The sequence below is a fragment of the Amblyomma maculatum genome, chromosome 1 (assembly GCF_055883805.1).
Source record: "Amblyomma maculatum isolate TAMU_Amacu chromosome 1, ASM5588380v1, whole genome shotgun sequence".
Lineage (NCBI taxonomy): Eukaryota > Metazoa > Arthropoda > Arachnida > Ixodida > Ixodidae > Amblyomma > Amblyomma maculatum.
The window spans coordinates 215,503,016-215,647,194 of record NC_139344.1 but is presented as its reverse complement, the minus strand read 5'-3'; the positions used below and the strand labels follow the sequence as shown (position 1 = coordinate 215,647,194).

The 144,179-nt window shown below is 48.1% G+C and overlaps 2 protein-coding genes across 7 annotated transcripts; one reads left to right on the top strand and one right to left on the bottom strand.

Annotated features, from left to right (window-relative positions):
* Window positions 1-5,008: 5,008 nt before the first annotated feature.
* On the top strand, window positions 5,009-5,623 carry LOC146205592 (protein ECT2-like). Its single transcript, XM_084607498.1, has one exon. The coding sequence runs from the start codon at window positions 5,009-5,011 to the stop codon at window positions 5,621-5,623; it is 615 nt and encodes a 204-aa protein (XP_084463624.1).
* Window positions 5,624-72,947: 67,324 nt separating this feature from the next.
* Window positions 72,948-143,460, bottom strand: LOC146205591 (low-density lipoprotein receptor class A domain-containing protein 4-like). Of its 6 annotated transcripts, none has more exons than XM_084590278.1 (4): window positions 143,235-143,460; window positions 138,752-138,987; window positions 74,627-74,799; window positions 72,948-74,476 (listed from the first exon to the last, which is right to left on the bottom strand). In XM_084590278.1, exons 2-4 carry the CDS (start codon window positions 138,891-138,893, stop codon window positions 74,114-74,116), a joined length of 678 nt encoding a protein of 225 aa, XP_084446404.1. In that variant the 5' UTR covers window positions 138,894-138,987; window positions 143,235-143,460; the 3' UTR covers window positions 72,948-74,113. The 6 variants fall into 6 exon arrangements, with proteins under 6 accessions (XP_084446404.1, XP_084446405.1, XP_084446409.1 ...); XM_084590279.1 differs by having other exon boundaries at window positions 74,627-74,796; XM_084590283.1 differs by lacking the exon at window positions 138,752-138,987 and having other exon boundaries at window positions 74,627-74,796; window positions 143,235-143,458.
* Between the last annotated feature and the right edge of the window lie 719 nt (window positions 143,461-144,179).

Genomic DNA, 144,179 nt, shown 5'->3' with positions numbered 1-144,179 from the left:
GACATATTGGCTTCATGCAATAGTGCTTAATAAACATGTTACTTCACAAAAATGGTAAAGAGTAATATATCTGCTAACCGAGAGTTTCGAATGCCTTCGAACCGAATCTCATTCGACTCAAATGCCGAACCCGCGCTGCTACACGAAGTGTTTCGAAGGCACTCGGTTGAAATGTCATTCCAGTCGAATTTGCTACGACTGGAAATCTACCAAAACTATACACTCAATGAACATTTTCAGTCACTAAACTTGTGAGTTAGCTCTGGAGAATCGCCGAAAGCGCGAGCCTATGGGTACTCAATCGCTAGGCTAGTCGCGCGGAAGAGGGTTCGAATCATTTGGCGAACGTTTATCGCTGATCGAGTTTTAAAGTGCGCAAATGTGGAATATAGTCGCTGGTTTCGCTTATATTCGGTTTGGTTTGGTTTGGTTTGGTTTATGGGGTTTAACGTCCCGAAGCGACTCAGGCTATGAGAGACGCCGTAGTGGAGGACTCCGGAAATTTCGACCACCTGGGGTCCTTTAACATATTTAATACGGATAAAGTAGATACAAGCACTTATATCGTCGCGACGTCGGCTTGTCAAGCTAATGTCTTCGTGAGGCCGCCGATCTGTCGAGGATAAGAGCTGCCGTCCCTGTGTCGTTGGCCTAAAAAACACGTCGCAGTAGAATAATATGCGGCTGCTGGACGCGCTGGTGTAGTTGTCGGTCTAGTGTGAGTATGGGAACCACCGTTATTGCACCGTTGTAATTTGTACACTCTGAAAACAAACGAACTTAAAGAAGCGAAACTTGATGCAGCGCAGCGCCATTGCAATACCACCAGTGAATGCTGAAGCTTTCAAATGTGTTTGATGATAGGAAAGACAGCCGACACGACTGGAGATGTGGAAGCACCCGTGAAAAGAGCAAAGCGACCACCTACGTTGTTGGCAGAAATTGTAGGGACACCCACGTAGTTCACCTACGACACTTTTTTTTTTTGTAAGGACCACTCGTTACAAACGGGAAGCCACATATCCAAATCCAAATGCAAATCCAAAATTTATTATTACTAACTTGAAGAAGAAAGTCTTAGTGCAAGATGAAAGTAATATTTTTCTTTCCATGTAAGGACGCTGTGCCCTGACAATCCACTAGACATTTCGCGGTAAAGAGGAAGAGAGAAAATCGTCGAAATAAAGTGTTTGCGCGAGCGTTTTCGGGACACTGAAAATAAGAACTCTATTGAAAAAATGTCACAAAACGTGCCACAAAATATGCCTCATGCATAAATCCCCATAAACAAGGACGATCAGAGAAGTTAGAGGAAATAATATGAGTGAAGTATTAACTAAATTTGTCCACAGAAAAGCTCGAAGTATTGGGTGGGATGCATCACGAAAAAACATAATAAGGGCCACGATCTACCCCACATAAAGACGGACTAAACCTAGTCTACCGGCGCTGACAATTCTGAAAAGGTAATCACGTCGCAGGGGCTTCTTAAGAGCCCCAAACAAAAGTTGCAAAAGCTCTATAAAAGCGCTGAATAGACTGGCGCAGTGAATAATGTGCAAAACAATACATTTCTGGTGCTAAAAACAGGTACATGCGATAGCTTTCCCGAACATAGACAGACCACGTGGGGCAAACGTCTGAGTATAGCGCTGCACATTGCAATAGGTTTTACTTCGCCTGTACGCATTTAGGCACGCCGAGGTGCTTGAGCTGTACACACGTCCATGCCACGCCGGTCTATTACGCTAGTGCAGATCCCCACAATCCAAACCCCAAACCGCGACTCTTGAACGGTTCATCTGGGCACCTGGAACTCTTTCAACAGCTCAATTAAATGAACAACTTCATCCACACTATACGCTTGTCTGCACAGAAAAAAGCCAGATCATCTGCATAAGCCAACATTTTCAACTCACTACTTAGGAGGCGGAAACCTCGAATGGCGCTACACTGCAGAATGCCCATAGCAGTTCTAAGTAAAGTGCAATAGAAGGGATGATAATGGACACCCCCTGTATGACAGACGAAGGAATGGATAAGGGTTGTGAAAGACAAACGCTAAAAATCAATCGGGTGAGCAATTACTGTAGCAAGGACGTATACCCTCGTATACAACGGACCTCACCTTTCCTTGCTGTAAACGTGAGAACAGAATGTTGTGCCGGACACGATGGAAGGCATTGACAAGGTTAGTTTGAAGCATTGAAACTTGTTAATAAGAGTAGTTGCAAAACCGTAAAACTGTTCGTGCAACATGTAGGATAATTTGAATGGAACGACCCCTCAAACCACATGTCTACGGTACAATACATTGCAGAATGTTACCTTTTCAAAAACATCTTATTCACCAAGTTCCTGAGCATAATGGGCCTATAGCTCTCTACATATTGCATTTTTTAAAATCTGTGCCCTTTGTTATCAATTCAATATGACTCTGCAAACATTTGCGGTAGAACCCTGATATCTAGACTAACGGTGAAAATCCCAAGTAGAATGGGACTCTAGAGGTGTTAAAAGCCTTGTAAACTTTTACAGAAAGACCATCAGGCTCAGATGTCTTTCTTTGGTAGATGTCTTGAATTTGGTAGGTGGTCAATAACATTTTTTAAGATTTTTGTTAAAGGACCATTTATTATCTAGCACTCTTCCTCTGAACGAGCCTCCCTAAGGGAAACGAAGCGCTCCACACTTTCAGCCCTTGAGGCCGGGTAGAGAGCGGAAAACATACACGCGTAGTACTTCTCAAAATCATATATTAAAAAATCCACGCTACTCTCCAATAATACATTGCCCATATTGCCTTCGCAACCACCTGATGGGCTCGTGAGGAACAAGTCGTAATTATCTTTGTCTAGCGTGAGATGACAGTAGCGATGAAAATGACGTTGAAGTTAGGATGGGATTTGGATTTGTGGCTTCCCCTTTGTAACGGGTGGTCATTACGAAAAAACTTCCGCACGTGTCGTAGGCGAATTACGTGGGTGTGCCTACATTATATTATTCCTCAGGGAGATTTCTCTCCATCACGTAAGTCGTCACTTGACTCTTTTCACGGTTGCTTCCCCAGCCGTGTCGGCTGTTTTTCCTGTTATCACTGCGTCCCCGGCAGCCAAATCGCCATCCAGCAGTCTTCAAGCCAGGAATCCATGTAGCACCAGACAAAACAGAAAAACGTGGTCTGTACTATATTCTGCCCGCTGGCACACCGCACACATCACGACTATTCTGTGTGCAGTCCGTCAGCCGCGCTTTGCCAGTAAAGCTTTGCCGTAGCATCCTCGCGCGGGCATCGAAAAACAGTGAGCTTTCAACGGAGTTGCCATAGAACTTCTCCTGCTTGATTTTCGTCATCCTGAAAAGAAACATGCAGACAATAATGATGATAGAAGCGATGACAACGACGATGTCCTTAGTGATAATGATGATAGAAGCAATGACGTAATGACGGCTCATTTAGTTTATAATGATAATTATGATAGTAGCATTGGTGGTGATGATAGTAACGGTGAAAACGACGATTCAGTTAGTGAAAACAGCACTGCACAGGGGCTTTCGCATTTAAACTCTTAAACAGACTTAGGCGCAGTCCTGTAAATTTTTTGTTTCTCAGTGAGAAACGGAATGAGAGATAAAATCTGCCTAAATGTCCCTTAATGACGCCCAGCCCCGTATGTACAGTTGAGCAGCAGTTTCAGTACAATAAGAGAAGCGACATTAGACCGTGCTCAGATTTGCACACTTTAGTTTGTAGACCAAAATTAGCACTATACAAAACGATAGCACTTCCGATAAATCTACATTCTGTTTGAAATACATTAGAAACACAGTCAATCTGAAACACATTAGATTCTAAACATAGAATTGAATAGCATTTAATTTAGACACATTTAGTTTAGCGCACTTAGGTTTGAACAATGTGGTGCACAACTTTGAATTCCAATTAGAATTGAAAACCATTTCAAGTTAGATCACAGCAAATCATACAAATATGCGTTACATTACCTTAAAAACACATTGAAGGTACCAGCACAAATATGCAAGAAATCATGACGCGGTGACCATGATTAAAGATGCATAAATTGCTCGTATCGACATCCTTTCCGGGCAAGTATCGACGAGCGCAAGGCTATTTAGAAGAGAAGCAGCATGCTATGAAATGGAGTGGCAAATGTATATACTCTCTACGTCAGTGAGGCACAGCCCATACGTAATTTAACTTGCAATGCCGATATAAGCGCCGGTGTAAAGGTTAATCATATTCAGAAAGCTGTTACTACACGCTAAAACTGGATAGCGATTGTATGTACACGTGAGACGAGAAATGTATATGAATTTCATGGAAAGAAGCTTCAATTACAGCAGCAGTCAGAAGTATGTGCCTGACATGGAACAGTATCAAAGCACGCAAGACACGCTGGATCACATTTATCAACTTCATTAACAATGCTATGTTCCTCGTCGTCTAAAAGCATTTTCCTTTCAAGTTTTCATTTTTGTGTGTGTTCTTAGTACGGAATAGTAGTTTTTTTTTTTCGTGCTCGACTGCCCATAATTGTTTCGCGACCTGTTTCTAATCCATGGCGTAACGTGATTTCCAGACTTGATTAAATTATCAGCATTTTTACTCCTCTGTAAAAAATAGCAGTACCACCTGCATACCCAACCCAACAAAATTATGAGATGAAGAGGAAAACGTCGTTACTATATAAAACAAAATAACAAAAATCCAAGTGCATACTTCCTTGAAGTATGCCGGAAGGAACATTTTTATAGCTATTATTGTGTTTTACATATTGGCACCTGTTATGAAGATGTGAAGAAAGAATAAGACTTGCACTTCCGTGTACTCCGTAATGCTCCATCTTAGGCAATAAGATTTTTTGATGGATGCAATCAAATCCTGCCGACGGAGACCGACTATGTGGCCATCCTGCACACCATTCTAACGCTGTTCGAGGAACCCCTGCAGGATCCCAGAAGCCTGACGATGCGGGGAGAACCGATGATGAACTCTGCCGAGGTGCGGCTCATCTCTGGGCACCTGCCGCTCATATACGAGGGGCATCGCAGCCTGCTGTTGCGGCTGCAGGACATGGTATGGTCCTGCTCGGAGGACCTGTCAGTGGGCGAGGCTTTGCTGGCCTACTACTCTGCCACGCCCTACCCACCCTTCGTCAACAACTTTGAGTATGTAAGGGAGACAATGGCCATGTGTGACCGGCAACGGCCCCGGTTCCACGCCTTCCTCAAGAGGTGCCAGACAAAGCCCGAATGTGGACAGCAGACCTTGGCTGAGCTGATGACCCGCCCCATCCAGAGGCTGGGTAGCATGACCCTGCTGCTCAAAGACATCCAAAGGTGCTCCCTCAAACATAATAAGGACTTTGAAGAACTGGAAAAGGTCATAGCAGTCTTGAACCAAGTGATGCTCCACACCAATGACGGGAAGCGCAAGACAGGAAGCCAGGAGTCATTATCTAGCACTTTAAATGACAAGGAGAAGTGCCCTCCGAACGTCCTATTTGTACGCTCGTTCTTTGTTACCATGGTCGTAGCAGAAGGAGGCCTGAGCCGGAGTGGGGACTCGCGTATACCCTGTTCCTCACTAAAGATTTTCTAATTTCCATATTGACGGCCTCCACAGTGATTTGCCTGCCGTGATCACCGTTTCCCGGCAGCCTTCAACCGAGTGATGCTTCACGTCAATGAAAAGAAGCGCAAGACAGAAAGCCAGGTGACAATATTTTACATCTTCAACGACATCGCAAGTGCCCTCCAACATCCTCTCCTGCACACCGGTTCTTTGTGACCAGTGGAGACTGGGTAAAGGGGCCTGAGCCACAAGGGGCCTCTGTCACGCTGTTACTTTCTTACTAAAGACTGATTGTAAAGACTGGGTTATCTTGTTTACAACCTCCTCAGTGACTTGCGGATCGGGATCGTCGTTTCCAAGTATTTCCGAAGATGTCGACAGCAAGCGTTACAACAGAGGCCGGTCCATAATCCTAGTGCAAGTTCTTTATGGTGAAAAGAGTCAATTCAGAATTCACTTTTTCTTGATGGTGCTAATTCTATGTATTCGCCTTTTAGGAAGCCATATAGGAGTTGCGAGATTAATGGGAACCTGTTTAAGAAACTGCTAAGACGCATGGGCGTTATCTTTCCAAGCCATTTAAAAATAGGTAGTACAGAGATGGAAGGAAACGTTTACTGTATTTTTATCATTAATTTTGTTTGGTACCATCACTTTCGCAATCTGCATTTTTCTCCGGAGGACAGCCTCACTGCAGAGCTAAGTGTATAGCATCTTATTTAGGAGAGATGAAATCAGGTCTAGGGCATATTTAACTGGAGATCTGCATGCTGATCACATCCCGTGATTTAGAAGTTTTCATTGTCTGGAATATCGCAATGATTCCGTTCTCATTTGTGAGGGAAAAGACCATAATGTTACTGATTATATTTGGTCCGTGAAACGGGACAGACTTCTTGTTGGCAGACTGTTTGAGGTTTCAGCACCATTAAAATAGAAATGAAAATCTTGAGAAAGCCAGGTGTAAAAATTCGAAAGGAGTACGTACAAGTCCACCCCAAACACGTCTACAGCTTACGCACGTGGGTAGGTACAGCCCACACCAGGCCAGGTCCAGGGAGTGAGCCGCATGTCCCCACACGCCTTGTGTGCTGCAGACGTCACGAAGAATTTTCGCTCGAAGCATCCTTAGGTTAAAGCACTGCATAAACGTGGCGACATGCGGAAATAAGGAGTTCGCTGCCATGCGGTTATTTCACAGTGAAATTGTGTGTACCAGAATATCGAACTGCATTCATGGTCTTCGAGGAGAGTTCAGGGTAAGCAAAATTAATTGGATATCAGTGCGTGCCAGCTTGGGTCTTCGAATTTTGCCTCAAAAAGAATAAAGCCAATCCAAGATATGTCGAACTCGGACGGTGTCACGAAATAGTTGTATGCATCAATTTTTGGAAAATTACAGGACTGTGCTTATGTCTAAAGGACTGTTTTCATTAACTGTATCGTCAATGTCATCGCTACTATCATCATCATCACATTCGTTATTATCATCTTCTTCATTATCAACTAAATGCACCGTCACTGCCATCGCTACTATTATCGTTATCACTAGCTGCATCATCCATGTCATCGCTGCTATCATTCTTACGTTACACAAGGAGAATAACGATATGTTTCCTACGAGCCCGGCGTGGCGTAGTGGCTTGCGCGCTCGCTGGGAATCGGAGGGACAGTAGTTCGATTCCCGATGGCGAAGGACGATTTCTGGTCACACTTTCTGTGCACGCCACGCACGAGACAAGAAAGGCTTTAGCGTATTTAGCGTGAACGCAACACATGCTCGAAAGCGCCGCGCTTCCTGCTACGACGTGCCGGCCGCCGGCGTACTGGTAGAGCTGGGCGCTGGGTTTCGCGACTCTTGGGTCGTGCCACACTGAAGTCGTGGTGGTCAGTTCATTCGGGCCAGTCATTGCCTATCATAGCAGACCTAATTTTGTTAACGGTACGCCAAAACAAGATAATCTCACGTAAATATAGTAGGGCTCTAACGTAGATAAACCGAGTAGGATGTGTGAAAGATTCGGCACCCAGATGTAAGTTCATGGAGACGACGACGTGCAATGCACAGCGCCGGAGCATGCTGCAATTTAACACGCGGGCTGACCGGCTGCGGCTATAGGTACGATTAATGAAGAAGAAGCGGCTATAGCGACGACATTACGTACTCTCTTCCCAGGAGGATTTCCTAGGTTCGCATCAATTGCGGTCCGACGGTTTTACTTTTTCCCTTGGTGCCATTCGCGCACGCCAGGGGCCCTATTCTCCACAAGCATGGTCGCCGTTCGACGCCATGCTGTTCTTCTGATTGGTTCTCAGGAAGGTTGTGTGTTTCAAATTTGTGGCGCGAAATTGCCAGCTGTCGAAATAGATTATTTTTTTTTTCGAAGAGTTTGCCACAAGGCATAAGTTGAGAAAGGGGGAATGGGATGCAGGAGATAGAAAGTTAAAAGAAGGAGTGAAGTCCAGTTGCGCTTATGTATTCGAGAAGGTTGGCAGTACAGCGATTGTCCATTGTCCATTTCTCATAATCACTATCGCGATTCCACCGCAGGCTCACCTTCATGATTATCCGTTGCCTAATGTAAGTCGTTGATGGACACGTCCACAACAAGTGACGCACATCACAGACGTCAGGTGGTCTCACAGTGAGGGCACCTGTCAGTCACTGGTAGATCTTTTTCCCGCCATCGATGTCGAACAGATGGGGTCAGAGCCGCCCCTGCCCGGATCCGGCGCACTGTCACCTCCTCCTGCCGAGTAAGACTATGGAGGAGAGGGTGCGAACACGGAGGAATGAGAGCGCGTGTTCGCTGGCGCAGAACTTGCGAATCGGAAACGCGGAACAGGAACGGATCTGCGCGAAGAGGGGAAGGTGGTGGATCGCCTGATGCGTTTATATGCGTCATAGCATCTGCTTGAATATTATGTGGATCGCGAGCATGGCCGCGAATCCAGTGTATGCGAATAGGACATGGGTACTTTGAACAGAGCAAATGTATGGACTGCGTTATTTGGAATGTGCGTCGAACGGCCTTAAGCTGTTTAAGGGCAGTGAGAGAGTCTGTGTAAAAATGAACTCCATTGAATGTAGGAACTGGTGGAAGGGAATGTATGGCATTGTAAATTGCTTGAAGTTCCAGTGCCAGAGGGGTGCACGTATCCGCGGTATATGTCACGTGAGTGTTGAAATGCGGGTGAGAGGGTCTATACACGGAAGTAAGTCCTCGCTCTGCAGTATGTGATGCATCGGTATATAATATGCACCCTTCAGGCAGATGTGCGGATGATACCGACGTGGAAGCAGTGAGGCGATTATCCGTGAGCTGGCAGTACGACCATGGAGGTAACGTCTTTAAATGATGTAGTTGTAAAGACTGTTTGCGAGCTCTGTTTGCCATCCGCTGATCAACGAGTTCAGTGAGCGTATTTAGCTGGGCGTACTCCTGAAGTGCTGGTATGGGTGTTAGACGGGGAAGATATGTAGTTGCACGCATAGCCTCACGATTTATGGCCTCAAGGGAGTCCCACTGTCTGCGGGTGAGACGTTGAAGCTGGGCCTGGTATATTATACGTGGCTGGAGGACAGAGCGAACAAGCTGCGGGCCGTGTGAGTACGCGCGCCGCCAGAGCGCATAGCTATGCGACGAATGAGACCTAAAGTAGCGTGAGCGGTCTTACGGATGGCTGTCAGCCACGGGGTGCCAGTACCAGAGGAATGAAGAAGATCAAGAATGCGAACGGTTTGTACCTGAGGAATTGGGGTATTATCTGTCATAAAATTTATAGTGGGAGCTTTCCGTAAGCCAGCTTTATTTCCAATGCGAATGAAACAGGATTTTGTATGCGAAAGAGTTAGGCCCAAAGGAGGGAGGCGAAATGTCAACACATCCAGCGCATGCTGGAGGGCCGCCTGATGGACAGACGTATCTGAGTGACAGCACCATAAGGTTATATCATCGGCATACGCAAGCACGCGTACAGAAGGGATGGCCTCTAGGGCTCGAACAAGTGGAATCAAGGCCACATTAAATAATGTAGGGGCGAGAACGGAGCCCTGGGGCACTCCTCTGTTTGAGGGGAAGTGACCAAAGGGCTTTCCATGGACACGCACACTGAATGTTCAATTTGTTAGAAAGGCGTGAATGGCGAGGAGAAAACTGTGAGGAAGACCAAGATTTTGTAGGGAGGCAAGAATGGCTGAGTGAAGGATGTTATCATATGACTTTGTTATATCTGTAGCGATCACAGTTCTAACAAGATGACTGTGCGGAGAGTGGTGAAGCACGTCAGCAGCCAAAGTAGCAAGACCGTCCTCCGTTCCCATTTGCGGGCGGAAGCCAATTTGGGATTCTGGATAACAATCATCGGATTCCAACCACCACGATAAGCGAGTGGCGAGAATGTTTTCGTAAAGCTTGCAGATTGTTGGCGTCAGGGAAATTGGACGAAGGGCCGACAGAGATACTGCCTGACTTCGGTATTGGAACAATAGAATGCTTCCACTCGTCCGGCATGACACCAGAATGCCACACGTCATTGAATGCATCAAGCAGGGCCTGCAAAGCAGTCCCTTCCAAGTTGCGGAATAAGGAGTTAGGTATGCCGTCGTGCCCGGGAGCAGAGTTAGATTTGGGGCGTTCAATGGAGGCCAGCAGCTCTGCCAGGGTTAGGTCAGAAGTAATCGCATCGGGGGGTTCGGTAACCGGTAAGCAAAGTGGAGAAGTTGAGGTGGAATCATAGTGGGGAAAAAACTGTCTGGCCGCCTGTTTTGCAAATGTGTCCTCATCTACATTCATCGCAAGGCGAATGCTCTCTGTGTAATCAGAAACTTGAGAAGAGCGCTCCATGGCGTGAAACACTCTCCAAAGTTGTCGATTACTCTGCTTGGAGGACAGGCGCTCACACCATGAAGCCCAACGTTGCCTTCCTAGACGCTTTTCATACCGCCTCGCACGCGCGGTAGCCCGGTGAAGAGCGGGGATAGCCGATGGGTCATCGGGGTTACGAGCAGCATAATGATCTGCCTGGCGACGCAGAGCCCAAAGATTCAGGAGGTGGATGTCCGGGTTTGGCTCGTCTTCATTTACAGTGGTGGTAATCGTGTGGGACGCAAGAACAGCAGAGAGAGTAGACAATGTTGATGATGGGATGAAATCAGATAAGCGATTGCCTGCGCGTACAGAGTCCCATGATGTTATTCGTACGCTACGGCGTATTTTACGTATCCGCGAAGGAGTGAGAGAGATAAAGATAGGACTGTGATCACTACCCCAGATATCTGGTTCAACAGCCCAACGAGGGCTACCAGGGCCTAACCACCAAGTCAAATCAGGTGAATAAGGCCGACCTTGTGGACGGGTAGATGTATGCGGGTGGTTTAAAAGATGAAAATAATTATCTGAAAAGCTTCCCTGGATGTGTGCACCCCTGGGAGAGTCAGATGGGTAACCCCACGAGGTGTGTGCGCCGTTGAAGTCTCCACCGACTAGAATAGAGATACCCGAGTAGGTAGAACGCAGAAAACGAACCCATCCAAGATTAGGAGATGCGGAACCAGGACGGCCATAAAAGGAAACTAGTATAAGTGGCGTGCGTACAGGCTTAACTAGGAGTGCTACCACCTCTTGGCGTGTGTTACACCACCGTGAAAGGTCGATCGGTGTGTGGGGAACTGAAGTGTGAATATAAATTGCAGATTTACCTGGGCTGAGGGAAGAGGTGATACAACGGCGATCAGGAATGGAAGGTGAATGGTAAGCGCAGAATCCTGAAAGGCGAGGAAGTGAGTTATGCTCTTGAAGTAAGAAGGCCCACGCCTTTAGCTTTTTGTCGCGAAGACGGATGTTCACTTCAGAGGCCTTATTCGCAAAGCCTCGTCAATTCCACTGCACCACCAGAGACAGTGCATTATCCATTGCGAGGCCGAAGAGCTTCTACGATGAGGGAGGTCACCTGCTCCATAAGGGCTAATATTTTATCCACTGTCGGGGTATTCGGTGTTAACGTGTTGTCTGCACGTGATTGTGGTTTGATGCTTATTGGAGGTGATTCATCTGAAATCTTATCTCGAGGTATTATAGTTCTTCGAGAGGGGTGAGAGCGACGCTGTTCTCGGAGCTGGGTGAGTTCGTCTAGACGTTGGCGAGCCTCTGCAATGGCATTGTCTAAAACAGCGTCTTCATCTGCGGCATCCACATGTGATTGGTGCACTGGCCGTTTTGGTGTACCATTTGATCCACGAGGGTGAGTAGCTTGTGCGTATGAACGATGCTGAGAAGACGTATGATGAGCAGGTGGGTTAAGTAAAGGAAGTACAGGGAAGTAGGTTTCATCACATGTAAGAGCAGCGAAGCGATTACTTGTAGGAATATCTGCTTTTCCAGGCGGCTTGCCCGACGGCCTCGTTCGCTTCTTCTTTGGACAAGCGGGGGAGCGCATGTCATGGTCCGCCGATTTGCATAGGGCACAAAGCGCTATTGGTTCATTCATATCGGCCACAGCTGTCGGATTAGGGCAGGTATTTTGCATGTGCCCTTCTTTATGGCAGTGATAACAAAATATACGAGGAGGTCGGAAGGGCTGTGGTTTGATAATCGCACCATAATAGGTTAGGTACTCAGGCAAAGTCAGCGGGCCTTGTAGGGTGAGTAGGTATGAACCCCGACGCCCCAGAGGCCATGCTTGCAACACTGCGTGAGTTGAACAGCGAATGTTTGCTCGCACCTCCTCAGAAGGACTTCTGCTGTCAACATGGTAAACGACGCAGCGGAGGGTGTCAGGGCCAGAGGCAAAATATATTTGCACTGGGACATGCTCATTCGCATCCAGGGGAATTTAAGTAACTGCACACATTTTCTGGGCGTCCACCAAGGATGGCAAGTTCACCGTAATGGTGTTCGATGGGCGATGGACGACAAATCCACAGTAGTTAGTAGAACCTAGAACTTGGTCAATTGTGGCTTGGACACACCGGGGAGGGATAGTCGTTATATCAAAGCGCAATGTAGGCTTGATGGTGACGCGGAACGAGTTAGCAGCAAGTGGAAGCGAGGCTCGACTCACTGGCGGCATCTGTGGTGGTGTCAGGGGCTGACACACTGTAGTTGGCCTTGGAAGGGAAGACTGAATCGGTGCGACGGGCACAGTTCCTTGAAGGAGCGTTACAGGCACAGAGGCGGCGGAGCAATCCATGGGACAAGCCGAAGTCGTTCCATCCGAAGACGAAGCAGACTGGTGGCATGTAGGCGTTGATGATTACGTGGACGTGGATGTTGCGCCAGGTTGTAACACAGCGGAAATCCGCACAGCTGTCGTCGGCGGAGCAGAATCCATGCAGGCGCGTAGCCCAGCCTCGCTCCGCAACGCCGATCTAAAGGCCGCTGTACGGTCACTATTTGGGCGCTGCGCCCGTCCGCTCGAAGACGCATCCGCCAGGTCCTAACAATGGGGCGGACGGAGGCATGCGTCCTCCGCCCGGCTGCCGCACAGAGTTCGTCAACTTCAACTTTTGTCGCATGCGTTCTGGAGGCGCATCGCAAGCTCCTCCTACTTTTTCAGATGGCCGCCGACCGAGCGTAGGCGAAGCAAGGCCTAGGCGGACGGTGCCTGTCGATGAAAGATAGACTTCATGTCGCTATTGCTCGTTTATTACTATTATTCAAAGCGACTTGGAAGTTTGCCTTGCCATGTGCACAAGCATCGAGTGACAGTTCTCCCAATTGAGTTGGCCTGCACCGAGTTGACGAGTGGCCGACAAACCTACGGAAGATGTACTACTGCTACACAGTTGCGGTGCCTCGACGTTTATTTGGAGCCGTTTGTGATTGCTGCAGGATTTTCACGGACAGCATCAAGAAGCAGCTCCCCGCAGTGAATTAATTCCCTGTGCGCGTATACAGTTTCATAGCAGCGACAATTAGTGCGAGTGTAGCGAAAGTGATACGTTCGGAACGACTGCTGTTTTGCCAAGTTGGTGAAATCGCCTGCAAGTATATCTGTTACGAGTGAAAAGCTCACTGCGCACGCTTTGTTTTCTGAATGTTGATATGAATTTTGAGCTGTGCTAGTCGCATTCATTCGTCTGCGTGCAGCGATCGCGAGCAATCACTGATATCAATCGTGTTTCGTGTATGTGCTGTGCTTCTGAACTGCCGTGGGTGTGAAGTGCCCTTTCTGAAAACTGTGTTTTACGTGCGCGAAACGATTTTGGCTGCACGGAGAAGCGTCGGGAAGCCGGCACCAATCTGCTGCTTGATGCTTCGTGAAGTATGTTTGCGATGGTTGCTTGTTATCGTTGCTTCGTGTGATGTCTTGACAGATGTGTTTATTGGGATTAATCGTTGTACTCCGAATGCTCTCATTACAACCGTGCGCGAACGGCATTGTTGTTAGTGTTCTTGGCCTCTTTATATATAGGTATGAGTTGTGGGCACACAACCACGGCGGGCTTGTAACCAAGTTTTAGTGCCGAGAAAAAAAAAAAAACACACAACGCATTCTTGTTCTGTGAATGGAACGATTACCGTAGAAATGGCTGAGAAAGCTAAGAAGGTGTGTAAGATTTTTTAGGACAAGTGTAATAGATTGGGCAGTGTTATATGGTACAGGAAGAAAAGTACAGACACAATCTGAAATGAAATGCCATCTTATGTGTTATTCAGTTTCCCCATTGGAGAAGTATAAGGTTAGAAGGATGGAAGTTTTCTGCACATTGTGCAGGACAGTCCTCATGATATTCTCATAAAAAAAAAAAAAAAAAAAAACTCGCACTGTGAGCCATAATAATAAAGAGTAACAGTACCTGCAAGCAAGATCTCAGTAGAAAACCACCTGCATGATAGTGTATAATGCTCCATGGATTCAGCTTTATCATGCGGCTCACAGAGCATAGTGTGAACCTTGGGGTGCAAATACATGGCACAAGGCAAATGTTTACATCTGGCATGCCTTAAGCTGCATGCAGTAACACTTTATGAGAGTGATGAATGCTGGTACTCAAGTATGAATCAAGGAGCAAAAATTTTAGGGATATTCATAGCAGAAGTTAATGAGTGGAAAATATGTAACACGGTCACACAAACACTTTCGATCCTCATTGAACTCGATCTGCATTCAACTCGTGCAATCGTGCCCGAGCCTGCTTGGATCGAAGCTGTTTCTGAGCGCTGTTGAGTTTTGGAGCACATCCGAGAGCGGGCGCCGCCACCCTCGATGTCACCTAACGCACACGAAGGAAGCTTCTCAGTGGTCATTCAAAACGGCCGTGCAGCACCGGATGCTTCAATGCTTCCTGAAAACCTCAATGAGGATCACAAGTGTTCGCGTCGCAGAGGTGTAAGAAGGAGCAGGTAATTTCAGACTGAGTTTGCTAAGAAATGGGCTGCTACCACAGTTCTTTCAAGTGCATTACAATGAAAAACCAAAGGTATATGCAGAAAATAGCATCTCATAAGCTTTTGTACTCTCAAGACAGGCAGTTTGCACATGTAAGCACTTCAGACGTCACGTGAAATCCTGTGAACAGCTGACCAGCGGCATTGTTTTGCAATATACATTTCCCTCATTGTCTTATTAACAGCCAAAAAAAAAAAATGCTTTTCATAATGGCAATAACATGCACCTATTATTTACTGCAGATTTCTTGCTCTCATTGATTCATTTTTTTTTATTTTTACTTTTTAATTATTTCGTGGTTGAAATTGCCTGCAAGTATTTGATTCATTTGAAAAGCTCTTGCATTCTGAATGCTGAAATAAAGTTCGATCTGTGCAGGTTTGTTCTTCCCCCTGTAGTGACCATGCATGCACGGCTTTTTCCCTGCAACGTGTCCATCATAAATATTGATGGTGGCTCGTGTGTACTGTGCCTGAAAACAGCCTTGGGTGCGTTGTGACCTTTCTGGAAACTAATTTGTATTAATGAAATGATCTCCACTGTCTGCTTTCTGATGTGACTACAGAAGCATCGGCACCACTTAGTGGCTTGATTCTTCATGAAGTATAATTCTTGCAATTATAGCTAGATTATAGCAAGCCTGTCTTGTCTGTGCCATGTCTTGTTCTGATTAATCGTTATGTTGTGGGTGCTGGGTATCATGATGGTGTGCCGACAAAACTGTTAATTTCCTTGCCTCTCTGAAAAGGGTACATATCTATGATGGGTACCGAGGGTTTGGTGCTGAACCAAAAACAAGAGGAGAAATTCATGTCCCAATAGAGCACATACCGTGTAATCAACTTCTGTCGTTCTATCCTTAGCTCAACAGATCAAGATGCCACCAAATGAATGGCTAAGAAAGATGGTAAGGCCCATTATAAGACTGTAATGAATTGGGCAATATTATGGTGCAGAATGAAAAAAAAAATGTACAATCTGAAAGGAATTTTCAACTTGGCTAAACATTCTTCCAGTTGCAATGATACAACAATATACAGGTACTTGCACACTTTAACAAGGGCAAGGCCCTTGATCACACTGAGGGGAAGACGAATTCAAATAACAAGTTGCAACTGAGCAAGATGAATTTTCAAACAAGTTTCCTTGAGACTAAACCGTGAAGGTTCGATAGTGTCAACCCTCTACAGCATGATAATTCGGATAGAATCCCGTCGCACAACCACATTACCTTGCATTGCCTTGAGCTGCATAAAGTGATGCTTCTTGAGAATGTTAAATGCTGCTGCTTAGTGTAGCAAGAAAATGGAAATTACTTGGCAAGAACCAAATGTTGAGGAGAACCAGAATAGGGAGGATAAACATTTATTTTCTGGCTTCAAAGACCACTATGCTGGTAACAGATGCGTGATGCTACAACTGGGGATATGCATATAATAGCTTAAGTTTGCTGCTACAGACAGGCAACATTCATTTTTTGTTCATGGTATAGCATGCAGAAATCTGGATAAAATATCCTTTGCTTTGTTGAATTTCCTGGCTTCAACCAGAGCAGTGCAGCATTACTATCAGGCAACACAAACAGCTTGAAATTTCAAAAAAGTCCTGTTACACACACCTAAAATCACTGGAGTGCTTGTAAGTACTCCACAGATATGGTTGTCAAGTGAAAATTCATGCAGTTGCGTCAGCATGTACCTAGTTAGCAATCTCGGACTGACCGAAGGCTTAGTGCGCTTCACGACTCTGGAACACAGCACCTTACAGCATGTTATGTGTCCTCTCAGAGCAATGTACTTCTCTTTCCCTGTTGAGCTCAGTGGCTATTTTTATAATGTCCCCCTAAATGAAGCTGTCACTATATACACCCATTGCAAGGACCCCTTTGTATGGATAATTCCACAGAGCCTGTCTCCACATGCAACACTGCAAAAGTGTGAAGAAGTGAGACTACAGTACAAGGCTGCATGCTTGAAGAAAACACAATTGTATTGAATGAGCAAGAGTAGTGCTTTGCCAACTTATCTATTTATTCAATTTGTCGGGGTGGCGCAGTGGTTACGGCTCTCGACTACTGTTCCCAAAGACGCGGGATCGAATCCCGGCCTCGGCGGCAGCTTTTCGATGGAGGCGAAAAGCAAGGCGCCTGTGTGCTGTGCAATGTCAGTGCACGTTAAAGAACCCCAAGTGGTCAAAATTTCTGGAGTCCTCCACTACGGCGTCTCTCATAGCCTGAGTTGCTTTGAGACGTTAAACCCCACAAACCAACCAACCAACCAACCAATTTGTGATAGAAAAGAACCCAGCTATATAGTCATCCACACTGCTCAAAGGCAAAACAGCATTGTCTGCTAGTCTACAAGGTGCGATCATCACTCTTATATGTTGTGCATACCACTGTGTATCACTGCTGCATTGCAACAGCACCCCCCCCCCCCCCCCCTCTCGTCTACTTGGCGACTACGCATTTCCCAAGTGTGAAACTGCATGGACTAGTTTCTATCCAGCTTTAAGGGGAACAAAGTGGAAACAAAAAGCACAAAAACAAGGCGCACAAGAAGCAGTAGTGCTAGCCAATGTTATTCGACGCAGCCCAAAGGCCTGGAGATTGAATGAAGGGAAATGACAATGGCAGAGAAGGAAATGAACACACTACAGCGCAGGTAGGAATGCATCCACAAAGCTTCACAGGAATTTGTGCATGATCCTGGAAACATCTAAAAAGTAACACTGAAACACAGACAAAAAAAAAAAATATCAGGAGTGCATTAGAAACCTACACGCATCTAACACGGGACAGGATGACGTATCATGCAGCATGAGCTCTTCAGACGTGCAGAATCTGGTGGGGCGATCTAAACTAAGGGCTATTGAACCAGGCAAAGACTAGAACCTTCCAGTGGCAGTGAAGTGAGGGCGCCGTTACGCATTCAAGTAATAGTAACCCAGCATAACATGATCAATAAAACTGCACAAGAACACGATCACAGGAAAAGAAGAGGGATTGAAAGGCGCTCTTTCTTTCCATCTTCTTTTCCTGTGATCATGTTCTTGCGCTGCTCAAATGGTCAGTGTGAACCAACGAGCATTACAGCAAGTACTACAAGCATAAAATGGTCAGCACATGTAGCATCCTAGTGGCATGTTTCCATTGCAAGGCAGATGCTGTTTGAGTTACTAAATGGCACATATGGATGAGTTGCAAATGACTATTACATATGCATGCATCCTCTGATAGGTATGTAAAGCCTCACTGGTCCATACATTTACATTCAATGCTTTTGTAGAGACAGACTCCCTGACGAAAGATCCTGCAGCGGTTGACCAAAGCATGAAATGTGTTTTTTATGGTACACCTGCTGCTTGGTGATATTGTAAAATGACCCAGAAGCCTCCATATGTGCCTGTAAATACACAAAATTCAGTGAGATGAGCAATCCAAAACCGAAAGCTACATTAGATGGGTTTTTAAGCATAGATAGCATTGAGGAAAAAAACCACTGCCAGTTTCAGTTGATTAAGGAAATAAGTGAGTATACAAAATTCAACCATAATTTCAAACGGTTCGATGGTGGGCATAGCCAGCATTTTTTTAATCAGTCTCAAGCAGGCCAGGTGATTGTAAACAGTCAATAAAAGCATTTTTCTTGGATTGACAAGATTATCCAGCAGCTTTCTCACTATATGCACATATAATATTGACCTAGTAAACATCTTGCAGTTCAGTGCTGCTTTCCTTGCCTCTGTCTTAGCATTCGTTACTTGTTACACGAGCCACCGAGTATAAAACATCTGGGTTTGCAAGGCATATAGCCTCCCGTGGCAAGGACTCCTAACATCCACACACACTCGCTTTCTTCCATTTTTCTTTTATTTGACAGTTCAGAGTTCCAAGCACAGTTTTATTTCTCAGAAGAGTATTGAATTCTCAGAGGGGATATTTTATTCAATATCACAAGGTGCAGTTTTGTCGTGACTCTTTTGGAGAACTGCACTGTGTTTACATGCCACTACAATTGGTTTCTGTTCTTTGAATTGTATTGAGGATCTGTGTATTCACTCCCCGATGAACTTGATGTATGGGCTTGCAGGATAGTTATGTAAACAAAGCAAAGGACTCGGGTAGGTAAGTACACTAGTCATAGAAGTATAGTATTTCATGTTCACAGACAAATCAAAATTCCATCAAGTCTGCATGCTGTCCTGGCAACTAAGTGACATGTCATTACACTTGGTCACTGTTTTACAATTAGCCCCTAGACAGTTTTTCTCTACAAGTGGGGACCCTTAGCTGATGCAAGGCAGTGGGCGCTAAGTATTTCTTGATCCCAACTGACCGCTTCGGCCATGCACTATTACTCTGTCGTGCAGTGACGCGACTTTTCAGTGCTTACTCTTAGCTGTATTGTTTTTAAGTATGAGAAACAGTGAAATAAAACTACAACAGAAGAATAAAACACTCATTCCACACAAAACACATCCAATATATACATATTTGTACTTAGAATAGTCATTTCATATCATGCAATGTTTCGAAAACTTTATGGACTCTTCCTCAGCAGCAGCACAATTGTGCCATAATTCTTGTTTATTTGTGCTCAGCACTAACTGAACAAATATTTCACTTGAAATTTGACTGGTAGAGGCTGTCTCAATTGGTAACAATTCTTTTCAGTACATGCTGCAGCTGAGTAGCTTGAGCTGTGTTGCATGTTAACACTCAATCGCCAGATTTCATTTGCTACTTTGCTGAAATGACAAAAGCAGTGCACACACATGAAACCTAGGAAGACCAAATGGCATAGGTCAAGAAAAGGAAGTGTATGCTGCACTTGACATGAAGGCTCTCATTAATATAGGGAGCACTGAGCACAGAGATGGAGAAACTAGTAATACATACTGGGGGGCATGCAAATTGTAGTTTTGCCAACCAAACTGATTATGAATAGCATAGTCTTGCTGCTGAATCAAATGTGAATAGTGCTGAAAACCAAACTGAATACAAATAAACTAGTTGAGCAGCTATTTTAAATGTCTTTGAAGAAGTAAACACATTGAATTTTAGAGATAATTTGAACATGCACTGTTTGAATCATTTGCTATGGCATGGATACCATAACAAATGATTCCATGCACTTTTAAAGATTTGTTACTGTCATGAACCTCGATACATTTTCTGCGTGCAAATGCATCTCATATGCAACACCACAGCTGTACGTTGCAGCCAGAAATGAGGATTACGTGGCGAAATGTACCCCACTAAGAGATTGCTACCACCGGGGAGAACCGCACGGAAAGCAGTGCTTCTGTACATGTTACAAATGATGTGCATGTTTGTTTATGCTTTGCAGTCTATTTTCTCACAGTAAAACAGGCGTGTTGTAAAATGTGTTCAGGCTGTAATTTCGGATGAAAACATTAAATGATCAGCTCCTGCATCTTTGCCGCGAGTGCTATACCGAAGTGAACGCGCGAACACAGGCAGGGGAGATATGAATATATACACTTTACCTTTCAATGTATACGTCCGGGAGTAATTTAAAAAATTCGTGCCGTCTTCTCCTCATACTAACATAAACACACCAAGTAGACGGCGAAAGCAGGTGCCGCTGGGGCGTCTACGCTGTTGCTGGATGATTGCATCGCCGGCGACTTAATCGCTCTAATAATGGTTATTTCATACTGTTTGTGCTGTATATGCGGGGGCTCAATAACTCTACAGCTAGGGTGCAAATTAATTTGATAGCTGACGATCGATAGCCACCGTGAAGAGGAAAAGTTGCCCCAAACCAGCGCCGCAGCCGTCAAATGCAGCGTTTCGACGTTCGAAGCAGCGCGCGCCGGGAGCGCCAATCAGAGCGCTGGAGAAATCCGCCACCCAAAAGATGCACAAAAGTGACCGTATAGCACCCTATGCGCCTCCCGTGTCGAACGCGTCCGCCAGCTGGCGGAAGGCGGACGAGCGCAGCGCCTCTAAAAACGACCGTACGGGGGCCTTAAGCCTAGCCTGCGCCTGAGAGATCCGGTTGGACTTTCTTACTTGAGAAAGGGCCCACCGAGGCGGAAATCGCTCCACAGGGGCGTCTTCGTCATTCGTTCTTACGGAGGGCACTGTCCTACCCACACAAAACGACAGTAAATAAACGAAACAAGATAAAAACACAGAGCTCTAAGCGGACACGTATCCGCTCAGGCGCTTCTTCTTCGTCTTCCGGGCAATAGATTAAATAGATTCCGGGAAATAGATTAAAAATGGATTCGTGCGGTGACGTAAGAATGGTGTGACGTTCAAAACAAAACTTTTAGCAGAGCTATATTCATGATGATTGGATGGTAAATATAACTAACTGGGGAGGGGAGGGAAAACGAACGTATGCATGGTAAAAAGGGAAGAAGTTGTGCTTGTATTGCCAATGGGGTGAAATGAACTGCCTGTCAAGGGCCGCTTCCAGAAATCTGATTGGCTGATGCTGTGTAGTGGGAAATATGTAATATATAAATATCATACGGTGATGGCAAAATGAAGCTTCATTACATAAAAGATGTACTGCCATTGCCGTAAATGATTTAATTTGGGCTCCACGTTTGGGACCACTACAGGACCACTTTGAGGCGACCACGTAAAAACATGGCGAATGTGACGTGGAGTAGTATAGACGGCTGTTAGCTCGCCTTAGTTTGGCAGACACTTACTCTGGGTGGTGAAGTGAGCTGATACATCTTGTTTTAATTGCTGAAAAGACTAAAACGGACGTCATCAGGCTACTTTTAAGCTGCGCAACACCTCAGAAGAATAATAATGAAGACGCAAATTTACAGCCGCATGAGGGCACTAGCTGTCCTCCCGTTGTCAACGCTTCGCTGTCATCATTCATCTACGCGGTTGTAGTAAACCGCAGCTATGACGGTCTGTTAGCTCCAAGCGGTTGAGCTGCGCGAAACGGGCATTTCAGAGAGCACCCTGATGCTCGAGAATTCTCTGTCTGAATGGTTCATGAGTGCGAGCACGTGAATCGTCATGCGGTGTGGCCATGAGTCCAAGAAGCTTTTAACGATTGACAATTGTTTTTGTTTCACCACTCTTTCAACAGCTAATCGAATTATTCCTAGGTGCTGCTGACTTCTTTTCGTTCTTCAAATAATGCGCGAAGCCTCTCCAAATATGTGCAATTGAATTAATGTCAGCAGGTTGTTTCGCCCACTCCACAAAGTCCACCGCCCTCATCTTCAGCAATTTTTTTCACATACATAAAATTCGGTCGTCGTTCTGTTGAAACGCATATCCAAAGTAAAAATTCTTGCGTGCCTAAGGAAGCATAATATTTTCAAAAATTCCTACATATAACGACAGGGTACCTCGAATTATGTGAGCTCCACTAGCGGAGAATCAGCACAACGCTTCCTCTATGAATTAACATTGGAAGTTGATAACGAGGTTCATATCACACGCGTTTTGGGTGTTCTATATTGCGAACCTCCTGACTCCACGTAGCAAGAGCTCCGTGGTTCATCGAAATATGTCGTGTCCATTAGGTCGCCTCTCCACATTAGGTGTTCCGAGGCCTAACTCATTTTGGCCCTGAATTCTTTTCGCTATTTGCGGGTTTTGTGCTTGGCTGCTCGCGTTTTGCTCATCACATTGCACATGACGAATCACAGATTAATGAAGCCACTGTATGGATCCGGATACCAATGCCATGCAAATGTTTGAAAATGTCGATAACAGACACTGGAAAGTGTTTTCTCTTTTCGGCCTAGAGTGGTACACCGGGACACCTTTGAACAGACCAACAGTTTATTTGGCCTCTTTAAGGTAGTGCTGGTGAGGACCGAAAAAGAAAACCACTACGGAATCTACTGTCATTCAAACTTTTCGAGGCCACGAACAGCGGTACTCTGAGCTACACGAAAAGCCAGTCGTTTCATCCAAGAATAGTTGAACAGTCTTGGTGGCATTAGGTGCACCTCAAGCACCGCTCATTGCTTATAAAACATGTGTAGCAATATCCGTAACCGCAGAATAAGTCAATTGAATATGACAAGTTAATAACAGTTTGGTGCAGGCAGAAAATGAACGTAGTGGCAAGCGCCCCAACACCTCCTTGCGGAAGAGGGCATAGCTATACATCAAAATATACTCAAAAAAACAAATAGGTTTTTTTTTTAAAGGTTTTCAAATTCGTGCAAAAAAAAAAAAAAAAAGACAAATATCGTACCTTCTTCCCACCTACCGTATCTACCACCAGTTGTCCCGTGCTGTGCGCGAATCTCTTAGTGACGAATCCCAAAACAAACTGAATGGCCTACCAGTGTGGAAGATCCATCATTACGAGGGCGACTACCGCATCAGTAGGACATGCAGCCTGAAAAATAACTTTACGATAGCTAGAGAGATTATCTGCATCAACGGCACATTGTCAAATGAGCTGAGGCTTACATGTCAGTGTTCCCTTACCTTGACAATAAGATGCAGTTTTTGCACCTTGCCCTTTCGTTTTGAGACCCATAAACGTATTGAATATGTCACTCTATAGGCCTAAGAAAAGCCTTGTCTTCTAAAACGTGCATATTAAGTTCGTCAAAAAACTGATGGTCGTGGTCCGCCACCGTGGCTCGTTGGCCGCGCTCGACTTCTGAGCTGGGAGACCCAGGTACGAAGTCGGCCGCTGGGGCCGCATTTCGATGGAAGTGAAGCGGCAGACACCCGTGTACTGTGTGATGGCGGTGCACGTGTTAAAAAAAAAAAAAAAAAAAAAAAAAAAAAAAAAAAAAAAACTTAAGCGGTCTGACTTATCCAGACCTCTCAACTACGGCATCCCTCATAACCCGAGTTGCTTTGGGACGTTAAACCCTATAGGCTATGGGATAGGCCTGCTTTAATCTTCAGCCCGCGTTCACAAAACGTGGTCCATATATCTTTTGTCTTACTGCTTCGAAGACGAAGTGGGGCGCCTGAGAGGAGCTTCATCGATCATTGATCTCTATAGCGTTCACGAAAGTCTGGCTCAGTATACTCAAAAAGCACAAGAAAAACGAACGGCGTTTAAAAGACAAGAGTAAGGAACTTATCCTTATCATACCGTACTTTCCCATGCAAAGCGACTCATGGCTTAAAGGAGATCACCAATAGATATAGAATTTGTTTTCTGTGCTCTATGCAAGCTCAATAAATTTCGAGCGATGCTTGCCGGACGAAATCGGTAACCTTGCTACAAGAAACAAGTGACCAAACATACAGAACGCATAAGCAGACTTATCTATACGAAATCCCCTTCACCTGCAATCATCTTCTAACCGGGCATTTAAAGGTCAATCGAAATAACACAACTTAAACGCGAAGAACAGTTCTAGAGGTTTGCTGGAACTGGTCGTACAAAAAGCAAGATGCCTAGCACGTGGCGACGATAGGTCATTGACGAAGCATTTTGTGCCGCTGAAGCACACGATAGACATCAGTTCTTGATTCTTGAAAGGAGCTTTGGCATCTCGCCGGACGCGAGCAAGGCGAACCTGTTTACTGGTACGTTTAATTGGGAGTGCCTTTATCTGCCTTTGTGGACTATTGCTTTGATTGTGCTTTTGCTATAAATATTGGCTATTTTTCTAATGGTGCACAAAGCTTTCTAGTTTTATTTTCACGACTTCTACCCTTCAACATCCGCTCTCTCTCCCTTTTTCTTTTTCTTTTGCGGGGTACTTCCCTTTGAATGCCGACACTGCTAGCAAAGATTGACTTCATCCCATCTACACGAACTTGTGTTACTGGTCACAAGCGCTGTGTCTCTTTTGTTACTGATTTCGCGCTTTTGTTGCAGAATAACTTTCTCTAGTCTTGCTGTCGATGCCTGTATTGACTACAGTGGAGTCCTTGTAGTCGTAGCTAGCACGCGATAGACTGTTTTTGTGCCCGCAGTAAAGGGTCCAGTCATCTCTGAAGCTGAGTGTATATATAGGTATATATTGTGAAAGAAGGCTAGGTTGAGACGGCAAGGTCGTGACGGCAAGGCCAGCGATGCCTTGTCTAGCGTTTTACTCCGATGACAAAACCCAGGCGCGTGCCGGAGCCGGCACCGCGGGATGATGATGATGGTATGTACAAATGAAAGAGGAAGATCATGGCATGTACAAATTAAAGAACGTCCACGGAAGGCTCACAATATATATACATATATTAAGAAGCGTTCAGAGTCGCCTCTTCTAACATGGTGTATTTTTTCTCACCAAAGTTTTTTTTTTTTTTTAATGCGTAAGCACTCAGTGGCTATGTTTGAGGAATTCGATCGCCACCAGGATTTTGTCGGCAGGATTGCGTTGAATTGAGGGAAAATAAGAAATAGCGATTGGCTGTAGTCGATAAAGGATGAAAGAATGTCGCTAGGGAAAATATTTTGTGCATGTGGGATCAAAAGTAATTAATTAGAGCCAATTAGGTCAATTAAATGCCGAAATAGCCAAACGGTGTAACGTTGACGTTCAAAGTGATCACCTGGTACCTCACTTCCGGCCACGTGACCTATGAGGACGTCATAATAGTGACGTAGTTATGTCGATGTCGGATGTGACGTCAGTGTGTGACGTCATAAAACCAGAAATAAACGTGTTTCGAATGAAATAGCCGAATGAACGAGTGAAAGTGATCAGAAAGTGTGTAAGGCTCTTAATTAATCAAAGAAAGTGTGATTAAAGGATACATAAGAGAAAAAGGCTTCAAAAATACGTAATGAGAACATGATGCACAAAAGACGCTGTTGCTGTAGTAGCTGCCGTCGCGCCGTCATGGCACAGCCTAGCAACGCGTGACGCGTGCTTACGCATTCCTCCAACGCGGGTGGCCGCAGAGATCTCACACTTTTTAGTAATAACTAATTAGCTATTATTTAAATTATTGGCCTGAGAAAAAAGTAAAAGCGGAAAACTTTTAGATCTCGAGAAACGACTAGTTATACGTTGTTTCCATCAAGCTGTTAAAGTAAGGTGATTTTTCAGTGCTGGGCATTCCCACAAGTGGTGAATGTCGGCTTTAACATTTTCATTTTTACAGATCGGGCACCCTGGGCGGGGATATAAATGTCGGAAGTGAGACCACGTCCTAGTGACAGCTGATGTGAGGGCCCCACCGACCCAGAGCCTCCTAAGCGCAGCCTCCTCTGCACGGTTGAGACCGCGGGGGAGGGATACCGCACACGGAGGTATAAGAGCACGTGTGCGGCGCCGGAGGTGTTCCTTTCTTGATAAAAGGAGGGTAGCGTCGTCCACTTCAATGCACCGTGGAATTGATGAGTCTTAGTTCACGAGGCGGACCGCTAAATCTTCTTGACTCTGGGAAAGCAGCAAGTCCCGTGCGCTGCCGCTTTGTGATCCTCGGGGACATTCGTCGAGACTTTATTCCGTGACATCTTGTGCAGGTGCTGGGTAACGCATCCATCCCATGTTCCGAAAACCTCCCACCAACCGAGACTCCAGCCCTCAGGGATCTCCTACCATCGAGATAACGCCTCCTCATAAGTGTAGGAATTGGGGGGGGGCTGTATGTGCAGCACTGCGGCGGAGCCAAGCTCCTCGCTATGTCGATGCTGCTTCGAGGTCTTGAGCTGGAATTCGCGCCCCTGCGATTTCACCGTACTGCGAGCACGCCACCATCTGCTCCACTACCTTCGGCGAATACGCGATCACCCATGATCGTGAAGGTCGATACCTCTCCGCCGTCCTTCGTATTGTAGCAGTCGCAGGAGATGCCCATCTTCTAAGACTTTCCAGGCGATGACCCGGAAGACTGGTTGGTTTGGTTTGTGGGGTTTAACGTCCCAAAGCAACTCAGGCTATGAGAGACGCCGTAGTGGAGGACTCCGGAAATTTCGACCACCTGCGGTTCTTTGACGTGCACTGGCATCGCACAGCATACGGGCGCCTTACTTTTCGCCTCCATTGAAAAGCGGCCGCCGAGGCCAGGATTCGATCCCGCGTCCTTGGGAACAGTAGTCGAGCGCCGTAACCACTGTGCCACCCAGGCGGGGTGACCCGGAAGACTGACTAGAGAAATTTGAGCGGGTAGAGCAGTACAATCGCTGGGCCAACGACCAGAAGCTGTAGCATGCATTTTTTTTTTTTTTTTCACTGGACGGGGCAACTCGCCCTTGGTTTGAAAATCATGAAACCACTATAGCAACGTGGAGTTCCTTCAGAGACCAGTTCCTGCAAGCCTTCACCACCGTCCTTCAAAGGTAACACTCTGAGCGGCTCCTGCAGACGAGAGTTCGGCTCCCTGACGAGAGTGCCTTCGTTTACTTCGAGGACATGACGAAGTTGTTCCCTCATGCTGATCCCAAAATGTTCGAGAAAAAAACGTCTTTATCTCATGAGTGGAATTAAGGAGCAGACCTTCGTACTGTGGAATACTGCGCTACTTGATATACAGAAACAAGTGAAAGACGACACACGAATGAAGCGCAAACTTACAACTGTTTATTTTTATCAACAAAACACGTACATATAGCACGTACGTATATACATATAGCATTCTCTTCAAATCACAAACACATCATTCATGCGTGTGATCATGCACGTTATCACTTAGACCACAACTCCGCATCTGCGCAGCTATCATATCTAGCTCCTCTTTTGTGAGAGCCACAGATGATGTACTGACACACGTATCTTTTTCTGCTGACTCAATTAAGAAGGCTTCTACGATTTCTCTTTCAATTATTTCCTTTTGTTTGCCTACAATTTCAGTCCTGTGGAATAATGGTTTGCAGCCAGTTTCGCACCGCAAGCAATGTTGCGCAAGATTTCCAGGGTGGCTGATTTTCCCACAGTCATTATGATGTTCCAGGAGCCTCTTATTAACACATCTTCCCATTTGTCCGATGTATTGTTTTCCGCACGAAATCGGGATATTGTAAATGATTTCATCCTGACAAGGTATGAACCTTTTTTGATGTGCAATTTCACATTCCTTCCTCTTGCCACACTTGTCATGCTCATTTACTGCGTTACAGAGGCTTATCAACTTTTTTGGCGCCCTAAATATCACCTTCACATTATTTTTGTTTGCTACCTTCTTTAATCCATGTTACACTTTATGTATATATGGAATTACAACACATCGCTCTCTGTTGCCCTCTTCTCTCTGCACCTGCGTTTTCTTCGTTATGTTTTTCAGCAGCTTTTCTGCCACAAACGAAATGACACTATCTGGAAAACCACTGGCTTTCAGCCGGGTTATTTGCATGCCGATGCTTTCTGTCATTTTGTGATCTCAGGACTTCTTAATGCTCTGCAACATGCACGAGTGGGCAACACTCACTTTAACAAGCTTATACTGACTGGAATCGAATCTCATGAGGCTTTTTTCGTTTTTGGTATGATACCACCAGCATGTGTGCATGAGGGTCCCCTGTATTTGTAGATCAAAGAACCTTATCATCCCTTTATCAGGTACTTCGTAGGTAAAGTCAAGCCCATTGAACTTGCACTTGAAAAGCGCGACCATCATATCCGCGTCGACAGTACCAGGTGTTTCTGTACTAAAACAAAGCAAAAAATCATCTACGTATCGAAAGCATGCTACAAAATCCCTGCTATCCAGTTCAGGTTTCAGGCTGCGGTCTCCCTTTGCCATGTATAGGTGCGAATGGACAGGAGCCAGGCACGGACCGATACAAATGCCTCCTCGCTGTGCGTATATTTTCCCTTCGTACAGCACATACAGGGATCTCAGATACACCCACAGTAGTTCAAGGAAGCCGCTGACGCTCGTCCCGCGCTCGTTCTGAAACTTCGTTGGTCCGTAGCTGTCAATACATTCTTCAACTGCTGATATCGCGCCGCCTTGAGGAATTGAATAGAACATGTTTGCATTGTAGACCTTCGTAGGCGTACAGCACTGTCCCCCCAAGACCATGCCAAAATTTGAGTCTGAGGTCACTACCATCGAGAAGGCGCTCGAGATGCGATCTAAGCACTACACAAGCGGCCATCCAACCGGTTGGCTGCCGCCATAGTCGACACTGGTAGCACTGAAGTGTTTCGCGAGACGTTACGGGTCGTCGTACGTTAGGAGCTGCAGAACCTTTTTGCGACGGCCCCACGGCCACAAGTGTCCTGTCTTTCGCAAATGATTTGGGGAGATGTCAAACAGGCGTTCACTCCACCCAACCCACTCCAGCCAATACCACCACAGGCCATGACCTACGCTGCAGTCGCTCGTCGTACCTGTCCCCCTCCAGGTCAGCACCAAGAGGCCCCTGCGTACATCCTTCCAGCACCTCCCGCTCAATCTCCTCAGGTGCGTCCACGCAAAAGCAACGTCCGGCGCTCCCGCGATCATCGCCCACTGTGCTGCCACTGTGCCAAGGCTGGCCACCTGTACCGCAACTGCTTTTACAGAAGAATGGGTCTGCCGGGATTTAGTGCCGAAGCGCGAAAACCGCAGTTTCGTACTGAAACATTTGAAATGCTCTACGAATATTCCCGGTCGCCTTCACCCCGCAATTGCTCCTCGCAAACATGTTCAAACGCCGGCCTGACGCGGGCCTGCGCCCTCAGTCCCCGTCGGGAAAACTAGACGCGGCAACCTTGTGTGTGTGTGTGTGTGTGGGAGTGAGGGGGGGGGGGGGGGGGGGAGGTTGCTTCTCAGCGAAATATCCTCCACCGCGGTAACCGTATGGTCACACCGTTTCTTGACCCGACGCGCACCGCCTTGATCCGCTGCCGAGTTCCTGTTCTCCGGTGACGCGAAACCATTTTAGTGCCGCACCGCAGCCGCGACAGGACCCCGCGTAGATACTACGCCACCACAACTTGTAGCGATCGCGGAGAACCGCGCATCCCTCCGAAGCACCGCGCGCCGCGGAGGATGAAGGGGACAAAAGTATTCCTTCTCTTCCGGGGTTGAGTAACCCAAACGGGTTTCTCGATAGCGCCGCGTTTCCCTCTTCCCTCGCCGGGCGCAGGAGCGCACCGCTAGGCATCGCAGACGCGACGCTCATTGGCCGAAAAAGGACAAAGGGCAAGATGCGCCGAGATCGGCGGGAACCGGCTACCGCCGAGGAGAGACGACAGCGAGCCGCGACAACGGAAGGACGCAAGGTAAATACCTCCCCGCTATACTTCTTTGTTGTCGCCATCTTGCCCTTCGAAGTGCCAGGCCCCATCCAAAAGGATAGGGTCTCCAGCAAGACCTTCACTAGCGTTCTTTTTGGGAAGACCCAATAAGCATCTGGTTCCGGGCAAAGTCCTGTTCTGTGTTGTGTCGTATTTCGCATTACTACTTTGCGGCCGTGAGAACGGCTGCCCGTGGTGTGTGATCGCGGGAGCTCGGTGTTTGCGGCCGAGACCTCAGAAGAGGCTCGACGGCTTAGTAAGAACCCCCACAACTGGCGCCCCAACGTGGTTCTCTCGTGCAGAAGCACTTGAGCTACTCGCTCCCGCCGGACACAATGCCAGACCAGCAGAGTAATCGGCCTGATCTGATGTGGCTCGCAGAGCTCAGCCCCGGGTACAGGGAAAGCCCGGCCCACGGCTCGCTCGCCGCCAGCGCGACTCTACAGACGGGACAATTCGCCGCTGCAGGAGCAGCCAGCGAAACACGACGCCCGCAGGCAGATTCCGGCAGACGCCGCGAAATGCAACCCTCAAGAGTTGGCGCGCCCCTGCACTACGCTCGAACGGATTGGGGAGAAGCGGCAGGCACGCCATGTCCGCCCTCGCAGCTACCAAACGGCAGCACAGGGGCCGCGCCAACCCCGCCGACGATCTCGCCACTCGTCGCGGCACCCGAGAGCGAGGGAGCGGCAAACGCCGAAAACCTCGCAGGAGTCCTCGCCAGCGCATTCCAGCAAGCGCTGCAGTCCTTGCAACCCACCCCGCGGATCGGAACACCGATCCCAACGTACAGCGGCTACGGCGATCAAATGAGCGCCAACAGCTTTCTCCTGGCGCTAGACCAGTACGGCCAAGTCAACGGCTGCAGCGAGACCCACATGCTGCGAAGGGTGATACCAGTGGCACTGGTTGACCAAGCCGCTCGGTGGCACCGTTTGGTAGGTCACACAGCGAGCACTATGGCTGAATTCCGCAGTATGTTTAGGGAGGAATTCCTTCCTCACGACTACCAGCAGCGAATGCGGCGAGAATTGGAACTCCGAACCCAAGCTCCCGACGAGTCGCTCGTCGAATAATACGTCAGGGCGATGCAGGAGCTTTACGATTACGCCGATCCCAACGCTTCGAACACGGAGCAAGTGGAACGAGTAATCCGACAGAGCCACCCCACCTTTGCTCTTTACCTGCGGGGAAGTCGCTGCAGGAACCTGAATGAGCTTGCCGTGGAAGCGCGTCGGGTGCAAGCCTAAATTTCAGCTGCCCGTGCGTACCGGCCCCCGCCACCCCCATCGGATTGTCTGGAGCCCAGCTGCGCCTGGAATGGCAGTGCGCGTTCAAGGAGTGAAAACGCTCGAACGTCACGTGTTTCAGGTGAGGGCGCTTTCCCGGAAATCTCGGATCGCGCTCTTGATCCCTACTCAAACGGGCCGAGGATCATCGAAGCTGCGCGAGAGGTATAGTGGTCAACCTCACGCCGACCGCCCGACAGAGATTACCAAACACGGTCAAATGATCGAGCGCTGGTGACGCGTGCGGACGGGCAGCGTAACATGGCGGTGGCACCGGCTCAACAAGCTCTCACGGACGGCCGTACGCGAGAGCACCCTCGTCTGCCTAGAGCCCGGAATCCCGGGCCATGCTTCTCTTGTGGCCAAGTTGGTCACTTGGCTCGTGCCTGCCCTGCGAGTCAGGGAAACGAGGTAGGCCGCCGGTAGCAGCGCCGGCGGCCGAAGCTGATCCGAGCGACGGAGCTGCAATAGTGGCACCCTCACTTCTCAGGATCGGAACACCGACCACTACCAGGGCTCCGTTCATAGACCTTGCGATAGCAGGGACTACGTTCCGAGCACTGCTTGGCACTGGTGCTAGCACTTCTCTAATCGGAGACGAAGTCGTTTCCCGCCTTCGACAGAGAGGCATTCGGGTGCGAAAACGCAGCCTGCCCCTCCAGTTGGCGAGCGGAGAAGTATGCTCCGGCGGTGATGTGCGCCTTGTCGCGCGTTGGAATCAGCGCACCCGGCGACAGCGTTTCATTCTTCTGCCTGGACTCACGGTACCAGTTATTCTCGGCCGAGATTTCTTGTCCCGTACGGGAATCGTGGTTGATATCGGCAATGGTGGCTATCGGGAAAGCCCGTTCGCGCCACTCAAGCGGTTCGTCACAGCACCGACCACGACGGCCGAAAGGACAGCTTCCGAGGTGGAAAGGAGGAACACCTCCCGAGGAAGCGGCGCTCCCCCTCAGCCGCTGAATACAGCAGCTGCGGCCCGTCCCCATGCCTTGCGCGTGGGCGCGGAAGAGCGTTTACAGGGTTTGCTGGCAAACGCCGACAACCTGACAGACCACGAGCGCGGCCGCGTCTTTTCGTTGTTAGGAAACTTCGAAGAGATGTTCACGGACCGCCCCGGCTGTACCAAGCTTGTACAGCACCGCATCGAGACAGGAGACGCGCAGCCTTGGAAATCCAACCCGAGACCGGTCAGCCCCGCCAAAAGGCAGGCGATTGACGCGGCGCTGCAAGAACTGATCGATGCGGGCATTGTTCGCCGCTCATCAAGCCCCTGGGGATTCCCAGTGGTGCTGGTCCCCAAAAAGGACGGTAGCTCCCGGCTGTGCGTGGACTACAGGCGACTGAATGCGGTCACACAAAAGGATGCATACCCCTTCCCGAGCGTGGACGACATTGTTTCGAACCTCGGCGGAGCGCGGTATTTTTCTACTCTGGACGCTAGCAAAGGCTATCTCCAAGTAGAGATGCGACCAGGTGACGAGTGTAAAACGGCGTTCACCTGCCACAGGGGTCTCTACGAATTCGTTAGAATGCCCTTCGGTCTGTCCGGAAGTCCGAGCACCTTTCAGCGGCTGATCGACCGTGTACTGGGAGACGCCAAATGGCATCACGCTCTCGCCTACCTGGACGACATCGTCATCTACTCCCGCACATTCGAGGAACACCTCGAACACCTCCGAGACGTTCTGGGAAAACTCAAAACAGCAGGTCTCACGCTGAACCCCGCTAAAGCACAGCTGTACAGGGCTGAAGTCAGTTTGCTCGGCTACCGCGTTCAGCGAGGAAAAGGAAAAGCGAGGACCCTGACAAACTTCGCGCTATCCTGGAATTCCCGGTGCCGAATGATGTAAAGGCCGTGCGCCGTTTTCTCGGCATGGTGGGCTACTATCGCCAATTCATTCCCAACTGCATCCGCCTGCAAACCCCTCTAACAAAATTGTTAAGGAAGGCAGCCCCGTGGGAATGGGGAGAGGAACAGCAGGCGAGTTTTCGTCAGCTCTCGCAAGCCATCGCCGATACTGCGTCACTGAAACTCCCCGACCTAAATAGGCCCTTTTTGATCCAGACAGATGCCTGCGATTTCGGAGTGGGCGCAGTGCTTCTCCAAAAGGAGGACGAGAAACTGCGCCCCGTGGCGTTCGCCAGCCGCGCGCTGACGCCGGCGGAGCGCAACTACTCAGTGACGGAGAAGGAATGCCTCGCTATCATCTTCGCGCTCCGAAAATTCGAGATGTACGTGGAAGGTACAAGGTTCACGGTCGAAACCGATCACATGGCCTTGACATGGCTGACCCGCTTACGCGAGCCGAGCGGGAGGCTCGCGCGCTGGGCACTGACGCTACAGCGCTTCGATTTCGAGGTGCGCTACCGGAAAGGTGCCACAAACGTGGTTGCGGACGCGCTGTCGCGCACGCCGGTGAATGACCCGTCCCCAGCCGCGGGAGAGGAGGCGCGGCAACTTCCCCGCTCGTCGGGAAAGGAGGGCCGAAAGGAAAAATTCCTGCCTCCGGAGCACGCGCATCTCGTGACAGCGAAAACGCCGATCGAGATTGCATTCAGCAGGGAAGAGCTTATCAAAGCTCAACAGGAAGACTCGTATTGTCGTGAGATGGTCGCCAGTCTGCTTGAAGAGACGGACCAATCGACACCGCTGGTCGAAGAGCGCCCAGAATCCGCGGAGAACGCGGTAGGCGCGAGCTCTAGTGCAGCTGGTATTGCTGCGAGTGAGCTGGACAACTTCCTGTTGGACGCTGATAGAGCTTTGCTGAAATACGTGCCTGGCAAAGAAGACTCAAACGAGTGCTTTAAAGCCGTCATCCCCAGCCAACTGAGGCATGCTGCTTTGCAGCACTATCACGACGCAGACGGTCACGGAAGCGCACCAAAGACATGGAAGAAACTATGTCGGCTCGCTACCTGGCCAGGAATGAAGGCTGATGTATGTAAATACGTACGGACCTGCCACGTCTGCCAAGAAAGGAAGCCGCGAGGTGGAAAACCGCCTGGCCTGCTCCAACCGATCGTGAGCACAAAGCCATGGGAAACTGTGGCGTGCGATCTGATCGGACCGCTGCCGCGCAGCAAAAGAGGGCACAAATTTGTGTTAGTGGTGACATGTCACTTCAGCGGAATCGCTGAACTCTATCCGCTGCGAAACGCCACAACGAAGGAAATCCTGACGAAGCTCTCAGGATTGTTCTGTCGCTACGGGTTTCCGGAGAGGCTGATCACTGACAACGCCTCGTATTTCACGGCGAAAGTTTTTCGTGATACGTGTGCCGCCATGGGCGTACGGCAGCAGCGAACAACGTGTTATCATCCGCAGTCAAATGTGACCGAACGCCGCAATCGCGATGTGAAACCACTACTCGGGGCATACGCCCAGACGCACAACGACTGGGATGAGCACCTCGACGCGATCACCTTTGCACTGCGAACAAGCGAGAATCGCTCCACAGGTTTCACGCCTGCCTTCCTGATGTTCGGGAGGGAACTAAATACGCCAACTGACACCATTTTGACCAAAAGGCAGGATGCTTCGTCAGGCGAAACGGCAATAGCCGACTACGCGCGGCGCATGCGTGATCGTTTGCAAAAAGCAGTGAGCGAGGCCAGCAAAAATCGCGCTAAAGCAAGGGCTAGCCAGAAGGCTGCCTATGATCGCGCGCATCGGAACGTGGAATTTCAAGTGGGAGACTTCGTTCTAAAGCGTAGCCATGTGCAGAGCGATGCGAGCACGGGGTTCGCAGCTGGCCTTGCGCCTAAATGGATTGGGCCGTTCATAGTTGCTGAGAAGCTCTCGCAGTTGAACTACAGGCTGAAAGATCCGAACCATACATGGCAGTAATTGAATTACAGTAATGAAATTACTGTAATTTAATTACTTTTCTCGGTAATTTGTAATGTAATGAATTCCTTTTTCGGGTAGGTAATTTAGTAATGTAATGAATTACTTTTGGCAGTAATTTTGCAGCAAAAGTAATTAATTCCTTTCGAAATTACTTTTACTAAAATGCGCCACTACTCCTTCAATAGACGACGAAGTAGAGTGCCGCGAAAGCAGAAACGGCGTGCGGCAAGTGAAGCCAGCGTAACGGATCGGCAAATGGGGACAGAGTTGTGCAGAACAGTGCGCCTCAGACCTTAACCATTCTCCAAGCAGCAGGATACAAGGCGTCAAGGGAATGCTGGAGAGAGGGTGCAAGAAGGCTGGAGCTGAAAACTAGTATGGAGCGCGGCGTAGCGGCACTCCCTGTTGCGTCGGCTAGGGCACAGTGGTGCCTGGTTACACTCAACACCACGGGGCGAAGGAGGATTGGGGTTGGGGGAGATAGGCAGAAGGGTCCATGACGTGAGGAACCGTGGCTTGAGCATTACTGAGCAGTGAGCACAAATGTGCCGACAGCGATTCTTGGGACTGCGGAAGCAATAAATAACCTAGCTTCTCGGGCCCTTCAGATGGCGGAGACAGCTCCGGGCCAGCAAGACGCTGGGTTCGCCGGTCATTTCAGGACCGTTCGACCATGTTTTTGTTTTTTTGCGGTAGTCTTGTTTTTGTAATCGCACGTACTGTAGGAGGGAGAGAAGGAATAGCTCTCTGGGACGGAATTTGGCGGGAAGACGAAAGAATGTGAGTGCTTCGCGTCTGGAGAACAAGTTGTTTTGCTTACTAGCTTTGCTTAGTTTTTGCATGGATGGAAACTAGAAAGTAATTTAAAAGTAATTTAATTACTCAGTAGAAGTAATTGTAATGTAATTTCATTACTTTTTGGGAGCAGTAATGAGTAATGTAATTTAATTACTTTTGTGGGATTTTCAGCAAAGTAATTAGTAATGTAATTTAATTCCTTTTCAAAAGTAATTTTGCCATGTATGATCCGAACACGGGTCGACTCGGCAAGCCGATCCACGTCGGGGAGCTAAAACAGTACTTCCAACGGGAAGTGGCTGGCAGGGCAGCAGCGCCGATTTCGCGAAGACGCGGGAAAAGGTCAGTGCCCCCACCTACCCCCAAAGCTCGCCCATACAATACCCGCTCTAGGCAAAAACGACCTTGACGGGGTGAGTGGCCTGACAACAACACCTCGACCGCTCAGACGAGTGGTCAAGGAAGCAACCGGTTGTGAGGAAGCGAGCTGGCTACGGGAGGGTCGTATCTAGCAGTATTGTCGGTATGTCCCCTCGTGCCAAACAAAGGGGGGGAAGGAAAGGAAAAGCGGATGCTGGCGAAGACGCTACCAAGCTGTTCCCCCTTTCCACTCGCTGCCGTAGGGACCTGGCCAAATGGCAGGCAACTATTGGCTAGGAGCGCCAAAGGAAAACTAGTCGGAAATCCGAAAGGGGTCTCCCAGAAGGCGCTGCGAAGACAGGCGTCGTCTCCCAGCGAACTCGCTGACGCAGTCGACATCACAAGCATCGGATAGTCAGCAGCAACAAAACCTTGGGTGCCAGCGACGGTCGCAGCTCTAGCCGCCACAAGAGAAGCGCGCACTCCCTCGAGACTGGCCGTGCCACAACCCAAGTCGCCGCCGCCCAGCCGTCAGGAAGCAGCGCCCGGCGACGGTTCTGGACGGCTGTAGGAGCAGCAGCTGCCGGCTGCAGTGCGGCCTCTCGAGCGCCGGATCGCCATGGAGGGACACTTCTCGAGATAAGCGCTTCGGATATCGCCGCCGTGTTTCCGGCAAGTGGCGTGTGTGCGTGCGTGCGCGCGTGTGGGTGTGACCGCGGTCGTCGCAGCTGTGTGACAGCATTTCCATGCGGTCGGCGTACCGACGAGCGGTGCCATGGGATCATCGCGAGCTTCGAGGCAAGGGACTTCCTGCTTCACGGCAGACAGAGTAGCTGTGGAGCAGCGAACGGAAAGATTACGGCGCAACCAACCCTCCAGGCACTGGACGTCGCGAAACCGCCGTGGCGGCGCTTACACCTGCGCAGTGAAGAACTGTACGGAAGACCGGACTACCCGACCATCCCTTCCCAACTAGCCACCCGGACAGCGGCGTTGGAGCGTTGGATGCAAAACAACAAGGCGGCAAGGAAGTCGTTGCCGGCCTACCGTCGCCTGATTTCAGGTGACGTTCGGTCTTTAGGGAGGAGGAGTGTAGCGATCGCGGAGAACCGCGCATCCCTCCGAAGCACCGCGCGCCGCGGAGGATGAAGGGGACAAAAGTATTCCTTCTCTTCCGGGGTTGAGTAACCCAAACGGGTTTCTCGATAGCGCCGCGTTTCCCTCTTCCCTCGCCGGGCGCAGGAGCGCACCGCTAGGCATCGCAGACGCGACGCTCATTGGCCGAAAAAGGACAAAGGGCAAGATGCGCCGAGATCGGCGGGAACCGGCTACCGCCGAGGAGAGACGACAGCGAGCCGCGACAACGGAAGGACGCAAGGTAAATACCTCCCCGCTATACTTCTTTGTTGTCCCCATCTTGCCCTTCGAAGTGGCAGGCCCCATCCAAAAGGATAGGGTCTCCAGCAAGACCTTCACCAGCGTTCTTTTTGGGAAGACCCAATAAACATCTGGTTCCGGGCAAAGTCCTGTTCTGTGTTGTGTCGTATTTCGCATTACTACTTTGCGGCCGTGAGAACGGCTGCCCGTGGTGTGTGATCGCGGGAGCTCGGTGTTTGCGGCCTAGACCTCAGAAGAGGCTCGACGGCTTAGTAAGAACCCCCACAAACTCTAACCGCTGACCAGAACGTTTCAGTGGATGGAACTGACGTGACAGCGCTCGTGGATACCAGCGCTTATTATTCTGTACTAAGTGGGACCTTCACCGTCACACTGAAAAAGGTGACTAGATACAGGACAGGCCCGTAACTTCGTACTGCCGGAAGCTACTTGATCACACCGACCGGTACATGCACGTTCAACGGTAACAGTGTAAAAGAAATGTGCAACATTCGTCTCACTTGCTCAGTGTTCCCGCGACGTAATCCCTGGCATGGATTGCTTAGCAGAAAACTGAGCAGTAATTGACTTTCAGTCTAAATCAGTGACTTTATCGACGGAGACAGCGATTATAGTATTGTACATTCTCGATCATTACGTCACCATTCCGCCCCGTTTCAGTGTGAAGACGCCTGTCGCAGCGAAGACGCTGCGAAACTTTCAAGGTGTCGCGGAGAGCAAACAGATCCTGCTTTTCGAACGGAATCTTGCTGTCGCTAGGGGAATCGTTCGCCTCGAAGACGGAGAAGCAGGTGTCCTACTCACGAATTTTGACGGGTGAGCGCCAGCATCTAAGCATTGGGACTGTAGTGGCTGACATTTGCGGTATCACACACATTATTCGAAACTCCCCTGGTCTTGTTACAATGTCATCGACCAAGCCGGAGAGTCCTACCACCGATCTACAGTTCGCTATTAAGATATTAAGGTTTCTCAACTGCAGCATTACCAAGTGAAAGATTTCCACCACTATCGGGCAATCTTCTCTAATTCTTCACGTGATGACAGTACTGATCTCGCCAAACACCGCATTATTACGGATAACACCGTGCCCTATTGCTCTCTTAGACAGTCACCTTACCGAGAGTCTCCAAACGTTCCCGTAAAAAAAAAAATAAAAAAAAGGTACGTTGAGTTTTTGCCTGGGTTACCGCTGGCTAAACGAAATTACTAAATGAAAAAAAAAAAAGACGTCTATCCCTTGCCACGAATCGACGTTGCTCTGGATCCCCTCTGCTCCGCCAAATATTTCTCTTCGATGGACCTGAAAACCGGATGCAGGCAAATCGAGGCAGATGAGAGGTACCGAGAGAAAACAGTGTTTATTACTCCGGATGGGCTCTTTATTTATTTATAGATACTGCTAATCTCATTCGGGATTGTAGCAGGTGGGCATAGTACAAGATACGTGTATATACGGCATCTAAGGAACACACAATGACATGATCATATGTACAAGGTAAATCTAGAAAATAAAATGCACAGAGTACAAAATTAGGGAGAAATATTATACAATTAAAAACAAATATGAAGCATTTCCAATAACATGCACAGATGAGAACTATACAGGTATTACGATACTTCACTACGAAAAAACATGAATATACTGCTATCATGTGTATGCGCGTAAGTAACAAAAATTAGAAGGAACAAAACCTAACGGGCGGCATACTGGCAGAACATGAGCATAAAAGAACTTTTTGCTCATAAGTTTTAGTTCTTTCCACTGCGGCTACAAACTTAGCAAACGAAGATAAATTAGTAACAGATGGACTCATGCTGTTCTATTCTCTTGTGGCTAAAGCGAAGAATGAGTATTTGAAGCAGTCAGTGTGGAAGTAATATTCAGTTAGCGTGTTTGAATGCTTTCTACGTGTCGGTCTAGTTGTATAGAGAAAGCGATGTATTTAGCAGGATTAACTTTAAGTGCCGATAAAGTAGTTGGTACATGAGTTAGAGACGTGCGATTTTAGCTCGAGTTTGAAGTGTTTTTTATTCCCTGCCTTTTCATTATTTCAGTTGGTGAGTCGGTTGTTCTGTACTTGTTAAATAGAAACCTAACTGCCTTCCTTTGTACTGCTTCAATTTTATTTATGTATTTATTGGTAAAAGGAAACCAAACGACATTAGCATATTCGAGAGCAGAGCGAATGAGTGCATTGAAAGCTAATAATTTAGTTTTATAAGGAGCTACTTTGAGGTGCGCGCTTGATAGCAAATAATCGTTTTAATCCAGTTGAGATTATATAATTGATGTGGGCGTTCCATCTGAGATCACAGTTTATTAATAGGCCTAAGTATTCATGTTCATTACTGCCGCCATACGGATACCGTTTATAATGTACTGAAATCTCGATATACATTTATTCCTAGTTACTGGCACGACAGCAGATTTAGTTGCGTCATATGCCAGTCAATGCACCAGTTGTTTATAGATGCTAGTGTACTGTTAAGAGCTCTGTGGTCATAGACTGAGTTAATTGCTCGATATAAAAATGCAGTCATCAGTGAAAAGCCGTATGTTAACGTTAAGATTAGTCACTATATCATTGATGACGATTAAGAACAAGACAGGTGCCAAGACGCTGTCTTGGGGTACGTTTGACGCAACGTGAATTATATTAGATGATTGTTGAGTTGCACAAACTGTGTCCTGTCGGTTAAGTAGTTACTAATCCAGTTAACTATAGTGGCTTGGCCTAGCGCTGATTGTAGTTTGTTAACAAGCTTAGTGTGCGACACCTGATCAAACGCCTTTGAAAAGTCTAATAGTATAAGATTGTTTCTGGTTGTCTATGGTTTGAAATAAGTTGTCCACTAATTCTAATAACTGAGTTACGGTTCCCCTGACGGAACCCATGCTGGAATGAAGAAAATACGTCGTTAGTTTCGGGAAATACATTTATGTACTTAGGGATAAGTGCTCGAGCAAGACCGACTGAAGTAGCATTTCAGTTCAGTCGTTCAGTCGTGTCCGACTCTTTGTGACCCTATGGACCATGTCACGCCACGCTTTCCGGTCTCTCACTATCTTCCTAACATCACATAACTTCATCTGCAGTGCCTCGAGGATGTCATCCAACCATCGCGTTCGCTGCCTACCCCTTCTCCGGTGACCCTCAACCTTTCCCAACATCAAATCTTTCTCCAGCGACTCCTCTCTTCTCATCAGATGACCAAAGTAGCTGAGCTTTAACTTTAGAATTTGACCCTCCAATGAGCAGTCAGGGTTTATGGTCGACAATATCGACTGATTTGATCGTCTGGCAGTCCAAGGAACTCTCAAGAGTCTTCGCCAGCACCACAATTCAAACGCGTCAATTCTTCGGCGGTCAGCCTTTTTTACAGTCCAACTTCGCATCCATACATCACAACTGGAAAGACCATAGCACGAGTTATACGGATCTTGGTTGGCAGACTAATGTCTCTGCTCTTTACTAGGCGGTCAAGGCTAACCATTGCTCTCTTTCCCAGAAGCAGGCGTCTCCTAATTTCATGGCTGCAGTCTCCTTGCGAGGTAATCTTGGAGCCCAAGAACAGAAAATCTGTCACAGCTTCCACTTCTTGTCCATTGATGCTCCAGAACTTGATAGGGTAAGACGCCATGATCTTTGTCTTTTTATTGTTCAGTTTAAGCCCAAACTTCTCACTCTCTTCTTGTACGCGCATCAGAAATCTCTTGAGTTCCACTTCACTTTCTGCCATTAAAGTGGTACATCCGCATATCTAAGGTTGTTGATACGTTTTCCAGCAATCTTCACTCCAGCTGAAGACTCGTCCAGACCGGCCTTCCTCAGATTGCACTCTGCATATAGGTTAAATAGGCAGGACGACAGTATGCAGCCTTGCCTCATTCCTTTCTCGATCGGAAACCAATCAGTAAGACCATGCCCAGTTCTGACTGTGGCCTCTTGCCCTTCATACAGGTTCCTGAGGAGATAGATGAGGTGAATTGGAACTCCCATCTCTTGTAGAGCTTGCCACAATCTGCTGTGATCTACGCAGTCAAACGCTTTCGCATAATCAATAAAGCAGAATTCTGGAGCTCTCTTGCTTTTTCCATGCTCCAACGAAGATTGGCAATTTGGTCTCTAGTTCCTCTGCCCTTGCGAAACCCAGCTTGCACGTCCGGAAGCTACCGATCCACATACTGCTGCAGCCTACAGTGGAGGAATTTCAACATCACCTTGCTAGCATGCGAAATAAGCGCGATCGTGCGGTAGTTGGAACAATCTTTGGCACTGCCTTTCTTTGGAATGGGGATGTAAACTGACCTCCTTCAATGCTGTGGCCACTGCAGGGTTGTCCAAATCTTCTGACATAATGTATGCAGAATGCTAACAGCGTCATGGTTGAGGTTTTGAAGCAACTCAGCTGGAGTGCCATCAATTCCGCTAGCTTTGTTCTTAGCAAGGCTGGCTAAGGCCCATTCAATTTCATTCTTCAGGATTCCCGGCTCGAGATCAGTAATCACAACCGTCTTATGTTGAGTTTGCACATTCGGGTACTTCTTGTACAGTTCTTCGGTGTATTCCTGCCACCTCTTCTTTATATCTGAGGCTTCAGTGAGGTCCTTGCCTCGTTTGTCCTTTATCACGCCCAGCTTAGCACAGAAGCTTCCTTTGATATCTTTGATTGTCTATATTGTGTTCCTTAATTGGCTGTTGTCCTCAACTGCTTGGCACTGTATGTTCAGAAAGGCCTTCTTATCTCTCCTTGCTATTTTCTGAAAATCCGCATTGAGAACCTTGTATCTTTCTCTTTCCCCCATAACTTTTTCCATCCTCCTTTCCTCAGCTATTTGCAAAGCCTCTTCAGATAACCAGTTTGCTTTCTTGCATTTCTTGTGCTTTGAAACTACCTTAGTAGCAACGTCTTGTATTATATCACGAACATCAGTCCACATCTCTTCGGGCTCTCTGTCTTCTAAATTTAATTCTTGAAATCGATTCCTCACTTCCACAGCATATTCTAATGGAATTTGATCCAGATCATACCTGAAAGGCCTTCTACTTTTCTGCGTTTTCCTCCATCGACGCTTAATTTTGGCAACAAGAAGCTGATGATCGGTGCCACAATCGGCCCCAGGCCTTGTTTTTACTGCTTGTATAGCGCTTCTCCATCTCTGCCGGCAAAGAATATAATCGATCTGATTCCTGTACAGACCGTCCGGTGAAGTCCATGTGTACAGGCGCCAATTGTGCTGTTGAAAATGAGTATTCGCTATGGTCAGGTTGTTTTCTTGACAAAACTCTACTAGCCTCTGCCCAGCTTCATTTGGCTCGCCAAGACCGAACTTGCCTATAATTCCCGATATTTCTTCACTCCCGACCTTAGCATTCCAGTCTCCTATGAGAAAAACGACGTCTGATGATGGGGTGCGGTCTAAAAGGCATTGTAGGTCCGCATAAAATCTCTCAACGTCAGCTTCTTCAGCAGTAGTGGTCGGTGCATAGACTTGGATAACTGTTATGTTGAAAGGGTGACCTTGGATACGAAGTGAAATCATTCGGTCGTTTTTGGGGTTGTACCCTAGCACTGCTTTGCCCATTCTTCTGTTTACTATGAGAGCGACGCCATTCCTTCTCTTGGATTCGTGCCCACAATAAAAGACATAATGGTCGCCGGAGTTAAATTCTCCCATTCCGGTCCACTTGAGCTCGCTGATACCCAAGATATCAATGTTCAATCTGTCCATTTCTCGCTTGACGACATCCAGTTTACCTTGCGTCATAGATCTTACATTCTATGTTGTTGTGTGATATATCTCCTAGCAACATCGGACTTTCCGGTCGCTTCCCGACACATCCACAACTGAGCGTCCTTTTGGCTTTAGCCCAGCCGCTTCATTCCTCCTGGAGCTACTAGGAATCGCCCTTTGTTCATCCCCAGTAACATGTGGGACGCCTTCCAACCTGGGGGGCTCATCTTCCGGCGCCATATCGTTAATGGCATTGTGACTGGCCATAGGGTTTTCTTGGCAGGAAATACTGAATTGGGTTGCCATTACCTTCTCCAGTGAATCACATTTTGTCAGAACTCTCTGCCGTGACCTGTCTATCTTGGGTGGCCCTACACAGCAGAGCTCACGACTTCATCGAGTTTCGCAAGCCCCTTTGCCACGACAAGGCAGTGATCCATGAAGGGGGACTGAAGTAGAGACCTGGTTGGCGCACGCGGTCCCATAGGACCCTGTTTTTTGTGCAGGACTGAAGTATAGACCTGCACAAAAAACAGGGTCCAATGGGACCGCGTGCGCCAACTTTCGTTATCTTTCTCCCCGTTGAGAGCGCTCGGTTTAACTGTTCGTTGCCATTATCATCATCATTAAATTATAAAATGATTTAAAGCAAACCGTAACTAAATTAAAAAAAATAAAACTTTGTCCGAGTTATACTTCAAAAATTTTGCCTTTTTGTATTTTGGCGAACAGTGTTTATTTTAATAATGTTTTTCTTTCGACAGAGGACATACCGCGATTCCACTTTGTACGACGGCACTGCAGTTACCCGCTGCGCATGCGCAGAACAGGTGCTTGTGCATTACAGCGTGGACAGATAATTAAACAATAACGACGAAGAAAAATGACAGAACTAATAGATCCTTCTTATCTACAGGTTTACAGTAGCGCCAGGCTGCCCGTAGCGTCCTTTCCCTAGCGGCGAAGGCTATGAACTAGAAGGTGCGCGCTGGAGCAGTGCTATTTGTGCAGGTCTGTATTTCAGTCAGTCTTGTACTCGACTATATTACGAGCTGTGCAGGTAATGGAGATGGGCCTGTAATTAGTAGCATCAAACCTGTTTCCTGATTTGTGTACCGTTATTATTTTGGAGATTTTCCATTCATTTGGAAGAGCACAAGTTGAGATGGATTTATTAAACATTATATGTAAGCATTTCAATACCCACTCAACATACCTATGCAGGAAGGATCGAATTCGGGATTTTATCTGGCCCTGGCCCCTTCTTTGTCCAGATTTATTAGCATGTTCAGTACCCTACCCTCAATTGTAGTTAGAGGTTCAATACTTTTTATGTCCGTTTAATCAACGGGAGTGTGCCATTATCCTTAGTTAATACCTGGAAGCAAAATAATTATTATGCATTCGCTTTTTTAGTGCTTTCTACTTCTCCGATTGGATTTTTCATTGATCGTTTTGGGGTTGAGGTAACACCAAAATTTTGTTGGAGCAGTTCTTATATAGTTGGGTAGGGTGTAGGAAAAGTAGTGTATTTTGGCTTCCTTTATTTGTAACCTTAGGTTTTGTATTGCATAAGATAGTCTTTTTTTTTCCGAGCAAGATTTTAATTTAGCTTCAACAATTTTTTAAGACGGACTTTGCGCTTGGCATGAATTACGTCACGTTTAATCCAGGGGTTGCGTTTTCTAATTGCTTTCTTTTTCGTAGGACGAACTTGTAATTTCAGTAAGACGAAATAGTTCTAAATCTATTCCATAGCGCACCAATATCTGTCTAAGAATCGAGTGCAAGTTTTAGAAGGAGTCGAATTCATAGAAAAGATGGTCTCAAATGCTAGTACATCTGCTTTGGAAAAAACGAGAATTGTAAAATGTGGGCGTTGGACGGAACATGCGCTCCTAAGTGGCACACTGCATATGATTAGTTTATGATCAGAGATTCCTTCAAGTGTTTCTACTTTAGAGTTATCGACAAGGAAGCGATCGTAACAAAGGCCAGATCAAAAGTGTTAAGTGTGGATCCTTTTTCGCGTGTTGGTTGGTTTACCATCTGGGTTAGATTAAATTGCAGCTTGATATCAAAGAGAGCATACGAAAAAGCACTCTGATGTTTCATTGTTAACCAGTCAATATCAGGGAGATTAAAATTACCGACCAAGGTTAGTCTAGCTCCTAAAAAATTATAGCTCATATAACGATGTAGTGTTAACATGACGTCTCGATCACTTGACGAGCTACACGGTAAACACATCCAACAATAATGGAGCAGGGCCCGGGCCATGTAGCAGTTTTGCAAAGATTGCTTCCACACCTTCAATATCTGGAAGCCCTAAGAATTGCAATTTTTTGTCGATGAAGAGGGCAACTCCTCCACCACGTGTTGTTCTGTCTTTTTGAATGAGAGCATAATTGGGGGGAGTAACCTCAGTATCTTTTATACACGGAGCAAGAAACCTTTGTTGTTCCGTGGTTTTATATCAGATGTCAGCGAGGCCTCTGCTACCGCATAAAGTCTGGTTTTATGCCGATAAGTATGCTCTCCAAGGCCTCAGCCTTGTTCGTTATGCTATAGGCGTTTATGTTAACGAACGTTATTTGGCTTTTTAGAGAGGACGGCGTGGCCGTAATGTTACCGTTTCGCTTTGGCTGCTTTTTGGTGTGTCGGTAGAACGGGACATAGTTTCCACTTAATACAGTTCTTAATACAGTTCTGCTCAGCAGGAAATTTCACCTCTAATTCGCACTTTGTCGAAAACTAATGCAACTTTATCACATTTCCCTTTGTACTCTTTCGCGGCGTTCCACAACTTTTTCCTACTGCCACGTACACGGGCAGAGTAATCCTCGCTACCTGAATATTTCGATCCTTTTAGCTTGCTGTAATTCTATTCCTGTTTATTCCCGAGAATCGAGAAGTTTAAGAATCACTAATGTAGTTTTCTTTTCAGTGCCAGCCCGACCCTTTCTGTGAATTCGTTCAATGATAACAGGGCCAGTTTTTAGTATATATTTTACAATTTCCCCATTTACTGTTTTTTTCCAGTGATTCGTTATCTTCTTCTTTGTCCTCCGGAATGCCATAAGTTATGAAGTTTGACTTTCGAGAGCGTTTTCCAGGTCACGTATTTTCGTCTCCAGAGCAATAATCGTTACCCTAAGAACGTAAGCTTCCTGGAGACATGATGATATTTTCCTATCAAGCGCGGCTAAGTTCTCCCATTTTTTTTTTTTTTTTTTTTGTCGATGGAAGCTAGGCGTTCCTTCTTTACAGCCTGCAGTTGAATCATTAGGTACGCGATATCGAGTCCTGGGTTCATTTCATTGTCCCCTGAGTGCAGCAGGAGTTTCATAGAATAAAGCATCTTGCATAACACTGGACAGATCAGGCCTAGGCACGGTAGCAATACGAGGCACGGGTCACTCGATCGATAGCAGTTGCCGTAGCGTTTGCTTGTGCTCCGCGCCAGCAAACTTTCAGCGGCTTATGGACCCCGTCTTTGCAGATCTCAAGAGGCAAAAATGTGTCGTTTACATTGACGACGTTGTGGTCTTCGCCCCAACGTTCGAAGAGCACCTTCGGCACCTCGAAACAGTTTTGCAATCGATAACATCCTCTGGGCTTACCTTAACGGAAAATGTAATTTTGCTTACACCGAGCTCAGGTTCCTGGGGCACATCGTAAACCATGCTGGTGTCCTGCCAGACCTCGAGAAAACAATTATTGCCAACTTCCCTCCGCCCCAAGACCAGAAAGCTATTCGACGATTTCTTGGAATATGTGCTTTTTACCGGCGCTTCGTCAGATTTCGCTCGACTCGCCGACGCGTCTTACAAAGAGAGACACGCCTTGTAGTTGGCGCATACCACATGTGAGAGCTTTAACGCCGCCTACAAGCACCTCTCTTTTTGGCTCATTTCGCTGAAAACGCCCACACGGAGCTTCACATCGATGCAAACAACCTAGGGTTGGGCGCCGTCCTAGTCGGCCAGGAACATGTCAACGCTTACTCCAGTCGTTGTCTGTCTAAAGCTGAATCGAACTATTCTGCCACAGAGAAAAATGTCTAGCCATTGTGTGGGCGAAGTCGAAATTCCGGCCATATTTTAATGGGAAACCGTTCAACGTAGTTAGTCACAACTATGCCCTGTGTTGGCTCGCGAACCTCAAGGATCCCTCAGCCCGCCTTGTAAGATGGAGTTTCCGGCTACAGGAATTCGACATCACTCTCACTTACAAGTCTGGTCGCTAGGACTCGGACGCCGGTTGCCTCTCGTGTGCCCCTGTAGATCCCCCCACCGACGATATTCCTGATGACGCCATAACCTTAAATGTCATCAGAGCAGAGTGTCGCGCTGAACAACAGTCTGCAGACCCCGAACTTCGCCACATCATGGACTATCTGAACGACGCATGTACAACTGCCCCGAGAGTTTTCAAGCGTGTTCTGTCATCGTTATGCGTGCGCGACGGTGTTTTGGTGAAGAGAACTTTTGCACTCGCCATACGCCGTACTTGATTGTTGTAGCTATAAGTCTATACATGACGAAATTTTACAAGGTTGCCATAATGAACCAACTTCTATAAATTTGGCAGTCGCCTGAACACTTGCAAGGATCCAGAAAAAGTACTGCTGACCTCGTCTTAACGCGGGCGTTTCACATTATGAGAGAACATGTCGCGTCTGTCAGCGTCGCAAGGTGCCGCCGACAAAACACGCTCGGTTCTTGTCGCCAATAGGCCTGCAATCGAGACCCTTCTAGCAGAATGGCGTGGACAGGCCGGCACTATTAACATCTTTGCTCTCTGGTAACAGATGGGTCATCGTTGCTGCGGATTACCTGCGCGGAAACTTCCGCTCTGCCCAACGGCACAGCCCTAGAAGTTGCAAACTCTTCTGTCCATCACATTGTCTGCGTCATGGGGCACCGAAGATTCTGATCACCGACAGGGATACCACATGCACAGCTGAATTTGCTTCACAGCCATACCTAACACAGGAAGACGACCTCATACCACCCTCAAACGAGTGGCTTGACAGAACAACTGAACACTTGCTGACATGCTCTCAATGTAGTACGTCGATGTGGAGCACAAACCTTGGCATGAAGTGCTGCCGTATGTCCCCTTCGCATAAGTATACTGCGGTCCAGGAAACAACGAACATGTCACCTTTCTGCACAGTCCACGGCCGCGAGGTAACCACGATACTTGATGTCATGTTACCACATCTGGACGACAACCAACACGCTAGTGTTCACACCTTTCTTCGTCTCGCCGAAGAGGCCCATCAGCTGTCCCGACCAGTTCACAATTATTTGGTTTAATAAATATTTTCCTCCTTCTCCTATAAGCCGCTGAGGCCTCGAGGAGAGACTACTCTGTCGAGGCTTTGAACCGTACAAAGTGCTAAGACCACTTGGGTACATAACCTGATGGCTTTCAAAAGTCACGGGACTCTGCGCTCCTTGAGCTGGTCCAATTGGTCCGCCTGGAACCATATTACGACCGATAGTGTTCACTCTTTCTGTGCGCCGAGTGCTCCGTGCTACTTTTTTTCTTCTCCTAAGCATACACGTCCAGCATCGAGACGATGCTTCTTTTACCCGAGGGCCAATGACACGGTGCAATCCTTGTCTTCGCTATGCGCTGATTGAGAGCGCACGCCTTTTCTCGACGCGACAAAACCGAAGTTCCGACGTTGAGGCACTGGCCCTATATATTTCGCTCACGGTGATTTCGCTGCATCTCTGTAATTCTCGGTGACTTTCGTCGAGACTGTACTTACTCCTGCGTGACAATATATATAGTCAGCGTTGTCAACGCCCAGTGCGCGGTTTGTCCTGCCTTTTCGCACATTTCTTCGCCGGAGATGCGGTTAGACTGTCCGGCACTGTCCCTTCGTGTGCACTGAAGGGTTAAAGCACCGAACTTCCCTCTATAGTGTAACAGTACGAGATTCATTCTAGTACTGTTCCAAATGTGTATGGCCACTCCTGTGCCCATGCATTAACCCCTCTAACTACCGTGAATCTGGATCATTCTTCGCTCAGTCCAGCTTTAGGTGCAGTCAATCACTGATTTATGCTCAAGATTGACAGAAAAGCAAGCCGAAACTCATACGACAAGCCGTCCGAGATCAGAAAATCAAAACAAAGTTCACGGCAAGCACATTTTTGGGTGATGCTACATTCACACCAATTCGGTCTAGGGGCGGGGCCTCCGCTTTTCACGTGATCAGTGACGTCATGGCGTCGGCAAGAAATACATACCATAAAAAGCGCGCTCCGCGCGTTCCTTCCGGCCGTCGATCCGCGCGCGCGCTTCTCGATCTTCTCTATCCATTCCACTGTTTCCTCGCGACCATGAGTGACGCTCCTGAACGTCAGGAGCTCATTTTGCGACGCTACCTCAGCGACATACATGGGGAGGGAGGCTACTGACATTGATACCTGAAATGCGAAGAAGATTGTAAGAAGTCGGAGAGATCTCGGCTGGCAACGTAAAGTATAGCTGTACGGACTTCACGAGAGTTCGATGCGTCACCCAAAGGTAAGTTCCTTTCACAGTGACGGCGCTTCTAGCCAGTAATATATGTATGTGTATACGCATGCAAGCATTACTCGATTTTTCTTGTGCCATTTAGCTGCAGCACGACAGCATTAAGGCGAACTGTGCAATGCTGTAATGTGAACTTTATACTGTACATAAGAGCAATAATTTCGCTTTTCGATTGTAGCAAGGATTGCGCAAAATTTATTTGCGTGCGCGCGAAAGAGAGAGAGAGTGTGTGTATGTGTGTGTGAGAGAGTCATTCATACGAATCTAATAAATGCGTACCTCTTTACATGTTCTCCATGATTCATCATATGACGGAAACATTCTTATGGACGTGCCTTTCCGGGTAGAGAAAGAAGTTGTAAAAATCTGCATCCTCGGCGAAGAATACTGGAAGAATGACAACTCGGTATGTGCAAGATTTGAAATTGATGATGGTTATACCTAGCTGATTTTCTTTTCTTTTTTTCTTTTTTTTTTTCATTCAACTAGCGTTAGGAATTTAGCCTTTCTGTAACCGCCTGTGACTACACATACAAATCTGCATGCACATGCATATAGATTCAAGAATGATATCAGGGGCCCTATATATATATATATATATATATATATATATATATATATATATATAGGGCCCTATATATATATATATATGTGTGTGTGTGTGTGTGTGTGTGTGTGTGTGTGTGTGTGTGTGTGTGTGTGTGTGTGTGTGTGTGTGTGTGTGTGTGTGTGTGTGTGTGTGTGTGTGTGTGTGTGTGTGTGTGTGTGTGTGTGTGTGTGTGTGTGTGTGTGTGTGTGTGTGTGTGTGTGTGCGCGCGCGCGCGCTTCAACAAAGAAATACTGAGTACTGCCGAAATACCGAGTGCATATGCATACGCGCGCGCGCGTATGCATATGCACTCGGTATTTCGGAAGTACTCAGCATTTCTTTGTTGAAGCGCGCGGGAGGAAAATATTAAAAATGGTGTGGACGGCAGCTTAATGATGTTAATTGAATTTGCTGTTACAATATATACGTTGTAAAAGCAGTATTATGCATATATTCATCGGCGGCAAAACTTTTTAGTACATGAAAAAATGTTTTTTTTTTTTTTTTTTTTTTTCTGTAAAATGCCGCATATATGTCACAGCATATATGCGGGTCCAACTTTTATCTGTTTGACACCAGCTACATTGGTCTTCGATTCCATGACGCGTCCTGAAAAGTTTCGTCCCCGCTAGTACAACGAACAGAGCTTGATGCGAAGGCATCGACCGCGTCAACATTCCATGACCATAAACAGTTAAGAAAGACTCAACAGAAATCTCTGGGGCTGCAGTACTGAGCCAGCAGTTCCTCCAGGGCCTTCAGAAATGCACAGAAAAATTGTGGAAGGTTGGGAAAAGTGCAGTTCAATTTTTTATCATTGTCATAACGAGGAAGTTCTCTCCGAAACGAATTATCTTTTTACTATGCTTTCAGAAGGCTGGCCAGTTCTGTGCCAGAGAGTTCTGGCTTGCATGTACAAAGCTCACCAGTAAAGGAATGTTCATCTCTGAAGCCTCTTCCTAAACGAAGGCACCTGCATGACAAATGACCCCATTACAATAATTGACTTAGAAAGGCACACCTTTGCCCTATCTCTCATTTCACCAAATAATTCAGCAGTTTTTTTTTTCTTTTTTTTTTTTACTGAAGGGTAGAAGATGATGCCTCAGTAACCTGTGATTCATTGATAATGGTGCCTTGCAAAGTAACTCAGGGGACGAATTTAGACAGGCAAGGTAGAGCAATAGGGCTAAAATTTTATATGGAGAAAATGAAAGTAACTCTTAACAGGCTACGATAGCAAATAGGAGTTTACAATAGGTAGCAAGGACCTGGAAGTGGTTAGGAAATATGTCTTATAAGTACAGGTATAGCAACCGCCTGTCTCTTCGATGGCAGTCAAATAATTAGAAAAATAAAATTGACTTAGAGTACATTTGGCAGGTACTAGCTCTCAGATCATGAATGGCAGCTGCCCAGTAGTATACCTCAAGAAGTAAATAGTATATGTGACAGCTGTATCTTTTTGGTATTGCCTATTGGGCAGCAATGAGAAGGCTAAATAAAAGGTTTCAACAGAACTTTTAGACAATGCAGACAGTTTTGATATAGAAAACGATAGGTTTAACACTAAGAGACAGTAAGTGAGCAGAGAGAGTGGTCAGGAATAAACGGGAGCTATTAACATTCTAGTTGAAACCAAGAAGAAATGGACATGGCAGGGCATTTCATATTCAGGCAAGCTAGCCGATGGTTGCTATAAGGTAACTGCACTGCATTTCAAGAGAAGGCAAACGTCACAGAGGGAGGCAGAAAGGTGGGCGGATGGGATCAGAAAGTTTGTGAGGACTAGGCGGGTGCAGCTGGCACAAGAAACGGTTAATTAGCTTATGTATACGGCAGAGGTGTTTTTTGCCCTGCACACCTGATGGCAATGGTGTGTATTGAAAAGCACTCCATAATACTTCAAAAAAAAAAAAGAGTGTTTACCTTGTTATGCCATTATTGCTATGCATACACCTGAGTCACACGCACTGTATGCCATGTGCGAATTATCCTTTCTTTAGCTGTTTTTTACAGACAGTGCAGACTATATATTTGGAAATACTGAGTATGTTTCTGGCGCATCTTTTATTGCATACATAGTTCATCTCTGTCTTTAATTCCTGCATATGGCTTCATTTTTTTTGTTCTCTGTAATGAAATTGTGTTCATTTCAATGTAAATAATGTACATAATAAATAAACTTGAATTTTTAATGACTTCGAAGTCTTCCCTGCATATCATGCCTTCTTCGAGAAAATGAATGCATCGATTGCTTTTACTTGCATAGAAAAGTTGATGCATGGTGTGAAAGCTACAGGTACTGTATGCTCTGCTAAATTTATGAAGGGCATGGGGTTATGCTTTCAGTTCTGATATTTTGTTTTTAATTATATCAAGCAGAAATCTTCACCATTTAGGGTATAGTTCATGGGAAAATCCTCAGTTGGTTCCAGCTAGAGCCAGTTAGGTCCAGAATAGCCCCACGAGCATAACTAGCTGGTCAAGATTTTTATCCTGTTAAAAAAAAAAATGAATTGTTTAAATTAGAACGGTATGATCGAATGAGAGCAGGCATAATAAAAATGCAGCTTTGATGAATGCTGCTGTGAGAGACAATGTAAACATTACTGTTATAATTAGCTTATTTTCTTTATTTCTTTTATCTTAACGGTTTAATTAATATTGTTAATAAGCGGAAGCAAACCATTTTTCTTGCCTCAGGATATGGTATTGAAGACTGCATGAAACACCTGAGCTGCAGCTAGAAGAAAATATGATGAGCACAGCATAAGAACGGACAAGGGGTATTAGGTATAGGACCATATACATATGTATAAAATGAAATAAAGTAAGATCCCGAGAGTAAAATGGATATATATATGTGCCAGCTGGTGAATTCAATGACGACCTCATCATGAAGGTTCTGTGCATGATCGAGGTAAGATGCCGACGAAACGCCATGCCAGCTAAAAATGTGCCATTTTATTAGCTGCATAGAATTAAGTTGCGCAATATGCAGCTATAGATCGGCAAGCCTATAATTTTGATGATCGGCGTAGCTCTGCAAATGCGCGGTTCGAATGATCACAATTAAAGGTATCGTTCAAGAACTATATCTCTAAGCTCACATCGAGTGCACATAGTAAGTTTGTATAATCATCACTCACATTTCTATTGCAGCAGCTATATTATAGTGTGAAACTGAACGAGATTCGCGCGATCTTTCGGCGAAGATTTGCAAAAAAAGAAAAAAAAAGTGAATAAAAAGTGAAAGACTGCTTATGCTAGCATAAAGAATTTTAAGTTCCCGCTGCTGGCTAGCTACAACGAGTGCAGGGTACACAAGCGGCCGTTATGGCTCTAAAGTTGAAGCAGGCGACTTACCTCGGCGACGCTTTCCGCGCAGCAGCCGCGCCGCAACAAAGCTTTTTTTTTTGTGCGTGTTTTTTGCCGACGCCATGACGTCAACGGTCACGTGAAAAGCGGAGGCTCCGCCCCTAGACCGATTTGGTGTGAATGTAGCATCACCCCACATTTTTAGCCATAGTGCACTGCTATCACAATAGATGGCGCTGCGCGCACAGAAGCAAATAAAACAAACAAAACTACGGCCGGTCTCAAGGGAGAGCACGCGTGTCTGCTCTCTCTCGAGGCCAGCCGTGACAAAACAAACGGCGACAGGGGTTACGTGGTGCGCACGACCAAACGTCTAATTTCTCATATACATTTTTTTTTCCTCATTCCCCATACAGCTTTAACATTATTTCAGAATGCAGCTATCTTCCAAATAAATGGGAATAGGTAGGTTTTAAGGACTGTTCAGCTCAGTCGTATTATTTGCCGCTAGAACTGAACTCTTGTGCCGCCTGTAACCGGTATCGCTTGGGAAGCCAAGTGGGATAGCTATCGGTGACAAGCTGGTTTGCCGTTCGGGTTTTAGTTACGGAGTCACAATCAGATGTCACGGAAGAACCGGAAATGGACTTGGAAAGGTCCTAACGGGGAGACCAAAAATGAAATTGACTTCATACTGTGTTCAACCCCCGCCATTATGCAAGATGTAGAGGTAATCGGGAAAGTGCGATCCAGTGACCATAGGATGGTGAGGTCCCAAATTAACCTACATCTGAGGAAGGAACGCAACAGATTAGTAAGAAAGGAACCCATCAAGGAATTAGCGGTGAGGTGGAGGGCAGAAGAGTTCAGGATTTCGCTACAGAATAGATATTCAGCTCTAACCGGGGATGGCGACATTACCCTAGAAGCAATGAACAATAATTTCAGAGATATCATTACTGAGTGCGCTGTAGAAGTATGTGGTAGGATAGTTAGAGAGGATACCGATAAGCTGTCTAAGGAGACGAAAGATTTGATTAAGAAACGCCAGAATATGAAAGCTTCCAATCCAACATACCAGATAGAATTGGCCGAGACATCAAAACTAATCAATAAGCGCAAGGTGGCCGATATAAGGAAGTATAACATGGAGAAAATTGAGCATGCTGTAAAGAACGGGGGAAGCCTTAAAGCGGCAAAGAAGAAGTTGGGCATAGGCAAAAACCAAATGCATGCGATGAGGGACATGGCAGGCACCGTCATCACGAATATGGACAAGATAGTCAAAGTAGCCGAGGAATTCTATACAGGTCTCTACAGCAGCCAAAGTAGTCAGGACCGTAATGAGATTGGCGGTAGGGAAAAACAGTCAGACGTTCCACCAGTGACGAAGGACGAGGTCAAGTAAACATTACAAACTATGAAAAGGGGGAAATCAGCTGGAGGGGATCAGACAACTGCAGATTTGTTAAAGGACGGGGGGGATATCGTGCTAAAAATACTGGCCACCCTGTATACGCAGTGCCTGGTGTCATCGACGGTACCGGAACAATAGAAGAATGCAAACATTATCCTCATTCATAAGAAAGGGAACTCTAAGTACCTTAAAAATTACAGACCAATCAGCTTACTGTCTGTTACGTATAAGGTATTTACTAAGGTAATCGCTAATAGAATCAGGAACACCTTAGACTGCATTCAAGCAAAGGACCAAGCAGGTTTTCGGAAACGATACTCTACTATCGATCATATCCGTACCATCAACCAGGTGATAGAAAAATGCTCGGAATATAACCAGCCCTTATACATAGCATTCATTGATTACGAAAAAGCATTTGACTCAGTTGAAACTTCCGCGGTGATGCAGGCATTGCGAAATCAGGGGGTAGACGAGCCGTAGGTGAAAGTGTTGGAAGATATAGTGGCTGCACAGCAACCATAGTTCTGCATAAAGAAAGTAACAAAATTCCCATAAAGAAAGGTGTTAGGCAAGGAGACACGATCTCCCCAGTACTATTCACAGCTTGCTTAGAGGAAGTATTCAGAGACTTGGAATGGGAGCAGTTAGGGATAACGGTAGATGGAGAATACCTCAGTAATCTGCGATTTGCTGATGACACTGCCTTACTAAGTAACTCGGGGGATGAACTGAAAATAATGATTGATGACCTAGACCGGAAACGTAGAAAGGTAGGCTTAAATATCAACATGCAGAAGACTAAGGTAATGTTCAACAGCCTCGGGAAGGAACAGCAGTTTACGTTAGGTAGCGAAGCACTGGAAGTAGTAGGCGAATATGTCTACTTAGGACAGGTAGTAACCGCAGATCCGGACCATGAAAAGGAAATAACAAGAAGAATAAAATAGGAATGGAGCGCATTTGGCAAGCATCGCAGATTATGACTAGCAGCTTACCGGTATCGCTCAAGAGGAAAGTATACAACAGTGGCATCTTACCTGTACTCACCTATGGGGCTCAAACGTGGAGGCTAACCAAGAGGGTTCTACTTAAGTTGAGATCAACTCAGAGGGCTATGGAACGAAAAATGGTAGAGGTAACATTAAGATATAGGAAGCGTGCAGAGTGGGTCAGAGAAATAACTCAAGTTAATGACATTCTAGTGCAAATTAAGAAGAAATGGGCATGGGCAGGACATGTAGTGCGAAGAGAGCATAACCGATGGTCGCTTGGGGTAACAAACTGGATTCCAAGGGAAGGAAAGAGTAGCAGGGGGCGGCAGAATGTTAGGTGGGCGGATGAGGTTAAGAAGTTCGCAGGGGTCAAGTGGATGCAGCTAGCACAGAACCGGGTTAATTGGAGAAATATGGGAGAGGCTTTCGCCCTGCAGTGGGTATAGTCAGGCTGATGATAATGATTATGAATCAGATGTAATTCTTTTGACCCAACACAAAAGAACTGTTCCACCCATCTTGGAAGCGGGGTAGTGAGGCACTTTTCGGGTGCTAAGTTCACTTCTTATCTGATGACAGCAATTTCTTCGAGTGTAGCAGTATGAGAATATAGTTGTGGTATGCATAAAACCACTCAATAGACTAAATGTAGGGCGAACATGTGAAGACTGCCGCCCGCCTCCTCTCCATCGCTCTCCTTCGGCGTTCGACCCTCCCAGCGGCTGAGCGCCGTGACATGTTTTCTCGCGCTTTTTTCTTGCTTGTTGTTTTGGCTGCCTCCTTTCTACCGGTGCAAAACGACACGCACGCGGCGCGTATCGTCGTGTGTTTTGCTATGGCTAGCGTCTCTTTCACGCAGTTTTTTTTTTTTTATTTGATCCGTTCGAAATGAAATGTTGTGCTTTCTGCATGGTGCAGCACATTTGGGCATGATTTCAAACGGTGTACAATGCCATCCGCGAATCGAGATGCGGCGCGGAGGAAGGCTTAGCGGCCACCAAGTCGGCCGGGCGGTCTCAACGCTACGGTCGCGGCTCAGAGTTAAGGGAGCAGTTGCTCATCTCTAAACTAATACGCCGCTCCCAATCTGTACGGATTTGCTCATTTTTTTCGCCTTGCCAAGTGCCATATGACCGCGCGTCATATTTTTTTTTTTTTTTTACACTTCGCGTTATATATCTAAAAGTATGGAGTAACATCCTTGGTTTTAGCTTCTCAGCCATGCTTTCTGAGGCGTTGCCTTTGTCGTGAATGTCTGCATGTTTTAAATGTCGCCGCATTTAACGAAGCAGTGAGGCGACTGGAGGACATACGAGGACGGAAGCTAGCGGAGGCAGCGTCCACATTAGGCCTAACCCTACACACCGACCCGGCGTACCCCACGCGAATTGGGAACTCGGCGCAGAGGGACACTTGTCCGGACTTAACTTTTTCAAAAAACGCGAGGCGAGTGGAGTGGACGAATACGGAAGAAACATTCGGTAGTGACCACTGTCTGATCAACATAACGATCCGCACTAAACCCCTTACCAGACCGACGGGGCAGACTAGGATGCCGGACTGGGCAAAATTTAGAAAAGAATATAATGTTAGTTCTATCCAAGAGCAGGGATACCAAGCCTGGACCAAACAGCTGCTGACCAGTCTCCGTTCTACGGAAACGCGGGTAAAGCTCTCTGAGGCGGTGACGGATGTGGACACCCACCTCCCCCACCTCTGGGAAGCCAGACGCAGCATGGTTAAAAGATGGCGCAGGCAGAAACATAACCGCAAGCTAAAAACCCGGATCGCGGCGATAACAAAAGAGGCGGCAGAATACGCGGCGCAACTCGCGGACGCTAACTGGGTAGAGAGGTGCAACGCGGCAGCTAGGCAGATGTCTGGCAAAAACACATGGCGTCTCTTCCGAGCTCTCATAGATCCAAACCAGACGCGCACCGAGTCGCAGAAACACCTGCAGAGAGCAATACACGCATTTCAAGGAAATACGGCCCAGTTAGCGCTGAAGCTCCGAGACCAGTACTTGAGCACGACCCAAGACCCAAGGGGAGAAGCTTACAGGTACAATGGAGACGAAAATGTTGAGCTAGATGAACCTTTCAAACTATACGAGCTCAAGGCAGCCCTAGCGAGAATGAAACGCGGGACAGCGCCAGGAATGATGAGATCACGGTAAAACTCCTAGCAAACCTACCAGACCACGCGTACCAATCCCTGCTAGAACACTTCAATTCGATCTGGACGGGCGAAGTTCCTCTTCCCACCGAATGGAAGACGGCACTCATAACTTTCATCCCAAAGGCAGACAAAGCCATAGATACGGAAAACCTCAGGCCCATTTCTCTCACGTCGTGCGTAGGCAAATTGATGGAAACAATGGTCAGAGACAGACTTTCCGAGTATCTTGAAAATAAGCTAGTCTTCGCCGACTCGATGTATGGCTTCAGGCCAAATAAATCGGCTCAGGACGTCCTGCTACAGCTTAGCAGAGAAATATTGAATCCGATAGAACATCCGAACGGGGATAAGATAGTGCTGGCACTAGATCTGAAGGCAGCCTTCGATAATGTGACGCACGAGGCCATCCTGACACACCTTTCGGAGACGGGGTGTGGAAAGAACGCGTTCGGGTATATAAAACGCTTCCTCTCACACAGACAGGCCTACGTGAGGATCCAAAACGCAGACCACGGTCCCTTTCTATTAGGCACGAGAGGTACACCACAGGGAGCTACGTGAGGATCCAAAAGGCAGACCACGGTCCCTTTCTATTAGGCACGAGAGGTACACCACAGGGAGCGGTGCTATCCCCGCTTCTTTTCAACATGGCAATGAAAAATCTCCCGGTCCACCTGGAGAAAGTCTCGGGTGTGCAGTACGCGCTGTGCGCGGACGACATCTCTATATGGGCCACGCAGGGCTCTCTCGGAGAAATGGAGGCCAGCTTGCAGGAGGCAGCCACCGCTGTAAATGAGTACGCGAAAAAATGCGGCCTTCAGTGCTCACCCAAAAAATCCGAATTCGTTCATATTCGTCCCTCCAAAACATGCACAGACAAGATAGAATTGCGACTTGGATCAGAAGCAATACCCGAGAGAGAGGAAATTAGAGTATGGGCCTTTTCATTCACCAGCGTAAGCTAGCGACGACCACGCTCGACAAGCTAAAAAAGGTGGGAGAGCAGGTGGGCCGAATGGTCCGCAGAGTCTCAAAAAAAAAGGGGGGGGGGGGGGGGGGACTGAGAAGCAAAGATGCTCTACGGCTGGCCAATGTAACAAGCAGAATCCTGTACTCGACCCCCTATCTCCACCTCAAGAAACACGATGAGAACATCCTCGAGGTGATCACGCGCAAAATAGCAAAGAAGGCCCTCGACCTCCCTATAACCACGTCGAACCTGAGACTCCAAGGTCTGGGTATGACGAACTCGTTCGAGGAGCTGAGAGAAGCCCACCTCACGAGTCAATACACGCGACTATCGCAGACACCGTCGGGGCGTCGCCTATTAACCCGTCTACACATACAACACACGACTGTAACCGAGGAAAGAGTAAGGCTTCCCCAGGAGTGGCGATACGCCCTGCACGTAAAACCACTCCTCACTATTATGTCCAAGGACGACCACGGTGGTAGGCGCATGGCCAGGGCAGAGGCCTTAGCTCATCACTACGAAGGGAAACCCGGAGTGTACTATGTGGACGCGTCCGGCCCGCACCAAGGCGGGTGGTACACGGCGGCAGTGATCCACGAGTCCAAAACGGTAAACGGGCTCACATTTAAAGCCCGAAGCGTAACACAGGCAGAGGAGGTCGCCATCGCGTTAGCAGCAACACATTCTGATTCCAAAACTATTATAACGGACTCGCGAGGGGCGTGTTGGAACTTTCAACAGGGCTGGGTCCCGTACCTGCCCTACCGGCTACTAAAAAACAGCTCGGACCTGACCTACCGACTACTGCAAAACAGCTCGTACGTGGAAAGTCCATCCCGCCGCTTCTTAGTCTGGGCTCCGGCCCATTTTGGGCTAGAAGGAAACGAGGCAGCAGATGCCGCCGCCCGCGCGCTTTCTAACCGGGCAACCTCGTCTCCTTCCTCCTCAGAAGAATTTACACCAGCCTACACTTTCAGAGAAATTACCCAGCTGTACCAAAACAGGCACAATATTTACCCCCACCCGTGTAAAGGGTTAACAAGAGCGGAGGAACACGTGTTTCTTCGCCTCCTTATGAATACTATGATGTGCCCGGCGTCACTTAAACACTTTGACAGTGCCTTCTCCGGGGAGTGCCCACAATGCGGGGAAATGTCCTCGGACCTTTTCCACATGGTGTGGGCGTGCCCCTCCAACCCTGCTTTTACACCTAACCAAAACACCACCCGGGAGGACTGGGAGGCGACCCTACTCGCCTGCTCCGACCTGAAAGCCCAAAAGGCCTTGGTCAAAAGAGCAATGGCGGCAGCGGAAGCCACTGGGGTCCCGTACTAGGGACTCCACCTAGTGATTGTGAGGGGAAGGGCACTAAGCCTGACCCCAGAGCAACCTTCATGTAACTCCATATTTTATTAAACGTTTTCACCACCACCACTGGATAAGGCCGCATATTTCGTGCTTTGCTTCCGTTTCGTGTGCTGGTTCTTGATTTCGCACGCCACGTATGCAAGCGCTGATAGATCTGCAGCTGAAGTTGAAAACACATGGAATACAACTGCTGCCACGCTTCTCAATTGTTTACCGGCAGCTCGGAAAGCTGCAAAGAAACCATACACAGACTGTTGCTAAATTGTTCCAGTCTGACGCCTAGTTACAATTTTTTTTTTTTTTAAAGCATGCCGCTCAGTTTGGCCAACGGGTGACGAAGTACGGACGCACGGAGGTGAAGGCGAGTTGAATCAACGCCGAAATCGCGTACGTCTCGTGTAAGCCATTGACAACTGAAACTATTTCGGCGGGAAATCTCTCTCAATACTCTGTACTGCTCTTTCAGCAGCGAATAATATTTTAACCTGAACACATTGCGACAAAATGCAAGCTGAAATGCTTTGGTGATGGAGACACGGTGCCAGCGCTTTCACCGGCACTCGGCCGCCTCGACTGGCGCCTGCTCCAGAGAGCGCGAGCTAGCCGTGCACCCCGTAGGTGGAGCGACGGTCGAAACGCAAGAGGAGGAGGGAGGAGATGGCGCTACATTTAGTTTAAAGAAAAGTATAGGGTCACTGACCAAGTCAAAGTTTATTGAAAACGTTATGATGTTTCGCAAGCCCTACGACTTCCTTGTTCACAGAAACCAGACAGAAAGCATGCGTTTATAGCTTTTTCAAAATGCATCGTAATGACCTTGCGTAATCAGATGGCAGATTCCCTTGCGTCCGTTTATTTATTTATTTATTCAATATACCTTACAGGCTCCTAAGGCGGAGCATTGGGTAAGGGGGGCACATGAACAGTGAAGCACAAAATTAATTACTTACAGGCAACGGCAAGATACAAGATTATACAAAAGCAAAATACATCAAGGTCATGAAAAAGAATGAAAAACACGAATAACACCCAATGACATGTTCTATTTATTTCCTATACAACTTTTCCAGCGCTTTTCGAAACAGCGCCTGGTCAACTTCAGAAGCGATTGTGTCGGGAAGACTATTCCACAGTGAAATGGCTCGTGGGAGTGCAGATGAATTGAACGCCAGCGTTTTGCCAGAAATGCGTCGAAAGCTGAGATTATTATGTAGCCGCGATGATGTGCGCAATGGAGCTTCAAGGGGAAAGGGGCATGGTCTCGGGCTATGAACATATTTCTGAAAGAGGCATAAAAGGGCGAGTTGTCGACGAAGTTCTAATGGCTGAAGCGAAATGTCCTGTTTAATTACTGTAATGCTGGAGTATGGTTTGTAATTGCCTGAAATGAAGCGAGCGGCTCTATTCTGCACAGATTCTAGTTGGCAAGTTAAATATTTTTGATACGGTGACCAAACAGCTGAAGCAAATTCTAGCTGCGGACGGACGAAAGTTAAGTAAGAGAGGCTACGTACGGTGGGCGGAGACTTGTGCAAATTACGGCGGAAATACCCTAGCGTCTTTGATGCTTTGCTACGAATGTTGGAAATGTGCAAGGACCACGATAGGTTGGGCGTGAAATGAATACCTAGGTATTTGTAAGATGAGGCTTGGGATACAACAGAGTCATTTAATAAATAATTAAGTTTGGATACGGTCTTCTTGCGGGTGAACGTCATAACCTTGCACTTATTAACGTTAAGAGTCATTTGCCAGGTCTGGCACCAGTTAGAAATGGTGTTAAGATCAGCCTGAAGAGCTAGATGATCGTCGGTGTTGTTAATCGTGCGATAGATAATACAATCATCCGCAAAGAGCCTCAGTTGAGAAGAAATATTACTAGGCAAATCATTAATATATATCAAAAAAAGTAAAGGGCCGAGTACGCTGCCTTGCGGGACACCGGAAGTTACATCGGATAGGGGCGAGGAAAAGCCATTAACCACAGTAAACTGCTGACGCAGCGTTAAAAAGTTACGGAGCCAAGATAGCGTATGGTCATCGAGTCTAAGAGCGACTAGTTTTTCTATTAGGCGACAATGGGCTACTTTATCGAAGGCTTTCGAAAAATCCAGAAAAAAACAATCTGTTTGCTGGTTATTATTCATATTAAAGTGTATATCAGTAGAAAATTCCAATAACTGTGATTCGCAAGAGTACCCCTTCCTAAATCCATGCTGATTAGCGAAGAAAAAGTGATTAGATTCCAGGTGACGGTAAACATGGGATGCAATTATATGTTCGAGTAATTTGCAGGAAATGCACGTGAGTGAAATCGGTCGGTTGAGTGTGCCATGAGTGGTCTGAATCATCAGACTCTAGATACAACCATCTAGACGCGATCCGTTCTCTGATAAGAACACGGGCCCCGTCCCAGTTGATGGCGTGTCCAGTTTCTTGCACGTGTTCGACCAGAGCGTGAGCGTTAGTAGCACTGTGTACTTTCGCCACATCATTTTTTTGCTTCTGCAGCCATTTGCACCAGTTTCCTGATTCTCCGATATAACTGCGGTCGCAATCCGCGCACGGAATCTTGTACACGACCCCGGGATATCTCATAAGGTTAAGGGGGTCTTTCACACTGACGAGCTCGTGTAGAAGTTTGCTCGTTGGAATGTGGGCAACTTGCACGCCGTACTTACGAAATACCGCACTAAGCGCTTCACTGATCTGTGTGATGTAAGGGATGCTTGCGCGTTTTAGCTTAGAAGCATCGGAAACGTCAGAAGGTGGCGGTCGCTGTAGAAGTTTCTTTTTTGTGTTTGCCACAAAGCCTCTTGGATAACAATTTCTCGTCATATCCCTTTCGACAGTTCTAAGCTCTTCCTTCAGGGATTGCTCATTAGAGCACGTGTTTATTGCTCTTTTGATTAAGAAGCCGACGGCAGATCGCTTGTGTGCCATCGGGTAGACAGAATAAAATGTGAGGTACCGGCCTGAGTGCTTAGGATTTCTGTACAGGCTCGTGGTTTTTCGCTTCACACGAGTGTCGAGAAACGAGATACGGCCATTCACCTCCTCATCTACGGTGAAATTAATTCAGTTTTCTATACCGTTGAGGTGGTTCAAGAAACGCTGGACGTGTTGTTTCTTTGAGATTCAGAAACAATCGTCCACGTACCTGACGAATAATTTAGGTCGTGGCTCAAATGTTTCCATGGCTTTCGTCTCGATGGCTTCCACTGCCAGATTTGCCGCCGTCACTGAAATTGCTGCTCCCATGGCTGTGCAGAAAATCTGTCGATAATAATTGCCACCGTACGAGAAATACGTATTTGCAAGGCAAAAAGAAAGAAGGTTACATAGATCGGGTACCTCCAAAGGTGATACGCTCTTCAAGAAACGAGCCCTCGTTCAAACGAAGCTTGCAGTGATAGCATCTTTGGAAAGTCCCTCTGAACTTTAGAAGTGGGGTCTTTGGCTAGGAGGCTGTAAGTATTCGGGTCCTGCAGTAAGTCTTCAATTTTGGCTTTATAAGACTCACGGTCAAGAACAGTGATGTATCCTTTGTCAGCTGGTAGTCGTAGCATTTCTAATGACTTCCGCTCTTCGCTAACAACGATTTTTTAATTTTTTTCCCACCATCACAAAGAGGCTGTATTGCAAGCTACTCTGCACAAACGGATCGGCTACAGCTATCTACGGGCTTTCGTAAGTTCATAAGGAAGGGGTTCCGTTGCGTCCCATTGTGGATTTTACAAGGTCACCACTCCAAAGTTTGTCTCGCTACTTGCACAAGATTTTACCGCTTTCAGTTGGCAAGACCGAGACGCATATGCGAAACACAATGGACTTTATTAACAAAGTGAAAAACGTCGTTCTTGAAAGCGATGAAGTGATGGTTTCCTTCGATGTTTGCTGCCTTTTCACGAGCATTCCGGTTAACCTGGTGGTGGAAACCTGCAAGCTTCATTTGTACGAGGAATCGCCTCTTGAAGAGCGCACACCTTTCGAGGTACCCGATCTATGTAAGCTTTTTTCTTTTTGCCTTGCAAATACCTATTTCTCGTACGGTGGCAATTATTATCGACAAGTCTTCGGCACAGCCATGGGAGCAGCAATTTCAGTGACGGGGGTTTATCTGACAATGGAAGCCATTGAGACGAAAGCCATGGAAACATTTGAGCCACGGCCTAAATTATTCGTCAAGTACGTGGACGATTGTTTCTGAATCTTAAAGAAAAAACACGTCCAGCGTTTCTTGAACCACCTCAACGGTATCGAAGCCTGAATTAATTTCACCGTAGAAGAGGAGGTGAACGCTGCATCTCGTTTCTCAACACTCGTGTGACGCGAAAAACCACCAGCCTGGATTTCACCGTGTACAGAAATCCTAAGCACTCAGGCCGGTATCTCGCATTTTATTCTGTCCACCCGATAACACACAAGCGATCTGTTGGTTTGTGGGGTTTAACGTCCCAAAGCGACTCAGGCTATGAGAGATGCCGTAGTGGAGGACTCCGGAAATTTCGACCACCTGAGGTTCTTTAAAGTGCACTGACACTTCAAGAAACTTCTACAGCGACCGCCACCTTCTGACGTTTACAATGCTTCTAAGCTAAAACGCGCAAGCATCCCTTACATCACACAGATCAGTGAAGCGCTTGGTGGGGTATTTCGTAAGTACGGCGTGCAAGTTACCCACGTTCCAACGAGCAAACTTCGACACGAGCTCGTCAGTGTGAAAGACCCCCTTCACCTTATGAGATATCCCGGGGTCGTGTACAAGGTTCCGTGCGCAGATTGCGGCCGCAGTTATATCGGAGAATCAGGAAACTGGTGCAAATGGCTACAGAAGCACAAAAATGATGTGGCGAAAGTACACAGTGCTACTAACGCTCACGCTCTGGCCGAACACGTGCAAGAAACTGGACACGCCATCAACTGGGACGGGGCACGTGTTCTTGCCAGAGAACGGATCGCGTCTAGATGGTTGTATCTAGAGTCTTTGATGATTCAGACCATTCATGGCACACTCAATCGGACGCAAGGGAATCTGCCATCTGACTACGCAAGGTCATTACGATGCATTTTGAAAAAGCTATAAACGCATGCTTTCTGTCTGGTTTCCCATTGTGAACAAGGAAGCCGTAGGGCTTCCGAAACGTCATTACGTTCAATAAACTTTGACTTGGTCAGTGACCCTATATTCTTCTTTATGCCATCACCTGACCAGACGATGTTTCGTCGAACTCTTGATTACCTTTAGTTTATTGAAGGGTTTTAGGTATGCCTCCATCACCGTCGTGGGCTCGGATCCAAAGCACAAGCTTCCAGTGTGGATAAAAGGTCGCCATTTAGATGGACATTTGTTCGCCACTCATCATCAGCAGCCGGACTATACCCACTGCAGGGCGAAGGCCTCTCCCGTATTCCTCTAATTCTGCTCTAGCTGCATCCAATTAATCCCGTCCACCCACCTCACTTTCTGCCACTGCCTGCTACGCTTTAGTTCCCTCGGAATCCAATATGTTTCCCTGAGCGACCATCGGCTATCCTCTATTCGAACTACATGCCCTGCCCATTTCTTCTTGATTTCCATTAGAATGTCATTAACTCGAGTTATTTCCCTGACCCACTCTGCACGCTTTCTGTCTCTTAAAGTTACACCTATCATTTTTCGTGCCATAGCCCCTTTGCGTTGTCCCGAACTTACGTAGAACTCTTTTCGTTAAGCCTCCACGTTTCAGCCTCATTGATGAATGCAGGTAAAATGCAACTGTGTGTATACTTTCCTCTTGAGCGATACAGGTAAGCTGCTAGTCATAACCTGCGAATAGTTGCCAAATGCGCTCCATGCCGATCTTACTCTCCTAGTTACTTCCTCTTCATGGTCTGCATCTGCAGTTACTACCTGTCCTAAGTAGACATATTCGCCTACTACCTCCAGTGCTTTACTACCTATTGTAAAGTGCTGTTCCTTCGCGAGGCTACTGAACATACCCTTTGTCTTCTGCATATTGATTTTCAAGCGTATACCTTCCTACTTTTCCTGTCTAGGTCATCAATCATTCTTTGCAGTTCATCCCATGAATTACTTAGCAAGGCAATATCATCAGCGGTTCGCAGATTACTAAGGTATTCTCTATCAACCCTTATCCTACCTGTTCCCACTCAAAGTCTCTGAATAGTACCTCCCTTAAGCAAGCTGTGAATAGTACTGGGGAGATCGTGTCTCCTTGCTTAACACTTTGCTTTATGGGAATTTTGTTACTTTCCCTATGTAGAATTATGGTTTCTGTGTAGCCACTATAGATATCTTCCAGTACTTTCACATACAGCTCATCAACGCCCTTTTTCGTAATGCCTGCATGACTGCCGAGGTTTCTACCGAGCCAAATGCTTTTTCGTATAATCAATGAATGCTATCTATAAGGGCTGGTTACATTCCGGGCATTTTCCTATCACCTGGTTGATGGTATGGATATGGTCGATAGTGGAGCACCCTTTCCCGAAAACCTGCTTGATATTTTGCTTGATTGAAGTTTAAGATTTTCCAGGTTCTCTTAGCGATTACCTTAGTAAACACCTTATACGTAACAGACAGTAAGCTGATCGTTCTAATTTTTGAGGTCCTTAGCGTCCCTTTCTTATGTATTAAGATGATGATATACCCCCCCCCCCCCCCTCCCCCGTCTTTCAACAAATCTGTAGTTACCTGATCTCCCCAGATGCTTCCCTTTTCATAGTTTCTAAAGCTTTCTTAACCTTGTTCTTCGTCACTAACGGCTTTTCACTGCTGCCAATTTCGTTATCGTCCTGCCAACCGCCACTACTCTATTCCAAAAGGCGGCATATCCGAATGTGAGGGACAAGAATGCTGTCATATCAATATACTCTGTATCCTTAGGATAAAATAAATAAAAAATATTAAACTTTCCTATTTCATGTGGAAACGCGAAAAACTATTCGCAACCCAAGCCTCCGCAACCAACTTTTCCGAAATAAAATGGCGACCAAACGAAAATGTGGCGTCGCTACTTTGAACTGGCATCAAGCACCCTATATATATATATATATTACCGAGTTGCGGCTTCCGTCACACGGCAGATGGACACAGAACGAAATGAAGTTCCGTCACAACTGGTACGTAGTGGCGACGCAGATAATTTTATTCTCGCTGGTCAGTGTTTTGGTATTTATTGGTTTGAACTGCCTGTTAACCCCCGATAAGCCTCCATTTGTACTGAAATTCCGATTTACACTTTTTGCTAGAATAGTAACCGTCCACTCTCCCTGTATCGATGTGCAGTATATGGTAGTACACCTCTAGCTTTAAATAGAAGGGCACTTCATGCACCGAAACCTTCCCGTCATGCGCACCGTATTTCGTGCGTGCTGCACCGATCTCATACTGCAGTGGATATTTGCGGAACACAGCGCCCCTTTCAGCAGTGTAACGCCCGGAGTATACCTGTATATCCCCCCCCCCCCCTTCTATTTTTTTCTAGGAATGTTATCGCTTCAACTCCTCAGCGTGCACTGGTAGCTTCAGGACAAGGAAACAAGAGCATGAAAGTGCGCAGAAACGTGGAAGGACGCCAAGAATATCGCGCTCTGAACACCCAAGATTTACAGCTTGGTATCCTGTGTGGAGCGCTTTGTAAACGAAGACTTCCATGTTTCGTGCTCACAGCCGCAGAACAAACACACACACACACACACACACACACACACACACGCGTACGCAAGAACTCGACGCGTAACATTTCATAAAGTGGCGCAGTTGTTCGAATCATGCCGCTCCTCGTTAAAGCTCCGATGATGCGTATATGAAAAACTTCGTTAGCTACAGTGGAATAAAGTGACATGAGATGCGGCCTCGGACACACAATTTTATATTACAATATTTAGCGAGGGGGATAGAAACTGCATCCGCCATAAGTGGCCGCTAGTCGATCGACACCAGTCCATTCACCGTACGCACGCCGGCAGCTACTATGGAGAGCAAACTTCCAGGGCGTATCGACTATTCACGCTTTCCTAATTTCACTACAAATATGGATTACAAAATATTCACACTTTCACCTCTGGAATCTCCATATTTGATTTAAAGACGGCTTGCACTTCTTTCGTCAAATATTCCAAATAAGTGGCCGTTCCAAGGCGGTCCTGTCATAACGCACAAGCTTCGAAAAACTACCGCTCCAAATTTCCATTCACTTCGACATCATATTACCACGCCCAGTAAAAGACGCGTCTTGCAAGCCCTCACTTCAAAACGTGCCAATGTGAATTTAATGGCATAACCATGAACGAGTCGTTCTTCTGACTATCATGCGCAACGTGGATGAAACAATAGGAATCAGCTGAAAGGACAACGTTTTGCTGCTGGAGCCAGCTTATATCCTGGCTCTAAAAACTGGGCCAACACAGCCGCATCTGTTTCTAGACAAGACTCCTGGAGGTATTCACGTGACTTCATCCGCTAGGGGGCGCTAGCTGCTGGCGCGGCATTCGCAATGTGCGTGGTCGTGTGTGCGACTGCGAGTGCCGCAACACGCCCCTTTTCGAAATTTCTGCGTGCGCCAGCGAAAACCGTGCGAGTGAGTGGATACGCCCGTGGACTGAGTGGAACAAGAAAAACGACTGTCCCGAAGTACTACCGCCACCATATAAACCCTTCGTTTTCTGGTTTGATTAGAGATTCAAGGAGTAAAATATCAATACTTTTTTTTCGCCTACAGGGAGGCACAAATCGGTTTAAAGGAAAAAAGGCTCCACAGTTCAGGTGTTTTTTTTTTTTTGTTGTTTTTTCTTCGTTTTATGCAGCAAATGACATTTCACGAGCAGTACCCGCTTCTGTGGCACACATAAAATGCTATTTTCGATTTTTTGTTCATAAATTCGTAAAATAGCAAGTGACAGATTGAATTAAGTGTTTATGAAACCAAATATTTTCCTCATTCATCACGATTATTTGGTCGCGCACAATTAACACATTGGGCGTAGGAATTAGGCGTCCGTGCATGAACTGCCTATCTTTTTTTTCTGTACACTCGAAAAATATTCCAACATTACAGCAACTTTTAAAAAACAGAGCTTTCGAAAAGAATGCCGTTAGCTTGGGTAGCACTTTACTTATGCCAGTAAGAGGTCTCGACAGCACCTGTGCTTTCGTCTGCCGCTTCATTCATACTTTTGGCATGCATCATCACACATAGCTGATCATGAATAGCAAACGTGGAGAGCTTTAAAGTGTTGAAAAAACAAACAGCAGGGCAAAAAAATTGTTTACGTTGGTATTTGCTCATGATCGACACTAGCAGCAAAGCAAGAGGCATGGACGGAACATACGCACGCTACACGGGCCTCGTTCTTTTTGTGCTACAGTATCCATCACGGGTGAGAACACTCCGGCCTGAATTAAGCGCGATATGGCCCATTTTATTTAGGGTCTTCAGCTAAGCGCACTGGTCGACTGTTAGAAAGATTTGAATTTCTCGTATAAATTTGGTTGAATCAGATTTTCAATTTTTTTTTTTTTAAAGGGGGGAGTGGGACAGCGTGCACTGAAAAGATTTGAAACGAAAGCGAAGGGGTTTGTATAGCAAAGGAGACGCTCTACTGCCTTGTTCGTACAGGTCTCGAGGGCTTCTGTGGCCGGTTTACCACCAACTGTAAATTCAGCGAACTTACAATCCGTTAGGTAGCGTTCGCGCTGTAAACGTGTGTGAGAGACAGACACATAGCATGCAACTTGCAGGGAAGTGACCAGAGAGTCTGGCTTTTTTCAGGCACCATTCGCGCAGAGTGCGCACAAGCGCGTGCAGCAGACCGCAGGCTGGAAAACGATGCGAGTCATACAAACCATTGTGATTTGGCTCCTTGCACGGTGGCCTACAATTCACAAGTACAGACGGTCCATACATTCGGGCCACGACACACTGCAAAGACTGCTCGTGCGGAAGCGGCAGACGAACCTTCGAAGAGAAAGGCGAAATGGCGTAGCCACGCCTTGCTCTTGGATGAGGCTTGTAAGAGTACATCGTGATCTTCCAAAAGCTTTGCCATCAGGAATGGGGTGCTTCTACAGCTACGCAGTATGTGAGATAAATGGAAAAGACAATTCAGAACCGTACAACCAGTTAGATGACCCGTTACTGTCCACCATGATGAATCATTCGAAGCGTGTACGACCATTTCAAAAACGCTAACCCAACTGGCTCACTCAGTGAAAACCAGCGACACGAAAGAAACGTGGGTGTCATGCAGGCGTGCCACACACAAACGGTCGATGCAAAAGAAAAAATAATAAAAATGAACGGGACAGCACAGATTCGGCCCGCCACGCTCTGCACGTGAGATGCCGGAAGTTCCTGACAAGAAACCTGCACCGAGGCATCATTTCATCCATGTCGTCGGCCCATTCGCGCCATTTCCACAGACCAAGGTGACCAGGGCTCTGCATTGGAGCGAATCCGGTACGCTGTTTTCGATGCATTCGTCGAAAGCCTCTGGAACACTGGCGCCGCTCTCGGGAAAAGAAGCCGTACGTTTATCTGTTTATTAGTAACCAACCGCAGGCCCCTTGTGCAGGGGATACATCGATCACACAGTTGTACAAGCACTTTTCCGAACGTGCCTCCCGAAGCACACTGGCCACAGCGCCCACAAGAATCCAGAGACCATGTGCGTGCGCCTAAACTCTCGTCTTTCGCAGCTTCGCACACCACGGGGCGGCGAGGGCGCAGCCTCAGACGCCGGACTGCGTCCTCGCTCGCTTCGCGTGGCAAGGACTGGAACAGCAGTTTCGCCAGCACCAAGGGCTAAAAGCATCGAAAACGACCGCTTCTGGAACTTGCAAAGATCCTATCAACCTTTTCTGCTTGCAGGACAAAGTTGTGCATCATGCACGGAGACGACTGCCGCTAGAGCGATGGAGTCGGCATAACTCGGCTTTGCTCACGCGGATGAAATGAGGCGCTTGAGAGAGAAGCGCACTCGTCAAGCTAGCTAGCCTCCACGCGCACGCGCTCCTTGCATACAAGGGCGATACCCACTATATAATGCCCGTCAGGGAGATATCCCCCTCTCTCTCTCTCTCTCTCTCACACACACACACACACACACACACACACACACACACACACACACACACACACACACGCCCTGGCATCTTGTCACAGATATCAAAAACTATTCAGTCGTGCCGATTTCTAGAGCAGACCGTCACGCTGACAAATTTCCTTCATGATCCGACGCGTTTAAGGAGTCCACGCTGAAGACCAAGGCTTAAACCTAACAAAAGTTTCGAGAGATTAGCCGATGCATAAATAACCTAGGATCCAATAGAAGACCGTATTCAAACCTAGTTTTGCGTTGATACTACTGCAGAGAAAAAAAAAAAAAAAATGCCCGAGGATAGCTCGTTCCGTGGCGTGGCGCAAACGCGCAGCTCTGGTGACAGGGCAGTGCTGGAGAACCGAACCGCGCCGTTTTATTGTGCCACGAGACCACAGTGTACAGCTAACACGTATGACTAGTGAGGTATGAAAAGCAAAGTCCACGTTTTGCATTTCCAAAACTGTGTCAGCACAACGAAATACCCTAATCTGAACACATAGTGGCGTCAACAAGAAAAACAAAACGTTGCATAGCAGCCACTGCATGCACCAGCAGTATCGTCAAGTCCTTGGTGTCATGCTCTTGGTTTCGCTACATATCTGTTGCTACAAGATGGATGCGGGCATAATCTGTAGACTACACACATATACGCTACAGAGAATACCGCGCGTCTTTGGAAGCAGGGTCTGCAGTAGGCGTTGTTTCTTCTTTCTCAAGACTACACACTGCGAGGAGTCCCTTTATTTCCTTGTTTTTGCATCGGCTTCCAGGCAGACAGCAGCGCCGCACACTGCAGTTCCGCGTGTACAGGAAACGAAGGCTGGGAGCGACTTGCATAGAGCCCCAACTAACCTCCACAGTCGCTGGTTTAATGCGACCCAAACATCGGCGTTTCTGCAGTCTTTTATTCCGCCAACGATCTCTCCTGACAGAGCGAGACAGCCGGCCACCGAGCCGCAGCAGTTGCGAGGGCTCACATGGGGGGCCACCGGGGATTGCATGTCTGTACAACTCATCAGCATGGGGTAAATGATATCTGTAACCAAGATGGTAACACAGACTGCTCAAATGAGGGAATACTTTGCAGCCACTCAGTATGTGCCTCAAGTTGTGAATTTCATGAACAAGTAGAGCAGTAGTTATTTTTAATGATGAATATAGACAGTCATGATGACATTGGTGAACTCTACAAGTAATAGGCATTGGACAATATATACACATCTGTTGCGTGTGCAACAACTGCCCCTCAATCTGTCCACTCTTTCCCTACTGAGCTTTGCAGGAACCAAGCGCGAATGATCATGGAAAAATATCTTCACAAATGCTCTATCGCAGGGGAGGCCATGACTAACAGTTTTCCTTCGAAGAGTCAGTTGCGGCTGCCGGCAAACTCAACTCGTAATTCGTGCTGAAGGCTGTTAAGAAATAAAGAACATAGGTCGCTCCGGACAGAGCGCAACACAAGGAACGAAAAATTAAATAGTGCAATAAGCCACTGCCCTATCTGAGCTTTTCAAGATTTGACTACGGTATCTTTTAAACCAGCAGCAGTGGTGGTTAAAGCTTTGCTTGTGGAGAACGGCCAATTTTGTAAACAGTACTTAAGCCCATGAGTATGTGTGTGTAAAAAAAGATTTGTACACTACTGAGTTTATTCTTTTTGTTCCTAACGTAGTTACACGTGTGAGAAAGAGAAGCAAAAACAAAGGTGTGTGTAGCAGCAGGTGCATATATAGCAGAGAATGAGTGGGCCTTTGTACACAGGCTTCTTGAATGCGTAAGACACGGGCTCGGCGGAAAAACCTGCACACGTCGTCGTCCTCAAGCACTCTCTTGCCCATTTGGTAGTTTCTACTCGCAGCAACAACATGACTAGGAATGCTTGAGAGTTAATTGTGAAGACATTTGTACCATGGACCCCGGACAGCAGGCGCTGGCAATGCCTTCGTTACTTTGTTCTTCCCTCCGGCGTGTTTGTACAAAGAGAGGGGCGGCGGGCCGCGGCGGCCCGAGGGGGGGCAGGCACTGAAGCGTATCACATGGCCCATTGAAAGACAGATAGCGCGGGGCGCGGGGTCAAACGCCCCCGGGCCGCTGGCAGTCCGGGCTGTGCCAGCGCGCAGTCCGGTTGCAGGGGGTCACCGAGTTGGAGCGCACGACGACGCGCCGCAGCCGACCGCCGCCGCCGCACGGCGGGCTCCCGTCGCGTACCGTCCGGTTGGGCGGCGCGCGCACGCACGCGCCGTACAGCTCCTGCTCCTGGTCGGCGTCTCGCAGCCGCACGCTGCCGGCCAGCGGATGCTCCTCGGGCAGCGCCACCGTGGGCGGAAGCTCGAGCGCCAGGTCGGTGCGCACAGAGGCCGCGCGAACCTGGGCGTCGCGGGCCGCGGCCAAGGCGGCGCGCTGCCGCTCCGCCGCGCTCGCCGACGAGTACAGCGCCTGCGCACCACCACACACGGCCTCAATACCCCGACAGACCACAAACATCCACTCTGTGGTTCTGAAGCACACAAGCTACGAGCGCGAGGCTTCTGCGCCACACACTCGTAGCTTCTGCTGTGCACAGAGAGAGAGAAGCGGGGCACGCACCGACTGCACGGGGGGCGGCAGAAGCGCGTGCTGGTAGGGCTGCGGGTCGTGGGGCGCCGGCCGACTGCGCCGCTCACTCCACGACCGGGCGCCCATCTTGTAGTGGCTCACGATGCAGGCGACCAGCCCCAGGCTGAATAGGCTGCTCACCACCTGGCTCCAGGCTGCTGCTGCTGCACACAGACACACACTCGTCAGGCGCGACAAAATTCGCTCATTCGCATGCAATTGTGTTTCTACTATAGATTGCGCTATTTACGCCTGACCATTTCACGCTACCTCAACATGATCCTCTCCCTAAACGACCGCTGAAAAGACGTGCAACATAACATACCGGTTAGTTGCACGGCGGAGTTCCCAATACGTGGAACCCAGGCACGAACCATTCTATTTCCCAGTATGGTGCTGCTACGCGAGGAATTCCTGACAACCTTATACGCTGATAACACAGCTTTCGTATTTTACACAATGTACAAAAACGACGACAATGTGAAAAGGCAAAAAACAAGGTGTGTGTGTGTGTGTGTGGGGGGGGGGGGGGGGCAACGTCCGAAGCAGCACTTAGTTTTTAGTCGCAGTTAGTCTTTGGGCAACACTTCGTCGCTTAGTCGAAGCATCACTCAGGCACTAGGCAGGGCGTTCACTACCCTGCTTACTGTATGCCCGAAAACTGGGAGACACCAATATCTTGCACATTTCGGCACAGGTGCTATTTCGCATTTAAAGCGACAGCGAGAAAGGGGACAAAATGCACGAGAAGCCACTAAGTGCGCCTTAGCAGCGCGCAACACACAATAAGAAGCGAAATTTGCAGCTGATGCATTTGCAGCTGATTCAAGGTACAAGGAAGAGGCGGAAAACGCGACGTTTTGTCACTTAGCACTCCCTAAAGCCGAAATCAGCAGCCACCTAAATTCGATATATAGGTGATGTGAGTCGTATGGTTCTACTGAACATAAGCAATGAGGCCTATCATGCGTCAAGCGTTCTGGTGATACAACCCTACACATGTCCACTAAGTTTTTTTTTTTCTTTACGCACAGAAATAAAAATCGCAAAGTGAGCCTTGGTGACAGGGAATGCGGTCAACAAGAAATAAAAACAACAAGAAATACGACTTGAGCTAGCCACACTCTGTACGTATACCTGCAGACAGACGCGTGGGTACAAGGAGCATGCCATTAAACATCCTTGCCGCACACTCGTAACAAACACAGACACAAAAATAATTTATCGAAAGCGCACTTCCAGTACAGACTACAAAAAAAAAATAAATAAACCTTTATCTTCTTTCCTTCCCCACACACAGGAACGCACGCATTACGGCAGAGAATTATAATAAAGTCGCCTGACAAAGAACACAAGAAAGCAGCGTCGTGCTTGCCTGCGCTGCTTTTACAAGCTACAAGTTGAAGTAGAATTGTGGGTGCGCTGGTAACGCTCGATATTGCAATGCTCAGCCAGATTTGGCTATCTGCACCCAGCTGTAAGACAAAGCATCTCGTCGTTTCCTTGTGCGTGTTTGTTTCTTCGTCGCCACATGAGAAATGTCTGATTCAGTAGCCCATGTATGACGGTCCCCGCACGAAGAGCGCATGTATGCGGCTGGCCTAGAGGAGACGGCATGGTCTCGATTCCTCTTGTTCCTGCGCACCCTTAGCTCGGCTCTGCACATCATTATCAGCTGCCACTTCGTCAGCTGCCTCCGGCAGCAGCTACCACCGCAGAAAGCGATCTCGAGAGCGCTCTCCGCGGATAGAGTTTCGCAGGCGAGCGCAGGCACACTCCACGGAAATGGCGCACCCCTACGAGCACGGAAAATTTTACGAACGGCACCCTTCTGAACACGGGCAGAGGAATGGGCTTCGTGCCGACGACCAAGGCTGACCTCGAAGTTACTAAAAGCGTTCATCAGGTGACGATGATGGCGCTTGCATAACGTCGCGCGCCTCGCAGTGTTTATCACCGTTTTCTCAAATTAAGACCCTTTTGTTTATCGCCCGCCCCTTCTATCTGTTACAAGAAAAACGTGCACGCACCGCTGTACGTTTTTCGGACGTAAGGTGTGTTGCCTTCATACGGTTGAACGTGCTGGCGAAAACGACGCGCTTTTTCTTAACCGCTTATAATAAACGAAAGTGGTTGCATTGTATTAAACATAATGTGTGGCGCATAAAACTAGTATAAAATCCGCCAGATCGAACCTAAAGTAAGCTAACGTAGCCACACACAACGCAGCCCCATATGCACCCAACCGAACCGGCAGGGCGTTCGGCGGTGCGCTCCGCGACGCGTGAAGAAGGCACGCCAGACGGCTGGCGCGTCGGCTTCCTGTGACACGGGACGGCGCGAATCGGGCTCGGCGTTCAAGAACACTGAATGGGCCGCTCGACGTCCGCTCAGCGTCACGCTCTCAGGGCGTCGAAAGTCGCGCCCTCGTACACTTTCGGTTCGCTCGTCCTTGTCGCGTGGCAGCTGATACGGGAGTCAGCATCACACCAGCAGGAAAGGGAAGGAAACATGCTTTTGTTCCCGATCCGTGGGGAGTGGATTTCCTCAGCGACCCCGCGCCGTCTCTCCAACTCTCCCCTTCCCCTAACCGCCCCACTTGCCCATACAATACTCCCGTGACAAAAGCCCGCCTTTTCGCTTTTTCTGCCTAGCGCCTTCGTTGCAGAGCCACGGACAACCTGTGCTCGATAGGTTACAAGCGCCCCAGCGTCAGAGGGTGTTCTGCCCAGACGCGGTGCAAGGCGGACTTTGCACAGACCTGCCAGTTCCCGCCAGAAGTCCATTGATCTCGCCGCGAATGGAATAACGCGAATGACGAACATCAAGGGGTTTGCAATAATCAAAAAAAAAAGAATAAGCAGAAAAAATCGACCCCGGGGGAAAATGAAGCGATCTTTGACATGCGTTGTGCATGGCTTTCGAGGACGCCAATGCAGAAGCGGGCGCTACAGCATTGCAGGACATAAGGAAACAGGATTGCAGTCGTCGATCATATTCATGCAAGACAACGACGATATATTATTTGCAAAGGAACGACCACGCTTGTTGCAGTATCGTGAAAACAAATCTCATAATTGTTCCTAGACAGAGACCGGCAACCATCACCCACCCCTTATCCGCTCCCTCCTGAACGCAAACTTTCAATGATCAGTGCACAAGTGCGGAATTTTACTGGTTTACAATGTATACGTAATAAAAAAAAACTATCACGCGAATAATGTGGTCAATATCTGCACGCATTTTCTGAATTTGGTTCTTTTCGATGTGCAACGTCTACACCGGCCAAGTTCTGTTCCAAAAACTTTATTTCTGTGGTTTACAGGGTTCAACGTCCCAAAGCGACTCAGGCTATGTGAGACGCCGTAGTGAAGGACTCCAGAAATTTCGACCAGCTGGGGTTATTTAACGCGCACTGACATCGCACAGCACACGGGCGCATTGCTTTTCGCCTCCATCGAAAAGCGGCCGCCGAGATTCGATCCTGCATCCTTGGGTTCAGCAGTCGAGAGCCCTCACCCTCGAGCCATTGAGGCGGAGCATAAACTAGAGCCTATGGGATACATAATTTATTCTACTGCAATATATAACCCTAAATTCTTTATTAGTAGCGGAAAGGTAAACGCAGACAGGACATAAAACGACCAGACAAACGCCACCCCAGTCATATCCTGTCTGCGTCAGCCATTTCATTAGTAATATAATGAATTTAGGAAGCCAATACCAGTCAGCCCACCTAACCACTTTGAGGTTCAGCGTCTAATAGAGGCGCATCCTTGCTCCTTCGGCGACGAGGTTAATAACCTCTTCTGGGTTTATATCTTCAACCGAGCTCTTCATACCCTTCGCAATTGATCGTAAAGGAGCACAGGAGGAGGGGTAAATAAAACACGCTCAAAACAGTTCCAAGCTACGCGGCTCAAGCTGACAAAGAAGGCTTTTATGAGTATAATTGGCTCATTAGCAGTACCTGGCTCGTTTTATTAAACCTAAAATAAGATTTGCTTGCAGAATTTTCTGGCGTTACGGGGCCAATTTCGTTATCATTGTTTTCTTAAAGGTGTATAGATTGACTAGGCATAATTGGACTTAATGTTTGTTCCTTGATTTCGCTCATTTTCAAGTAAAAAGAAATGAAATAATCATAGAGTTTTGCATGTGAAATCCCGCCATTAAATTAAACCAGCGGCCAGTGTTTTCAAGTTTCTTTTTATTATTCTTTTTTTTTTTTTTTACTTACAGGCTAAATTCGCTTCGCCGTGCAGACAGCGACGAGATCCAGTTACCCGTTAACTGAGTGCACACTATAGGAAGGTAGCAGATGCGACAAGGCGCCCGAGTTGACATAAAAAAATAACGTGCCTCGTCATGTGACGACGAAGACCAGTTTATTTCGTCACCGTATCCAGACAGACCGCCGAGGGGAACGCGAGACGGGAGGCGCACGCCCCGGTGCGCGCGCTGCATGCAGGCGAGAGAAATGAGTATAGTGTTGCCCAGTTAGCAGTTTTAATTAACTCCAAATTCAGCCAATTTTTACACTGTTTAGAGGATAAAAATGGTGCATGAAGGGAGGCAGGAGTTTTAGCGGTTTTCATATCCTGTTCGTTTATTTTTTATTTTTTTTATTTTTTTTTGCACTTCTTGGTAGGTATGCAATTTTTGCTTAGAATAGTCTAAGCTCCTTCACACTGTACCCAATTCTTCGAGGCTACTCCGCTGTGAGAGCATGATTGACATACAGTCTCGGTCAAAAATCGAGAAGCCAAATAATTTTCGTCTCAGTCGCTAAATGGAGCCATCACGCTATTATTAAAGGCCAAATGGAGTTTAAAATGCTCGGAAATAATTTCTTAGCGCAGCGGGAAACTGTCTCATGGCATTTCACGGCACTTTAGTCTTTAATGGCGCCATGACGGCGTCATGTGGCTGAGGCAAAAATCCTTTGGCTTCAAGACTTTTTTGACCAATAATATCGCACTACGCCTTACAGACAAGCGCCATGTTTGTAAACAAAGGTGGCGCTGGTATCGGCAGCGACATGGGGTGTAGGCAAAAGCGCCGCGTGCCTACACTGCGCCAAGCGACGCAGCCTTCGAAATCAGTTCGCGCGTGCGAATATTCAGAAGCGCAAGCTTCGCTTCTGCGTAGAAATAGTTTGGTTTATGCCTCCAGAGTAGTTCAGCACGTTATCAGCCGATTACTGCTGCAATTATCTGGCAAAGAGGGCTGCATTGGCTTCCTTATTCGTGGCCTCAACAGCGCGCGGCTACGGTGCGTAGGCGACTGCAGTGAGTGATTAAGGTAAATTAAAACGAGAAAGCGCAATGTACAAAAAAGATTAATAGTCAACATTGCTCAACTCCCGGACCCATTCCTAGCGCATGCAAGGAGGATGACGATGTGAATGACTGAAAGTGTGCTTTCAAATGCCGACTCTTTTGGCTGCGCGCCTTTCTATAGCTGCTTCAAGCACTTTCACTTAAGGAACAGTATTATCGGCAACTATATATAGTGAACTAGAAATTACATTTCTAGCTCACTTTAACGCCAACTTAAGTAATAAAATTTCATATTTAATAACTGAATCTTTTAGTAATTGTAACATGTTCGCATAGTGCGCTGCCAACAATTGTTTTCGCCTGCTCGATAAAAAAGACGTTTGACATCTGTCTCATACGTAGCCAAGGTCATTCACAGGTTAATATATACATGAAGGCCTGTGAGAATGCGCTCATTTTTTTCTTTGCTCTCAGAGGAGAGACGCACGAGTGCTGCAAATTAACGTTCTCCACGATCGCTTGCAGCGAAATTTGCGCGATCTGCTGATGTTTTTGAATATACTTGGAAATTTTTTATTCGAATGTGCGTCATCTATTATGCTTATTTTACAACCCTCATAGCCGATTCTACTTTGGGACATTAAACTCCATGTACCATATATACTAAAATATCCTGCTCGACCAGAGCTAGGTTGTAGGTGGATATTTAATTCGTACGTTCGTCAGGATCTTATAATGACCTCCAAAAATAAATTTAAAAAAATATGAGAAATAACGCTGCGGGACATGTTTACTATAAAACCGGCGATGAAGATCGTTAACTCGCGAATGTAAAAGCAGAAAAAAAGCTACTATGCAAGTGCGTGCCTATTTCGGCAATATCACACAGTGACCGCTCAAGGTAATTGCAATTACCTTCGCAGCAGCTTTTGTGTCCTTTTCTGTGTGAACATATACCCGGGCAGTACTGCAGAAGAATGGAACTCACAGTGCAGCTTCCCCGCGGGGTCATATATGCACACGGAATATTGCGTCTAAACTTCTTATGACTTGATAGTATATCAAAACGGGCACGAGCTGCAGGCGTTTGTTCTTGCGCTATTCATCGTGCCGTCGAAAAGCAATCATGACAATTAAGGGTTGCAAACGAACTGATCTAGTTTCAGTGCAGAACTGCAACGCACGTTAGCCGCGAAGACAATCCGTCACCAAAGAGTCTACTTGTCGCGCTCAACGCCGCTGCCCTTCGCTCTCATCTTTATCCGACCGCATGTTGAAACAAGTGCCATTTTGTTTTTTGTGCCTCGTGGCGCAATCAACCGCATCATAGTTTGCAGAAATATTGGGGAATTATGCCCGAAAACACGGCAAGCGCCGCGCATCTAATGCAGACGGCGCTCGCTTTTGCCTACACCACGAAAGTCACTGCTGTCACCAGCGCTGCCGCATCTCCACTGACGTCACGGGCTGACGCTTGTCTATACGAGTTGATTTAAGCGGCATATTTTAATGCAATCGACGAGTCTGCTGTTACCAGGCATACGGTCAGGCGGACTGGTGGTGGTGAAAACTTATTGCGTAGCATACGAAGGGAGAGCCTCACTAGGTTACAAACTAGGGACCTGCCAGGTATGCGCAAAAGTTTAGGAAAGAGTGGCTGCAGGACTCCAAGTTTAGAGACAGCGTACTGGATGTTCCAAATGCAAATGAGCCCCCTTTGTGCAGTTAAAAGAGTCGTCGGTGCCCTATACGAAATTCATGAGCCTGTCACGAGAAAAATTCGCCGCCATTCAATAGCAACAGAAGAATTCCACATCGTCAGTTGGAACCGTGGGAGAACAGCTGCATTGTGGGACGAAACGAACAAGTAGACGCATGCTTCTGACAAAAAAAGAAAAAAGAAAACCTACTTCAAGCTGGCCGAATTTCCTCTCTCCATGCCGATGCAACCCTAATCGAACGCAACTACTGAACATAATCGAATGTAATCAGGGAACCTACTGTGAACAGAGATGGCACATCCTATTCTAATTATTCGAACCGGAATCTGAAGACACAGTAAATGCTTGTCGAACTGCTCTCAGACTTAATCCGAAAGAGGAAGGTGTACGTTGGCAGCAGCCCTGGAACCCCGTCTTGAACCAGCGGTACGAGCGGGCGACATCCGCAAAATGCTCGGCAAACCAAGATGAAGCAAATGAAGTCTGCGAGTATAAGTGCCTGCAGTCAGCAGTTTATAACCAGGAAAGAAAAGTGCTTTTGCAACAGTATATGCCTACAGAAGGCAGACGGAATATTCCTGTGAATAAAAGCCAGCGTTTTCCCAAGTTTTTGGTCAAAATGCGACGAAGTATACTGTCTATTACAATATTTATAATGCTTACAGACTGCCACAAAAAAAAAAAAAAATTGTGCGCGTTGGTCGAATTAACGAGTTTAGTGCTTTATAGGCGCACCTTTTTTTTTTTCTTTTTTTCAGTTCGCAACACGTATTGCACATGCGACGAACAAAAAGGGCTCCCTGCTCGTGCAAGACGCAATTGATGTCCGTCGTACCCTTTGTACTGGTTGGGCCGCGGGTCCTGTCAGGTGGTCAGGACAAAAACAAAAAGGGCAAAAAAAAAAAACGCTCTCCCTTCCGGTTCTCTTGAAAGGCGACCGCTCTCGGGTCAGTTCTTCCCTCAAAGTTGGGCCTAACACTGGTTTCACTCATGTTATCAACACGGCTATAACTACAGCGTCGATAACAGTCGATAACACACACACACACACACACACACACACACACACACACACACACACACACACACACACACACACACACACACACACACACACACACACACACACACACACACACACACACACACACACACACACACACACACACACATTCTCCTTGAATAACAAAAACCTGCAGTTGCTAAACAAAAACCTGCAGTTGCTAAACAAAAACCTGCAGTTGCTAAACAAAAACCTGCAGTTGCTAAACAAAAACCTGCAGTTGCTAAACAAAAACCTGCAGTTGCTAAACAAAAACCTGCAGTTGCTAAACAAAAACCTGCAGTTGCTAAACAAAAACCTGCAGTTGCTAAACAAAAACCTGCAGTTGCTAAACAAAAACCTGCAGTTGCTAAACGAAAACCTGCAGTTGCTAAACGAAAACATGCAGTTGCTAAACGAAAACATGCAGTTGATAAACAAAAACCTGCAGTTGCTAAACAAAAACCTGCAGTTGCTAAACAAAAACCTGCAGTTGCTAAACAAAAACCTGCAGTTGCTAAACAAAAACCTGCAGTTATATTGTATTTTGCATTTACAGAAAGATTTTTGTTCTTTAGGCAAAACCGGATGGATGGATGGATGGATGGAATATAGACCGTTTTCGCGGCGAGGAGGAAAATAGCCTCGAACCGGAACGCGTTGCTCGGCACCTCCTGTCTGGTATGTGGGAACGCGCGGATAGCAGCGGGGGCGGCAAGGCATTCTACGGAGAAAGGGCACACGTTGAAGTCTTTTGCACACAGAGTGTCTTGAATAGCCGCGAAGTATCTAAGCCGATTAGCTGATGTGAGCGATGTGCTTTTTTTCCCTTTTCTTTCTTCTTTCGCCCCTTTCTTTCCTTCATTTCCCTGGTCGTTTCATTTCCGCCGGCCGCAGTTTAGCTGCTAAAAGCTGCCGCGGTTAGCACAATCTTTTTTTTTACTCAGTTGTCTGCATTAACAAAAAGATAACAACCAAAAGGAGATGATTAACAGAAGAGAAGCGGTGGTATACGCGTGTGTCGCTCTACACTGTTCCACTTGGAACTCACTCAATTGGGCTAAGACGAGCAGCTTCTGAATTTCAAGCCCCAACCGAAAATGTGGCAGCCTTTCGTGCGAGTTCCGAACACTGTGTTTGTCGAGTAGGGACCGGAAAAACTGAATACCCGTGCAACAACGGCAGTCTTTGGGCAACAAGCGGATGATATTTCTTGCGGCAAATATTTACGAGATGCCGCCAGGTAAGGAACTGTTTCGATTCAGTCACCTGAGGTTAATGCAAGTGTGAAAGAACCTGTCCCACTTGAAGACAACGATATACTAATAAATTGGTTGTCTATTTAGTGAAACAGCATGGGACATAATTTAAGGTCACTATTAAATAGGTACCAATTGTCCATTTACCTTGCATTTGGATGTCAGCATGGCGGCATCGCCAGGCGAACGCAACTAACGCCCAGTCAGAGAAATTGCAGAATAGCAGCTCCCGATATTGACAAGCCATCGCCACTCTCCGCACATACCGGCAAACAGGTGGTTGAGTCATTTAGGCAATGCTGAAATCCGATTTGCTGATAGTGGACGCTTGAACACCCTGCCTGATTGTCACCCAACAAAAGTAGCCAGGGTAGATTAAATGGATCCGAAATGGATAATGGATACTTAAGAATAGAATCCCAGTGGAGGTGTGGGAACTTCCGCAGTAGCCGCTCAAGCAGTAAAGAGTATATGAATGATCGGTTGACCCAACAAATGTAGCGCGATTAGCGTTTCTCCTAAAGGTGACACGAAACGGCTACATTCGCTTGCTTTCTTTTCTCAAATTGTTACGATAAGCCGTCTCTAGAAATCATTTAAGAATAAAAAGTAGATCGAAAGCTGCCCTCGCGGCCAGTGGTGTGCCGCCGCCTCTCTGTGCCACATAAAAGTTACACACTTTTTAACAAAAGGACAAAGCGCTAACGACACATTCACAAGAAAGAAGACACGGAATGTGTCCTTAGCGCTTTGTCCTTTTGTTAAAAAATGCTGCACCAACTAGCCCAACAAAAAGTCCTTCAAGTTACACACTAATTGTAATCGGGCTTGTAGCCTTAAGCCGGCCTGATCCGGAGCATACTTTTTTTGTCATGACAGCGAGAACCAGGGAAAACAAGCGACCGTACTACTTCACGGCGGCCTTGCTAGCATCTAGCTTCGTGGTCAGTTGTGTGAATAATATGCATACTGGCAGAAAGTCTACCAATTTTTATTTCATGCATCGTTTCCGGACTGAGCCTGTGGGAACGCTGGACGGGTGAAGCCGACGGCGGGCGCGAGGCGCACGAGATGCAAAAAAAAAAAAAAAAGAAAAGCAAAACCGCGCCATCTGGTGACGGCAGACGCCTTTAACACAAACGGCGCAGTTCCTCAAAACACCACGCGGCTGACCTTTACACCGACACCACACATAATGACGCTGAAAGCGGGCCGCAAAACTAATTCGCAACTTTCACGTACAGTGTCGCCGCCACGCGGCCGCTTCCGGTACCGCCCTTGGGGGGATACTCTGAGAACGGCTCGTGCTTCTCCAGCTTGGTGCTGTGTCTCCCGCGGAAATTCTTGCGTGGAGCTCGGTCGAGCAGCGTTTGTAGTGCGTAACTGCTTTTTGAGTTTGCTTTGGCTAGCAGCCATAACAGATTAATAATATAACTTCTACTTTGGTGTGTGGGGCACGCAGTACGATGGGAAAGCATAAAAGCAGTCGACTCTGCTATACACCGATGTGTTCTGACTGTGCGGTCAAAGGCAGGATAAACTTGCACATGTTACCGCCAGATTATATGCCCAAGAAGGAGAGGATAATTAAGGTAATTAATATCTCCGTAAAATCAAGACGGTTACTTTACCGTGAAAAGCATCGTGCTAATCCTGCTCGACGAAGAAACACCCCCTTAGTGAGAGTACGAGTGGTGTAACTGTCTTATTTCTGATGCTATGCATGGGTCTCGTTTTTCCTTGCCGCTCTATACTGAGCAAAACAAAATTTCGAAAAAAAAAAAAAAAAAAGACTGCGACTAAAGCTATGACGGTTTTCAGTGCTCATTTCTAATAGATGTTTCACAGACGTAAGTTGCGAGCCATACGTGATGGTAACATTTTTTATTGCCGACCAATTCATGGCCAGCACATGTTTCAGAAATTAAAAACGCTTGTTTCCTACCCGGTTGAGTGAATGCAGTGTTTTCAATCAGCAACTGTCAGATGAACGTTAGACTAGGAGCTTGTATTTAACGTTACGCCGCATACACTCGCAGTCCATATGCGGCTTGTTCTCGAAGCCGGAACTCTAGCTGTCTTGCTTGCCAAGTAACTGTTCTCGAAAAAATGTGTGTCAGCACTGGTCATCACTTGCGAAAGTCAATCCCTATCAGATGTACTGCAAAAAAATAAAAGCAGGTTGAAATTCAACAACGTTGACGACTGGGCAAGTTGGTAATGGTTCATACTTAACCAGCCAAAGGACGAGCCTCGTCCTCTCCTCTTCTCTCCTGTGTCTCGTCCTTTGGCTGGTTAAGTATAAAGCAGGTTGGTTAAAGTGATCACAGTAGACCATCATTATTACTTTGTAGTGATGTTCTCTTGTGCCGAAACTAGGTATAGTAGGTACTTCGATGCGATGGCACATATTTTGAAGCGAAGAAAAAAATTAGGCCACGTACAATGCGGGGTTGGCCGCTCGGCTAGCCTGTGCTATGCGCGTGAATGCACAGCCCGACATCTTGAAATGCTGCAGTTCGCGAGTGCCCGTGATCCCTGGATAAAAGTTGTAACTTTTATCTATATTCATGTTTATTCTGACTGCGTCGAACATTTCTCCGTAGCATTAGTTTCCTGGGAACCTGCCGTGCTTACCGCACAACACAGTCCGCAGGATGTTTCACATACCTGAACAGCCACATTCGAGGGATCTTTTGCACCGCACCCCTGCAACGCATGCTCACAAAGGGCTTGTACGCTGACTGACAATACCGTGCATATCTTCGCACCACAGAAATCTCGCGCGAGTATTTTCATAGAGCTTCAGAAAACGCAGTCCAGCACAACGCACATGAAGAATGACAGCCGGATCCCCTTAAGGGCAGCCATATTGAATTTCCAGTGGCGCCGCCTATAGCCCGTGAAAGTTGCGAATAGGAAAACGCGCAGATTAATCGCTCAGCGTATTAAAGGTTAATTGGTAAAAACCCGGCCTCCCCCATCCCATGCCACGAGACTTTCGCCGTACACAAACGCTGCTGAGCACACAAAAAGACCACACGCTCGTTTGTGCAACTGTGCGAGTTTGGAGAATGATTGCAGTTACGGTCACTGGCTACGCATACGCGCTGCCATAAAGCTAGGTCTGGTCGGCACGCTATTAAAAGGAAATTTAGCTTCCCATAACTATAACCACGCACAATTACGAACAAGTGAACCTTTCCTTTGTTTGCTTGCTTCCTTCCTCCACCCCCTTTCCATTTTTTCTCGCCGTTTAAATGAGGAAACCGCTTGTTCAGCCGGGTCCAATTACTCGAGACACAAAACACTGCGCGTTAAGTTTTTTCTTTTTTTTTTTTTGCTATTCCGGAACTCCTATTTAGGAGGAGTGAAAAGCGGGAAAGATTAGAAGGCCTGAAGTATTACATGTAGCGCGCCGGTTTTTCAATGCAGTGTTGCGCAGCCGCTATATATATAACACGTAAAAGGCGGCACACGGATCTGAAGAGGGAGAAAGAAAGACCGGAACGCTCCTCTTGAACAAGAAAACGGACGGCGAAAAATCAAATATTGCCATCCCTCTACCGCAGAGGCCAAAAAAAAAAAAAATGGTTTCCGACGAACTTTCATCGTTTATTTTCGGCGCCACTTAGCGTTATTGCATTCAATAAGAAAAGAAACAAAATAAACGGTTAATTTCACGCGATACGCTTTGTTCAGTGTAACGCGCGGTCTCGAGAACGGTTTTGCGTGAACGTTGGCGCCCACAACGAAGTAATAGGAGGCGCCCGCCTGACCTCTAGAATAGTACGCCCGGTGCTTCAGCGATTATTTAAAGCATTGCCAAAACCCGCGCTGTCGATACAGATAGAAGATCTCTTCAGGAGCAAACTGTCAGCCGCGGCGGACAAGACTTTGACAATTACGCTAGTTGGCCTTGTAATTAGCCATCAATAATAAACAGGACTTTAGAAAAAAAAAAGTGAGATATCACTGCGGCACCCCGCATTGGGGCAATGCTGAAGTATTCTTTGTGGAAAGAAGAGACACGGAGCACTATGACGTAACACCCCAAGGAAGTTGGGTACCACGTGACTCCCCTCGGATGTCGACATTACCCCTTTGGCTATTTCGACGTATGATAGCTAATTACAGCCAATTAAGTCAAATTACTCCGCATTCACAAAATTTTTCCCCAACGATATTTTTTCATCCTCCATCTAGTGCAACCATTCGTTTCCTTATCACTCGTTTCGTTTGAACGTAATCCTGCCGACAAACTTCTGGGGGCACGACCTTGAAAACACACCCACTTAATGCTTACGCATTAAAAAACTGTTCTCAAGAACTGATGTGACATCGTATTGCTCGCGGCTTAGAGCTCGCCATTTAAGATTTTAAGTACCAGACATGATTTTCAATACATTTGACATCCTTCGCGGGTAGCAACTAGTTAAAGATTTTATTTTCTATTTTGACCACCACGTTTCTTGGAAGGTTAATTTTTAACTGTATAGTAAATTGTATACGTTTTCTTGATCACGGCAGGAGAATCGATCGGTTTTGCTAAAGAAGACAAAGTAAGACTTTAATGAGGCCTTCACAACTCTCACAAATGATACTAGTCGCGCGTCCGCTAAAGGAGGAAAGTCCAAGATAACATGAAGAAAAAAAGAAACCTCTATTCTCAAAAGAAAAAAACCGTCTGCCCAATTTCCATTCTCTGAACTTAAATTTTGCCATCAGAAGATAAACGATTCCGTCGATCTTCAACTTAACCAGGCGTTTTTGTTTTTATCTCTCAATTATTTGCAAATGTTTGTTCGCCCAGTAAACCCATGCACTTCGCACTAGCGTAATCTCGTTAGTTGCGTCATAACTTAGACTAAACTCCCAGAACTAGCATAGTCTGGAAAACACAGGTTCGGCAAAATGCGAGGGCGGCCGCGCCTCTGCTCGCGGTACACTTCAATGCCCGGAAGAGCACGCTACAAAAACAGGACGGTTCTTGGGCGCCCGTCAAGTCATGACGTACAGACGCCGTTCACCAAACCAGCTGGCTCTAGAAAAAGCACACCGGAAATGCAAGCAAACGAAGAGCCTAACAAGTGTGACCAGAGGCAATGGCTCGTGAAGGCGCTTCACAGGATGCAAAACGCGGCGTGCCGTGCCGCATCCGCGTTCTTAGTGGCTGCGTCAAACAAAATCCGATAGCTCGAGTGAAACTCCGCTGAGGTCAGCGGCAGTCAAGCAGAAGATGGCTGCAGCAACTTTACCCTAAGAGGGCGAACCCGGAAGTTTGTTCGCGCCAGAACACGTAAGATTCGCAGCACGAAGAGCGCGCCACCGCGCAAGGTTTGCCCCCGCGCCTTCCTTCGCAGCTGGGGCCAATGCGGGCACACGCCATAACGTGCTCGGGAATCGACCGGAATCTGTTCCTCATGGCCTCCGCAGACCGGGGCACTAACGAAGCAAGGCTCAAACGAGGAGCCCTCCGCGATTGGCTGCGCAGTTACGGGGCGAAAACCAACGGGGCCCCGCAGGAGCGTCGGCGACCAAGCGTAGCCGCCGGCGGCAGACGCCTTCTTCCGTATTCCGTCGCTTCCTCGTTGGGGCCCGCGAATCTGTGCCAGGGACAGGCGGCGACAAATATCGGGACGCCCACGCTTGCGAGAAGCGCAGACGGAGGCTTACGTCACGTCGACTTAGTGACAGCCAGTGAGCACGCGCGGCTCGAAACGCGGAAGTGCTCGCTCAAAAACGCAGACGACGTGCGCTTTCCACAGGTGAGCCGACCTGTGGCGAGAAAGCAGCGCGTCTCGGCTCTGCAGCTGGCCCGCTTGTCTGCGCGCGTGCCTGCAACGTTCGGACGCAAGGTCACCACCGAAGCGGATATGTTACTAAGTGGCCGGTTTCGCGAGGCGGAAGGCCCCCCTAGACAGCGGCGGCTTCTCAAAACAACGGGCGCGGGATGCAGTGCGGCCACCAACAGCCGCCTTTACATTCAAATCACGGAGTGTGGACGGCGCTACCGGACGAGAGATGAAAGATCGCGAGAACCAGCGAACGAAGCCCGGCGGCAGTATCGACCGAACGAAACAAGCTCGATTTATTACGAGCCGGTTAAGAAGACCAGCCCCAGCATGTGCGTGAACAACAGTGCAGTACGTACAAGCGAAGCGCGTCATCGAGCGTTCTACACGAGCAACAGCCTACAGCCACGCGCCCCGCCAGGGAAGGGCCGATAAGATAGCGGCGTCAATACGCTTGTCAACATCCCCTCACCATCACATGCAAGTCACGCGACGGCCTTTTTTATTTCGCCAGGCTGGGTTTTACTGCCGGCGGAGAGACGGTCAGGACGGGGCGCGCGCCGCTGGCGCTGTTACCCACCCGGGAGGTTCCTGCACGTCTACCGCCGACAGAGCAGCGTGCCCTCGGCGCGTCTCGGGGTAAATATTACCTCCCCCCCCCCCCCCCCCTTCTTTTCAACCCACAAGTCATCGGTTCGCGTCGCCCACAGAGCGCTCTCACAGCGAACGGGATGTCCTCGTCATGGCATATATTCGCGAGGCGAATCACATCTTCACGAACTAAAGCTGCAGTCGTAACAAGTGCTGCGGTTGAAAAGCGAGACATACGAGTGTGTCACTAGCGAGACTGTGTGCGCGCACTGCCGACGTACAACATGGATATCAGGTAGCTGGGATTTGAATATAGTTGGTTTGGTTTATGGCGTTTAACGTCCCAAAGCGACTCAGGCTATGAGAGACAACGTAGTGGAAGGCTCCAGAAATTTCGACCACCTGGTGTCCTCTAACGTGAACTGGCAGTCGCACAGAACATTGGCGACTGGCTTGTCGCCTCCATCGAAAAGCAGCCGGAATTCCATCCCGCCTCCTTGGGCAAAGCTATCGTCAATGCCCAACCGTGGCGGGGCCATGAGATTACAAGATGGATGGTTACAAGCGACTGAGCTATGAAGGACATCCTAGTGGAGAGCTCCGGAAATTTCGACCAATTGGGGTGCACTAACATCACACAATGCACGGGCTCCTTGACGTTTCGTCTCCATCGAAAACCGGCCGCAGCGGCGGGTGGACGTTCAGAAGCGCCCATAAAAACTGTCCGGGTAATTTTCCACACACACACACACACACACACACACACACACACACACACACACACACACACACACACACACACACACACACACACACACACACACACACACACACACACACACACACACACACACACACACACACACACACACACACACACACACACACACACACACACACACACACACACACACACACACACACAAATGAAATGACCGCCGCAGGTACAAGAAAGGCTCGAACCCCATGCCTGCGAGTGACAGACAGCCCGCCAGAATCTGCCTTCGCTGCTGATAAATAAAACAGCGGCATAAAATCTCTAGCCGCTTTTCGATGGAGGCAAAGAGCAAGGCGCCCGTGTCACAGGTAGTGGAAATTTCCGGAGCCCTCCTCTACGGCGTCCCTCGTAGCCCGAGTCACTTTGGAACGTTAAACCCCATAAAATCAAACCTAATTAAAATAGTGTGCAACTTGATTTTAAGGAAACGTGCTAAATCAAAGCCTGGTTTTAGGAATTCCACCCCACGTATAACTAGCTTGTACGGAAAACTGGCAACTTGCGGCCATCGCCTAGTGTGCTAAAATTGAGTTTGATGCCTCGTAACATCGCGCCTTTATGCCCTGAAGAACCACTCTCATATTGTCAAGATTCCGAAAATTAACCCTTTATTTTGCCCTCAACCCTGTTGAACAGCTTTCGTTTACTGCTACCGGAGGCTGACGTCCCGCATCACATCGCGTAACAAGATGGGAGGACATGAGGACTAACACGTGTATGTACAACCATCACTAACAAAACACTCCAACATCGCTGGCATTCCGAGTCTGCACTCATGGTGAACCCAATGACACCCAAAATCTATCCCGTATCTCGTACGAGGAGCTGTTGCGCATCCAGCACAGCATCGGTACTTCTAAGGGTAGTCAGCGTGCTGAAGATGTGTCACCAGCCGAGATTAGAAAGCAGAGCGTAAAGGTGCCCGCAGTGGCCGACGTTTAAACGTTCTGCCCTTCGAGCAGGCGCTCAGCTCACGTGATTGTCGCACCAGGAAAGCCCTGCGTACTGCTTGCTCAAAACGCGTGCATAAGTACGGCTCTGGAATATCCGTTATCGATAAGCTCAGGTCCTTCAGGGAGACACGTCAGCATGCCACGGAGTTGCGTTGCGAAACATACAACATCGACAGAAACGAGATTACAAAATTGGTAAACGCTGGGTTTACCGTTCCCGAGAAAACGTACTCACGCCGTAGTCGATAACTCTAGATGGTTGCAGATCTTTAGTTACAAGGGCACCGTTTGCGTTTCGCTGCGTCTCCCGCGGCCCGTATTGAACCTAGCTTCAGCGGTTCAGTACCCATGCGCCCTAACCGCTGAGCTAACGAGGCGGGTACATAAACGGTGGGGGTGTCAATGCGGACACCTACACCAAACAAGGTGTGTCTTGTAGCGCGGCCACTTCAACGCGTTGCTGATTTTCCCAACCGTTCCACTGCAATCTTATTCGCCGCACTGATTACGGGCGAATTCCAGTTTTCACCCAATCAGCATGTTGAGTGATTTCCATTGATGACGCAGTCTCCAAAGGGACACGACAACAGGGGCCAACAGCGGCTCTCTTTTCACGTCGCTCGCAGAAGCGGTGCCGAGAAATTTCGGCCGCCGACCAATTCTGCCGATCTTGGTGCTGCCCGCAGCCAAACCGAGAGAGGTGGGGAGGAAGATGCTGTGGTGGCAGCGAGCCCATTTGTCTGCGGCCAGAGCTTGGCTACGAGCCTGCCGCGAAAAGCTGGAAGAAGCGGGACGCAGAGTTCCGCAGAGTAGGCAAAACATGGATCAATACCAGATGGCCCGTGGCGCGTCGAAACCCGGAGTGACAACGCACTAGTAATTCGTTTCTATCAGCGCGGACAGTTAACTTATTTAGAGGATTTGTACTAAGTCATCCTCGGAGGTCCAGGGTAAAATCTGCACTACTGCACCTTATACACACTGGAGGGCATGGAACATTTGTTCTCCTGACGCACATCGATCATCAAGAAGAGCGCATCCCGCAAAACACTGTACGTACTTGTTAACTTGTCCTCGACAGCTGGGTTCATTCTCAGATTAAGAATCGCCCCATCTAGGCTGTGTATTTTTCGTAGCCGATAACTACGTTCAGCTGACTGTTAGCAAAACTCGAGGCGAGAAAAAGCAAGTCAGCACTACGCAGCAAGATTGTACGTAACGAAAATGAGATAAAAGGAAGCGTAACTATCGTGGAAGCGCAGTCAACGACTGAGATGGAGGAAGAGGGGTCCTTAGACCGAAAGTATTCAGCCAAGCAAGGAATAAAAAAAAAAAAAAAAAGAAAAAGCACGCGACCTCATCAACGGACTCCATTGATTGGCCGATGGGGACGCGGGAGCCCTGCGCAGCTCAACGCTGTACCGGAAGGACGCGCGGTAATTAATGTTCCTCCGCGTCTCCCCGATCGATCACTCGCACGCCAGGCAGGCGGCGGCCGTCTTGTCATTTGCGACGGAGCCAGGAAAGACACGATCGTTGTGGCAACAAGGGCAATCGTGCGCAATACCGGCATCCGCACTCGGACTTGCAGCACTGGAACGACGTGCCGGGGTGCATGCGTCCAAGTCTTGATATTCCGGCAAAGGAAGAGAAGGCTGCGGAGGGCAAATGCCAAGAGCGGGAGGTGGAATTCGAGGATGCACTACACCGACGCATGCTCGACCGTGTCTACAATGTCTGGCCACTCCTGTCGTCGTTGTTGCGTTTCTAATCAGGGAGGGAGCCCTCTCCAAGAAATAGCTGCGGACAGGAGACAACTTACCTACTTATCCCCAGATAAGACAGCGTCGCCGAGAGCGCTTGTGGACTGCATTCGCGCGGCGGCCGATTTCCGCGGCGAAAGTGGCCCGGACGTGCGAGAACAGGCGTACCGAAGGCATACCTGCGGGCCGTCGCGCCGACTTCTAGCAGTCCGCCGGGAGCCGAGAGCGCCGACAGCATGCATTAAAGATGTGTGCCGCCGACAGAAACCAATAACGGAAAAAGGGGAGAGAAGTCCATGCAAATAAATACTCGCGCGGGCCAAAAGGCGCCGCATCAGCACTGGCGCTGCTCCATGGGCCGTTGCAACATAAATTAGCCGATGCGGAACCCTTATCGCACGCGACCGAATACGAGCCGACAACAAAAACACGAGGAAAGGCGCGCGAATAACCTGGCAGCGCGCGGCTGCCAAGGCGCCGCCCACGGTTCGCAACCAAGGTCAGCGCCGCAGACGGCGTCTCTCATCAGAACCAGCCGGTCACGTTGCGTCACCAATCCCAGGGACGCGATAAGCGCGCGCCTCTTTAGGACCAAACTGGCGGGCAGAGTGCTGCTCGGAGAGTCTGGCCGCCGCGGAGGGATGAACGCGCAGTTTCCTGGCACGCCGAAGGACATCTAGCTTTTCTTTCTTCCCTCGGGGACAGGAGGAGAGCCCAAGGCTGCATCGGCAGTAGCACACAGCCGGTGCTCTCTGGCCAGACGGCGCAAAAAGCAACAGGAGCAGCTAGCCCCGCTCAGCTGAAACGGAAACCTAACCCGCCGGGTCCCTCAGAGCGAAGGAAGACCACATCGACAGTTGCATCATTTCGCCCCAGCAGGTGCATATAGTATATTACGCACTCACGTTCAGGGGCAAAACGAGCATGAAAAAAAAAATAAAAATATATATATATATATATATATATATATATATATATATATATATATATATATATATATATATATAATAGAGCGAAGGGTACGCTTCATTTAAAGAAACATTTTATTAGACTCGACGTTTCGATCGGAGACCGATCTTTCTATCGGTCTCCGATCGAAACGTCGAGTCTAATAAAATGTTTCTTTAAATAAAGCGTACCCTTCGCTCTATTATTTTTTAAGCGGCCAAGTACGTTAAATGTTCTCGCATCCTATATATATATATATATATATATATATATATATATATATATATATATATATGTTGGCGGGAGACGGCATTTGTGCAGGCTTCAAAGACACGCGGAAGAGCGATTTTACAGCCTGCCTGTTTAGTGAAAGACGCTAAGACGAGACCCCTGGGCGCCTCCGTGAATGAGCCCTAAATACCCCGCTCCCCTAGTGTGGGGAAAAAAGCTGCTGAATCAGGATTAGGGCCCATAAAGAAGGAACGATCGAGGCGCCTAAAGATAGCCTGATTTGCCTGTAGAGTTCAGCAGCGGCCGTAGCCGAGTGAACCGTGCAGCGGCTGTGGAGCCGCGGCGCAGATCGCTTGGCAGGCGGCCAGTGCGCGCAGCAAACAAACGTCATGGAGCAAAAGTGCGTGGTCAGACCAGGAAGCGAAGGTTGGCGGCCATATGGGAGCACGTGCGGGCCTGTTTACCCGCCCGACGACGAGGAAGCCGCCTCAGCACTTCCGCATTCGAAGAAGGCACCTGCTGCGTATCCATTTCCTCCTACCCGATCCAAAAGTGCGCTTATTGCGGCACGCGACAACAAAGGCCACTCGGTTCGGCGCCGTGCGGATTCGCCAGACACGGCCATCGATCGCGCGTCAGAAGGGACCGGCCGTCTGGCCGAGGGGGCGTCCAAGATGGAACCCCCGGCGGCGAAGCCAGACAGACGGCCGGCACGCGACCATTCCCACGGGCCGCCCTTCCTAGCGGACGACTATGATGGCCGGCTGACCTTGAAAGTCTGCGCCGACGCGCCCTGTCTGCCTCCGCACAGGCCCGCAATCCCCCCGACACACGCACGTCGGCCGGCAGGACCTTATTCGCGCCCTCAAGACGCAAATGCAACCAATTTTTTGCAGCTCATCTCGCGAAACTTCGCGCCGCAGCGTTTCTGAGACCGGAGACGACAGCTATCAACGCCTAACGGTGTTCACCGGCGCCAGATGGACAGCGAGACGAGGCGGCAGCGGTGGGGAGAGAGTAGATATGAACGGAGGAACGAGTACACCGCCGAGACGGGACACTACGGCAGCTCGACTGGTCCGCAGGCACTACGGTGGCGGCGTTCGGTTACGTGCGTCGGAACACGTCGCACTGACCGAGCCTGGCCGAGCGTCGACGCACAAAGTGGTCCAGACAGCGACAGCAGCGCGGCTCCCTCCTCCACGTGTCACGTAATCCGAGAGCTCACCGAAGGACAGCACCGCCCACGAGGCGTCCCAAACAATGCGGCGCGCAGCTTTCGCCCGCAACGATACTACCCGCGGCCGGAACGCGCGCGTGCACCTGTCTTGGTTCGTTGACATGGCGGACGGTCCCTTTTGTCGAAGTTTATAGCGATTTTTCCAGCCGTCCATCTCCCATTTCCCCGGTCGCGCAGGATGACAATAGGGCTGGTCTAACTATCTACGGACGTCTAGTTATGGTTGACGCTCCGATCAAGCGAAGGCAGCAACCACAAATAATACGAACGTCCCTCTCATCCATTCGTTTTGAAATCGTAAAAGGCTTCCTCCCCGACTCCGTTTGCACACGGCCAGGATACAGCCGACAGCTTTGTTATGTGTATCACGTGTGTGGGCGTTTTGAAAGCTCTCCCGATGCATTCAACTCTATACAAGCTATGTTTCCATGTCCTGCGTCAGATTAAGTATTTTCTGTATTTTACGAAACTTTCCGACAGATTTGGTTGGCTGAAGAGTCAACCTGTGACAACGGCAGTGACTTGGTGAAGGGTGTCTGTCATCCAATGCCAGACGCGGAATACAGGCGACGTGTATGGGGCCCGAAAGGCATGAAGTTTTTTTTTTTATTTTTTTTTTCAGGCGCCCACATGGGCATACCGCAGGAATATCAATAACTCACGAATCAAATATTTGTGCAAGAGAAGGTGCCCAGCTAACCGACAGCTGTATACGCCTTCACCTTGTGCTCGAGCGGAAAACCTTGCCGCGGGCACTGTGCTCGTCGGCAGTCATCATGTGCCGCTGATGCAGCTCGCTGCTCCAGTGGTTTTTGTTACTGTTTTCAGGCTGCCGCCATGTGTCAGTGACGATGCCCTGATTATTTGCAACACTTCACTTGCACTGACAGACCTTAATTTGCGCCCCGCCCTGGTGGCGCAGTGGTTATGGCGCACGACCACTGTTCCCAAGGATGCGGGATCGAATCCCGGCCTCGGCGGCCGCTTTTCGATGGAGGCGAAAAGCAAGGTGCCCGTGTGCTGTGCGATGTCAGTGCACGTTAAAGAACCCCAGGTGGTCGAAATTGCCGCAGCCCTTCACTACGGAATCTCTCAGCCTTAGTACGCTTTGGGACGTTAAACCCCATAAACCAACCAGTACTTAATTTGCACATGGGGGTTCTTTGAAGAGACCGATCATGTTTTCGCACCGTGGTAGAAGGACAGCGCATAAGTGGCGCAGATTCCAGCGAAAATGGCGCGTGAAACCGAGCGCCGGTCGAAGCGTATCATCCCCCGTCGACGTTGTTGCCACCGATAACGTGAGAGGAGCAGCAGTGATAAAACGACGGCGCACACCAGCGGTCAAATGGAGCGCAAGCAGCGGCGATGCTTTAAGTAAGCGTGGAAGAAGTGAAAACATGTTCCATCCAGCAAATCCATAGAGTAAGCTAACGGGAAAGAGGGGACATTTCCATGTGGGTGCACCTAGCGTAGTCAGCGAAGCGCGCAAACCTCAGAGAGGGGCGCTTCAATATGCCAAATCTCGGAGGCCACAATTTTACTTTCGGTTTAATTTTTTCCTATGCATAATATATAGCTTCATGTAGGCGCTTGCGCTGAGTCGCCATTTACATCTTGAAAATTCACTGGATATGCTACAATTCCGCAACCACCGAAGCCATGCCGCCACGGCCGTTTCTTTCGTAATGATAAATCGATAGATGGAATCGGGCGACGGCAGCGCATCTCACCGAGCTGTGACTGCTAATATATTTTGCATTTATTTTTACCTTGACTGTGGCAACCAACTAAACTGCATTTCATTATTTCTACCTGTCAATAGTCTGTTCTTCCTTCAAAGTCCTACACGTTTTTTTTATTTTTATTTATTTATTTTTTTTTTGTAGGTGCAACGCCCTCTGGCGCAATCGTGAAATCTCGAGCTCAGCCGCGAAAAGGCCCGTGTGTCCTTTCTTGTCGGTTATGTTACTCTATTGGAAGGCAACTGATTATTTCATCAGACCGACAGACATCCAGCCTGTCCCTAGACGCAACACCACATGAAACGCGCCTTATCTCCCACTTACAACCTGGAGTGCTTGGATAAACTCGGCGCCTGGATAAACAGAAGGCTATAAGCGAACAGGGACCAATCTTCTGGCGTCCTCACTACGAAAAAAACAAAAACAAAAAAACTAGTCTTACGGACTGAAGACTGATTGAAGAGCGCCATCGCTTTCTGTCGCACAAAACGCCGAAACTCGACGCAGAGCGAAAGGAAACACCTCAGATGCCACATGTAGCATCACAGCGAGCTGAATACAGGCTGCGCTCTGCGAAGCTCGTTCAGAAATATGTCTCCTGACCTACTCCGATGCGCTCAAGGTCAACTAACATAGTGTCGCGCACATCTGTCGTTGCAGTATAATGCAGTAGCGAGTTTCGCTTTTGCATTGAAGTCATCGATGTTGTCCCGGAAGGCACAACTTTACTTCACAATGCCTTGTTTGTGTTGTCATCTAAACAACGTTGCCCAGAAAAAAAAAAAAAAAAAAAAAAAAAAGAAAGTTCGCTCACGGGAACAAGTCGAAAATAGCATGACGCAAGATTAAGGAAGAGCGAAGAATGGGTGATGAATTTCGCTAGCTGAGCCTTGCTCAAATTTGCGCTTTGTAAGCCAGCGAGTATTTTGTAGCGACTCCACCGTCACATCTATCCGTCGAAAGAATCAGGAAAAATGACGACTAAGTACGGTCGTAGCGCCGCAGATGTGGCCCCCCTGCTGCCGCGGCACCCAATCCAGCCACAGTGAAGAAATCAGTTGCCTCAGGAAGTGCGTCCCAACTACGCAAGTTAAAAAAAAAAAAAAAGTAATGTTGTATTGAATACAAACATTTTATCGTTATGCCTAAACGCCACCGTTTTTAAGCAAATATGAAGATTCAATTTATTGTAAAAGGTTCCGTCGACAAGCCTTTTGAAGTTGTAGCCAAACCGTCATTCGTCTGGAAGGCACTGTTACCGTCGGACTCATCGCTGCTGTGCCGCACAGGTTTTTTTTTTTTTTTTTTTCTTTTCGTGCTGGACAACACTATGTCTAGATGGGCGGGTTCTTGATGCATTACCGAGGCAAGGACGCAAATGATGTGGACGGCAGACCGAATGAATATCGCGTGCACTCACTCTCTCGGCAGTTTTATGCTGTTCTTGCACATTTATGAAGCCCTGGCCGGTTCTACTACACAGGCTACCGTTTCCTCGTGGGTAAGCGCATTGGGTGCGATGTTCTTGCGTATATATAAGCGTGGCGTAGTTCTGCAGACGCAGTTACCCTCCTGCATCGAGCCTTTCTGTACCATGCTGTCCTCACGCTGAAATAAACAACTTAGTCGATACCTCGCCTCTTTCATTAAATATTGAATACTGAATGATCACTTGCTCAAAAGTGCGCCGAATATAAAGGGCCGTTAGTGATTCGTGGACTACAACCTGCCTGTGCAATTAGTACAAGTCTTGCCCCAACTTATTTTGAAATAAACGCAGTAAGACTAAATTGGCACCAGGGATTAAACGAGACATTATGTCCCTCTTCGGCCACAACCAAATAAACGAACGCGCGAGCAATTCGAAATTCGCGCCGGTGAATTCGAAACAATACGTGTGGGCCAGTTGCTACAGGCGCTGCAATCGACGGAAGATGGAGTATACGAGAGTGACTTCTCTCGTTTATTCTTCCTCTATGGTACGCCGTGGCACAGGCAGCACATTCCGTCGATTCGTCGCTCAACAACCGCACACTCCTTCCCGGGGTGGAACTGACCAGGATTGACGCGCACAAAGCTCGTCACGTCGCCGAAGTCCGTCGTTCGTCAGCGCTGGCACCCCTCCACCAGCGTGCACGGTCGCATGGTGACGGTGTGCGGTGCCTTACGTAAGTGGCACCATGAGCTATTCCTGCAACGAGCAGCGTGACGTCATCAGCCGCAGCTTGCGTCATCTGGAGCAGCGACCATAGGACCGAATGAAATCAAATAGAAACTAATTGGTACTAAACACGGCAGCTAACATGGCCTTTCAAAAGAAGGGCGCCTTTGGACCACACGAAAACCGTATTTTTAGTGGCTTCCCGTCACTTCGCCGAGGGAAGCGTCACATGAACAGGCCGAAGCAATGTGAAAATGAACAGATTTTCAAGAGTGCAGTCGACGACTGCTCCCCAAACGAGAGTGAAGATATCTTCAAAGGCAGTTTTCCAACATAATTTTAAAACATGCATACGCGTGCCGCGAAAAGGTCACGCGATTCGTATAATTATGCGACAAAAGGAAGTACAAGCAGAGGTGAGCATTAACGCCATCCCAACAGCGCTGCGGGAAAGAGCGCAGCAGAGTGGCCGCGACACAGCGTGGTTCCTGCACTGGGTCCCGCGGTTCGAATGCACGAGCAGTCCCACACATCGAATAAGGTCACGAAACCTACCCCTTCGAACAGGGCGTGTCTGTATGCCTACAGTGCAGCGCGCTTACCGCCACAGCAAGAAGGACGGCCTCATTACGGCGGGATTAGAATCCGGCAGTCTCACTCGGGACGTCACGAATCCGCAGCGACGAGGACAGGGCGGTGCACGCCTCGGCCCCCGGAGCTCAGCGTCCCGGCACGACAGGGGTTCGGCGAAAGGCACACACACAATCCTGTGCATTCACGTGCGACAGCAGCCCGCGGATTTTCGGCGTCCAAACAGCGCGCGCGGCCGTCCGTCGGCTTTGCAGAAGGGCAAAAGCGCGCTTGCGTTTTCTATATTTATGCGACCGCCGCGCTGGCGTGTTCGCTGACCTACGCGCCAGTCAAGCCGCTTATACAGGGGCATCTAGTCCCGGATGCCATCCCGCCGTATTTCAGGGACTGGCGTCTCGGTGGCTGCTATTCGCGCGTCCAGCTTTGTAGCCAGCACCGCAGCGTGTGGTGCAACCGGCTCGGGATGGAAGAGGGAAGCATGCTTTCTTTTTTCTTCTTTACGTAAAACCGTTTGAGCCATGTTAGACCTGCTTTGCTGTTTTCCTGAAATTTTCTTGGCACCTAAGCCGAATAAAGCACCGGAAGAATGAATTAGGAACAAATACTGCACCAGAGCTCTATTTTTCTTTTTTTTACCTCCTGGTCACTCTATACAAATCACTAAGCTTAGTAAACGACTCCCTCTATTGTTTTACTTCAACTGTCAATCGCACTGAATGTCTAGGATAACTAACTCGCGCATTCTGTCACATTTTCCACTCGAGAATCACTTGTTTTCAAAGCAATGCAACGACACGAAAACGCCATTATTAAGCGCACGCTGCCCTCTTTATCCCGAAAGAAAGGGGTGAGCGGCGGGTCATCACGCAATTTGGCAAAAAAAAAAAAAAAAAAAAAAAAAAAAAAAAAGACGTCTGCAGTTGCTTTTCAAGGGTGACTGACTGACTGCATTCATATATTGCTGGGCATATTGCGTTGTGTGCCGGTCCTCACCTCACGTGTGTCGAGAACCTGCACGCAGCGAGACTGACTACTTTTCACAAAATTAACTCCGACTCTTCACGAAGTGATAGTAACTTTTCGCATTTTGCTTCTCTGTCGAATATAAAAATTAAATGTTTCTCCAAACCTGGCTCTATCATTTTCATTAGTGCGTAGTTCAGGCTACAAATTGGTGTTTTTTTTTTGTTTTTGTTTTTTTGTGCTAACGTATACCCTTGGGCTGCAACAACACTTTAGGAAACAAAAAAAAAATCCAGATATACGTTGTACTTTTCCTTTAAGGTAAGAAAGATTATTAATCATTATTAATTATAGATTATCTTATACATTCCCATGTACAGAAAGACCAAGCTGATGTCACCAAAACGGCAAGGCAGCCCCGATCGAGATTCGCAAGTATACACGCGCAAACCATCACACAATGCTGGGTCGACACGGTGACCTTGTGACCTCAAAGCTGACAACACTGTGGGCTGCGTTAGTGACATCAGAATTCAAAGGTGACAAAAAAGAAAAGATGCAGTTCTACGCCTTATGCACCGAGGAGAGCAGAAGAATCCAGCTGAACAATGCAAACGATTATATACGATTCCAACCAGTCGATGATGCAATGTTTTCCTGGAGTAATGCGGCGAGGGAAAAAATGTGGCCAGCTTACATCGCTGGCATTTGAGGCAACAGAGTAAAAAAAAAAAAAAGAAAAAAAGTGGGCGGTCAACTCAGTAATAAATATGTAGCGTTGAGGATGATACTCTTCCCTTTTCAGACACTACTGACAAATTACAATGAGCAATTTTTGAAGCACTAAAATTTCCTATTTGGAGCACCAGGAGCAAGAAAACTGATTTAGAAGCATTGTGGACATGAGTCTTTAACTTTCCAAATCTCTTAGGTTGGCAGACAATGCTGGATCAGTTATAATGTGATGCAATATGTGCTTCATCCTTCAGTTTGTCATTACTGCCACAGAATCCCACGTGCGAGGTTTTCAACTCTACGCTTTATGCTGCATAATTAAAAAAAGACCCTCGGGAAATGCAGTAAGCTGACTCAAACTTCCGAGGGGACAAGGCTTTTTTTTTTTTTTTCAAGGCAGTTTCAATTATCAAATGCATCTTAACACGATTCATGATATACACATTCTGATTTATGGGTATATATATATATATCTACATGTGCAGGCAAATATTCGGACCCTCCCCCCTCCCCCCCCCCCCTCTTTATGCAAACGTAATAAACAAGCACAGCCTAAAATAAGGGTGAAAAGCACTGATATATTTACTCGACCAGCAGTCTCCAACTGAACGTGTGGTTAAAAAGAAATTATCGGTATTTCCCAGCAGGGCATGCAAACCCACATTTATTGGGAACCTCGTGGGACTGAATAAAAAAAAAAAGTGCACATAGCCTTAAGGTCGAATCACTGAGTGGCTACAAAATGACTTAAAAATGTTTCGCACTGCACGCAATTCAAACAATTAAAAGAATAGGCAATTGTCTGCGCTTGAGCGAAAAGCGCGCGAAAATCCATTCCTTTATGCCGTATTGCATGCCAGCCGCCAGGAATATCAAAGCAGGACTGCTCCAAAATCGTAAGGCCATCCGCGGGTTCCTTCGCATACGCGACGCGGCAACGGTGGAGCCTCCTCACAAACTACGAAGTCCATGTAAGATAGCTTCCCCACACAAATGAGGAACGCCTCGCGATTAGCGCGCATTTTGGGCGCGCAGAGCCAAGAGAACGCACGCTTGGGACCGAACCGTCTTCTAAAAGGAGCCAAGCCGACCGACGCGCCAGTCGGAGCACAACGCGGCGCGCAAGTGGGCTTTACTCGCCGATTTCCGCTATTGTCATGGGCTCAGATCAGAAAACGAAACTATGCGGCGACTGTCGTCTGCGGTCGCTTGGACTACTGGTCGGACCTCGACACTGCCCCCTTTTTAGAACGCGCCCTGGTTAATCGACTGGAGGGCCGCACTTTCGGGTCACACGGCTTTGCAAACGTGGCGTATCTGGCAGCCCCTCTTTTAATTGAGCGCAGGGAGGGTTGGAGAAGGGCAAAAGGTGAACTGAGCGAATTTAAGAGAAACCATGCTGCAAATTAAGCGGCTCTAAAATGAGTACAAAATATACCTAGCAAACAAAAATAAGATGTTAAATTAACAAAAAAAACGAATTATCAGAGTTTTAATTATCGCGAGTTTAACGGCATGAAATACAATGCTTACTTGACGAGCCTATACTCGGCATATACTGGCGAGCACTATAGCTTAAGTGTGCGGATGTGTACGGCTCTGCACTTTCGTTCGTAAAGCTTCGGTATTATATCTCAAAGCATCGCTGATTTTTTTTTTTTTTTTTTTTTTTATTGTCAGCAAGTTCTGTCGCATTTTATAAACACGCGTGCTTCCTTCCCGCTGAAGCAATTAATCAGACTCGGTTGCTTCCATATCCCTGCGAGCCAGGCCAGTATTGATTGGTCTTTTGCGCTGCTGTGGAAATTAATTTCCTCCTGGAGTGCGCACACATCCTGCACTGATCCTCCCAACCTTCAATACTTAAACAGCGGAGCGCCAGGGTCAGCATGTTGCACAATTGAAACAAATAGCGAAAAATAAGGGGCAGATCGCGCCCAGCACTTTTCGACGTCTGCCCGAGATTTTCACGAAAGAACTTTACAAGAGTTATCCCACTTATTCGGTCCAAAATTTGACTGCGAGGGAACGTTGTCAACGCCGTATATCCACGCGTCGGCGCAGGCTAAACACAAGTTGTTGCTCGTCAGCGCCGAGAAAATACAATATTCTGGCAAACGCAGCGTGCACGTAGAAGTAGCCATATCAGCTCATGTAGGTTACGCCCCAAAATTACCACTGCGCCATAATTAAACGCTACCTCCGATCGATTGTCCCTCTCTAGGCCTAATCAGCCGACGAAGTTAAACACGATGGCGAAGGTTATGTTTGAACTATACGCGCAGTGCTGAGGACGTCGATCGGTCTCCATCTCGATGCGTGCATTGGCCGCGTCGACATAAAAACTACCCCATGCAGATCCGCGTTGCCGCGAGACAGTCTCTATTCGCTACAAGCGGGCTTCAACGGATGTTTAACATTTTGCGACGGCGGCAGCAGCCAACGTTACATCTCCCTGAAGTGCCAGCGCCCTGCACTGCTCGATGCGAAAGCAGCGAGCTTGGCGCAGTTTGACGCAACGGTAGTGCCACTGTTTTCTGCCGCATCCCACTGCCTCAGCCGCGAGGCTGCGGGTTGACTATGAGCAAGACTGGCTTCCTTGTGTGCTCACGGCATTCTGGGAGTGTTTCTTCAGTTCGCCCTGACCAAAATTGCCTACTGCTGCCAAGACCACCTGCGCACAGCTTCTACGCTGCCAGGTCGTCGTGCAAAGTGGCTTTCATCATTTTGTGTTCAGAGCACACGTGTCAATTGGGCCACCACGTCTGTCCTTGTACCGGACGGAGGAGCATTCCCGAGCTTTGAAATGGTACCCGCATTGCCGAACAGCTGGCTGGCCGAAGGTCACGAACCAGAGCGTCTATGCCTGCCGTGTCATCGACCACGGGGCGCGCAGCTGGGATAAATGGGAGCGGCGGAAGAGACAGGTGAGGGGCTTCGATCTGGCCGTGACCCCATGGCTTCCGAAGGCCGTTAGTCATGCGCCACCCGGCGGACGCCGTCGGGGCACGGCGGTGACGTTCACCCCGTGGCATGCGCACAAAAGCCGCCCCGGCGGAAAGAGCAGAAAAACAAAAGTCCCCCGCCGGAGAAGGAGCCTTTGCGCAACGCCGGGGCGGCCGTCTGCGGCTCAGCCGCGCGCGCCGGTGTCGTCATGGTCGCACTTGTTGCTAGCGCCCGCACTAAAGTCACGCAAGGTCAGGCGCGCGCCTCTTCGCACCTCGCAGTCTGCGGCCGCCGCAGTGATCGCGGAACGCACGCCCATAATAGCTTTGGCAGATGTTCCGCGTGCCGCAGCTTCGCACGACGCTTACGTAAGCTCACAGTTCGATTAACTTAGGGAAAATTAGGGCTTCCGTGTAATCCGCGACGGGTGCCCAAAGACTCGAACAGCCCGACTACGTTGGCCAGCGAGAGCGCTCCGCATCCCGTTACGGAATGGTCGCGCGTCTCATATTTCCCAGCACCACAAATGAATGCGCTCTCGGAGCATCTCCGAGAGTCGCAGCGGTGGAGTCCAGACCTTCGCGATTTTATAACACTGTCGTGTCCATTCGCTTCCGGAGAAAGAATTCTGAGTGGTTTAACAGCTCGCGCTTCATTCCATCCGCGGGATATGCAGACAGACATGTCGCAAGTGCAGGAAGTTATATGAGTGCATAATTTGCAACAATGATGATAATTAAGGTACGTCCTCAAAACAACTATGCGACGGCACGCACTTTGATCTCCGTTTCATGAGTCCTTTCTCGGGTACTGCAAATGAAACAGCTCGCATACACTAAGGAGAACACACCTCTGTCCGGACATGCGTGCCTTCCTTCAAATTATTCCATTACGGCAGATATACCTATATATACACAGAAAACTCGTCACATCGGGGCCCTCTTTGTGCGTGATGTCCGGATCGATCGCAGGTAAGCTCACCCCCAAGAAAAAAAAAAAAGTTTTGATGGAATTTAGCACAGTACGTTGAAAGTAAAATACCTAGGGCTGTCATTTGGATCAGGGTGAAGCTCCAGACTTACAAGCACCCACTCGTAAACGGTGAGTGAAAGTCTTTAGAGGAAAAATATTCCGTTGCGAGTTGCTTCTCAGCGTGTTTCTTGCGGAAGCCAGACCATTCCACAAAAGCTGCGTGTGCGCGCGCGCGCGCGCGCGCGCGCGCACGCACACACACACACACACACACACACACACACACACACACACACACACACACACACACACACACACACACACACACACACACACACACACACACACACACACACACACACACACACACACACACACACACACACACACACACACACACACACACACACACACACACACACACACACACACACACACACACACACACGAGTTGTCCCACTTGTGGGAAGGTTTTTAAAATGAAAGGCACTTCGGGCGCGAATGATACCCATAGTGATGGCACTAGACTAGGGTTACTCGGGCTATTTTATTTCGCCCTTAACTAACCGTTTAATTAGTTTAACTGTTTAACTACTCAAGTTTTTAGACATTAGCTGCAGAATCCAAGTGTGATGTTGTAGAGCATGCTCAGAAACTTGTCAATAAATTGTTTTTACAAGATATATTTCAGCAGATCTTTTTTTGGCCTTCCAAAGAAAGCCCGAGGAATATGAAAAAACTCACGTGACCGTGCGCTTGTGCACCGCCATTGTGCAGCTCTAAAACGTGCAATTTGTGAAGGTAGGTTGCAGTGATTGCGGCCACGGGAAAGGGAGAGGGCTTCCATCTGTGGCAGACGGCTTTTTCGTTCTACTTCCTAATCATTTATCGCCATGATTAAATTACTTACATTGATCACCCCCACCCCCCTCCCTTTCTTTCCGAAGGAAAATAAATCAGCTATGCTTTCCTTTGTTTCAGTGGCTCCCTTGTGTGTGGTGTGGTGCGCGCGTAAGGAAGGTAGCAGCCAAACGTAGCCGGACCGAGCGTCGCACTACAGCGGAAGCTGTTGCACGGGTCGGGCTCCGCCGCGGCTGCTGCCAAAAGACGAATATCGATGTTTTGCCGTCCCTAAATTCCGTTCCGTATGCGATCTGGAACGAAGCCATCAATCGGATGCTAACACGTGTCCGATTTCCCTATGCCGATAGAGCTTCGGGTGGCGTAGCAGAAGGTTACCAACCGGCTGACGAAAGAAGAAAAAGGGGGACGGTAAAGAAAGACAGCAGGGACGATAGTAAGGAAAACCAGATGAGGGACTGTGTGCGAGCCCGCAATTTGCTTTTAATGGCCGTGCGGAATAAAACAGCAGGACGCGCCGCGGCACGATCCCCTCTCGCGATGCATACACGCAACAGCGCCACCAGCGGAGGAGACAGCAGCTGTGGCAGTGGTCCAGAGAGCCAACCCCGATCGCAAGGAACCTGGCGCCGGCCACGCGGCATTGACGGAGCTCGGCTTTATGCGCGCGCACTGCCGCCGCTCGCTGGCGAGGCGCACAAGGAGCAAAAAGGAACGGCGCACGCAAGGACGCGACCAAAACGGTGCCCGCTGGCAGCCAGAGAAAGATACGAGGACCACCGCCGATCAGCGCCGAGCAACAAAGTTACGTCCGGGCTGGCCACCTTGTTTTCCAAGAAGGTCACCTGAGCGGGCCGACAAATGCGGGCGCGTCTGCCCTCGGATTACCAGCAACCGCCGCTCAAGTTGCAAGCGCCCGGCCGAGGAGAGGGTGTCGGCGCGCACCTGTGTGCGCGCGCACTTTCGCGCTTCCCACTGCCGGCAATTAGCTGAGCCCGAAATAGAAGCAGGCCCGAGATCCCGCCGAGACGCCAGACGTGGAAAGAGCTGACCAACCTCCGAACGCCTCTTTCTGTTTTTGTGTAACGCGGCGTACTTGGTGCCCATTAAGCAAAGCAGCAGAGTGCTTGTGTCGAAGAAGCGAAACTGCCGTCCTTGGGGATATCACCGAAAAACACTACGCTCAGGGGCAAACAAAAAGCCGAAGCTTGATTACAAAGCAAGTAGGACAGATTTAAAAATAAGAACATGCAGTGTTCGCTGATACGTAATATGTTCACTTCCGCACACCGCCTATACAGCTCGGGAATGTATGAACACGTGGATACCCTCGCAACTACACCCAACGATACTAACACAGCAGGTACTGCGATTCCTGAGGATTCAAGATGTATGCAACGCCAGTAGGTGGCGCAGTCTGCTGAAGCATGAATGCTCTACAAGGAAAGTTCAGTCGAGAGGGCCACGAGTGAAGGTCACATAAATGATTGTAACATTGTAATAACTCCCAGTTTAATATACATTTTGCGAAATAAAAAATAAATAAATTTTTGGCGCTGGTGTAACAAAGGTAAGTTACTCAGGCTCGTTAAATACGCATACGTTTATTGAGTCAAGAATTAGAATAAACATTTTTGCGCTCATATCCATCATAAGCGGGACCTATAGGAAAGTACAGCTAGAAGCAATATTAGAGGAAACACGGGAGCGCGTGGCCTTCCTATTTCGCAAAGCGCTGCCATCAACAGAAGACGAGAATGGGCGGCATCAGGGGCATGCTAGGGAAGAGCAGCCGACCAAGCTTACTCTGCATCTGCCTTTACCGCTGACTCTTAACGCCTGTCGATGGCAGCGCTTTGCAAAGCGTGGCGGACACGCGTTTCGCCGTTCCCTCTCATATCGTTGCTAGCTGTACCAGGGAAAAGCCGTAGAAAGGGGTTTAACCCGGTGACAGTTAAGCCAGATATGTACGCTACACACTGAACAACAAAGAAAAAGAAAAAAAAAAAGGGGGGGGGGGAGCCAAAGAATGCTTAACTTTCGTAACACAAATAGAGGGATTAGTGGATCCAAGTTAGCGAGTTCTCTGGCACCGCAACAGCGCCACAAGGGTATGAGTATGACACATCCATTTGTCAAAGGGTGCCAAGCGCTACCGATGCGAGCAGCAAAAGTGCGCTTCAGTAACACGCACAGAAGCGTTAGAGAAGGGAAGTCCGTGATAGCCAGCCATGGACGATTTACGTGGCCACATGCGGCACCTCAGAAAATGCGGACTATAAAAACCTTCTGGAACGTACAAAGGCGACAACGAATGAAACGCGAGAGGCGTACGCTGTACTGTTTTGCGCCCGTACGGGGAGATTTTTCTGTGAGCGCCTTGAAATTAAAGCTGCGACAGCTGTCTTGACGCTGCACTATGGCAATAAATTCACCATGGGCCACGCACGTTGGCGCTTCATAAGCTCGAGACTGCGCGCCTTATTAAAAGTGATACGAAGCATTTCAACTCGCCTTTTTTTTTTTTTTTTATGGTTAATGTATGCTGCGATAAATTGACTGGTGATAAGCTGACTGGCAAAAAGTAACATGTACGGTATCGTGGAGAGGTTATTACCGGGCAAAGAGAATAAACTCCCAGCTAGCCTTCTGCCAGGATACCTGCGCTGCCGCCACCATTTGTCCCATTCAGAGTACGTAGTAACTTAATAGCACTCAGCGCAGAGAGAAAGCTTTACAAACTAGGAAAATAGTTTCTCTATCGGGAGAAAAAAAAAAAAAAAAAAAAAAAAAAGGTTTGAGAAATTTCAATCTTTATGAAGCTGCTCATATAAAACGTAAGAACTGAACATGCTAAAGCCATCAATACGTTTTGTCGATTATTTCGTCGACAGAGGGGGCGACGAAGCTCTTTCATTTCCGAAAGCTCCGAATATTGATACGGCGTCTAGCCGAAGCCGCGCCCAGGCTGCAGTCGTATTCCCCCATGGCGTGTCTGTCACCGGCACGCTCTGACACGCGAGAACCTGCTCTAGGGGCGCCACCAAGTGAAGAGAAGCAGAGCGTACTACGCTAGCGCCGCCGACACAGAGGAAAGAAAACCCGGGGATACATTTAAATAGTCGCTGCGGCAGAACAGTGAGGACGAAGAGCGTAGCGCCACGTCCGACTTGTGTTTGCTTAGTTGCTAGCAGACCGTCACGTGGGAGCAGAGACGTTCAACGACCGAGGACGAGACGGCATGTGCGACTGCAAAAGCCGAATTGCACCAGACCAGTGGAGAGCGGAATAAATACCGAACATTTAAAATTACAGCCCGCAGCTGCAGACGTACGCATCTGTAGGCCCCGGTGAGTTACGACGAACGAGACGACGTTAAAAATATACGTATAAAAAAAGGGTGTCTCTCCTAATACATATACATCTGCAATCGGGATTGACGAACAGGGGCGATGTTCTTTTATTACTTATACATGCCCACAACAGTATGTAAATGTTTCCAGACAATAAATCTTTCACGATAAAGCTGCGACTCGCGCCGTGTGTGCGATGCTTGCTGAGCAGGATCGCTAAATATAAAGAAGAAACGTCGGTACATTCACCCAAGCTTCCACACCTTTCCTAAAGAGTAAAAGCGCGCGTTTTTGTTTTCTTTCTTTCTCAACCATCTGCGACAAAGTCCATGGCGGGGAACTCAGTGCACGTTCTGGGTGCGTGCATACAAGGGTCGTCGCAATCACTTATGAGTCGACCCGGCTCACCAAGCTCACGGTCAGATCACGAACGCTAGTCCAGACTCGTAACTCAGATTGCGATCTCAATGAGTCCAGACTCACGATCTAAGTTGCAAGTCTGGACTAGCGTTCGCACCATGATGTGGCGTCCGGGCCCAGGTTCAGATTATGATCTGTGTTCTCGTGATGACGGTGTGCGCTTTCTTTTTGCTCATATGCTGACAACGGAAGGGAAGAAATATTTCCGAAGGACGCTTGAAAGCGCGGCGGATTAGTAACCGAAGAACATAAAATAACTGTGGAACGTCTTCATGCCTGTACCTGACTTCATGCGTGCACTACTCGACATATTCCGCGCATTTTGCAGTTGCCACTGTTACGCAACATAAAGTGGGCAGAGCTCTAGTCAGCTGACAACCTACGATGTTAAACTTTGCGTTTGATAACAAGAGTCAGGCGTGGCGCTTCGCTCACATTGTGAAAAACGATCAGTCACACGACTCACACCGCTTGAGGTACACAAAACGCAGCCTTAAGGTAATTGCCTTAGTCGGTTGCCAGTTGGGCGAAAGAAATCGCGTAGTTCCGTCGAGCCCGCGTGTGTTTGCAGTCGAAAAGAGTAAAGAGCCCAAGCGAGTTGCGAGTCAAGATGGACGAACCCAAATCAGTGAATAAGCTCAGATGAATCAAGAGTCGAGATGGGTGAGTCCAGATAAATCACGATTCGAAATGAGTGAATCGAAGTGTGTGCAAGAGTAAATGAGAGTTGCTTGCTTTGTGGGGTTTAACGTCCCAAAACGACTCAGGCTATGAGAGACGCCGTAGTGGAGGGCTCCGGAGATTTAGACCACCTGGGGTTCTTTAACGTACGCTGACATTGCACAGCACACGGGCGCCTTGCTTTTCGCCTCCATCGAAAAGCGGCCGATGCACGCAGCCAGGATTCGATCCCGAGTCCTTGGGTACAGGAGTCGAGCGCCCTAACCGCTGCACCACCCTGACGGGCCAGAGTGAGAGTTGCATCTTACTGCGACTCCGAATGGGTCGCGAGAAGGAAAACGTTATGAATCTAAATGAACTTGAGCGCACAAATTCGTTGAGTCCAATGAGCCTGTTTGAGTGAGCACGCAAGCTGATCAAACTTTTGCGACTGGGCTTGAGAGTGAGCACTCGTGGTTTTTTCCCAGGTGTGCACGGTATACGACCATTAAGCTTCGACATCATTGTTTGTTTGTTTTTTTGTCAGCAACGTTCACGAATATGGAGAAAATAAATCGCATTTTGTCCAGTAAACTACCACATTTGCCTGCAGTTACAAAAAAAAAAAAAAGAAGAAAAGAGCTAGAGAGAAGTTTAACTCCGCCTTTAGAGTTGGACGCGATAACTAATGGCCCTGGTCGTCGCCTTTCCTGCTTGTCGTTCGCTACCACCTGCTTATCATGCGACTGGCCGAGAAGACTTGCTTCGGTCTGTACATTCCTTGTTTTGATATTCCCGGCAGTATGTGCTTTCAAAGGAAGCCCTAACTGACTAACTCATGATAAGCATAGTCTCAACTACAGATAGTGGCGTGTTTTAAAAACATGTTGAGGCTAAGTCAAAGACCACAGCGCATTCATTGGGTCTCCTAACACGGCTGCACCGGAAAGCCTTCGTGGACGATGTTGCAGCGCGTTCGTCTCGCCACCAGGTCCAACAACAAAATACCGGCATTAATTAATGCCCAATGTATCTATCGACATTCCTGTTCGTCCATGTTACAGAAACCTAAGAAAAAAAAAACATTGGTTTCATTTCGGCCTTTTTCTGAATTGCCCTGATTAAGTTCTCTGGGATTATTATGCCACGAACGATGCCTGAGGCTGACGACATCGAAGACGCTGGGTTTTCAGAGACGCGGGGACTTCACGCTGCCGCGCAAATTTCGTCTCCAAGCTGCACCGACGGCAAAGCTCGCGAGTAACCACCACCGCTTCAATTAATCGTTCACGTGTACCGCGACGTCTCTCTGAGCAGCGGCGAAACATTTTGCTCAAAAATGACAAGGAAAAGAGTTTTTCCGCGGCTACCACATCGGACGACTAATTAATCACCATTGAAAAGTCCCAGTCCATCCACGCATTATGCGAAGACGTCGCGGCAGCTACAGCTACAGGGTACATTACGCCGAGACCCTCGCCCGCATTGAGCGCCAAATCTCGGATGCAGAGGAAAAGAAAACAAGAGCGAAGAAACGCGATCCACGAGTGGCAGAAATAGAGCAATCACGCCAGCCGATTTCAAAACACTGGTGGCGGCGACTGCGACGGCGGCTGGAGCCGCCGGCAACGCGCATCAACGATGAAATACCATTGCGTCTTTCCACACTGTCGCGACACAGCTGCCTTTGTTGACTGCTTGCTCATCGCGGCTCCTTCAGCGCGAACCCCTCATGTCAGTAGTGACGCAATGGAGGAGGCTGCAAGTATACGTCACCCCCCCCCCCCCCCCCCCTCTGCCCAAAGAGTGTCGAAATCATGCGGTCAGACAGCGACTCGGCCGAGCTCGTGTTCGGTCCTGTCTCGAGACAGGGTCTTCTTCCCCGAAATCAATCGAGAGGACAAGTTAAAAAGAATATATAGAGGACAAGTCAGACACACAAACGGCCGGGTGCTCGGGAAAGCTTCGGAGGCGACGCGAAAGATTGATGTTCGACCTAACAGCTTAGTGCGATCGCGCAGAACGACCCAGCCTCCCCGTCGTGCCGCTAAAAAAAAAAAAAAATAATAATAATAAAAAGCGAAGCTAACTAGAATGCGACTACAACACACGCTCGCAAAGCAATGACGAGCGTTAGTGTGCTCGCTGGGGCAGATCAATTTCGTTAGATATACGCCACGGGTTAAAGTTACCAGAAACAGAAGGGTCGTTACAGTTGATGTTCGCGGCAACTGATAGTTCCTCTTTGTTTCGACGCGACGCAGCAGAGTGACATGTTCGTCGCAAGGCAACTAAGTGGTGGTGGTATCCCATTTCTCTACCGCATGGGAAAAAGTTTACTTCCTCCATACGAGAGAGATTTGGGGAATGACAAAAGCGCTTAACGAAGCCCCCTCCTCGCACTAACAGGCGACGCATGATGATGCAGTGTTAGAAAATGTTCCCTGTACAATGCAATTGTGATTCCATCTTTTTCTTTCCTTTCTTCGCTTTCCCTCCGCGCGCATCGAGTTAACCGAAAAATGCAGCTCGAAAGCACCGTTACGTACGCGCTCGAACAAATATCGCCGCCGAAATCGCGGCGGTCGTGCGCCGGCCGCTAGGCACGTTCCTGCCGGCGATAAGGCAGCCTCGCGATGACTTATGCGCGCCAGGTGAGTAGCGCAGCCGCCACGGCGCTCCGTCGGCGGCTCCCACTACCAGCGCCGGGACTGCTGACGCGGACCCAAACTGTATATTCTTATAGATGCACGGAAGAAGATGGAACGCTCGGCCGACGACAAGCGCCGGCGCGGGGCCTTAAAGGGAACAATGACCGTGCCATCACTGCGACGGGGTCGCCGCCGAAGTGAAAGGCTTCCCGGACTGCAGCTGCGCGCTCAGGGTCGATGCACGGCGTCGCCAGCCGCGCAGGTGTGACACGCACGCTGCCGAGGAAATAACGAGGGGAGGAATCTCCGGTTCGGCGTACGCCTCCTTTTGTTGGGAGCGGCGATGATAAATGAGACATACTGGCGCCGGGCGAACGCCCGTATTGACAGACGGCCGTCCCGACAACAAACGACAGCGCCACCGCGTACGTCAGGACTCGCCTGGGAGCACACCGCCGAGGTCGGATCCCGGCGTCGGACGGTGCCGGCCGCCGCCGCTCCCATCTGCAGCCTCGCGTCCGACGCGTTTCTTCTGGACAGCGCGCAACGTCAAAAGGCTCACAGCGCGTACGCTGCATGGAAGTTTTGCTCACTGCACAATGGCAAATATTAAAAAGGAACGGAGACGACGAAGGTGATTCTATCGCGATTTGAATTTGACGATAAAGGTTTTGGGGCAAGACCTAAGCTTTTTCTGCAGCCTTGACCCAGTAGCAGCTGCGTATCCGAAGCTGGCGCTGGGGAAGAAACACGTGTACAGGCGCACAAGGAAAGATGCGAATCTGGAGAGAAGAGAGCCAGACAGATCATATGAGTGTATAAAGCTGTAATTACGTAGCTGGAAAGTCGAGGGAACAAAGCGCAGAAGAAGCACCGCGCTCGATGATACAGAAGACGGCAGCACTGCCCACCCACCAGATTGGAGAGATAGGCCGAAAGGAGGCGGGGACGAATATAGCTGCTCAAGGTCAACAAGTCACTATCTCGCTTCCCCGGTCATGACGCACTTTTTGTGCCGAAGACAGACACTTGCGGGATTAGGTCATGCTGCAGAAGACAAAGGAGATGCAGTTCGACCACCACGCAACAAAGCAGCAGAGAAAGACCGCTGCATGAGCCGCAATCAGACCGTCCAAGTGAGCTTACGTACACACACACTCCTTTGATGACCGATCAGCACACTTGCTCGGCGGTTGAATGAGGCGATAAAAGATACGCAAAACAAAGAAAATCTAGACACTACAAAAGACTGATAAAATACAGGTATATTTTGCAGTCACCGCAGAACCCCGCGATGCACTTGACGGTGGACAGTTGAAGTGATCGGACTTGAGCCTTATAACAAAGCAGCTTCTCCCCCCGTCTGTTTCTTGCATTTTGCAGATCACATGTCGTGTGTCGCACCCTGGAGCTTCGAACTGGAGCCAAGAAAGCGGAATTCGAAGACGGCGCTCTTTAACGAAGTTTTGCCTGGGTACGTTAAAATAGTCCCTTCATATCCCTGAGCAAACTCAGACGCGAGTTGTTACGTTACGTCACTGGAGAGTGGAATTCAGGCCCAACATGCTCTAAAGATGCCCTGTAACTGCCGGTGGCAGTAGCGACTACTGCATCGGTTTATAAGTTGCATAAACACCGATCGTGGTTGGTTGGATCATGCCAGCTACGTACGGCTCGTGACGTACTGTACGTACGCACATCCTTTGGGCGCGTGGACCAGGACACCTGCGCAATCAAGGCGCGTACACTGTTGAGCCATAATCTTATCCCATGACAGATATTTGCACAAAGAACGAGTATCAACAAAGTCATTCCACTTCAAGGCGGCGAAAAGTAAGCAAAACAAAACAAAAATTCAGCAGTCACACGACTGCGGACCTGAATATAATGCGAAACATTAGTGTTACTGGAAGGTTGTCGAGTGAGGTTTTCAAAATGTATAGTTCTTTCTGCTGTTATTGTATCCGGTGTCTGTGCGTATTGAACGTAGACCATCATGCTTAAAGCTGCATCTAGGAGCCATAATAACCGAATCATCGGTTCGAAGGCATACAATTGAAACTATATAGGTCGTCGGTTCGAATCCCTGTCGTTTGCTAGCCTCCAACTTGACTAGCACATGTTTGCAATGTGCGACGCGAGATCATATGGCACCACCCGGAATGCTGTACAGCGACAGATAGCGCCGAAATGTTAAAATGAAAATCGAGAAAACTACTGCCACATGGAGGTCCAACAGTGGTGAGTTTATATAGACGAACAACCTGTATATGGCTGTCCGAAGTGGCGATGACATCGGTCGCGAATGAAGATGTTCGGCTTGACAGTGTGCGCCACACGGCCGCTTGATGACGTCACCCTAATTTCCTTGCCATCGCTGGAATTACTGTTTCGTGAGCACGAATAGCTTTTCTCGTAATGGGACAAGTAATTCGTTCGCTTTAAATAAACGACCCAAGGATATCTCTTCATCCCAAAGTCAGAATCCTCATTTCTGAGAGTGGTTAACTCTTTCAACAAATAGTCCTTAATATGTAATTCACAGTCCGAATTTCGAAGGGAATTTACGCTTTTAAAACATACATAATTAAAAGCACTAAGTAAATTTACTAAAACTAATTTCTTTTTTTTTTCTTTTTTTTTTTGAATTCAGAAATGCGGCCAAGCTTCAGGATCACTGGTTTACCGTACAATTCGGGAAAATAGGGTGATGGTGGCAGGCACAAATAAGGTGCTCCGCGATCGTGCCCTAAGTTCTTGCCTAAACACGAACGTGAGTTGACGTTTCGACGTCATTAAAGCGACTGAAAAAAAAAAAAAAATTGAACAGACGCTCATTATTTCAGCTGTGGCTTTTAAGGCGAATGCCTTTAAAATGCCTCATACTGTCGTTAGCAAATATGTCCGCATTTCGGGTACACGCCTTCGATGTGCATATTCCAACACTTAATAGGAATCGGCTGATATCGGAACATGATTTAAGGCATTTTCAATGTAATTTCATGATAATTTACGACTAATAATAAAATAGTTAAGCAGATGTCCATAGGAACCCATGCATTTGGACGTCATCATAACTATCACTAACCACCGCTTACTAGTTAAGGGGTGTTTAACTAACACTAACCAGACATTAACTAGCACTCAGAAAGTGGAAGTCATGGTTAACTAACACTAACCAATAGTAATGGTTAGACGTTTCGAGACGTCCATAACCGTCACATGGTGATGACGTCACCAGGAGATTCACGCATATACGAAGCTGACCCCGCCGGGCGTTCGATCCAGGCGTCCGTGCGGTGCCTTTCACTTGGCGCTTCCTCGAACGCCGCACCACAAAGCATATATTGAAATAGACGCAGTACAGCAGGCATCGGCGGCGTTTAAAATTGGTTGAAAAGCCGCAGTATCTGTCACAATTCTAGTCAAACACAAACGGACTCGCAGTCAATGCCTAAGCAGCGCGGCGAGGAAGACTTCAGCCTTAAAGCACATAGTTAACCAAAGTGCCCCCTGAATTTTTTTTTTTTTCATATTCAATAGGCGTGTCCAAAGATCTCAACCATATTTTGTGCCCTGATCGTTCCGTGAGCGCATAAAAAAAAAAAAAATAAAGTTCTTTTGCACCTCTCCTCCGTCAAAATGCGGCCACAACGGCAGGATTCGGTCCCGAAACCTTGCGCTCAGCAGCCGAATGCCATAGCCACTAGGACACCGCGGAGGCTTAAGTGTTGTGTAGTAACCGTATAATGCAGTAACCAGTTAGAGTTAATTATAGCATTTGGCAGCGTTCCTGCAAGTTCGATGAAACGGGAACGATTTTCTTTAGCTCTCCCATGCATTTAAAACTGATTGCTTACCTCCCATTGTCTCATCCTTATTCAATAAGTGCCGTTTGGTACGCGAACACCATGAATTAACAGATCGTTTGCACTATAAGAAAAGGCAAACTTTGGTCGAATTAGTTAACAGCTCACGACAAAACCTCCGTTAACACTATGGCAACATTTAACATTACGAATATCGACTACTCAATATCTTAAATTCTTGCTACCTGCACAGACTTTCTTCCGTGAAATCCACTGCTGAACTGAAATTGAAAAAAATTACAAGTGTTCAACGTTGCTTTACCAAATATTGAGCGAAAGCATTAGCTGCGGGTGAGCGAGCGTTCTCTTTTTCTTCTTCCTCAGCCCACATGTAAAGCCCGGCTTTAAGGCTGAATCGCATGCACGCGAAAACTCACGCGAACGCGACACGCGTCGCGCGAACAGAATTGCATGTGTCGCTTGACTCGTCGCTCAGATCTGCCGAAATAGAAAATTTCGCTCGTTCGCCCGGAAGTAAGCGTACGGCACTGCCGCTCATTTTGCACGCTTTCTTTATTTTACTGTGTTGCATTGTGATTGAGCACAACCGCGTAAATTTTTCGTTTTGTACGAACAATTGTGAATAGCCAAGGATTCAAAGAAAGTCTAATCGCGACCGAAACAAATGAAACAAGGGGTCACGTGACTACTCGTACAAACTACAGTGCAAGTTAACACACATTCGATACGGTTTGTTGTAAATACATTTTCCTTTGGTATGTTGTCGCAAAATAAAATTGCGACTGTTGTTGCATTTGGCAGTAGTTTTGCGGTGTACTAAGCCACTATGCCAGCCACACAACCTACACAGAGCGTCGTCGCCGTTTCGCTCGGTTCGCGCTGACACGTGCATGCGTCTTCCGCAGTAGGCGACGGAGCGAACCATGATCGCTTTCGCCGCGCCGCTTTGTTGCGTCGCTCATTTTTTCGCTCACATGCGTTTCCCGCTTTAACCAAGCTGTATCAACGTGCCTTAGTAGCCTATAAGGGTAACGCGAATGCCAGAGTCCTAGCAGGCTGATTCTGACATAACCGTCCCATGTGAAACTAGAGACTCAAGTTGGCAGCTCCTGCCAACTGAGCTGCGGCTCCGGCCGCGCCACGCCGACCGCTTGAACTGGGAGCCCATCTCTCGCTTTTGTGTCACGTGGAGTGGGACGTCACAGCGTCACGTGGGTAAGACGTGGCTACCGCCGCGCTACGCCGACCGCTTGAGTTGGTAGCCCAGCTCTCACCCTAGTGTCACATGAAGTGTGACGTCACAGCGTCACGTGGGTAAGACGTACGTGGCTACCGCCGCGCTACGCTTGAAGGCTCGAAACCTAGAGAAGTATTGCTTTAGCAAAAAAAAAAAAAAAAAAAAAAAAAAAAAAATGTTCTAACAATATGCACAAAGCAAAAGGCAGCCTATCATAATACTACAGGAAACAAGTTTTGCAGTTTCTTGCGCATGTCATTATGAACAAATACGTATAACAGACACGAAGCCTATATCATCCTACGTTTGCCTACCAAGATTCGGAAAAGTTGCGATAATCAACTCTCTCTACCCACCCACACCCTCACTCAAAGAGAGCTGCGAACTGACCGTCAATGCCAGCTACTCACTAAAAGTACTCTGACGGCTGCTGAGAGGTTCTAGTCACACTGAACGGCAATACTGTGTTTGTCTACACGTACTACGTAAGTGCACCTTCCTCAAGTGTGTGGTCTTCCATGTGCTTCTAAGATAAAATGAAACGGTCACGGGACAGGGCGGGCTAGTTCCGACCTCGAGCTGGCGAAGCCCAGAGCTGTGGCCGCTCTTTGGGACACTATATGGGTCAAAATTTTGACAAACCCCAATACCACCCCGAAAACCGGCATCAACCCATTTACTAAATCCAGTAACCCGGGCTGGGGACGCTTAACGAAATTTCTCTCCCCCTCTCCCCTAGAACTTAGTTGGGCCGTGGCCTCAATTACAGCAAGAGCCGCTACGACTACGATATGTCAAATCAAGTATCATCAGTCAGTGACTGAGGGCAATTAACAAAGAGACTAGTTAATTTTTGCTAGGGGTGAAAAAAGTCCAAAAAGAAACTGCAAACTTGGTGTCTGAAGTCCAAAGCCTAACTAGATTAACTTACTGTTCAAACATTCTTCTTCGGAGTACTTCGAAAACACCTTTGCAGAGGTACCCGGAAAAGGACTGGAACACACAAGCCGTCAGACACGGAGGAAGCATGCTGTGCGAGCAGAAGAAATTTAGTGTTCTTTCCTCGAAAGGTTTGTAGTCGTAACTAATTACCTTAGAGGAATGAAATGGCCTCTCGAAAGGTCTGGTAGTCATAACGAATTACCTTAGAGGAATGAAACGGCCTTTTATTTTAGTCGCGGTTTACTTAAGCTCTAATCAGAAGAGTAAATAAGGCGCAACACTGTCACTGGCCGTTCGACACAAATTTATGAATTTCAGGTTTTTCACTGTTAAGCTCTCTCTCTCACCCAGATTTTGCCCGTTAAACGTTCGGCGATGAGGCACCTAAAGTGAAGCAGTCGACAGTGAACACAGAAGGGAAGCGCTCAAAAGAGCTCGTCGAGTTGGACAACGTGGGCGCGCCCTAACTTGTGACAGCTCACGAGAGAATTCTGAAATAATGCCGAGTCCGCACGGAAGGAGCGGACAGCTGCGGCATGGCTGGATTCATACTGAAGAACCCACGTCTGGACTAGCCTACTGGTATGCGCGGTAGTCTGACTGCGAACGGAATATTTGGCACCCATGAAAATCCCTATTCGATTAGATTACGCCTCCAAGGACACTTCAGGCACGACCGGACGAAATCAATATCACACGTGTCGAAGCACAGGGGCTTGAATGAAAACCGTACCGTGTCTCACGACTGTGCAGAAAGGAATAACGCTGCTTGTGGCGCGCATTCCGTCCCTAGAAAGACATGTCTGCAGAAAATGCATAAAATTGCGAGAGCAATTTCTGTTACGCGAGATAAAGCGCTGCGACGCTTGCTTGCCCTCATCGTACTCAAGATAGTACTGTCGCCTTGTTCTGCATAACATTAAGTAGGCTGTTTGCCACTCCGTATGCAAATGAACGTTGTTCTCACCTGAGCATGGTCAGGAAGAAACGTGCCTAAACATGTTTTTCTCTACTTCAGAGCGAAGTTCCGTTCCACGTTACGAAGCACATCGTGACTAACAACGCAGGAATGTTTTGCGAGGTCGCTGATGGCGCCTTCGCACCTATGACCGGAAACTTGCGCTTATATTCGCAGCAAGACGACGACGTGTCTGGCGCACAGGTGCGCGAAATACGTAAGCGGAGCACTATTATGTTCCACAATGAAATCGCGCCTGTCCACACGTCTAGATTGCCCCAAGGCAACGTTGTAAATAGGATTATAATGCCTACACGTAGTACATACGTCCACATCTGTGCGTTGTACCAGAGTAGATCACAGGCGCAAGAATAGTGATACTTGAAGTTAGCTGAGCATAAGATACGAAATGGACTGCCTTGACGCTGATCTTCCTGGCAAGTTCAGTGCTACGCGGATCTGGAGCTAAAATTTGCACTTCCGAGACGAGCGGGCCCGCGGCGAGTCTCGTTATCTAGGAAAAACCTGCAGACGCAGCTTTCAAACGACTGACATGCGAGCCAAGTATCGTTCAAACCGCAATTAACGTAACGCCTGGCAGCTTCTCCGTACAAGCTGGGTCGGATTTGCGGCGCACATTATCAGGGCTGCGCCGACTTGCATTAACAGTGGCCTCGTTTCCGCGGCTCCCCGTACGTTTTCTGACTTCTCGTCCCCTGTCTTACATTCGAGAGACGAGCGAAATATATCTACGCGGCTCATACGTATGCATCGGCGGCTCAAAAAAGAAAAAAAAAAAAAAAAGAGACGTGCAAACTTGGGACTCCTAGCAAGGAGAGAAGTCGTCACCGTAAAATAACATTACTACACCAAACTTTCACACCTTCTGACATCAAACTTTTCTTCGTTCATTGCGCTGGCCACATGAGTGCACATAGCGCGACAGCGAATGGAGGGAGAGCACGCAGCACAGAAGACGGCAGGGATATTGATGAGGAACGCGGTGAAAAAAAAAAAAAAAAACCTCGCCCATAGTGGAGCTCGAAAATAAGAAAAGTCTCGGGAGATACTATATGCCAGCGGCCCTGAAGCCGCATCACAGCAAAACAAGGTGGCAGCCCTCCGACGAGCCCAAACACTTCCGGGCACGTTAACGTCTCGAGGCGTGGGAAAGATTAAACAAACAGAGAAGGCAGGTATGGATAGCCGGCGAAGCGCAGGAAAATTGATGGTATAAATAACGGCCAACGTTACGGTCAGCGTGGGCGCCCGCGTGTTTCGTCTGCAACCCATGCTTTTGATAGCAGCGCCGCGTTTGTTAAACACCGCTTCCGAGCATAAAGCCGTCACAGGCACCGTTCTAGCCGCTCGAAAGCCACACCGCAGATAGAACTGACTCACGAATTAGCTCTCGTCACGAAGGCGAAAACAAAAGCGCGTCTGACTTGTGATTAAAAGGGCGCCTTTTTAATTTTTTCTTTTTTTGTTCGATACTGATGTTATCGCTGCAGCTACAATTCTTTTCAGGACGAGTTTGACTAGGTGGCAAGCATGCTCTGGTCAATGAACGCTTTTAACTGAACGTTAGAATCGGCGCCTAAATAGCACGACCGTCTTTATGAATCGACGAGGAACGCATTCTATTATGAAACGTCTGATCATTTCTCGAAATACCTGATAGCAGTATGGGCTTCGTCCACCGCCAAAGTTGCCGTGAGCCCGTCCGCACAGCAAGAAGCCGCCTCGCCGTCTGGGCGACAAGTGCTGGCAGGAAGGGAACTTCTGCCGTCATTCAGCGAAGCCCCATAAATCTTGTTCGATCTTGGTGGCGTATTTTTCCGACTAGGCGGCCAATGGGAGCGCTTTCCTGATTAGACCGCGCCTCTCCCCGTTTCCTTCCTATGCGAAGGCATTCGCGGCAGAAGCACGGAGTGCGGATTCCCAATGCATTAGTCAGTCGTGCTAGCGAGCACGCACGCAGCGGCCCTGAGCTGCGCGCGAGAAAACCGCGAGCCGAGCACGTGCGCGTAGCTCAGCCTCGGTCCGAGCACGCGCGTCCTCCACCCGAAACTCCCCTTGCGTGCTTGCCAAAAACCTGGACAGCGAAAACCCACCAACAACAAGGTTCGCGGAATTTCCTTCGCGCGGGCTTCGACTAGAACTGAGCGCTTCCACCGGAGCAAGCTGGATGTATGCGCCGTGAACTGCGTCACTAAATGCATTGCCGCCGTGTTTAGCTCCCACGTCTATTCCTGTGCTACTAACGAAGGAACGAAAAATGTTTGTGTAGAGTAACCTTGTGGCGAAAAGAAAATGAGGCGCCATGACACCCGGTTGCAGAGGCAAGGTGCACTGTAGACGTTGTTGACCCCTAAAAGTTGCGGTAATGCCGTTCAAACGTCAGCAGCTGAGACAAGGAAGTCATTGAGCAAAAAAAAAAAAAAAAAAAACTGCCACCATCAGTTCTCTTCCCTCATCCCTGCAGCCTAGAAAGCGGTAAATATGGGCACATTTCGAGAGACCAGCTGCAGAGAAGAGCGGTAACACGAGGGATACCGGTGCACCCTGCGTATCAGCACATGGAAACGAACCAGTTGTTTTGTTACGAGTGCGAAGACGCCAACAGGACTGCACTGCGGAAAGCCTCCGAGGAAGTGTCTTGCAGCATGCAGGAAAAGCTGATGCCAGATGGGAAAGCAACAACAAGGCGTTTACGTCACAGCGAAAGGGAATGTCGCCGTTGCACATCGCCGAGACGGAGTAGAACTGCTGACGGAGGCTTCCGAATGGATCCATAAACATTACCCACCACGTTTTTGTAAACCTTCTCTCAGCTTACATTTTTACGCACCCCTGACATTTAACTAGTAGACACGGTGAAAAAATACAGTTGCTAACACCAGCAAAGGTAAAGGTGGCCCTAGGATGAACATCTATTTGCACAAGTGTGTTCTTGTTAATGGATCTTTTTCGGCCAAAGCTGCACAGAAACGTCAAGATTAATTTCACCATCTTGGGAATCCTCGACCAAAAATAAATGCGTACTACGCCAGCTTTTACACTTCACACAAAAGTTTACTTGATCTAAAATTTTTTTTATCTTTACCTTTTCGGAGTGAAATTTATCACTGCCGTTTTATTTAGACCCTCACATCCATGGACGGAATAGTCTCGCAAAAGGGAAAGCCGAGGCGCATGGCGTTTGCTACGGCAGCCAGCATCGTATACAATAACGCCAATAAAGCTCGAGCATGTTAACTGTAAACAAGAACCCAAATACTAGCTGCTGATGCAGAAATAGACAAGGCCAATGACATTTTCACGCCGAAAGAAAATCAACAGCACTAATAATAGCTCTTTCGCTGCCAACATCTCGTTATGCTGTTCCCGTTTCAACTGCCTTGTTTGCGTTCCGTTTTACGCTGACAGAACATCCAAGCAACGGAAAGCAGCAGATGCATCGTACCAAGTTTCACGCTTTCTACGACAAATGATCCGTTGATTGCTTTGCACCCTCGAAAACAATTACAGCGAACTACTGTACTGCCCGAACCAGTTCAGCAAACGCAAAACCTGCACTGATCCCGCGCCTCCGCGAGCGTTCAATCGCCGTTAATCAGCTCCGACGTTAGCAGAAGAGCTCTCAGGTGTACTAGCTGCGAGGCATTATAATGGCGTCCATTTCACTTCTGTCAGGGCAGCACACGCTGACGGGCGGCTGCAGTGTAGAAGAGCACTTTTCAACGACCTCGAGAGAAGCACTGCCGACGCTCGGGAAAGTGAGCAGACGCGACGCGTTAAACAATCCTGATGCAAGACCGGCGGCAGACGCAGTCGAGACGGGCAAGATTCGCCGGCTGCTTGAGGAGGGCGTTACGTCACGGGGTCGTGTCAGCGCCAGCGTTGTAGCGCCTGGAGAAGGGCACAAAAGAACGCGCCGCTGCAAATAGAGTGAACGTGATGATGCAAAACCCTTTTTGTGTCTCTGGCGGCTCGAGACCACTCAACTGCTCGCCCCGTCACTCCCCCGCACAATGTGTGCCGCTTGCAAAGCCCCGTCATTATCCTCGAGGGTCTCGGAATCCGATCTTGTCGCACAAAGCGAGCTGGGAAAGAGCGACACAGACGAATCAACTGTTCGCTCTCGTCGCGTAGGAGGGCTTCGCTCCCAGTGCCGCTTATAGGTAGCGCGTGTCTTCTGCTAATGACGCCGCCATTGCGCGGCTCAAATAACGCGTCTCCCTAGCTTATGTAACTATACAGCATGCTGAAAGTTGCACACTGTTGCGCATACGGCATTAGTAACGGCACACCGACGGTTAGTGCCTTCCGCACTATCCTGAAGCTTCATACAAGTTGTACAGCACATCTACGCAAGTTGCACATGTCTAAGAGGACAGTGTTGCTCTGCGAGCGATCCATTGTATAGCCTCCCCGAACGTCCAACAAGTAGCGGAGAAAGTCGCTTGCACTGATAACTTCAATGCGCATGCAAGCTGACGACGAACCTAGTGTATCTCTCGTAATAACAATGGGCATTTGTTGGAACGGACGTACGCACCGCCAAGTACGTTCGAGTCCAATTTCCCTAGCGCTTTGCGTGGCGACGGTTGCCATTGGAAAGCTTCGTGCAGAAATGTGATAAAGGGCAAACCACCTCGAGGTCTTGACAACTAGCAAAACAAAAGGGGCAATTCGTTTAACTTTTTAACGTTTATTTAAAAATGTTCAGATTGCATACCTAAACTACGTACAGTACGGTTCACTGTTAAAGGAAACATGAGATCGCGTGGCCTAAACACTTTGCACAGCGCTGAGGCCGACCACTGGCAAGAATGGATGGCACCAAGTGCATGTTGGAAACAGCTGTCGGCCGTGCTTACTGCGCATGCATCTTGTGCGATCTTTTGTCGCTAGCTCTCTCGCGAATGTTTCAAAGCGCGGCCTCATGTCCCCGTTAAGAATGGACCGTACTTATATTGCATAACCAATGGCGCTAATAAACTGCGCTTAGCGATGGAGATGCATTCACTATCAATGTGTCGAAAACAAATTATCGGTTGTTTTTTTTTTTAATAAAGGCATACTCAGATGAGCTGCAAGACTCCCTTTAGCGACGAACACCAAGCAGCGCCTGCCATCGCAAAACAACCGTACCTTTAAGATCTACAGATCGGCTTGCATCAGGCGGACGAAGAAATCGATAGCAATGCCAGATCGCCAAGCGCGCGCGGTGTGGAACGCCTCGAAACATAACCCGCCTCAGTGCTGTTGCCTGGGGCTGCTTAATAGCCTACGTGAAGCATAATTGAAGGGTGATTAATACGGATATTTTCGCCATCTCAGATACCACACGCGCCGGCGGGAGCTTTAGCACGTCGGCTTCATGGAAATTCCGCCGCAGGCGTACCCGCGACCTTGGAGCTACACAGATGGCAGGCACGAGTCGAGACTTCGGCGGGCAGATCGCGCGCATGCGACTCGCACAATGCTACCCATACAATGTTTACAAAGTGCACTATAAGCGGCGCACTATCGCCAACGCATGTCGTCAAACATACACTTCAATGTCGCTGCAGACTGCTCTTTAAAGCAATTTTATTTTCGTGCTGATAACACTGCCGCACTCGAAAATGACAGTCTGGCCAGTTGATCACAAAGGCTACCCTGCGCCTCACCTACGCCAAACTGACAAATCGTGCAAGCTACCCCAGCTGCACTTCTTTCATTTACTCCTCAGTCGATGGTCGACACCGCACAACACTTCTCGTGCGGCTACAATACAATGTCACCGTCCGTCAACCGGGCAGATAACGACGATCATGGATGTTCGGGAGGGCGCGACCCATCGACAAAGAAAAGATATTAAAATAGACCTAAACGTTTATAATAAGGGACTAATTACTCGTCACCCACCCAAGAGCAGCCATACGGCTACAAAAGAAAGCTATACAGCTTTCCTTTGTAGCCGTATAGGTGCGCCTGGGCGGATGTCAATGATTAATTACTCCCTTTTTACAAATCTACTCCACCTTGGACGATTCCCCTAAATATCCGACCTAACCTGATTGAAAAAGCGCCCACCACGCCGCTCCTTGCCTGCTTTAACACGCAATGAGGGAGTATTAGACGCACCAAGTGTTGAAGGCAGAAACAACGATTCGGCCATCACGTCCACCCACCTCACAGACGCTTCACGACTGAAGCCCTCAGGAGCCGGTTACTTACGCCGCGTACTTTGTCTGGTGACCACAGAACGTGAACACATACGTGCTGCCTGTGTGCGTAAATAGCACCATAGGTCTCCTTGTGTACACAGAGCACATGCTACACGATATCACAGACAGTTATCCGAGGATATTTATTTTTTTATTTATTTACATGATACTGCAGACCTCTTTGGTCCAAGCAGTTCAGTCGTTCAGTCGTGTCCGACTCTTCGTGACCCTATGGACCATGTCACGCCACGCTTTCCGGTCTCTCACTATTTTCCTAACATCACATAAATTCATCTGCAGTGCCTCGAGGATGCCATCTAACCATCGCGTTCGCTGCCTACCCCTTCTCCAGCGACCCTCAACCTTTCCCAACATCAAATCTTTCTCCAGCGACTCCTCTCTTCTCATCAGATGACCAAAGTAGCTGAGCTTTAACTTTAGAATTTGACCCTCCAATGAGCAGTAAAGGTTTACGGTCGACAATATCGACTGATTTGATCTTCTGGCCGTCCAAGGAACTCTCAAGAGTCTTCGTCAGCTCCACAATTCAAACGCGTCAATTCTTCGGCGGTCAGCCTTTTTCACAGTCCAACTCTCGCATCCATACATCACAACTGGAAAGACCATAGCACGGGTTATACGGATCTTGGTTGGCAGACTAATGTCTCTGCTCTTTACTAGGCGGTCAAGGCTAACCATTGCTCTCTTTCCCAGAAGCAGGCGTCTCCTAATTTCATGGCTGCAGTCTCCTTCCGAGGTAATCTTGGAGTCCAAGAAGAGAAAATCTGTCACAGCTTCCACTTCTTGTCCATTGATGCTCCAGGACTCGATAGGGCAAGACGCCATGATCTTTGTCTTTTTAATGTTCAGTTTAAGCCCAAACTTCTCACTCTCTTCTTGTACGCGCATCAGAAGTCTGTTGAGTTCCACTTCACTTTCTGTCATTAAAGTGGTATCATCCGCATATCTAAGGTTGTTGATACGTTTTCCAGCAGTCTTCACTCCAGCTGAAGACTCGTCCAGACAGGCCTTCCTCATGATGCACTCTGCATATAGGTTAAACAGGCAGGGCGACAGTATGCAGCCTTGCCTCACTCCTTTCTCAATCGGAAACCAATGAGTAAGACCATGCCCAGTTCTGACTGTGGCCTCTTGCCCTTCATACAGGTTCCTGAGGAGACAGATGAGGTGAATTGGAACTCCCATCTCTTGGAGAGCTTGCCACAATCTGCTGTGACCTACGCAGCCAAACGCTTTCGCATAATCAATAAAGCAGAAGTAGATGGGTTTCTAGAACTCTCTTGCTTTTTCCATGATCCAGCGAAGGTTGGCAATTTGGTCTCTGGTTCCTCTGCCCTTGCGAAACCCAGCTTGCACGTCCGGAAGCTCCCGATCCACATACTGCTGCAGCCTACCTTGGAGGATTTTCAACATCACCTTGCTAGCATGCGAAATAAGCGCGATCGTGCGGTAGTTGGAACGATCTTTGGCACTGCCTTTCTTTGGAATGGGGATGTAAACTGACCTACTCCAATCCTGTGGCCACGATGGGCAAAATCAGTGTTAAGAAGAAATAACAAAGAAAAGGAGAAATTTTTGCGTGTCATGCACAGATACACTTCTACAAATAACCTGGAAGCATGAATTGGTACAGATAGCCATTTTGATTATGTCGCTATCAAAAAACAAAACAAAAAAACAAAAACGGCAGTAACTCTCTGAGAGGTCAAAAACATTGCAAACAACCAGACAAAAACTCTCTCAGTGGTCAAAAACATTGCCAATGGCTTCCCTGAATTTTTCAGAAGTGAAAACCTCCCCAGGCAGTACATTCCGGTCCCCGATAGTTCGTGGAAAAAAGGAGAATTTGTGAATGTTGGTTCTGGCGAAATGGGGAGTTAAGCTATAATTGTGTGTGTGTGTCTTGTTTTTCGAGTGAGGGATGGTGTGACATAAAGTGTTGCCGATATTCCGAGCTTTCCATGAATTAAGGAGTGTAAAAATTCTAATCTTGCTATCTTTCGTCGGGTACAGAGCTGTTTTATTTTGTTCGTTTCCATAAGGAAAGATGGAGAATCAGAATTACGGTATTTGTTATAGATGAAGCGTACGGCCCGCCTTTGAACTTTTTCTACCCGCGCGATGTCTTTTTTCGTGTGAGGGTCCCACACCACGGCAGCGTACTCGAGTTTTGGCCGAATAATAGATTCATAAGCTAATTTTTTTACGTTACTTGGTGCACCTTTCAACTTGTGTCTTAAAAAAAAAAAAAACAGATTTTTCATTGCAGATGAAGTTATATGGGAAATGTGATCACTCCATGTTAGCTGGTCATTAAGTATTACGCCTAAATACTTGTATTTATTTACTTTAGTCACATGTATATTTTTAAGGGTGTAGACAAAGTCCAGAGGCATCTTCTTTCTCGTAATACGCATAAATACAGTTTTCTCAAGGTTCAGTGACATTCTCCATTGGTTACACCAACACGCAACATCATTTAAAGCTGTATTAAGCAGGGTTTGATCTGAACCAGAGCGAATTTCTTTAAATAGCATACAATCATCAGCAAAAAGATTAATTTTAACATTTTCATCAATAAAAGAGACCAAATCATTTATATAAATCAAAAACAATAAAGGACCCAACACACTCCCTTGCGGAACACCGGAGGTACTATCAAATGGGGGAGGGGGGGGGGAACAGAATCCGTCAATCTCCACATACTGTGTTCTCTGTTTTAAGTAAGCAGAAATCCAGTTGATGAGTGGTGCAGGCACTCCAATTGTATTAAGCTTCAGAAGTAGTTTATTATGCGGAACCTTATCGAAAGCCTTGCTGAAATCGAGGTATATGATGTCAACTTGTCCGGATTTATCCAGTATTTCGCTAAAGGTGTGAATGGCTGTAATTAATTGCGTGACAGCTGAAAATTTCTTTCTGAAGCCATGCTGGTATGAACTAAGAGCTGAATTTGAATTTAGAATCTCCGTTATATGATTCGCTATTACATGCTCGATGAGTTTGCAGGAATTGGAAGTTAACGAGATTGGACGGTAGTTCTCCACCAATGAGCGGTCTCCGTTTTTGTGAATAGGTACATCTCTGGCCGTGAGCCAGTCAGGGGGTAATGAAACAGACAACAATGATTCATGAAATATTTTCACAAGGAAATGAGCTAGAGATTCTGCATAACGCCTTAAAAATTGATTGGGTGTACCATCAGGGCCAGAAGAACTCTTAGGATCGAGTCTAAGGAGCCTCTCCACAACCCCCTCATAAGAGAACACAACATTTTCGCTTGAAGAATCGCATATATTGTTCACATTAACATTTTCATGACAGTTAGTGGAAAACACAGAATGGAAATAAGAATTAAAATGTACCGCCATTTCTTCTGGAAATGTGATGGCATTGCCGTGCACAACTATTTGCTGAATAGGCTCCCTGCGGTCCCGGATGTGGTTCCAAAATTTGCTTGGATTTTTTTTTTTTTTTTACGAACTGTGGGAGACTCTCGGCAAAGTAACGCTGCCTGGCAGACCGGATGCTAGCAGATAATTCTTGCTTCAGTGTTTCTAAGGTACCAGATTTTGGAGACTTATTTCTTTTTAGGCGCTTGATTTTTCTTTTTAAATGGATAATATGTCGGCTGATCCAAGGATTTATCTTCTTCAAGCGTATTTTTTTGTCTAGGATAAAATTGACAATGCAGTGCTGAGAGTGTTCCTTAAATTTTGCCCACATTTCTGAAACATGCTTTGCTGAGAACTTTTCGAACGCTAGTTTTCTAAGTAATCGAGCGTTGACTCATTCATCCCTTGCATTTGAATAGCCTTTTATGATTTTGTGTTTGATTGCTTTCTTTTGACGACTTTTCGACAGAGGGAAAGATACAACAACTATCTTATGGTCAGATATTCCTTCGTGAACTGTGGTGGAGGAATTAGAAAAATAATTATTTATGAACACGAGGTCTAGAATAGAGCTGGAAGACCCGCGTACCCTAGTTCGTTCCATGACGACCTGTTTCAGATTATGGGCAAACATTATATCATAAAGAACGTCCGAGTCATGTGTGGATCCAAAATTTTCACTGCGTCAATCAACGCCAGGGATATTGAAGTCACCTGCAAGGTTGGTTGGTTGGTTGGTTTGTGGGGTTTAACGTCCCAAAGCGACTCAGGCTATGAGAGACGCCGTAGTGGAGGACTCCGGAAATTTCGACCACCTGGGGTTCTTTAACGTGCACTGACATCGCACAGCACACGGGCGCCTTGCTTTTCGCCTCCATCGAAAAGCGGCCGCCGAGGCCGGGATTCGATCCCGCGTCCTTGGGAACAGTAGTCGAGCGCCGTAACCACTGCACCACCCCGGCGGATTATGTTTTTCTTTCCAAACAAATGCAGATGGTCGTGCAGCTTGCGCACACAACCAGTATCAGAATTTGGAGGACTATATAATGCGCCTAGAATAAAAGTGTGGTCATGGTAGGTTATCTTCAGAAACAGGCTTTCATGGTTTTCAATGTGGTCTAGAAGTGTAGCCTCAATGTTCCGTTTCAGTAGTACTGCGACACAAGGGTCTGAGAACTTGGTCGAAACCAACAGGTTTTCCTCCTGGCGGCACCATTCCCCGTGACCATTGTAACTTGAAGCGAATGATTCGGTGCATAATATAAATGACGCCTTTCTGATTATCTGCCAGAGTCCGAAGGCAACTTGTCTGAACAAGGTGTTGAGCCTCACCCATTAATTAACTCAGCTCTCTCAAGCTCCACAAATCCAAAAGAACTCAACTCACGCGACGAGAAGGTCCTGCTCGCCGTTGCTTCTGCTCTTCCGTCAAATGGCTAGGAGTATGGGATGGTGGATATCAACGGATGCGCGGGGAGCAGAAGAGGAGTGCGTTAGCGAGGTCCTTCAATTCAGCCTTCTAGAGGTCTGCAGCACTTGCACACGCCCAAATGAGAGTTCGACGCGACGGGAAAGCAGAGCAACTGGATCCCGTGGTGCAGTTTGTCACAGAAGGTGGACGCGAAATGGAACACGACGAAAGCAAGCGCCGCGCGTGCGGAAGCTGCCTTGTACGGCAACAGAACCGCCAAAGTTGTCACCGCTAATGAAAACTTGGAGTCTAGCCCAGAAACTAAATGAAATGAACGGGAGGTCATTGGATTTCAGGTGAGAAACTCGAAAAGTCAACTCTACCATTCTTCGAAGATAATAAGAGCACATAACATTGAAAGTTCACACAGAATGGAGATGCGCATTAAGTGTACCCCCCTGTCACACCCTAGGTGAGACGTTTAGCGGCCAGGGGGGTTTGCTTCAAAACCATGTAGTGCAGCACTTGTGGAAATCCCACTCTATGTATGGAGCAGGACCAAAGATGCTCCTAGCCTCAGAAGATTTAGAAATGCGTTACAAGAAAACCTTGCGCATCCGAAGCGAACACATTTGGTCACCAAAACTTTCGACAGAAGCGCGCGCACACGCTTTCGACTGGCTTAATCTGAACTGCAGCTTTTAAGGCGAAAACTTTTATAAGCTCATGAGAGGCGTCCACAGGAAGTGAGCGCAGAAATTGTCCGCGAGATTCCGCGGGATATCGCTGGGGTTCTGGTACATAGTACCCGTTAGTTACAGTAAGTGATAAATAATGATAGTGATGAAAAAGTATCTCGTAGATATATATCTCTCTCTCACCATTCCTCTTTCTAGAGAGTAAAAGTAGAGAGAGAGGCAGAGACTCTCTCCAGAAAGCAGGGACGTTCCAAGCATCGCAGCAGGGCGGCCAAAATGTTTTCGCCTTGCTGCACGTAAGGTGACTTATACTCTGTTTCATACATCACGTGCAACACTGCCAAAGCTAGAGCTCTTTTTTTGCGCTCCACGCATCCGCGATGAAAAATAGTGCCTGCTCTTGACGAGAGGAAATAATAGTTGCTTTGTCGGCAAGCTAAATACATTTTACATTTGCCGTCAACTCCATAAAAAGCACCTTTTTTTAGAGAGAAAAGATCGGATTCAGTGAATGTGTATGTTTTGTTTGTCGTTTTCGTTCGTGGCACGTTTTCGCTGCCCCCCAACCCTGTCAGCTGTGTCCTCCGCGCTGCGCAACGCAGCGACCTCGACTGCCACAGCGGAGCGAATTTTTTCGATAAGATCCGCACTGCGAAGAAGTCTAGGCATGCGAAGCAAGCTATTGCAAACGTGTATAGTCGGAATAGAGCCCGTTTCCGCACAAACCACTCGGCCACGAAACGAGCGCGTAGTAATACGCCTCTTTTTTTTTTTTTTCTTCCGGACTACTTGCGTAGCTTTCGCTGCGTTGCACCTGATGTATGAAACGAAGTATAAGTGCTCTCCTGATTTTTTTTTTTTTTTTATTTAACACTGAACAAGCTAGAGCACCTCCTGAAAGCACTGCAGCCCAATTATTAAACCTACGAGCAAACATTTTTTCGCGTAGTGCCTCACGCAAACTATGAGTGTCAAATGCATGGAAGAATTGCCTACGTTGTGCCGCTAACTACTTTATTAGAGCAGCGCAGAAGCAACAGTCAGGAAAGAGGGTGCAATTAACTACCATCAAGTACTTGCAATCAACGGTTAACATACGCCCTTGCTATAAATAAGGAAACGCATAGGCGACCTTTCCGAGACGGTGCATGCCCACGAAGACACGGGCACACTGGCACTTCCTAAGTAAACATTCAACTGTAGTTTCAGGTATTCGATACAAGTTACATTCTTAGAGACGCAGCTTATCAAAGTGACCTCTCAATGCGAGCAGCGACAGCATGCGGAAAGGATTTTATCAGTGTCTTATGTTTCAAATGACGGCGCGGTGTAGACGTTTACAAGAAAAAATAATTGGCTTCTTCTGGTTGCATCGATCGGCGACGCGTGCTAGAGACTAGTTGCGATGGTATACCTGAAGCTGAAGTTTTATGGTTTTGCCAACAGCATCGCGGCGTAGCAAGCTGGCTCATATATATATAGTTTTTTGGGCGATGACCACAGATAGATGAGGAATTTTTTTTCATGCACATTCATGTAAACATTCATTAAAAGGCGAGCCGAAACCTCTTCAGCCCAGAGGTGTGAAACCGAGAGAGCAGCTCCCCACAAAGGTCCGTTTCCGTTATGCGTGCACAACCTCCAGCAAGAGGCTTGCAGCGAAGGCCGCAATGCGGCACTCTTGTATGTGATAACGAAGATAAGGCTGGTTACAGTTCCTCTCATCGGTCAGTACTCTTTTCGGACGAAAACCGTCGCCTTTACTGCTCTTCGGGACAACAAAAAGCTGAAACCCATTTTAGCGCCCAGAAAGTGACTTATCTGTCAGATGATGAATATTGCAGTTAGAAATGCGTAACAGACACCGATTTCATTGTTAGTTGATAGCCACTTATGAAACTAATAGATAATAGTCAGATATGTGTGCAGTGTTCTGTAAGGGTTTCTTGCACATCAGCTGCTAAAGTTATACCAAGCGCCAAACACGAGGTTACCTTCCCACACTAGGTTAAACTTTCCCTGTTATACAGTTTTCTTTCTTTTTTTTTTTTTTTTTTTTTGGGGGGGGGGGGGGTTTTTAGACACAAAAAACGCATGACAGATCAACAAGTGCACTTTCTTCTGGGGGTAACACTGGACAATATACTCATTTTAAAATAGGGCAATTCTTTTTTTATTTCGTCCCGACACATTTCCCATAAGAACTTGCTTTGCTCTGTCAGTAAGAAGTTGTGCGTAACGTGCAAGTCCAATTAGAAGTCAGCATCAAATAACCGGTGTAGCCTTCCTGATGCCTGCATGACCACCATTTCCTCAAAGATGCGCTTTACAAAGAGCTGTTCTTTACTTCATTCTCCCAAGTAGCCTACCATTCATATTCTGGTTGCATTAATTTCATGAAATCTCTACGGGGACTGTTTACTTTTCTAGTTGCACTACCCTCTATCCCGGAGTGTCCCAGAACCCAGAAAAATCGTGGACACGTTTCCGAATGTTCGTCACTTGTGCGAATATTGAACGAGAAATCGGACATAACAGCTGGCTTTGGCGCAACACTATGGCGTTATTTCTTATGTAGCGATAGCTGCAACAGCTTTTAAAAAAAGCAATGACCTCTATTACAAGGTCGCTGCACGAACTCAATATATTAACTATCATCGTCAAGTTGTACGCATAGGAAAGGCATCTTTTTCTCTTGACATAAAAGACTACACCAGCGCCACATCTCGGAAGGGGGGCGGGGGGGGGGGGGGGGGGGGGGAGATCTATGTGCGAGCCATGGCCTCCGAGATCAGGCGCCAAGGCCAGGTTCGCTGAACCTGTTTGGGCCCTGCCGCGTCGTCCAACCTCTGAGGGCATGTAAGGGCATCATGAACGCTGCGAAAGGACCACGGCGCTGAACTATAGCTGAGCCCTCCCTCCGCACACCGATCGCGGCAGGAAGGTACGCGGCGTGCCAGATGTCTGTTCTTGGAACAGTTGTGGAAGAAAATAAGACAGGCCTTATTAATGCGAGAACATTACATTACGAGTTGAACGAGAACATCTTAGGCGGAACATTACGAGATATGCCAGCGGTGTACGCGCCCGAGGGATGGCTGGAAAAATATGTCATCAAGAGGCCACACAAAAGCTAAGACTTCTCGTGACAGGGACCCACCCGCGACCGAGAGCGCCGCCACTTCAGAATACACGTCATTCGTTTATATGCACTCTCACCGCTGGCAGATCTCCACGTGGCGACAGTTTTCCTGACTTTCGAATAAAAAATTGTGGAGCACCCGTTTGCAATACAGCGTTCCGCGGAGAGTCATACGATTTCTCGTTACACATAGCACAGTCAAGTTGCAGGTTAGCTCGCGAAAGGCATTGAACCGACGACATCAACTGCATGCCTCCAACCAGGGGTTTCAGCGATTACGGCGCCCAAAGGGCGAGTGAAGTACGGCAGTCTACGCACTTTGTAATTATTAGTAGGTAACAGACAGGGACCATATGCAAGCTTTGTTCTACCTGCAAAGGGCAATTATTTTATAATAGCTATATATGAGAGATTTTCTGTACGTGGCAGTTGAAAAACATTACATACTGGATTCAGTCGTTTTAAGCACGATGTCTTCGCTGACCCATACACTACGCATCCATAATCTAAGGAAAAGAGAAGCGACAGATGCGTAAAAAGCACATCCTATCAAACTAACAGTGTTTCAGTGAATAAGTACGTTCGGGGATCGGGAGCTTTCTGATGATGCTTATACGACGTGGAAATGAGAGTGTTGTCTTTTTAAAAAGTTATGCCTAGAACTTTATGTTCAATTTTTGCTGGTGATACGTTTTCATTTAGTTGAAGGGTGGGATCAGTCGGTAAGCGCCGTTGAACGGTCACAAAGCAATGAACATTACTTTCCTTTTTAGTACATTCAGCTTATATTTCTGCGAGAGTCAGCAGCGAACATCTGCATTTAAATCGTTGTTCCGAAGCCGAAGCCTAGAGAGTTGCGACATGGCACACCACGCCGAAAGGCTCCGGATTAATTCCGACCCTCTGGAGTTCTTTAGGCGCCGATATTGCACATCATACGGGCGCTTTATTATCATTCGATCTCAGCATGCACCCCAAAACTCTAGCGTCTGAGCCACCGCGGTGGGGTCATGAAGCCCGTCGTGCTAACGGCGATAGGGGTATATTACTTTTTAGGCAGTTCAACCTGAAATGTATTTTCATGAATGCGAAACCCGCGAGGGGTGCGTTTTGATTGCGATGCTTTTTCACCGTTAAAGCGACACAGCAATTCTATTTGCCGAAGCGAACACCGCGCGCGCTGCTTCGAATAAATAAAGTACCGAAGGAGCCTGCAAACAGTTTGCAGAAAGCTATACGACTACAATGCAAATAAACAATCTTGCTTACAAAATGAGAGATACTGATGCTAGAAAGCATCGGCTTCTGCCGGCGTGCGGTGATCCTGAGAGGGTTCCGCAAAACACTATCAAGGGCAGTTTTTCCGAAAAACCAACCATAGGTTCACGCGCCGTTCCGGACATTATAATAGCATTTATTCGGATGGCCTTGCGTTCTCCGTCGCGGCAGCGAACGTGCGCTACGTCATTCGGTAGTAAAATGGCTTCGCACTGACAGAGGACGACGGCCACGTGTTTTCTGCTCAGTCATGTGTCAGCCACGCATCTGGAAGGTCATCATGCGAAAATGGCCACGCTCCGCACTAAGCCCACCGCCATCGTTTGAAGGCAACTGGAGTTCAGTGAAACGCGTCGCGCATAAAAATGCAAAGCCTGTAGAAGGAAAGAGAGAAGGAAGAACTCCGGTCGATGATAAACACCGCGAAGGCTCTTCCAACAACACGCTTCTTGTGGGTGTGGAATAAGATAAAAGCAGTCTTCGCGCTCGGCGATGCAGTGAAACCTGCTCAACGAGCAGAGCTAACAAAGGCATTCCTTCAGCAGATGCACGCTGCTGACATCCTTCGGAACATGTGGTAGCCAAATGGCTCGACGTTGCCTGCTTCCAATATCTTTTCTTTTTTTTTTTTTTTTTTTTTCGGTGTTTAAGGGTTGTCGCCTTCAAGCTCGGAGTTTCCTTGGTGCTCAAATGCAACAGCTCAAGAAAGGCAGATCTGCACGCTACCGTCGTCGGCGAAGGAGGAGGCCTCTCGTGTTAAGTGCGGAAATTGATAACGGCGCTCGAGCCGGCTAGTCTGAGGAGACGAAAGTGCACAGCGAGACACGAGTGGGAGAGAGACCTTCGCTACCCTTCCGGTGTCGTGCGCGGGAACGAGCGTCTTGCTCTGCAGGAAGAGCTTGAGCTGGGCGCTGCTGTGCTGGAACAGGAGGAGCGCTGCATATATTTTGCAACTGAGACGGAGGGTCGCATGCACACGGTGACAGGCGAGTCGTTGGCGCCCACTTTGAAGCCGCGCGGCGCAGCACCTTCGCTCTAAAATGTGCAGCACGAACGAGTCTCTCGCACACGGACGGGGACAGTCTGGTCGATGACATTCGCCCTCTTCGCCCGTGGCTGCGGAATTATTTTGCGTACTGGGTTTACCCATCCGAAGCTCCTTACCGTATGGGAGAGCTTAAAAAATAATAATAACTACCAGCTAGGTAACTGCGAATCGGGAGGCACCTGGCCGTTTTTAACCTCGTCTCACTACGATGCTAGCGACGAATGAGGGAGGCGTGCAGCTCGGACCTACACAACCTTTGAGAGTATCGCTGACTTACCGAACAAGCACAGCCGACGCTCAAACGCCACAGTATAGCACAACAGCGGTTCAGCCGTCTCCTGTTCGGAGGACACGCGAGTGCCACTCCGCGACCTTGGCACCGTTGTCTGCCCCCCTTGGTGCCGCCCGCCATCTCGCATGTCAGAATCCTCTCGCCGCTGCCACGTACAGTCCCAAGCTTCTGCGCGCACTGCTGCCCGTCTTCTATGCTGCTGCTCCTCTCCTTCGATGCAACTGCGATGTGGACGAATACACGAAACCGAGAAACGGACCGCTAACGACTCGCGCTGTCATAAAAGACGAGCTGCGCTTCGTACGTGAATTAACTCTGATTACTGACATCACAGTTTCATCGCACTAAAACACCCCGAGCAGAAAACTTCGTTGGCTGAAGATTAATAATTTTTTTTTTTAAATAAACCACGAGATTCGATTCTCTTTGGTGCTCGAGCGGCTGCTCTTCAACATCCTTATTGAAAAAAAAAAAAAAAAAGTTTAGAAGTGCGGCGAGAAGCGAGAATCCCCAGCAAAAGTAATTAAAAAAAAAAACGCGTGGGACGTATATAACACTGACATATATAGTTTCGGTCACGTACGCGCATGCTGCCATGCTCAGCCAATGGAACATGCTATTAAAGGAAGCGAATGAAATTCCTGCCTGCGCAAATATTTGGGTGCTCCTCAAAGTCGTTAAGGAGGACAGCGGGAAAGCCGCCGACGCGGGGCACTGCACGCAGCTGAAAACAACGCCGAATTTAACTGAGAGAGGCGAAACAGCAGAGCGCACATGTTTTGCTACTGTGAGCTCGTCAGTTACGACGCCTGCGCTAAGGCCACTATCAGCTCACAAGCAGGGCCGGTTCGTAGACAGAAGACAGTCGTGGAGTCAGTATCATGACGTGCCAGACCGCGTACAAATACCGGCCCGTCTTTTGCGCAGATGGCTTTTGCGAATCCTTTCCTACGTAGTGCTGTCACAGCGACTACCGAACTGATCATTCTCTCATACAATGTACGCGTGTTCCAAAGGATATCCAAACAGCGCGTTGGCTGCAAGGCGTGTTTCATGATGTAAACTGTCGTCGAAACCGAATTGGCGGAAAGGGGACGAAGAGGTGCGAAAACAGCCGGTCTTCCGGGTGCGACTCTCCAGCAAAGGAAGCGTCATGGCAAACTGAATTGGTGCGATTGGCAAAACATCTCGAGTCTGGTGTCATCTCTTACACTTACGGTGCAGTTCTGTTTTCATGTGCGATACGGTCATGCCACTTTTTCCGAATAAATCATCCTCTAAGTACATCCCACATAACCAGCTAGCGAAGGAACGAGACGGCAGCCTTCCTGGGAAAGTGGACTGGCTTATTCGCCTCCACTTTGAAGAATGTAAATTCCCCCTTGAACTGGGTGCATGGCTCCATAAAAACTTAATAGCCAACAGCTCCTCTGCATCGAAATAGCGATAAACGTCGCATGACAAATATTTATTAACGCGGTGAATTCCAATTTAGACTTTTCAGCTCCCCATAATGTGACAAAGCCGCGATGTTTTTGTTGTTTTTTCTTTCGTTTTAAATTTACACTGCACAGCTTTACATTTCAGAATCAAGTAATTTATGTAAGTAAGGTTTCGGCTTGAATTACACATGTGCTGTTCACAAAGAAATCCCAGTCAGGCGCGGCTTCGAAGAGGCATTAGAGAACCTTAATTCTTATCAAACAGGCGCACTACGTTTGGAAAACTAAACTGGCTGTCGCTCGGTCTGCGTTCTTAGAGAGCACAGAGGAAGCTGGTGCTTGAAGTCGCCGATCTGTCCACCGCTCTGCCTCTTGCATCAAAAATGCGCCCCGCCGCGGTGGATGATACTTGTGCACCGAATAAATGCCATACTGCAAATAAATAACGCAGACGCCAGTCTTCCTTCGATAACTTGGCATATTTAACTTACTATAAAGGTACATTTGTGGACACCAGCCACCGAGAAGAAACACTGGTTTCGTAAAACGAAACAATGAGGTAAAACATGTTTTCATTCCAGAATGGAGCAAATACAGCAACCGAAAAAACGCCGTTTGTCGGAGAAGCACTCTGCGCTATTATGAGCGCTTACTTGAATCGCTATAACAAGGCCGTTGCGACATGCAAATGTTTCTGCGACTTCTCGCCTGTGTTCCAGCACAGCTGCAACTAAGAAGGACAGCTATCTCAGCTGCTGTGCTTGAAAGAGAAATATCGGCATTGATATGCATTTCAAGCCGGCTCATACTAGCTCAAAACCCAACGACGGCCTACTGCAATGGCGCTTGACGCGCGCAAACGAAGACAAAAAGAGGGGTGTGTTACTAACCATAGTCTGATGCTACGCACTAACTATTAGCCAATGCACTCCGAAAGGCTTGTTCTTTCACGCAGCGGCATAACCGGCTGTAAAGCTGTCTTCTCACTCGCTGAAGCGCACATGGCGCTGCTCTTTCTCTTCATTTCGGCGCGAGCGCATTAGTTAGAATACGAGTGAAAGGCGCGCAGTGGTGGTCGCCGTGTTTACGGAAGCGAGGAGGCAGTAGGGACATTTTGTTGACCGCCTGCCGGCTAGCAACTTCCTCTAAAACTGGAATCGATGACACAACGTCAAGACGGGATGCGAGAGGGAAGGGGGTGTGGAGAGCGAACACAGGGAATGTGAAGGCCGACCCGCACGCTCGATCTGGGCACATGCCGTGAAAGGAACCAAGGGGCGCACGCACGCGAAGAAAAACGGAAATGCGACGTCTCGTGAAGGAGAGACGCCCCGAGATGCTACGCGAGCCTGCCGGCGGCAGCAGCAGCAGCAGCGCTCGAAAAAGCTACGCGCGAAGAAGCAACAGCAGCAGACGACGGCGGCGGCGACGACTCGTCGGCGTAGCGGTGGCGCAGCGCTTTCACTCGGCTGCGAAGGAGGAAGCCGAATCCAGTTTTCTCCGGACGAGTCCAGGAAAGGAGGGGAGGGGCTACCCGCCAGCCAGAGGCGCAGAAAATGTTTCCACGGGCGGCAGGCGAAAAGAAGGGCAAACTTACGCCGGGTAAAAGTAGGCTACCCATGTTCAGGCGCATGCTGGATGAAACAGTGAGCGTGTGTTTGTGTGTGACAGTGTGTGAACTATCTCCTCGACCACCCGAATAAGGCCGCTGGCACCAGCGACCCGGCGCAGGCAACAGGGCAATTTCAGTTGGCAACAGCGAACGCTGTCTTCGAGGCTTCGTTTCGTGCCCCGTTCAGAATGAGTTCCGAGAACACGCCGGTTAATTCTAATACTATAGTGCTTGCCAATACGAACTGTCACGCTTCGTCGAAGAGAGTATCATACGGCATACAGCCAGCACGTAAGGCCTGATAGCTGACAAAGGCCCGGCTAAACGCTGCTGTGCAACCGTTTTATTGAGGTCGAAAGTGTCAAACGCCGGCACTGCATAACCTGTGTGCAAAAGAAGGTAGTGCCTATTGTGAAGACCGCTTGTGTCTACGCAAGGACGCTCACATATTTGCTTTCCTCTTTGTTTACGCACATAAATACAGCACAGCATCGTTAACGTTAGCAGTCCGCATATTTTGCGTAGTTTATCTCAATGCATGCTGGATTTGCTCGCTTGCAAAAAAAAAAAAAAAAGCATGTAAAGGTGCAAAGAATGCAACCGATTTGAGCGCACGTAGAACTACAACCTTCTGCACGATCTACTATGAGCGCAAAGCTTTCATGCAGCATGCTACTGCATGCAGCTATATGTATACAACGATTCGAAGCAAAGTTTGAACTTAACATTTCACTTCGCTCCGGCTTGCACGAAGATCGAAAATATGCTGACGGACAGGAGCCAATTCGATGACCGCTAACTAGACAGTGCTCAGCCGAATTTCTGGCAACGTTCTGCAAGCTTTGGAGGGCGAGCTTCACTCGCCAAAAGTGTGATGTGGACGCAATCGCGACAAGACAGAGCCGCTTTTTTTTTCTTCTTTTCTTTTCAGCTTCGCAAGTCGGTGCAGCGCCTGCACAGTCTCGCGAAAAGACTGGAGAGCGGAGACACACACAAAAGGCCTATCCGAGTGTGCAGCAGCAGCCGCGAGAGGCCCCATTTGGGCTGCTGGGCCGCTTTCGCGAAGCGGATGCCGGCGCACGGGGGCCGGCAAAGCTGCCCGGAGCGCTTAGGCGCCTAGGCCTCGACCCTGCGGGCCCCGGGCTGCCCAATGCAGCACGCGGAGGCGCCGACTCAATCGGCCGGCTGTGCAGGCGTCCCAGAGCGCTTCGATCGGGCTGGAACGAGGGCTCAGGCCCAGGGAGCTCTCCGGGAGACCTCGGGAGCGTGCAGCAGTGCTAGTTAGCCGAAAGGATCGCGACTCGACCCTGTGCGGGTGGCCAAGTCGCAAGCCCTTGGGCGCTTTACCCAGCTGGGCTGACGCGAAGCAGAACGCACGCCTCCACCGACCGTTTAAAAGCAAGATCCTACTCACAGCTCGCCAGCATATCGGCCGCAACGCAGAGGGGCCGGCGGCGCCGGCCGTTGTGGGCATTATCCGGGTGGGCCTAGAGCAGAGCGGCCAGGCTAAGCCGAGCTCGGCGCTCGGCAGGCCATCCAGCAGGGCTAACACTCGACACGCAAATGCAGCAGCAGCAGCGCAGCCGCCAAGCCGCTGCCCGCTGCTGCCAGGGCGGCGCGTGACGCCCTCTGAGCGACGGCGACGTCACGGGCCACGTGACCCGGCGCCGACGTCACAGACGGGCGCGCAGACGCAAGGTCGCCAGACGAACGCAATTTCGCTGGCCCAATGTTTACCGCTGCCGCTGTGGCCTCCTCCTCGCGCTTACGTGGGGCCCGCTGCCGGCCCACGCCTTCCCCTCCCTCCGATAACTGGCGCTTCTCGGAAAGAGCTTTGCTTTTTCGGCCGCCTGGCCCCTGCGTGAGGCAATGCTGGCGCGTCTACGGCCTCGCTCTAAGCACGGGGGCACGCGGCGCCGGTCGTGACCGCTGCCCGAATGCGCAGAAGTACGATCCGAGCAGCTTCGAGGAGAGCGCGAAATCCAACCTCGGAACGCTGCTCACGCAATTGCAGCACAAGGGAAGCGCATGCAGCGCAAGCTGGAGTGCCGTGCGCAATGAAAAATTAATTCGCAACACCGGCCTGCTGCACCACGAGCAGATTCAGTCGCTCTGTGACGTAACATATCTCCATACTATCAGGAGCTCCGAGGAACTGTTCTCGTTCCCACCCCGGTTAAAAATTAACATCGCTGAGCGTTGCACACTGGCTTCTCGCTCCTTCTCGCCGATGCCAGGCCACAACCTTAGAATTTCAAGCACTGTCACGGCACCTGGCGGCACCGTGTCCAACTGGGCTTACCAGGCGACCGGGGAAGAGCTTTTCACCACGCGGCAAGGCACGTCTATTTTTATTTGC

Coding starts and splice junctions, on each gene's coding strand:
- LOC146205591 (XM_084590278.1), bottom strand. CDS start 138,893: ATGCGAGATGGCGGGCGGCACCAAGGGGGGCAGACAACGGTGCCAAGG. Junction 74,800..138,751: donor GCGTCGGCTGTGCTTGTTCG/GTAAGTCAGCGA, acceptor GTCTGTGTGCAG/CAGCAGCAGCCTGGAGCCAG. Junction 74,477..74,626: donor TGCCGCCCCCCGTGCAGTCG/GTGCGTGCCCCG, acceptor GGTGGTGCGCAG/GCGCTGTACTCGTCGGCGAG.
- LOC146205592 (XM_084607498.1), top strand. CDS start 5,009: ATGAACTCTGCCGAGGTGCGGCTCATCTCTGGGCACCTGCCGCTCATA.